Source organism: Acomys russatus, chromosome 32, assembly GCF_903995435.1.
Source record: "Acomys russatus chromosome 32, mAcoRus1.1, whole genome shotgun sequence".
Taxonomy (NCBI): domain Eukaryota; kingdom Metazoa; phylum Chordata; class Mammalia; order Rodentia; family Muridae; genus Acomys; species Acomys russatus.
This window is the reverse complement of record NC_067168.1, coordinates 48,195,165-48,308,504: the sequence shown is the minus strand read 5'-3', so window position 1 is coordinate 48,308,504 and position 113,340 is coordinate 48,195,165. Positions and strand designations below refer to the sequence as shown.

Sequence of the window (113,340 nt, the reverse complement as noted above, 5' to 3'; positions counted from 1 at the left end):
CCCATACAAAGAAACAGGCCTCTAATGTGGGCAGCTCCAGGGGCAAGGTGGGTGACAGCCATCATTAGGTCCCCTGTGCTCTTGTCAGGAAGAGCATAATTCTACCAGGTAAGCAAGATAAACTTTGGTAACAACTATTCAAAAAGAACAATACTGGTGAGTGTAAGAAATTATTCTGGAACTATCTTTGCTGTGTAAATCTCCCATCTGCCCAAGTGGTCAGACTGGTACCTGCTCAGCTGGGCAGCCTTGATTCAATCCCTGGTGCCCACTGGAAGAAGGAGAAACTGACCCTCACAAGCTGACCTCTGACCTCCACATGGGCACCATGATTCACATGTGTATACACACAAACCAGTAAATAAATAGTTTAAACACTTTTGAAAAGATGAGTTGTGAGCTAGCTAGCTGTACATCCTGTCAGCACCTACACTTGCTGCTGTGTCCCGTGGCTGTCACCTCAGTGTGAGGGTTACCACCAAGGTGCACTTGACCCCGCACAGAGCACTCAGAAGAACAGCAGACATGGCCTCTGTCCCCAGCTCCTCTGCGCCCCATGCAAACGTACCCTCGCTAATTTCCTGTGGTGTAGCATCCAGGACCTGCCAGCCGTCATTACCCTGCGGGAGATCCTGCCTTTTCATCCAGGCATCTGTCCACACGTGGAAATTCCTGTGGCGTTGGAAACAGCCCCATCAGAGCCAGCATGCAGTTAGAAATCCTGTCATCACAGCCCTCAAAAGTTGTTCTGAAGAGGGGGATCTCTGTCAAGGCCAGGGCGGTGCTGAGTAGTGTGCGGACAGCAGGGCTTAAAGCAGGTGGGGGGGGAGGGGTTCCTCAGATCCAAAGGACGCAGAAGACACTCAGCCTCTGAGAGATGACTGAGTGGCTGAGTGAATGAATGAATGAGCAAGCAAACAACTGTAAACCCTTCCCCCACTCAACAAGACTCTGACTTTCTTGGTGAACAATTTTGTATCTGGATAGTGTTCCATATTCTTGCTGTTGCTTGTTGTCTTTTCTTTTTCAAGACAGGGTCTCTCTGTGTAGCTTGGCTGTCCTGGAACTCACTCTGTAGACCGGGCTGGCCTTGAACTCAGAGATCCTCCTGCCTCTGCCTCCTGAGTGCTGGGGTTAAAGGTGTGCGCCACCGTCAAGCTATTCTTGCTATTGTTACACCGTGTGAGGTAGCAGAGGTTAGCATCGCCAGTATATAGCGCCAAAGCGAAAGGCTTGGCACACGAACTGAACCTGCACAGCAGTGTGTGCAGAGCAGTTGTAGGAGTCATGACCTCACCCCAGCCTCCAGACACTCGCTCTCCCCTACAGGTTTTCAGCCTCAAGGTGCCTGCGTACTGACTGGGTCAGAGAACAGAGGAAACAATGCCTCTTGTTGACTGGGGGCCAGAAGTAAATGCCAATTCTTGGGCTTTGCCTCCAACAAGCCTTCCCAGGAGTTCTGAGCCACACTATGAATCTGACTATGCAGACTGGGTTTCCAGAGTTGACACTGCCCACAGCTTGAACCCATCTACAGAGAGGCTGCAGGACCCACAGGGGAACAGAAGAGGAGTCCTGCCGCCAGGGGCGCCCACGAGACTGACCCTGCCGCCAGGGGCGCCCACCAGACTGACCCTGCCACCGGGGGCGCCCACGAGACTGACCCTGTCGCCGGGGGCGCCCACCAGACTGACCCCGCCGCCAGGGGCGCCCACCAGACTGACCCCGCCGCCAGGGGCGCCCACCAGACTGACCCCGCCGCCAGGGGCGCCCACCAGACTGACCCTGCCGCCAGGGGCGCCTACCAGACTGAGTCCTTGGTCAGATGTGGGATTGTCTTGCCAGATTCATCCAGGTAGATGTCTACCGTGAGGTTCTTTTCTGTGTCGTGTGCTGACTCAAAGTTGGTCACACTGCGAGCTGGGATGCCCACTGCCCTGAGTGCTGAAACGACCCCAGGCAGGATGGTTAGCGTCCGCGGGAGCTGAGAGGCCCTGCCCCAGCTGCAGCCTACCTGTGGTCAGGATTCCAGAGAAGACCCAGCACTGCCCGAAGCACACGGGCACCCTGGTGATGTAGTGCTGCTGCAGGATGGGCACGCTGCTGCTCCACACGTACGGGGCTGTGCCCCTGCTGTAGTCCCCCGACCAGTTCCCCACCAGCACGCCGTTGTTCACAGCACACATCTGGCACAGCAGAGAACAGGCTTGGCATGGGCGCCCTCCCAGGCCCCAGAGTTTGTCCAGGGTGGGCAGGGCGCCCTGAAAAGCCAAGGAGCAAGCTTTAAGATTAGGCCTGGCTACATAGTGAGACTGGGTCTCTCCTCCTGCACTTCCAAAAGAAACCATCACTCGTTGAAATCCACCATAATCTGGAAAGGCCTCGCCAATGTGCCCATGTGGAACAGACTGTCTTCATGCGTGTTAGTAAGGTCCCTTCCTGGATGCAGACGGCAGCAGATGTCTATTTAAGCTAGGCACTACAGAGATTCGCAATGATGCAAGCCATGCTGCTCTTTTCACTACATTTTACACTTCAGAAAGTTTCTATTAAAACAAAAACACATTATGTTAACTTGTGATTTATTATTACCCTCTTAGAAGAAAACAGATTTCATTGTGAGCACGTGTGTGTGCGTGTGCGTGCGTGTGTGCGTGTTTGTGTGTGTGTATGCGCGTGTGTGCGTGTTTGTATGTGTGCGCGCGCGCGTGTGTGCATGTTTGTGTGTGTGTGCGTGTGTGTATGCGCGTGTGTGTGCGTGCATGTGTGCGCACGTGTGTGTGTGTGTGTACGTGTGTGTGTGTGTGTGTGTGTGTGTGTACACATTTGTGCTAGGAACCAAACTGATCCTCTGCAAGAACAGCAAGTGCTCTTCCCTACCGGGTAATCCTTCCATCCTCCAAGATTACTTTTTTTCTTTTTCTTTCTTTCTTTCTTTGAGTCAGGGTCTCAGTATATACCCCAAGGTTACCTGAAACTCTCAGCAATTCCCCTGCCTCAGTATCCTGAGTGCTGACATTATAGGCATGAACTGCTATACCCAGCTAAAACAGGCATGTTTAGACTGAAGACTTTCTTTCCTCCTTCTTACGGTGTTGGGTATTGAACCCAGAGCCCTGCATCCCTGGCTCCATTTGTTGGGTGCTTGCTTGCTTTTTATCTTGGGAAACAGTCTTGCTGCATTACCCAGGCTGCCATTGCACTTGTGGTCTTGCCTAAGTCTCCTGAATAACAGGACTGCAAGCCTATGCCACAAAGCCCAGTTAAGCCCAGTTTTAATTTATAATATTTGTATACATACACATATATAAATACTTAGAAAGACTATAGCTTCTAAATATAATATTTATATACCTAAAATATCTTATGAATGCTCATAGGTGTAATCACAAAGTACAACTAATACTCTTTCAAGCTATTTGGGGTCCTGGGTACTTTTTAGAAGTATCATGATATCCTGAGACCACAAATTTGAGGGTTGCTGTTTGGATGCAGAGGACAAGGTGGCTGGCCATCAGCAGTGAAGTCCCTGGAATGTGCTTATTGAACTCAAGATGCCTGGCATGTATGCAGAGTAGTGGCTTTGCAGGCTGCGCCTTGCCCTGCGGACCTCCATTTTACAAGCAGCACTTGACTCCTGGGTGCAAACGCAAAGACAGGATGATTTTTCAGCAGGCACAGCCCCTACTTGTCAACACACCTGTGAGGCACAGGCTGACACACGACATACCTAACAGTAAAAGAGAACCAGTTTATAAGTGGATCAAAGCAAATTAGAACTATAAAAGCACATGGGCATCCTAAATCTACCAGGAAAACCAGGCCTGCCGCCTTGCCAGACACTTTCATCTGGACTCCGAAGTGGGAGGCATCTAACAATAGCAACCTATCACCTGTGTGTCTGGTATGTCAAGGGAACTGTCCCAGGGGCCTCTGTTTGACTCTATCCCTACTGCCAATATGGCCTACTTAAATGGATGTCAATCTGGGCCTTGTCCTGCACCTCACCCAGTGGCCTCCACTGTCCCACACCTCATTTCTACAGCTTGACTTGACCCTGAGACTTGGCTGAAAACTGTAATCCCACAGGGCTGCTCTGCAGCACTTTCCAATGGACCCACAGAAAGGTCAGATCTCCCCTTCCCTCTCTCTCCCCCTCCCTCCTTCCCCGTCCCACACACACACGCGCGCACGCGCACACACACACATCACACACACACACGCACACACACACGCGCACACGCACACACATCACACACACACACGCACACACACACATCACACACACACACACACGCATACACACATCACACACACACACACACACGCACACACAGATCCTGCTGCATCCTTACCAGTTTCTTCGGCCTATCAGGTTTCTTAGAACTCATTGGATTTTGCTGCTGTAGCTTCTTTGGCCCTTTTACGACCCTTGTATAACTATACACGCATACATCCATTCATCCATTAATGCAGCATACATATAGAATTATTTACTGTGTGAGATATACATATATATATATATTTACACACACACACACACACACACACACACACACACATACAGGACAGGGTTTCTCTGTGTAGTCTTTGCTGTCCTAGAACTCACTCTGTAGACCAGGCTGGCCTCAAACTCACAGCGATCCTCCTGCCTCTGCCTCCTGAGTGCTGGGATTAAAGGCGTGCGCCACCACCATCTGGCCCGAGAGATATTAGTAAGACTGAAATAAAAGAGCCTATGTTTGCCTTGGCTGGCAAAGGAGGGCTACTTGGTATGTTGCAGCTAAGGTAGCTGGCATAGCTTATGAATTTATTGTTATTCAATAAATTCTGAAAGACAAACACGTGCGTGTGTCTCTGTCATAGTGCACCCCTGACAGTGCTCATCCCAACTGCAGCCAGGCTTGCAGGGAGGGAGAAGACCTTGAATGTTGGCACCGTCATGTAGACTGGAAAACCCATTTTCCTAAGGTCAGCTTAGACGCGGCTAAGCTGGCCTTCTAAGTTCCAGTTTGAAAATGTGTGCTCAGAAGGACAGTGCAGAGAAAAGTTCCCTCATGCTCTGACTGGCTGCTCAGCCTCAGCTCCCTGTGTGCCTCATGGAGAGCGGCCTACTGTGTGCCTCATGGAGAGTGGCCTACTGTGTGCAGGGGAACCTACATCAGTTGAGCAGGTGTTGACAGACCACAACAGCATTTATGCTGTAGATTTGCAGGAGACAGAATGTAGAGCCTGGCCTCTCCACATACCATGGTGCATATGGTCCTGGACACAGCCACCGGGCTCTGCAACTCACTGGGCTCCAGGTGGGTCAGCAAGGAGAAGCAGCAGTTCAGGACATGTTTCTCAAACTATCATGAATATGAAGAAAGAGGCATCAAGAGTCCGCCCTGCATCAGACACCAGCCCGCCCCATCTAATTTGCTCTGCATTGAGGGCTCTCTCATCTCCCAAGTCAGGACACCTGACCACAGTCTCCCTAGATCCTCCACATGCCATGTAAACAGCCAGACACATGACAGCAGCTAAGTACATCCAAAAGGCTCACAGGGCACAATCATCGAAAAGACAAACACAGGGGGTTGGGGAGATGGCTCAGCGGGGAAAATGTACAGATATACAAAGCACACAGGAGGTTTGAATGCCTTGGTATTCAAGTTAAACAAATGAAACAAGCTGCCAACAACAAGCTGCAAGAAATATCTCAACTAGGTTAGCATTAGTAATAAACAAACGAGTGGGGGATGGGTGGCTGGAGAGATGCTCAGTGGTTAAGAGCACTTGTTGCTCTTGCAGAGGACCCAGGTTCAATTCCCAGCACCCACACAGTGGCTCACAACCAAATCCAGGAGAGGGGGCAGAGAGAGGGGGGCAAAGAGGGCAGAGAGGGGGGAGAAAAAGGGAGAGGGGGGAGAGAGGGGAGGCAGAGAGAGGGGGCAAAGGGGGCAGAGAGGAGGGAGAGAGAGGAGCAGAGAAGGGGCAGAGAGGGGGCAGAGAGGGGGGAGAGAGGGGGCAGAGAGGGGGGCAGAGAATTTTTTAAAAAGAATGAAATGCTCTAAACTGTAAATTTGTGACCAAGGAGAACGGCCTTTTGCTTTTGTGTTCATAAGGTTTTTTTCATTCATCCCCCTCCCGCTTGGCATTTATTTATTTTAGACTATTACCTGACCGAAGGTCCAGGGCTTCTCTTTAATTTGTTTGGCAAAGCCCATGTAAATGTAGCCGGTGTCATTAAGGATGTATTCCTGCCGATCCTCCTCACTAGACATGAAAACGATGTCATCTGGAGCGAGATCACAAACACACATGGGCTTACTGGCCTCCCTGAAATAGAGGCAGCTCTACCCTAGGGTGGGTACAGGGAGCAGGAAGAGTCGCAGCAATCCATCACACACCAACAATACAAGACTCAGATGAAGTGGCTCACGCCCTGACCCCAGCAATCGGGAAGGCAGAGGCAGGTGGTTCTCTATGAGTGTGAGGGCCGCCTGGTTTACACACTGAGAGTTCTAAAAACCCGGGTCCACATCAAGTGACTCTGTCTCAAAAACAAAGCAAAAAAAAAAAAAAAACCACAAGAGAACGTCCAAAAGTACATCCTGAGCCAGGTATAAGGCTCTTTCTCTGGAAAAACTTGGGAAATTTTGAATATACACAAATTATTGTGATATATAACCACAAATCCATTAACAAAAGAGAGACTCCAGGTGCTGGAGAGATGCCTCCGCAGTTAGTAAGAATGTTTCTTTCAGAGGACCCGTTCCATTCCCAGCATCCTCACAGTGGCTTACAAAAACCATCTCTAACTCCAGTTCCAGGGGACTCACTAGCCTCTTCTGACCTCTACAGGAACAGGCACACATGTGGTGCACAGGTGAGCAAAATACATACATTAAAATAAAATAAATTGAAAAAGAGAATCCATAAGTTCACAGCGATGATGGGTGGATGGATGGAGGGGGAGGGAGGGATGGTGTGAAGGGGTGTGGGGGATGTGGATGGGTACGGACAGATGGATGGCACAGAAGTAAGGATGGATGCTGTGAGCAGACGTATGAGTGATGGACACGGCTGGGTGGCTGGGTGGATGGTCACGGATGGGAGGGTGCTGTTAAGGAGAAGGAGTGCCAGGGCTATCTGTCAGAGTGGGGGAGCTTGGGCTGGGAGATCTATGTGCAGGAAGTACCCACGCTTGCAGCCACTGTGCGTGCAGAATCTGAAGACTTTCTTAGACCAGGCAAGACTCAGAGGGGGTGGAGTCTGGTGAGGTGCAGGCACAGTTCTGCATGTTTGTAAAGTCTTTCCCTTCCACCTAAGCTTGCTTACTATTTATGAAAGGAAATATCATCATGACATAAGGGAATTTGGACAATACCTAAACCAACGATGCAAGTTTAATGTCCCCCAATAAGGGACATGACGTACGGTATGCTTCCACATAACAGTCCATCCAGACACACACAGCTTGAATCTAAGGACAATCAATGGACAAATCACAAAAATCAGGATTTTTTTCTGCTAAAGACAAGAGCGTCTATTCCCCTAGAACTATGGTTCTTAACTTTCCTACTGCTTGCAATCCCTTTCAATACAAGTCTTCCTGTTGTGGTGACCCCAACAACGACATTGTTTTGTAGCTTATACACAGCTGAGAGCCCCTGCCCTGGAGCATCAATGATTAAGAAAGACAAGAGAAGCCGGTGTGGTGGCACACGCTTTAATCCCAGCACTCGGGAGGCAGAGCAGGCAGATAGCTGTGAGTTCGAGGCCAGCCTGGTCTACAAGAGCAAGAAAGAAAGACAAGAAAGAAAGAAAGACAGAGAGCCATCATGGCTGATTGACTTGAGTTTGAGAAGTTGTACACACACACAGCACACGCATGCACACACAACATGCATTCCTCATGCATACACTCTTACCACACACACACTCATACACACATGCTCACACATAACACACATTAATTAAAGTGTTGAAATTAAAACAAAAGGCTGGAAGGCAAGTGTGAGAAAAGACTAAGGTGGACTCTGTCTGAGGTGCTCTTGTGCAGGTGTTTCTGGAGCGAGGCCAGGAATGTTAAGAAAGGAAGAAAACAGCTGTGTGGCTAGGGAAGGAATGAGTGGGAATCTTGAAGGAGAATTGGGGGGGAGGTGGCATATCACTCAACAAACTGAACAAAGCTCTCAGAGAACTAATAAAAACTGAGAAAAATAAGTACAAGATACAAAATAAAAAATGTAAAATAAAAAGTGAATCCTTGAGTGACATTGGTAATGTGGGGTAGCCACAGGAAGGAGTAAGCTTGGGCAGAAGAGCCAAGTTTGCAGATGGGAGGAACTGCTGTTGGGTTCAAGTCCCACCCTAAGGTTGTGAAGAAAGGAGTCATTGGTGGCTCCCAGCAGTCTCTGAACAGGGCTGGAAGCGGAAACTGGCTGAGTCTGGCAAGGCAGTGAGAACAGCCAAACTGGCCTAGAGGACCTGGAGGCCTGGCCCTGGCAGCTCCTCCTGGCATGCACGCACTAACTGCACCTGGCCACATGCTTCAGCCAGTCAAAGGGCAACTTGAGAACAAAGAGCAGCTCCAGGATTCTGCGCTGCAAACTGGGTGCAAGCACCGGAGGGGGCACGCTGCACAGCAGGGCTGGAGGGGGAGTGCTGCACGGCAGGGCTGGAGGGGGCGCGCTGCACGGCAGGGCTGGAGGGGGTGCGCTGCACGGCAGGGCTGGAGTTACCTGCGCACCACGGGTTGAAGAGAAGGAAGAAGAGCCCAGCTTTATAATCATTCACGGTCAGTTTGTACTTTCCCACTCCGGCACTGGCGGAGCTGATGACAGTCAGTGTGACCTGCGTGAATGAACAGGAGACACGGTGGACACCTCCTTCCCTGACTCAGCAGTGAAGCCTATGAGTCCCTCTCTAGGGTCCGCGAGCAACCAGGGGTACCCCAATGTGAAGAGAAGCAACCCACAAGGAAGTCTAGCAAGTCCCCAGAGTGGCAGATAGACGGTTTGCAGCTCATAGGTTTTTCCCACCAAACTTGACTCGCTTCAGTCCCGCCTGCATGCGGTGCCACCTCCCAGGTCCTACGCTGTGATAAAGGAGCCTGGTGGCTGGTGGTGGCTTTCCAGCATGGAAGACAGACAGCCTTACAAAGGCCATCAAAGAGCCACCGCAAGCCCGTGCACTTCAGCGGGTCGTGCGCTGTGCTGGCAGCCACTAAACAAAAGGAACACTGATGGCATCGTCAAGTTTTGTTAAGAGTAGGGACGAGGAGCAAAGTGCCTGGAGGGAAGAAGAGACAATACATTTATAGGAAGTTACTATTTTCTTTTCTCTTTCTTCTCTGCCTGTCTCTGTCCCCCACTTCTATATCTGCCTCGTACCCCCCCCACCCCCTCTTTGAGTCCAGGTCTCTCTATAGCCCTGGCTGTCCTGGAACTCACTTAGGTAGACCGGATGGCTGGGAACCTCACAAAGATCCACCCTGCCTCTCTGCCTCCCGAGTGCTGGATTAAAGGCGTGTGCCACCACTCTGGCTCTGCTGGGTTATTCCACTCATCTTCCCTCTGTGCATTTTTCCCAGTGTACATAAGAGAAAACAGGAGTTACGCAAGCCATCTGGCTGGTCAGAGCTGCTGCATGCTAGGAGTAGCAAGAGGGAGCTGAGGGACCCAGGCCCACGCGGTGAGGAATAAGCAGCATGGCACCCTGGAAGGCAAGGAACTACTCACTCGGTTGAGGCGGGCAAACTACCCAGAAAGCCACCAGGCAGCAGCCCCAACACTAGGGCCCTCACCTCTAACGCCAGCCTGTTTGGTAATCTTCACTTGCCAGCCCTTAGACCGGAAGGCTGCCAAAGGATCAAGCACCACCGTGGTGCGTGAGGACTTCGGTCCTGGAAACAGCAACAGGGAGGTGAGTGTTGACATCTGCCCCAGTACGGCCACCTCTGTCCACTCGCCGAGTCCCACCACTCCTGCCTAGCTCCTGCTGTGTAGCCAGGAGCCGGCCCCCCTGGCCTCAGCGGGTTCATGGTCTTCCTCTGGTTTGCACTGTCTGCTCATCTCCTTCTGCACCCTTGCCTATGACGCCAGGGCCCTGTATGTCTCTGTTTTGTTAAACTGCTGAGCCCTAGCCAGTGTAGTCACTACGACATGCATTAAAACGAATGATCTTCCTGCCAAAATGCAGTGTGTGTGTGTGTGTGTGTGTGTGTGTGTGTGTGGGTATGGGTGCACGCACACACGCACCGCAGGTCAAAGTTGAATGTTTTCCCCAGTCGCTCTCCGCCTTGTTTTCTGAAGCAGGCTCTCTCAATCTGGAGCTCACCAAGTAGCCTAAGGCAGCTGGCCAGTGGGCACAGGGATCAGCCTGTCCCTACCACACCAATTCACACCATACTGCTTGGCTTCTGGATGGGTGCTGGGGACCTAAACTCGGGTCCGTATGCTTGCGTGACGCACTGCTCCAACTGACGTCTCCTGAGGCCTTCCAGTCAGGGTTAGGGTAACCTGAAGCCCACAGAGCTACAGTGTCGGCAAACAGCGCCCACCCCCGCCCCCGCCATCCTGCTGCCCGGCCTCACCAGTAGTGAAGGTCAGCTTCAGTTCGTCCCGAGTTTCGATAGGTCGGCTTAGGATCAACTTCATGTTGAACATCTGTCCTCGCCTCAGCACGAGCTTCTTGGTCTGGAACGCGGACGTGTGGTGGGCAGTGCATTCTGCTCTTCTCCCAGTTCACATAGTAAACCACCAGCTCTGTGAGTACACAGTATGTGAGGAGACGGTTTCAGGGAGGGGTAGAGGGGTCCCCTGTCCTATCCCTGAGATTTGGTCCCTGTGGTGGTCTGAATAGGAACGCCCCCATAGACTCCTGTGTTTGAATGCTTGGCCCATAGGGAGTGGCCCTATTAGGAGGCGTGGCCTTGTTGGAGGCCGTGTGTCTCTGTGGAGGTGGGCTCTGAAGTTTCATACACTTGAGCTATGCCCACTGTGGCACACAGTCTCTTCTGCTGCCTGGAGATCAAGATGCAGAACTCTCAGCTGGGTGTGGTGGCGCACACCTTTAATCCCAGCACTCGGGAGGCAGAGGCAGGCGCATCTCTGTGAGTTCGAGGCCAGCCTGGTCTACAAAGCGAGTCAGGACAGGCAAGGCTACACAGAGAGACCCTGACTCAAAACAACAACAACAACAGAGCTCTCAGCTTCTTTTCCAGCATCATGTCTGCCAATGTCGTATCACCAAGAGAATAAACTAACACTCTGAAACTGTAAACGAGCCCCAATGAAAGGTTTCCTTTATAAGAGCTGCTGTGCTCGATATGTCTCATGGAAACCCTAACGAAGACAGTCTCGCACTGTCCTCACAGGGTTACAAGGGTTGAACTGAGAGATGGAAGTCATAGCCCCTCCAAGCGTGTCTGCTAGTAACTGTTAGGCAGTGTCCCCACTGCTCACCCCGCCCCCCCCGCCCCCCCCCCCCGGTCTGCAAACTGGTACCTGGTGCTAGAGAGAAGGAGGAGAGGAACAGCCATTGGCTGCTCCCCATTCCTGTCAGCCCAGATGTTGGCCTGCTGCAAACGAGACAACACCATGAGGTGGGAGTTCACACCAAAGAAAGAAACAGTGGAATAGAACGTTTGCCAGACTCAGTCTTTTTATCCAACTAGAGGAGGGGCTCTGTGAGCTCCCACGGTCCAGTGAGACTCGAGGAGGCCAGGCTGTGTGGAGGGAATCAGCATCCCTTCCACCGAGCCCTGTCCTCGAGTTTTGCTCCCACAAAGGAGCTCAACTGATGGAGGAAAAGGCAAGCCCTTTCTGGGAGCAGCCTCTGTGAGTACAAGCTTGTGTGTGTGTGTGTGTATTTGTGTGTGTGTGTGTGTGTGTGTGTGTGTGTGTGTGTGTGTGTGTGTGCGTGTGGGTGTATTCCTAAATACATAGCACAGCCTGCTTGGTCTACATAATATCACTTGTATGTATGTGTTTTTGGGGCTGAGCAGCTGGTGTAATGGGGCTCTTCCCTGGGGAGGATGGCCTCTCCTGCTGGCCAGCATTCCTTAGCTGCCTGTGGTTCTTCCTTTTAAGCTCCCCCAGCCACGCGGGCACATCGCTTCATGTCATCCTGGGTTCATGCCATGGTGAGGCAGTCACAACCGGTGAGGCTTCATGGCTGTAGCTTCTGACATTTCTAGGACAATCCCACAGCTAACTTCTGCTCTTAGGATCCGCCCAAACTGTCTTCTTCGGTGATGCCTGAGCTTAGGTGTGGGAGTTGTGGACCTATCAGTTGGGGCTGGATGGAGGTGTAGTTCTCAGCCTCAGGGTGCCATGATGCCACGGTGCCATGATGCCACGGTGCCATGATGTCACGGTGCCATGATGCCACGGTGCCATGATGCCACAGTGCCATGATGCCATGGTGCCACGATGCCATGGTGCCATGATGCAACGGTGCCATGCCATGGAGCCATGATGCCATGATGCCATGATGCCAAAGTGCCATGATGCCACGGTGCCATGACGCAATGGTGCCATGATGCCACAGTGCCATGGTGCCATGATGCCATGAAGCCACAATGCCATGGTGCCATGATGCCATGGAGCCATGATGCCATGGAGCCATGATGCCACAGAGCCATGATGCCACAGAGCCATGATGCCATGGAGCCATGATGCCACAGAGCCATGATGCCATGGAGCCATGATGCCATGATGCCATGGAGCCATGATGCCATCGTGCCATGACGTCATGGAGCCATGATGCCATGGTGCCATGATGCCATGATGCCACAGAGCCCCCAAAGAAAATAAGTTAGATGCTTTGGACTATGAAATATCTAAGTGAAAAAGTGCTAGGAACACAAGGAGTTCAAAAAAGTGTGGGAGGGGCGACCTAGAAAGACAGCTCAGTGGTTAGGAGTTCTTGCTCTTCCAAGGACTCGGGCTTAATTCTCAGCACCCACGTGGTGGTTCAGAACCATCTGTAACTCCAATCCCAGGGGATCAGATTCCCTCTTCTGGCTTACTTGGGCACCAGGCACACAAGTGGCGCAAAGATATGCATGTGAGCAAAACACCCATACGTATAAAATAAAATAAAGCTGGGCATGGTGGCTCACACCATTAATCCCAGCACTTGGGAGGCAGAGGCAGGCGGACTGCTGTGAGTTCGAGGCCAGCCTGGTCTACATAGAGAAACCCTATCTCGAAAAAACAAAACAAAACAAAAAATAAAATAAAAAGTTAAAAAAATGTTAACCAGACAGATTTAAAATAACTTCTAAAAATAAAGCACTTGAAATTAAATATACAGTGAACGGAGCTGGAGAAATGGCTCAGCAGTTAACTCTGGCTGCTCCCAACACCCACATGGCAGCTCACAACTGTCTATATATGACTCCAGTTCCAGGGGATCCAATACACTCTTCTGCCTTCCATGGGCACCAGGCACACACACAGAAATAAAATAAAATAAAATAAAAAACAGTGAAGGGCTGGAAAGATGGCTCAGGGGGTAAAGGTGCTTGCTGCTGAGCCTGATGGTCTGAGGTAAAAGGTGGGAGGGTGTTGGGTCCCCTGGAGCTGGCGTTACAGACAGTTGTGAGACGCCATGTGGGTGCTAGGGTTCTCTGGAAGAGCACCAGTGCCCTTACCCACTAAGCCATCTTGCCAGCCCCTTCGTTGGAGTTTCTATTGCTGTGATGAAACACCATGACCAAAGTGACTTCAGAGGAAAGGGCTAGTTGGCTTACACATCCCGTCATTGTCTACTGTGGGAGGCCAGGGCAGGAACTGAACCCTGACAGGAACCTTGAGGCAGCAGCTGATGCAGAGGCTGTGGAGGAGTACTAGTCACTGGCTTGCTCCTCGTGACTTGCTCAATCTAGTTTCTTATTTTTCTTTTCTCTTTCTTTCTTTTTTGTTTTTAAAAAAGATTTAGTTACTAATTATGTATACAGTGCTCTGCCTGCATGTACACCTTCAGGCCAAAAGAAGGCATTAGATCACATTATAGATGGTTGTGAGCCACCATGTGGTTGCTGGGAGTTGAACTCAGGACCTTTAGAGGAGCAGTCAGTGCTCTTAACCTCTGAGCCATCTCTCCAGAGGTGAGGTCTCTCCCCATCAACCACTAATTAAGAACATGCCTACAGCCTGATATGATAGAGACATCTTCTGAACTGTGGTTTCCTCCTTTCAAATGACTCTAGCCAGTGTCAAACCGACATAAAACCAGCCAGCACAGCTGCAACGCCATTTGCCAAGCTCGCTCACAGACATGTCTCTCTTACTAAGGCTGAGAAAACCCAACGACGCATTGCTGACCAGTGTATAGCATCTCTCTGACCAGCAGATCCCTCCAAGAAAACACAGCCTTCCCAGGCCCCTGGCCTTGCCGTACTCATCCTCCGAACATGGACACGCGTTCAGCCATCTGAAGAATCTCTGTGGCTGGAGGGCTTTGAAGAACCATGTTTGTCATCATCCAACGTCAAACTACACCCCTCTACAGAGCCCAGAATCATCATCCCTTGCCTGACCCACAGCTCTGCATCCAGAAAAGGCTGCAGGATGCGTGCATCAAGCTCACAGAGCGCACTAACTGGGCTCACGTGAAAAACTAAATGTGGTCAGCGTGAGGAGTGTGAGTGGAAAGCGAACAGGCATTCTTCTTATTCTTGCAGTTGTTTGGAGAATCTCAAAGCGTTGTGTGTCTGAAAATTTGATTCTCTTCAATGAATAGACAGCAAGGCAGGTGACAGCGGCCCAGGCACCCCACCATAGGGCAAGTGGCTGAATCCGAGGGTGGACAGGAGCAGGTACCCACAGCCACCATGCCACTGCCACGTTGTACCTACTCACCGTTCTTAGCGTCCATGGTCCAGCTGCCTCTCTCTCTCTGTAGCCCTGTCAAGACTCCTGTCAGATGCAAACGGCACTGCCAGAGTCATTCTCAGAGCAGGATATGGCTCCTTTTTATGGTCCTGGGTTAGATGTGGCCCTGCAGTGGCTGCCAAGAGGCGAGGCTTGGGGACCATATCAATCAGAAAACAATAAAACCTTAATATCTTCCATATCAGCCCTAGGAGGAAACACAGGAGACAGGATGAGCCTATTTCAAAGAAAGAAGCACAGAGAATGGCGCCATGTATCTTCTATTGCCACAGGAACAGTCACCAGGCCAGGACCATGTGACCCTGGAACAGTCACCAAGCCAGGACCATGTGACCCCAGGAACAGTCACCAGGCCAGGGCCCTGTGACCCTGAAACAGTCACCAGCCAGGACCCTGTAGACCCTGGAACAGTCACCAAGCCAGGACCCTGTGACCCTGGAACAGTAACCAAGCCGGGACCCTGTGACCCTGTAAAAGTCACCAGGCCAGGGCCCTGTGACCCCAGGAACAGTCACCAAGCCAGGACCCTGTGACCCCAGGAACAGTCACCAAGCCAGGGCCCTGTGACCCCAGGAACAGTCACCAAGCCAGGGCCCTGTGACCCCAGGAACAGTCACCAAGCCAGGGCCCTGTGACCCCAGGAACAGTCACCAAGCCAGGGCCCTGTGACCCCAGGAACAGTCACCAAGCCAGGGCCCTGTGACCCCAGGTACAGTCACCAAGCCAGGGCCTTGTGACCCCAGGAACAGTCACCAACCATGACTCTGTAGCCCCAGGAACAGTCACCAAACCAGGACCCTGTGTCCCCAGAGAAACTGGGAAGATCCTTATAAACTTCATGGCTTTTTATTATTTTTTAAATAAGGGTTGGGTAGTGTTTTTAATTTTGTTCATATTTTGAATGTTTAATGCATACACATAATTCAGGACTTTTGCAGTGTCCCCACTCTCTCTTAGCCCCTGGCAGATGTGCTGTGTCCACTGAGAATACATGCATGCACTCCACGAATGGTGCATACCAACACATTCTAAAACTAGCAAGGACTTGGAGGTGCTGGAGACTTTGGTGTCCACATGTGGCAATCAGCCACTCTTCCCACAATTTCAGCAGCTTCTTTTCAGTGCTGCAGGGAAAGGCTTTCACAGGCCTCTCGTCCATATAGTGTGTCTATAGGAAGAACCACGGGCCTTCTTGTGGAAATGTGGCCCAAACATGCCAAGATGTGTGTCTCCTGGACTTCCATTTTCTGCTCTCCTTAGGGGAGCCTATAAAGTCTTTTGTTTGTTGGGTGTGTATTTTATATGTACATTGTATGTAGGTACAGTCACTTGCACATATTATGTGTTGATTATACTTGCTTCTGCACATGTGTCTGGAGGCCAGAGGTTAGCATCAGGTAGTGTGGCTTTCTAAAATTATCCACCATCCACCATGCCCAGCTTAGTATCATCATCATCATCATCACCGTGTGGTGTGTATGCAGGTGACCACAGAGGCCACCAGAGAAGGGTGTTGGATTCCCTGGAGCTAGAGTTATAGGTGGTTATGAGCCTCCACGTGGGAGTTGTAGGAACCAAGCTTAGACCCTCTGCAAGGACAAACAGCGAGTGTTAATAACTGCTGACGACATTCCTCACTGAACTGGGGGCTCCCCATTTTACCAAGACTGCCTGGCCAGAAAACTTTGGGGATCTTGTTGTCTCCATTCTCTGCAACCCTGGGGTCACAGACACAACCCCCATGCCCAGCTTTTGTACAGTTTCTCGAGATCTGAGCCAAGGCCCTCACATTGGCTGAGCATTTTACCCGCTGAGCCATTTCCCTGCCCCCATCCTTGTAACTGTTCTGACAATGTTGACTCTAGTGAAAGAGCCGATTTTGGCACAGAAACACAAGCCTCAGAGCAGGAGTAAGACCCCCTGAACTCCAATATGTAGCAGCTGCTGCCGTGTCCTCAGAACACTGTCTGAGGGGCTGAGACCCTTCTGGGTCACACAGTCACTGGCCCTGGCTGCCTGGATTTCAGAGAGCTCTCTGGCACTGACAGGCTGAGATTGCATCTGCAGATCTTAACTGGCCAGACTTGCCCCAACCTGCTGTCACACTGACAAAGGAACAGCCAGGGCAGGTTCGCGCTGCAGGGTTTTACCCCCTGCCTTCAGGACGAGGATATTAGCAAAAGCCTTATTTTTTCCTACTTCCTCTTGTATAGTTAGAATTTAGGGCCGCACACACGAATTACATAAAATTAAGGTGTTTGTCATTTGAAACGGAAAGAATAGAAGCCTGTGGGGAAAGTCCTGGCGCAGGGACAGCAGGGTCTGTCTGTGTTCCAGCCTCTTCTCGTCTTGGCCTATGGAGTTCCTTTCCCAGGAGAGGGACCTGGACAGCGTAAGCTCTCTCCAGTGTCTTCTGGGCCAGACCCAGGGTAGCAGGGTGAGAACAGACTCAGGGTCAGACCCACTGACCAGCTTCCCTTCTGCCTCCACCGAGCTGGCTTGGAGTTTGTGTATGTGGCATCTCACTGTTAGCTGGCACCGGGGGCCACCTAGTCTTACCTTCCCAGCCCGCTCCACAGCAAACAGCCGTGGCTGGTTAGAGGTCACAGAGGCTGTCAGCTTCCAGAACTGCTGCTCCAGTTGTACCAGGGCCTGGGGGTAGAGGGTGGGATACCAGCCCATCTCACGCCCTTTGTCCTGCTCATAGGCGTGGGCCCCACGAGGGGACAGAAGGCTTTGGATGCAACTTCCTAGGAAATGGGTACCACTGACCTTCTCAGTCCAGAGACAGCGGGGTCTTGGAGGAGAGCGAGAAGCTGGCAGGAGAGGTCTTGGGGGTTTGTGAGAAGTGGACAGAAAATGTACTTTGTCATGGAACTCTCCTCCAGGATTGGAACTTGGTCATTTTCCCTCCCGCTGGGCTCTTGCTCAGGCCTCGGTATGTGAAGAGACTGAAGTAACTAAGACGGTGTGTGAGGCTCACAGGGCCACAGCAACTGTATGCCTGGCCAGAGCTGGGGACACAGGCTCTCTCCTCCCAGAAGGAAAGGAAAGCCAGGGAAGGGCTGCTTTTGTGGGTCCATGTCTGCTCTCCTACCCTACCTCTGCACCGACCTCCCAGTTCTGAGGAGAAGCGGCATAGGCCTGGCGGCTATCCCATTGCCACAGAGCTGCCCTGGCGCCACACACTGGTTCTGGGTCATAAAGATGTCCTTCGCTGCTGACCTCACGTCTGTGGAGACAGGGAGGAGTTGGTAAACAGCACCCAGAGACCTCTACGGACAGCACTGTTTCTTCTCGTATCTGAGCCTCTGCTTATCTTTACTCAACTCCTATGTATGCAAACAACTTTACAAGAGAAAATAAATGTCTCTAATAAACCACACAATCTCCTCTCATCAAACCAGCCCAGTGCATGACAAGTTGATTGTGGCAGAGCTGCCCAGGATATGCTCATCTCAGAGTCACCCCTGCTCCCAGAGCCAGGCTAGTCTCTACAATTGCTTAGGCATTTCTCCACCTCAGCCCTGCTGGGGGTCATAGCCATGCAGCGATGGGCTTTGCTGTCCCAGGCTGTACCTTCTGTGGGTCAGAGGCTTGACTTCTTGACTTGATTAAGACCTGTCACCTGGGATAGACTGTGCAAGGGGTGATCTGGACTCTTGCGCCTCAAGTAACAAATTCTTTCAGGATGCTGTTGGAGGCCAGCTAGGGGACCAGGAAGTGCAGCTGGACAGTTCTCTCCTGTCTGTGGCCAGGCAGCCAGATGTGTGGAAACATGAGCCCTCTAAGCCTGATTTCCTAGAGTGTAAGCTCTGGATGACTGTGGTGGAACACACCTATAATCCCAGCAATTAGAAATTAGGGGCAGAGAAACCAGGAGTCATCCTCAGCTCCATAGTGAGGTTGAGGCCAGCCTGGGCTACATGAGAAGAGTCATCCTCAGCTACACAGTGAGGTTGAGGCCAGCCTGGGCTACATGAGACTCAAAGTCTTTAAAAGTCAGTAACATGAGAAGAAAAATTTGAGGAACCAATCTCTGTCTAGCTCAGCTCTGGAGCCAACCCCACTGGAACCCATTTGCAATGTGTATGTTCCACCAAATTTGTCTTATTTGACACACTTCTTTGTGTGTGGCAGAGTACAGCTGGGCTAGCAAGCATGTGTGTTTTCTAGGTGAACCATCACAGCAATGGCAACTTCATGTCACACTATATTAAACATCATCATTCCAATTTATCAACAAGCCATTGTCTTTAAAAGTTTTGTTTTGTTTTTCTGAGACAGGGTTTCTCTGTGTAGCCTTGGCTGCCCTGGACTCACTCTGTAGACCAGGCTGGCCTGGAATTCACAGTGATCTGCTGCCTCTGCCTCCCGAGTGCTGGGGTTAAAGGTGTGCACCACCACGCCCTGTGTCTTTAAAAGTTTTTAAACACACACACACACACACACACACACACACACACACACACACACACACACAGAGAGAATAAAAATTCCTATCTCTTTCTGAAGGTCAGAGACTAAAACATTGTGGCTACAGCCCCAGCCTGTGTCCCCTTCCTCCTCGCCCACCTTATCAAATGTAAATACTGCTCTGAGTTTAGGGTTCATTTGTTTGCCTGCCTATCTATCTGTCTGTCTGTCTGCCTGCCTATCTGTCTGTCTGCCTGCCTGCCTGTCTGTCTGCCTGTTTGTCTGTCTGTCTGTCTGTCTATCTATCTATCTATCTATCTATCTATCTATCTATCTATCAATCATCTGTCTGTCTATCTATCCATGTATCATCTATCTTAACCTAAGAACTGAGGATTAAATGTGGAGCCTCAGGCCAGCTCATCAAGAGCTCCACTACTGAACTATATTCTTAGTTCCTTTGATAATTTAAAAACACCATCCATGTGAATATTTTAAAAATAAGTAGCATTGTTTGGATCTTTCATTTTTTGTAAATGTAGTATATTGAAAGTGTCCCTAATGTTTTTCATTCCACATTATGGTATGTGTGGACATACTCATGCCAGTGTGTGTGTGTGTGTGTGTGTGTGTGTGTGTGTGTGTGTGTGTGTGTGTGTGTGTGTGTGTGTGTGTGTAAAGGACAACCTTGGGTATGGGTCTTCATTTTCACCATGTTTGAAGTAGGGTTGCTGGGCGCTGTGCTGCACATGACAGGGAGGCTGGCCTAACAACATCCAGGGTCCGTGTGCTAGCATGCCTGACTTTGTGGGTTCTGGGGATCTAAACTGAGGCCTTCATATTTATGCAACAATACTTTACACACTAAAGCTCTACAGTATGGAGATTTATTCATCCACAAATTCTCTGCCTTGTTTTCACTGCTATCCAGTCTCTCCTGACTTTCCTTCCATTGATATTATCATCTCAAATTTTTCTAATTATTAAAAGTTGCAATAGACATTTTTACTTGTCTCCTTTGGCAGCTGTGTGAAAGTTTCTGGGGCTAAAGTTTCTGGTTCACGTTTGCTTTGCCAGATTATGCTAATATGTTTCCAAATAGGATGCAGAGTGTAGGTTTGCTCTGCAGCATGGAAAAGCAAAACAAAAGAGCACAACACATTACAGAATTCGTTTTACTCAAGCATGCTGACACTTCCTGTGGTCCCAACACTCAGGCAAACAAGACAGGAAGACTACAAGTTCAAAGCCAGCCTAGACTATAGAGCCAGACCCTGCTACAAATAAAGTGTTTCCTAAGGGTCACCCCAATCTCCACCCATACCCTGGCACGAGGGAGTTGCTTTGAACTCACCTACTGTTAATAGACATGACTCTGCCAATCTTGTATGAAATGGCCTCTTGCTGAGCTCCACCCTGCTTTTGTAGAAGCTATTCCTCACATACAACGAAACCACCCTCTTCAAGTGTAAAATTTTAGTCTTGCCACTGTTGAAACAAACAAAAGAATAGAACAGACCATCAGCCAAAGAAGCCATGAGCCTCAGCTCCAAGTGATCTTGACCTGTTTCCACTATGTAAAATGCTAAGAAAAAGGCAAAACACTTTTTAAAAAAAAAACACAACTCAGCAATCTGCTCTAATGTTCTGACTTCTCATTTTCTGGCTAGTTCCCTCTTCACCTGAGTTCTCTCTCTGCAACCCATCTCTCTGTTACTGTCCTGGTAAAAACTGCCTCCTCTCTCTGTAAAACTGCCTCTTGGGGCTGGAGCTCAGAGGTTAAGAGCACTGGCTGCTCTTCCAAAGGTCCTGAGTTCAATTCCCAGCAACCACGTGGTAGCTCACAACCATCTATAATGTGATCTGTTGCCCTTGTCTGGCATTCAGGTGTTACATGCAGGCAGATCACAATATACAAAATAAATAAAATTTAAAAAGGAAACAAACAAGCCTGCCTCTTAAGTAGCTTCCCTTTCCTCTCTCTTCTCATGAGAGTTGGACACATCTTATTCTGGCAAATCTTCTCTGATTCGTCACCTTTTCTGCCACTCAATTAGACATCACTTTCAAACCTGGGCGCTTCCTTCTACAAACTAACTTTACCTACATTGTCTGGGATTAAGGGCGTGTTCCACCACACCTAGACCTAAGCTTTTCTGTACCTGAAACTTTCTCTATACGAGGCTGGCCTTGAACTCAGATCTATTTGCCTCTGTCTCCTGTGTTAAAGGTGTGCTTGCATTCCAGCTGGATTGCACAGAACTAGAACTTTGGATGTGATCTCTTGCCAGAACAGCCATGTTCTGAATTAACATTCCTCTGCAGGTTACTACTGTTGTAGCTTTGGCTGTCCTGGAACTCATTATGTAGACCAGGCTGGCCTCAAACTCACAGAGATCCACCTGCCTCTGCTTTCCGAGTGCTGGGACTAAAGGCGTGGTCCACCAAGGCCAGGCTTTCTGGCCCCTTCTAATGAGGACACTCTCCATCCTCTCTGTTGACTCTAGCTTGAGTCAAGTTGACACCAACTCGCCAGCACGGGGTGGGGCTGAGTGTGGGCTGGGTTTTGGGAATGTGAGGAATGAATGAGACCATAAATAGCTCTGGGCAGAGAAAAGCTACTGAGGCAGGTCCAGTGTGGGATGCTCCGGCCGGAGGGAAACTGAGGCATGGCTTAGGTTTGAGGGTCTCAGCTCTGCTGCTCTCTTCTCCGTCCTACCCCACTTCAGTGCTGCCTAGCTTTCCACGCTGCCAGCTTTTCTTCTTAGACAGTATCTAGGAAAACAGGGCAGAGAAGGAGCCATCTCTGGCCCCAGTTCCTTGCAGAGACCGACACTAAAGCATCGTTTTATTATGGATCCTCATGCCTGGCCTGGTGTGGTGGCTCAATCCTATAATCACAGCCCTTGAGAGGCCAAGGAAGGAAGGTTGCCATGACTTTGAGATCAGCCTGAACTACAAAATGAGGCCATCATAAAACCAAATCCAAGACTCCCCAAGCCTAATTTTTTTAAATGTCTGAAGACCCCAAAAAGCCACTTTCCCAAATAAGATATACAAATGACTGATAAGCACAGAGACAATGCTTGATTGTTACTCACTATAGACATGCAAAATGAAAGCCGCAGAAGACGCCACTAGCATGGCTGTGACCGTGTTAACAGTCGCTCTCACAGGCTCTCGAATGTGCAGGGAGCTAACCCTCTGGGAATGCCTGCTGGGGAATGGTTCTGCTGCCGCTGGTCCCACTCCCTGGCTGGAACCTCAGGAAAGGAGCTGTGCAGCAGCAAACACCCCTCACTCTCCTCTTCCTAGTTGTGGGTGCAAAGTGGCAACTGCTTCCCCTCTTGAGTGACGGGCAGGCGGCATCCTTGAGCGGAGAGCCAGAATCAACCCTTCTCCAAGTTGACTTTGTCAGAGGATCTTATCACAACTACTGGAAAAGAGACAAAACGACGGCTATAATAAAAAGATGAACACAGGGGGGGGGTTGAGTATGATCAGAGTGTTTCATATGTATGAAAATGTCATAATCAATGTACAATTAACATGAAAACTGAAAAGGATGGATAATAATAGTGTTGCCAAGGAAGTGGGCAATTGGAACACTCGTGCTTGGATGGCTGGACTACATAAGTAAACGGTGTGGCTGCTATAGCACAGTGTAGTTAGCTCCTCAAAGAGTTGAACAGGAATCCCAGCACTCACGAGGCAGATCTCTGTGAGCAGTCAGGGGTCACCCATGTCTGTATAGCTTAAGTTCCAAGCTAGCAAGGCCTGCGTATAGGGATCTGCCTCAAAAATAACAGTAAAGCGAAAAGACCAGGTTCAAATGGATTGTTATGTGTCCTAGTAAATCAATTTCTAGGTATATACCCAATGGAGTTGAAATCATATTTCCAGAAAACATCTTGAATATGAATATTTTCACCCATATTATAATAGCCCCAAAGTGGGAAGAAAAACCCTCTAACACATGATCTCAATGCACTCACAAAATGGCCTACCTGCAAGACAGGATGGAACTGAGCCACAGAAAGGAACAAAGTATTAAAACATGCTACATTTGAGAGAGAGAGAGAGAGAGAGAGAGAGAGAGAGAGAGAGAGAGAGAGAGAGAGAGAGAGAAGGCCAGATACTAAAGACCATTAAAAAAAAAAAAAAACCATTATATAAAATGTGTAGAATAAGCAAGTGGATAGCAACAGAGCCTTTGTGATGGCAGGGACTGCGGGGGAGGGGCAGAGAGCAACTGCTGATGGGAATGACTTTCTTTGAGTAGTGAGAAATGTTCTGGAATTAATAATGGTTGAAAATCTCGTGGTTGTACTAAAAATTGCTGAGTTGCAGCCTTTAAAACATAAGTAAATAAAAAACAAGAACAGAAAACAGTAACTTCCCTATTAAGGCCACAGGCCATAGAGCCTGACGTCAACTCTCCAGCTCTGAAGCAAACAAAACTCAAGCCATGATCAGGGATGCACACCAGAAAGATGAATATTGTCTTGTAGTTTATTGTGCAAAAGAACCACTCTCTGCAACAAAGATATAAATTCTCAGGTGATCCCAGAGGCAGACCTTTCTGCTTTCTAGACAATGGTTCCTTCCCTCTGTGGAGAATACCCTGACTGTGGTTTTCCTTATCTGTGAACTAGCCGTCATCGCGAACACATGCGTCCAGCAGGTGTCTGGATGGAGGCAGAGCCTCCTGAGGACAGTGCCTCGGCCGATGTGGACTTCTGACATGCGTGATGGCTTTCCTAGAGACTAACAGACACCTTCAATGCTTGTTATTTTTAATTTATGTGTGTAATGGTGTGCACTCATCTGAGTGCCATGTGTGCGTTTGGTTCTAGGAGAGGTCAGAAGAGGGCGTCGGATGTGCTAGAACTGAAGTTACAGATGGTTGTGAGCCACCACGTGCGGTTGAGAAATCGAACCTGAGTCCTTTCCAAAATCAGCAAGCATTCTTAAACTGCCAAGCCATCTCTCCTGTTGGCGCCTGGCCCGCAGAGGAGCATAGGCCATGGGCGTCTTGAACGGTGTTCTTTCCTCCTCACTGGTAGAACGACAGGATCAGAACAGACTACTACATGGAACATGAAGCCTTCATAGACAAGGAAGAGGCTAGTGACAGGAGTGTTTCGAGACTTGTTACAGTGAGGAACACTTTCTTTACCACTGGGTCTCTCTGGGCTTCATGTGCTGATGTGAGAGGGAAGACAGGAACATAAAGAACGAGGCTTAGAGAAAGGCAGACTGGGCTGACAGCTTTCCTAGGGCCCGAGAGTCAATGAATGAAGACCCAAACTCAGGCAGGGTGCAAAAGCAAAGAGCGCTTATTCTGCAGAAATTCCAGCATGCAGGGATCACCATGCTTTTCAAAATGGCAACCACGGAAGTGAGCACACAGGCTCAATTTACAAATGATTGGGAGGGTTCGTAGTGACCTTTAAATGGATTGGTTAGCAGTGAGTCAGAGTGCAACACAGGGGATTCAGGTTTGACTATTGGTTTGGGGACTTTTCCTAGTTTCTGGGGATTTTGTTGAGTCGGGAGGTTTGGCTTCTACTCATTAATTTGATTAGTTGGGGCCAGCTGTGCTCTTTTCAGGGACTAACAAGGCCATAAAGTAATATACACATAGTTTTCAGTCAACCTGATCTGTCTGTCCATGCGTGCCTTATTTAGGAACTGTTTTTCTGAATCCTGAGAAACAGAAACTCAGGCCTAGTCATGGAGTCAGGCTAGCCAAACAGTCTGGGGTCTCTAGATGGTCTCCCGGGGTCTCTTAGAGTCCTCTCATTACCCCCCTTAAGAAATGTTCCATCTCGAATCATTGAGATATACTTATGGGTTGACATTGTTGTTTCAAAATCATTAATTGCACTGTAGCGATGAGTTCCCTGACAAATCTAACCAAAGCGTTGGTAAGACATGGGCCCCGAGTGAGAGCGAGCAGTAGTAGGGTAACAGGCCCGTGAGGGCTGAGGTTGATGCAGTACGCCAGGGGAACAGTTAGACAGGAATTCGTACCAGCTGGGAGCTTGTTCTTGTTCTGTCTTTCCTTCTTGTAACCTTTTCCTAACAAGGGCCATGGATTCCTTTACTCGACATAGAAGCAGCATTCCTTTGCTAGGGCTACACATAAACCTTCCTGTGGTAAAACAATAGGTGTAGGCCTCTTCTGTTCTGCAGCACTACTTCAGCTAGATTAGAAAGTGATCTTATAGATGAGTCATGGATTTCTCCAGTTGTTCTATGGCTGACCAAGTGCTGATAATTTTTTGTCCTACCACAAGGGCCACTGTGGTTTTAACTGAAAATCCCTGATCATTCTATTTTACCAATAAAGACTCAGGAGCCAGATGTTGTGGGGGAAAACCTGCTAGCTCAGAGGGGCAGAGAAAGCACCAGCTGACCTTCCTGCTCAGCTCACATCCCAATGGAGGAGGCCTCAGCTGACAGCCCAGGAGGAAAAGGTAAAACAAAAACAAAAACAAAACAAAACAAAACAAAAACCAAGGCAAAGGCTTCCTAGCTCAAAGCCCAAAAGCCAAAGGACAAGGAGCTGAGGGGCTCAAGAGCTGGAGAGCTAAGAGCCAACGAGCTAAAATCTGAAGAGCTAAAACTAAAATTCCAGTAGTAAAGCCCGAGAGCTGAAAGCGCCAAAGCCCCTTCTACTTCTACACGCTGTCTTAAACCCTCAACTCAAAGTCCCACCTGCTCTTTAATCCCTGTCAGCTGGTTTCTAGCTCTGCCGTCCCAAGCCCTCTTGGGGGTTCTCACATTTATACCCTCTTAAGTCCCCAGAATTCCAGGTATAAACTATCTGCAGCTGGCAAAAATCTCACCCCTCCTAGAGCAGGTGACACATCACAGTTAGTTGTTGTGGACAATCTGAAGCAACTGCATTTCCCACACCTGGGATTAAATAAAGATATTCACATCACCTAACTGGGATTTTTACGAAGCCAAAATGTGCACTACAGAGCATCTTCCTCATGGGCTAGTCAGGAGGAGGGTGTGCTAAGCACCTAGCTCTCTGTGAATCACAATTTTGCCTTGGCTCCCATGGGAGTTTAATGGAGTTTGGAACTAAGAGCAGGGATTGTTGCCAGGGGCGGGGCAAAGTGAAGGGAGTCCAAGGCAGAGAAAGTAAGCATACACCAGAACTGGAGCTTGTGGACTTGCAAACCTTTCTATACTAGTGGTCTGCTGGGGACTCTGGTATGTGGGAACCGAGAGATGGCAACAGAGATGCTCCTGTTGGAGTGGCCAGGGGAGGCCAGGTCTCAACAACAGAAGCACTGGTCACCTACACAGATGAGTAAGGGAGGAAAAAAATCTCTATTTGCTGGGTCCTGTCTTAGGAAGGAACCACAGGGCAGAGGTGATGATAGGGGCAGGGGCACACAATCTGTGAGCACTCACTGTGAGACCTCAGATACCGGATGTATACTCTTACCCCCATGGTGGAAAGAATTAAGATTCCATAGATGGTAGTAAGTATTTATTAGCCCAAGTTTTCTTCTTTTGCTGTGGATTCATAGGCAGGACAGACTACCTGACACATTACATGTTTTGTTGTTGTTGTTGTTTTGTTTTTTTTTTTAGGAAGCCCTGGCAGCTAATGATTCTGGGATACATGAAAGGCCTGGTCAGGTAGCAGGACTACACTTACAACTTGTGTTTTCCAGTACTTGCCGTGTTGCTGAGCAGCCCTCGGGTCATGGAGTCTTCCAGGGCTCACTGAGGTAGCTCTGGCACACAAGGATCAAAGCACTATACCAGCGCCGAAGGACTTGGGATGCTGTGATGGTCATCTTCCTCTTACAAGAGCTAATGCTTTAACCTTCCGGGCTGTGAGGTGGTCAGAGGCCAGCGGCTGGTCTGGGCATCTCCCTGTAGCTGACAGTCAAAGGCTGCACTCCCAGGCCGCCCCAGAAGCAATCCTACTTGCCAACCCACAGCTGGGCATCACGGTCATCTTTACAGTCGGTCTATCCAACCAACTGGTGTCACTGCTGCTTGCTTGCCTTCCAGGTGGGAGGAAACGTCCTGTGGATCAGGGTGAGCCCACAAAGGATGAGGAACACTCCTCCCCACCACAAGACCTCTTGGCACTCTCCGTACAGCACGTAGCCTAAGATGGCCTGTGGGAGAGATAGCTGTAAGGAATTTGCCTACCCTGGTAGGTTCCACCATTCCTTGGAGGCTCACTTCTTTCTGAGGGGGCCAGAAACCAGAGCCTGGTGCTTCACGTTCAGCTATCAGCTTTGTCAGATCAATCCATGTACCTCTGCCCCCTGCGTGGAAGTCAGCCCCCCCCCCCCCCAAGTGAGCAGCACCAAGGCCCAACAGAGGCCAACAGGTAGGGCCAGTACACAGCTAGTACCCAGTCGCCGTAAACCCAAGCTAGGCCATCTCCCTCCTCTTTCAGGGCTGACTGGGTTCACTTCACCCCTAAGTCCCATAGCTAATGTTAGGGTTCCCAGGCCTATGAGCCACGCCAAGGGACTTCAGATGCAACGTTGGTGTTAGCCCAGTGTGATACTCAGGCATCATTCCTGAGTTTTCCATGTTTAGCTGCCCCTTGACTGCAGCCAGCCAAACCAACCGGCGCTGCTTCCTGTCCTTTCTAGAGCCTGGGAAAAGCAGGAGGTTCCCCAGTGCCACTCACCCAGAACCCTAAGAACAAGGTCACCAGGCTACTACTCACCGAGCTGAGTATGTTTGAAAAAGTCACCGTAACAGACGCAATGGCTGAAGACATAGAGAAACTGAGCCCCCGGCTGAAGAAGGTCCACATCAGAGAATTGGTGCTCGCCATGGCAATGACGCCTAAGACACATAAGCCAATATTCACCTGCAGGAGAAATTGCCACTGTTGCTACAGCCAGCACGGGCACGACCTGCCAGCGGGCGGGGGTAGGGTTTTCTTCCAGGTAGACCTCAAAGTTCTTGTAGCTGAGTAGTGTTTTGCTGAGGGATGACTTTATTAAAAAAAAAAAGACACCGTAAGGGCCAAGGGCAGCCCGCTGACACAGTGGGTAATGGAAGTTTTATCAGGCCCGGAAAAGACTAAGAACCACTTTCCCTGGCCTAGACTGCTTCAGTTCACTCTGGACCACCTCTGCACAGACGAACACCGGAAGGGACGCGAGCTTCTTCGAGCTTGGCTCTAAGGGACTCTATACCATCGAGCCGTCCCGCTTACAGGTCAGGGTCGGACTCTGAGCTATGGTCAGACGACAGGGTGGCCACCATCAGAGCTCCTGCCAGGCCAGCCGGCTGCGTCACCTCACCTTAGGCTGGGGCACAGGGGCAGTGCCGCCCTCCCCGTCCCCGCCCTCCGCACCTGGCTGCGAAGGCCAGCTTGGCGGCGGCGGCGGCCAGCGCCCCGAACACGCCGGCGCACAGACAGTCGAGCACGCCCCAGAAGCGGCGTCGCATGGCGCCGGCCTGCAGGCGAGCGGGGAGCTCCCGCGGAGAGTCGGGATAGGCGGCCGCCGACGCCATGAGGCCCGCCGCGCCCGCCCGCCACGCGCGCCGCGCCGCGCCATGAGTCGGTCGGGGCGGAGCCGGAGAAGGCCGTGCGAGCGTTGGCGAATCTGCTGCCGAGTGACCCCCCCAGCGCGTGGCGAATCTGCTGCTGACGTAACCTAAGGAGGCGGGAGTTCGCCTCACAGCGGAAGTGCGGCGGGAGTGACCCTGAGAAGGCAGGTTGGTCTGTCGCTCCGCTCTGCACATCTGGAAGCCGGTCTGCCCTTGACAGGGGCTCTAGCTGCCTAACTTGCTCCCTCCTGGAGGATAAAAGAGACGATGGATCCGGAGACCGGCTGCTTGAGACAGAACAGTGCTTGGGAAAAGTGCTAAGAAAAGAAAACAAAACAAAACCAGCTCGTTTGTTAATCATTCTGCTGGGACCATCAGAACCACAATCATGTCTAAGTACACGTGAATTAAAAAAAAAAAAAAAAAAAAAAAAAAAAAAAAACCTAAAAGGAGTCATCCAGCGCAATTCCAGGTCCTCAGGACGCTGAGGCAGGAAGATCGCCAGTTAATGGAGACTGTGTCTCACGGAAAAGCGCTGGGCAGCTAGGCCGGGTGGCACACACCTGTGACCCCGCACTCCTGAGGCTGAGGCCAGTAACCCTGCGAGTACTAGGCTAGCCAAGGGCCTTTTAAGACCATCTTAAAAAGACGTTTTAAAGGAGGACCGGAGACACAGCGTCGGGCTTCCTAATAACACACGGGAAATCCTGAGTTCAGTCCGTGGCAGTGTGTGTGGAGGTACATTTCCTTAAAAAGCAAAGTGCTTCCGGTGTATAAAATGGGCCAGGTGCAGTGGTGGGTGCACTGCGAGGCAGAGGCAAGGGGATCTCTGAGTTCTAGAGCTGCCAGGGCTACATAGTGAGGCTTGTTTTGTAAATATATAAAATACAAATACTTTTTATGTATGGGACTTTGATGAAACACTTCTCTAGTCAAGAATTTTTCATGGACATTCTTACATGCCACCTTGCTGCTCATGCGGGTGGTTTTGTGGCTGAAATAAATGGATGGATGACTGAGGCTGGACTGATTGCTTAGCAGTTAAGGTCACTAACTGCTCTTTCAGAGGATCGGAGTTTGGTTCGTAGCTGCCAATTTGGGCAGCTCACAACCTTCTCACAGCTCCCCCCCAACCTCATGGCTCCAGATCTTCTGTTGCTGTTATTATTATTATTAGTAGTAGTTGTTGCTGTAGTTGTTGTTTTTAAGACAGGGTTTCTCTGTGTAGCCCTGGCTGTCCTGGACTCACTTTGTAGACCAGGCTGGCCTCAAACTCACAGCGATCCGCCTGCTTCTGCCTCCTGAGTGCTGGGATTAAAGGCGTGCGCCGCCACGCCCAGCCCGAGAGCTAGTATTCTTTTCTGGCCTCCACATGCACTTGCACTAATGTACTTATACCTGAACACCGATACACACAATACATAAAAGTAAATTTTAAATAAAAAGCATAGATCTCCTACGGGGTATAAACCATTCCATTTTGCAGGTCAGGAGACTGAGATGCAGAGTACTAATTGTACTTTTCACTTTGGTAGTGAAGAGAGATTGTAACAGATAGGCAAAGCTAAAGCAAGCCTAAGTTACTTCTGTCAGAGATTCTGTCCCAGAGCAGTACAGTGCTGTTGGCAGAAATGGTCTTCATGATTCGGCAGAGTAAGGTACACAAATGTTCATACCTGTTATGTGTGAGCTGTAGAGGAGTAGCGGGAACTACTGCACAGTGTGTTGTCTGGCTATGTGGCTTCCAAAACTAGTGACTCAAACCGAGCCAAGGCCAAGCTAGAGGGCTAACTCAGGTTATGAGTTCCCATGTCAAAACCTGACTAACCGGGTGTGACGGTGTCCACCTGCAGTCCTGGGACTGTGGAGGACTAACCGGATGTGACGGTGTCCACGTACAGTCCTGGGACTGTGGAGGACTCACCGGGTGTGACGGTGTCCACCTGCAGTCCTGGGACTGTGGAGGACTCACCGGGTGTGACGGTGTCCACCTGCAGTCCTGGGACTGTGGAGGACTCACCGGGTGTGAGGGTGTCCACGTACAGTCCTAGGTAGAGGCAGAACGATGAGAACTCGAGGGCATCTTTGCCTTCATAGTGAGCTCAAGGCAAGCCTGAATTACATGACACCCAATGATGCTGCTGAAAAACCCCTCAAAACCGGGGCTGGAGTTAGTCAAAAATAAGAGTGCTTGTTCTTGCAGAGGGTCTGGGTTGGTTCCCAGCGCCACGTGGAGGCTCACAGCCATCATTAACTCTAGCTGTAGGAGATCTGATGCCTCTTCTGACCCCCAAGGGTACTACCACACATGTGGTGCACGTGCACGCTGTTGGCTCCGACTCCTTAATGATCTACTTCATGAGGAATGTATTAAAGGCATGTACCTCCCTTACAACCCGACTACCCTCAATAGGAGGGAAAGCAGATCAAGAAGAACACGAATGACACCTTCTGGGTATCAGGTCCGCGGGGCAGTTCCCCTGGCCTAATTCTCAGGACTGGTGCAGACCATCTATCCGACAGAAGCAGCCGCCGCAGTCACGAATCCTCCACCTCTCCACACCGTCCTCTCTCTGGCTCCCTCCTCCCATCGATGGTTGGTTTGCAATACGCCACCCCAGCCAGAGTCAGAGTCGTGGGCCCCTGTCTTTCGTCTTGGGCTGACACTTCCTCCTCCGAGTCTATCTCAGATGTTTATCAGTTTGTAGAGACGACGTCTCCGTGTGGCGGCACCCAAGGCTAAGGCAAGATTGCCTTCTCTTCACACTTCCCCCACATCATTGTTAAATTGGCTTTTAAAAGATTTTATTTGAAAAATTGGACACGTAGAAACTGCTTGTGACATGACAATAGTTATAAACAAACAGACAGACAAACCTATATAACAAGTTTGCTACAAAATCAGCCATTGAATTCACATCTAGTTTATCAAAGGTGAATCTGAGGAGGAAAGGACTTCAGCCACAGGCTTTTATTTTAAGGGTCTTCCAGAGTTTACAAGTGCCCTGCAATGCAGTTTCCACTTAACAGTCTGCTGGGGTTGCCTGCAGACTGTCCACCAAATACTTAGGATTACTGCGCACCATGATTCATAACTAAGGTCTTTTAGTTTAGCACCACTTCATGGACGAATACAATCTCACTGTTAATGAATCAGCCTAAACAAAATCATGTGTAAGGAGCTGGCTGGTAAAATAGGTGTGTGTGTGTGTGTGTGTGCGCGCGCGCAGCAGTTCCCAAATATGACAGAGGTGTGTATGTGTGTGTGTGTACCCAGCAGTTCCCAAATATGACAGAGGTGTGTGTGTGTGTGTGTGTGTGTGTGTGTGTGTGTGTGTGTGTGTGTGTGTGTGTACACAGCAGTTCCCAAATATGACAGAGACTTTTTATTACTTAGATAAGCCTGGCCTTAGCTTTAGCTTGTTCCCAGCAAGCTCTTAATGCTAATTTAACCATTTCTCCTAATCTCCATTCTGCCTGGGGCTTGGTACCTCTCCTCTCTCAGTCCCCTCATCAGCCCTGATTCTTCTCCATAGTTCCTATCTCAGCCCTGAAGCCTCCTGCCTCATGGGCCATTTAGCTCTTTAGTAAACCAATCAGAAGGTGTTGGAGGGAGTGTTTACAAAATATGACGCAGCCAAAGGATAAACAATCCGAAGTTCCAGCCTGTACTCAGCCCTCTGCTGGTTTGGAAATCAGCACTAGAACAATACACAGACAACCTTACACAGTGCACAAAAACATCACCCAATCAGGCTGGGGTCTTTAGGGTTCGTTCTTTTTCTTTTCTTTCAAAATACATTTTCAGCTCGCACTTTTCTGTCTCCTGGAATGTAACAAAAAGGAAATTAAGTTTCTAATTGCTATAGGGGAAGCTATTTTCTTGGCTTAATTCATTAAGTACAAACTCAAATTAAAGTTACACTGTTTAATTTGTAAACACTGGATAAAAAATCTGACACTATGAGAATATGATCCCAGCCCTGGGAAGGCCCAGACAGGAGGACTCCAATGAGCTGTTTCAGGCTGGATTTCAGAGAGTGACCCTGCCTCAAAAAACTGAAGAAGCAAGGACCAATTTATTTTACTAAAATAATCACTTTACAACCCCATTTATTTAGAACAGTCTCCGTTACCTCGGCAAGCCTCACGTTTTCCTTCTTCAGGCGCACCACGTACTGAATCTTCTGGTGCAGGTTTTGATGACCTACCAGTTTTCCATTTTCCTCAGCAGGTACTCCAGTTGCTTTCTCAACATTTCCATCTCCTGTCAACCCAAGGAGGAAGCTCACATTATTTATCCCCTTCCAGGAGCACCGGCTGAGGTGAGCAGCCTTTGTGGGCATCCTCTCTGCACACTGGAGAGACTGAGCCAGAGGTGTGGTCCTTTGCTAACTCCGTCTACTCAAGTGTCGTACATAGCATGGTAGCTCACACACCTGGATGTCAAGTGCTGTACACGGCATGGTAGCTCACACACCTGGATGTCAAGTGCTGTACACGGCATGGTAGCTCACACACCTGACGTTTTTCTCTCTTTCTTCATGCATCTCCTCCATGTTTGACGCAGCTGCTCCTTTTTCCTGAAATGCTCTAGACCTCCAGAGCTCTGGTCCGCTCAAACTTCCTCACTTATCATCCTAGGCAGACCTCTCCTTGCTGTGAAGTGCACGCAGAACTTCCTCTAGCCTGGAAGAAGAGGATTGCTTAATGGTTATTTCAAAGAAATAGAAAACAGGACTTAAACTAGGCTTTTTCTCCTAAGTTCAGAGTTTTGATTCGGAAGCATCACTCATCTTCAGGCTCCTGCAGAGACGGGCAACAGAAGATGAGCTAGAACCGGGTGGACCTGGTGGTAGCACATCCTCCTGACATGCCCAGGCTGATCGCCATGCGAATCCTGGTAGAGAGCAAGCGAGCTGAGCATCAGCTGGGATTGCTTTGTTAGGCCACGATTTCCATCCTGGACAAAAAACACCAGTCTGCTTCTCAGGTGTGCACTTGAGTTTGTTTGTCCTTTAATATCACTCAGTTAAGGCAGAGGACTTCACCCACTCTCTGTAGATGTTTCACTGGGAACACTGTTACCAGGCCTGTGGAGTAACACTGACTGCCCAATGGAGGCCACAGTCAGATCTAACCGCACAGCCGCTCAGTCTAGGTGAGGTGCTTCCCACCCAGAGGGTGCAGGGAAGTGCTCTACCTCTTGGCTCCCAGCTAACTGGCAGCCATCTGGAAGGTTGTGGAATGTTTAGAGAAATGGAGGACTTTCTGGAGGAGGTTTGCCACTCTGGGTCTATGCCTTGAGGTTTTCTTGTTTTGTTTAACACGGGGCATCTTGATGTAGCTCTGGCTATGTAGACTGGGCCAGCCTTGAACTCAAAGAGTTCTTTCTGCCTTCTGAGTGCTGGGATTAAAGGTGTGCACCATGGATTTTTATTGCCCAGCCATATTTCCTGTCTTCTCCCCAGTTCCTGACTACAAAACGCAGTATGATACCTAGCTTCCCACTCTTGAACCATGCCATTCCCCACCACGATGGGACTGTAAATCAAAATAAAACCTTTTCTTCTTTCTTTTGTCAGTATTAGATCAAAGCAATGAGAAAGAAATAAAGACAACTTAGTTTTTTTGTTTATGAAACTTAACTTTATGTGGGGGAAAAAAAGAGCATTAGCTCATCTACTTCCCAGCAGCATCTGATGCCTGAGCTGAGCGTGAGCACGTGAGCACGGTGAGCTCAATGTGCTCCTTGCCAGACACTAGTTTTCTGAGCCCCGAGGACGTCTGTTCTACATAATGAACTCTAACCAGCCAGGGCTCCAGGGCTCCAAAATAAGGCCTTGGAAAAAAAATTAAAAGTAGCAGGCCACCACCATCCTACGAAGACGCTGTTAGAACTGCAAGCAGGCACAATGGAGCCAGAAGTGCAAAAGCAGAACAGTGGGGAACGTCACAGTGCCAAGCCCCATCACATGGGTACATAGTTCCTGCCTGTGCTACTGCAGTTTCATATCTACTTCCCTGTGGCATTTAACAAAGTATGTTGTAGGCTGGAGAGATGGCTCAGAGCACTGGCTGCTCTTCCAGAGGTCCTGAGTTCAATTCCCAGCAACCACATGGTGGCTCACAACATCTGTAATGAGATCTGGTGCCCTCTTCTGGTGTGCAGGTTACATGCAGGCAAAACACTGTATGTTAATAAAGTTTTTAAAAAAGTGTGTTGTGTTTGCCCAGTGCAATGTGAGCTCTGCCATGTTCAGAGGACCACCACGTCACAAGGGCTTCAGTCACCACTAGAACAGCAGCCCTGAGGAGAAAGGCTCACAGCAACATGAGGGACTCAAGATTGTCCATGTGTTACTTTGTGTGTCTCTTTTGTTAAAAGTGCTTTACATGAAAACTCCATTGAGCAAGTGGAATCAAGAAAAATAATTTTGGTACTGGAGAAATGGCTCAGCAGTCAGTGTGAGGCACCATAAAGGGCAGGTCATACCTGCCTGTGACTAGAATGCATATGCATACCTGCAACTGGCATGTGCATACCTGCAACTGGCATGTGCATACCTGCAACTGGCATGTACATACCCTATAACTGGCATATGCATACCTGTAACTGGATTGTGCATAACCTGCCCTGTGACTAGCATGCCATGTGCACACCTGTAACTGGCATGTGCTACTTTATGGGTTCTTCTTTCTTTCCACCCGTTTTCTTCTTCCCTTCTCCCCCCAACAGCAGAATCGAGAGAAAGAAAAGGAGAGAGGGAAGGAACGAGACTCCTGAGTAAAGTCAGGGCTCAGAGAGGGGTGACGGCATCGTTAGACGGCTTATTACTGGTCAGGGGTGCAGAGCTCCTTGGGGCACGTCAAGTTGATCTTCACCATCAGGAAATCTAATTCTCTTCTTTGTGCATGACTACTTAACAAGCCACAACCAACAGCAACCAGCCAGCAACCCAGCCAACAACCCACCCCCTTTTCAGGGCCATAAACATTTATATAACCCCCCTCCCTGAAATATTATATACCATAACATTTATGTACCAGAATTCCAAATGTCACAGAAGCACAGAAACTATCTATAACTAGCAAAATCACACACCCTGCCAGAGCACGAGGCAAAGCACAGTCACCTGCTTCGAAGCAGCTCCATCCCACACCTGGATTAAAACGAAAACATATTCTTATAATATTTCTGTTTTTAAAAAAACTGAATTCCTTCTCGCTACACATACCCATATACAGACACAAGCACATAAATAAAAAATTTTAAATTAAAAAAAAGATTTTGATAAACAGTAATTATATTCACATATATCCCAGAAAGAAATCACCTTATGATGCAGTTTTCCCTGTGGAGGAGACTTAAACCCACAGGACAGTGCATAACTCCGTACCTGTAGTTCCAGGGCATCTGACACCCTCTTCTGGCCTCTGCAGGTGCCAGGCACACATGTGGTGAACAAACATACACACAGACAAAGCAAACACACACACACATGAAATTAAAAAAGAAAGAACCAGTCCTGGCGAGCTGGCTCAGCAGGTAAAACCTTTGTGCACAAGTCTGAGGACCCAAGTCTGCAAAGAGAGCCAAGCCCTGCCTTGTCGCCAGACCCCGCACGCTGGGCACAGCAGGCATGTACTCCCCATAATAGAGTTCCTTAGACGCACTCTCCCCCAACACTGAGCGTGGCATACACGCACTCCTCTCCCCTCTGAGCGTGGCATGCATGTACTCCGCCCCCCTCTGAGCGTGGCATGCATGCGGCTCCCCCATAATAGAGTTTACAAGGATTTTAAAGGATTTTAACTGCAAGATAGCATACTTACTCTGTTTTCAGTGTCAGCATTTCTTCAATAAGTTTATTCTATAATAAAAAGGAGGAAAGGTGAAACGAACAAGTCCTTATTCCCTGTGCTGATAATATCAACTCAGTGTCCACTGGACAATCCCACTTGTTTACACAAAGGCCGCTGGCTCACAGGCACTGCTTGCGTGGTGCTGACTCCATGTAGAAGCCTAGCACTTCCTACAGAAGCACAAAGAGACGCATTCTTCCTCATGGTTTCCATCCACGGCGAGGGCCACAGACCTATGGCAACTGTTCTGTGCCCGCCAGTCTCCTGCCACTGCGGTGACAGGTGTGCAGCAGCACGCCTGGCTGACAGACACACACTTTTACTTCTCACTTATATATTAGTACTGAGGGGTAAATACCATGCTAACCAGCGGTCATATTGAAAAGACAAGAATTTCAATAGCAAAATGGTTTCTAAAATAAATAGCTATAAATGTTAATTATAAAGCAATTCTCAGAGAAGACATCTGTGTAAAAGCAGCCATACTTTAGCAAGTCTTTCTTTGGCAGTCTCCTCTTCCAGCTCACTCCTCAGCTGTTGGCTGTCCGGATGACTCTGACTGCTGAACAGATTAGGGAAGGGAAACACTGTCACGGGTGGTCAAGAGTTAACACTGGTTAGATACAGCTACAGTAGAGCGAGCTCTGCTGATGACCCACACATGGGATGAAGTGGGTCCTCCCAGCGCTCAGGACTGACTCTTACCACTGTCAGAGCAAGGTGAAAGTCAGTGCAGAACCGAGCTAAGCGTGGCTACAGGAACTCAGCTGTGGGTGGCAGGAGGCGGCCTGTCAGCACTGGAGGAGGGAGCCTGGCCTGCTGGAGCCTGACTCGTCCCTGTGTGTTCTCCAGGTGACTAACTGTCTCTGATGGCCACTCTGGCTTCACACAGATACAAACAGCAGGGATTTCCCAAACATACACTATGGAGCTCTTCACAGAAAATAAATGCTCCTTCAACAAATCAAGGGGCCGTGTCTGGATGGCATGACCGTCTCGGTTAGTTTGCCTGGGTTAGGAAAGTAAACCTCAGTGGGCCAGCAAGACTTTCGCTGGAGAGCCGGCCTGAGTGATGTGCGCTCTGCTGGGAATCTCTGACGCGAGCAGCAGACAGTTAAGTAAAACACAGCATGGATGGCGTCTTTCCTTCTTCCACAACCTGTGGCCTACTCAAAACTGGTAATGAGCCTCACAGTCAAGGTCACCCAAGGCCAAGGAAAGGTGTGGCTGTCTGCGCGATGAGCCAAGGTTAGGGAAAAAAAAATGTTGTTTTTTTTTTGTGATGGCTCAGAGGTTAGAGCACTGCCTGTGTTTTCCAAAGGTCCTGAGTTCAATTCCCAGCAACCACATGGTGGCTCACAACCAGCTATGGTGTCTTCTTCTGGCATGTAGGCACACATGGGGGGGGGGGCAAGAATATTGTATAAATAATAAATGAATAAAGAAAATCTTTTTTAAAAAATCCAGACAGTGCCGGGAGGCGGTGGTGCATGCTTTTAATCCCAGCACTCAGGAGGCAGAGGCAGGTGGATCTCTGTGAGTTTGAGGCCAGCCTGGTCTACAGAGCCAGTTCCAAGACTTCCAGAGCAACACAGAGAAAACCTATCTCAAAAAAACAAAAACAAACAAAAGATGCAGACAGTGGCACTGGAGAGCCGGCACAGCAGCTCCAAACACGTGCCGGTCCCCAGAGGACGGGGCTTGATTCCCAGTATCTACATGGCAGCTCACTTGGAGCTCAGGAACCCAAGCCCAGACATCAGGCGCACAACTGTCACAGACACACATATGGACCAAAACGTCTGTACACACAGAATAAGACCCAGACATTGAGTATTTCAGAGCCTGGTGGCCATGTTCAGCATGGTGATTAAAAGGAGGCAAGCCAGCTTGGTGGCTTACATCTTTGAATCCAGCACTCAGGAGGGAGAGGCATGCAGCTCTCTGAGCTTGAGCAGCCTAGTCTACATAACTAGTTTTAGGCCAGCCAAGGCTATACAGTAAGACCGTCTGAAAACAAAGAACAACCACTACCACCAAACCAAAAAAAATCAAAGCAACTAGGCATTGATAATGTTACTTATGGCTGGGCATGGTGGTGCACGCCTTTAATCCCAGCACTCAGGAGGCAGAAGCAGGTGGATCGCTGTGAGTTCGAGGCCAGCCTGGTCTACAAAGTGAGTCCAGAATAGCCAAGGCTACACAGAGAAACCCTGTCTTAAAAAAAAAAAAAAAAAAAAAAAAAAAAAAAAAAGAATGTTACTAATTACCAGCCTGTGAGCTAGGCTGCGTTACAGTCTGCACACACCTATAAAGAACTGAAATAACTGTGGTGTGGTAAATGACTTGGCAAAGTTACGTAGCTCTTCCTAAGACTGGCAAGGCGCAGGTCCCATGGAAAGCAAGTGGACAGACTGTGGACTGCAGACCGCCAGAATCGCCTAGAGCAGCAGTTCTCCACCTTCCTAATGCTGCACCCCCCTAACACAGCTCCTCACGCTGTGGTGACCGCAACCATGAAATTGTTTTCATCGCTACTTCATAACCGTAACTGTGCTACTCTTGTGAGCCATAATGTAAACATCTGCAGCCCCTGAGGGGTTTCCGCCCACAGGCCAAAAACTGCTGATGGACTCCAGCCTAGTCAGCTCCATGGTGCTCACTAAGACGTGAAGAGAAACAGTAATGTGGCCAGCAGCACTCTCAAACCCTGGTATTTCAGATATTTTATACAGTCTCAAGACAGCTTCTCAAGACGTCTTGACAGCTGCCAAGTTTTTAGAATTCTCTTGAAAAAGTGTGGACCCATTTGGGGAGTGAAATTCAGTAAGGGGCCCCATTCAGAGAATTCTTTCTGCTTCTTTTTGTTTGTTTTTTGTTTTTGTTGTTGGAGACAGTCTTACGTAGACCAGGCTAGCCTTCAATTTGATATGTGGCTGAAGATGACCTTGAACTACTGATCTCCTGCCCATCCACCTGGAGAAGGGCTACACTTGGCATATCATTACACCAGGTTTATAAACAGTCTCTCCTGTTGTTAATCCTCTTGTGGAATCAAAATTCTACACTGTATATTTAACTAGCTAGTGAAAGATACACTCACCAGCACCTGGATATTGGGACCAGGGTCTTAGATTTACTTAGCAAATGCTGAAGATGCTTTGGCCTAGGTTGCTTTCCCTGAACTGTACTGAGTAGTGGAGCCAATTGGTAGAAAATGCCCTTTTTTTCTGCAGGACTTCTTGAGTCTTATTTACCTACTCAAAAACCAAAAATGGTCAGGCAGTGGTGGCACACGCCTTTAATCCCAGCACTTGGGAGGCAGAGGCAGGCAGATCTCTATGAGTTCGAGGCCAGCCTGGACTACAGAGTGAGTTCCAGGACAGCCAAGGCTACAAAGAGAAACCCTGACTCATAAAAACAACAACCCAGGTGTAGTTGGGCATGCATTTAGTCCCGGCACTTGGCGATCTGTGAGTTCAAGGCTAGCATGGTCTAGAAAGTAAATTCTAGGACAGACAGAGCTACGTAGTAAGACATTGTCTCAAAAAAAATAAAACAGAACAAAATACAAAAAAGAAAGGAAAGGAAACCAAGCAACCAACAAAAACAAAGCAAAACAAACAAAAAAAAAAACCGTTTAAAACGGAAGTGGTTTGATTCCCGTATTCGCATCTAAACATATCCAAATGCTCGGCTCACAGAGCTGGGAGGTGGTGGATGTCTTATCCGCTAATGCGTGGAAAGCTCACACCCTCACGACACTCAACTCAAACCCAATCAAGCACTTCCCAGGTTAGGGGACTATCCTAAGTCTGCAGAGCCCTGTTCACCCTCGTTCCCTCAGGGACACGTAGGCGGACAAGCCCAGGCGGAGGACGGCTGGCCCGACTCACCCACTGTCCTGCCTTTGCACATCATCCAGCTGGCTCTGCAGGAGCCAGTTTTTCTCTCTTAATTGCTGAGACTCCAGGCGCAGATTCTCCATTTCACACAGCTGATCCTGAGAATACAACAAATAACTTGTCTTAACTTTCTTTCTTCCAGAGATGCATTAGATTGGTGTAATCTGGCTTCTAAGGTTGTGACTGAACGTGGGTGTGGTGGCGCACACCTTTGACTCCACCACTCAGGAGGCAGAGGCAGGCCAAGCTGTGAGGCTGAGGCCAGCCTGAACGACATAGGGAGTTCCAGGACAGCCAGGGGCGATGGAGTGAGAGCCTACGTCAGCCTCCCCTAAAGAAAGGCATTGCTTTTACATTCCTCTTCAGCACTGTTACCAGATTACACAACACTTGTGACTCGCGAACACGCTCTGTGTCTTCGACAGTTTGCTAATATAACATAACTCAGCAGAGCCCCTCCATGAGACACAATGACAGATGCCAGGCAACCGAAGCACACGTTATAGCCAGGGGTGGTGGCTGAGGAAAGGAGGACCAGGCCAAAGCCAAGCTGTCTGTACAGCTGTGGAGAGAGGCCCTAGCTCAGAATGTGAAAGGCAGCTGTGGAGAAGGGCTCAGTGGGTAAAACACTTGCCCACGTGCGTGTGAGGACCTAGCTTGAAAGCCCAGAACGCATTTGAACCTGGTGCAGGAGCACGAGTCTGTATCCTCTATCACGGTGATGGGGGAGGAGCATCCCTGTGAGTTTCTGCGTCAGCCGATCTCTGACACACGCGTGTCCCCACTCATGCAGTGAGCACACACTGCATCGTATACAGATACTCTACCTCACAAAAAGCAAGGGAAAGGACAAAATCGGGGAAGAGAGAAGAACAAAAGTCAAGCCTAAACCACACTGAGGGGCTGGGAAGATGGCTGACGTACAGTGCCCCCTCTGAGACCTTCCCTAAAAATGCTCACTAAAAATTAAGGTGGAGAGTGATAAGAAATGCACGTGATGTTGACCTCTGGCGTCTACATGCATGTGCACATGCACCTAGCACATACATGCACACATGTAAAATGTGTTGCGATGCCACACTGTAGCTATCCAGCTGACAACGACTCAGAAGGTGGACAGCGCTACGAGATGAAGTTCAAGGAGCCAGGCCTCTTCGCTGCTCCTGGCAATGTGGCTTGAGGAAACTGTACGATAAGCATTGCATAAACCCCACAAGGCAGAAAAAGAATGCTAAAAATTGGGTAAAATAAGTATGTCCTGAAAAGCTTTACAAAGGAAAGAAGGAAACTGAGAGCTCCAGGGACAACAGACCCAGGGGGCCAGGGTAGGAGGAAGACTCCTCTATAGCGACAATACAGCTCTGGCCTTCTGAGTCAGGAGGAAGCTGCTGCCGTTTAAAATAGAATTCACACACACACACACACACACACACACACACACACAGAGGCACGCACCTTCATCCTGAGGATCTCAGCATTTCTGACTTCTCTGTCTTCATTTAGCTTTGTGACGAGGCGCTGCAGAGACATCTGAGAGGCTCTTCCATCTTCTATCTCCTGTTCTTGTGTTTCCAAGAGCTTTGCCAAATGACTTTGAAAATGGGGTGGTGTTTTGGGACTCTGAAAGAAAACCACACTCATCCAAACGCTTGACTACACGACACCACACCTAGCAGAGCAAACGTGCATGTTCGTGCCTAAGCCGAGGCCCCGCACAGCGCGTGGTGACAAAGGCCTTTTAGCTTATTATTTTAAATCCTAGTCACCATGTAGAAAGCAGATGGGGTGCTGCTAATGAAGAATTTTTCCTTTAAAATTACAAAGGAAGAACACTGACTCTGACATCTTTCCTGGTTTGAAAAGCTGACCACTCTGAGGTGTGCTTCGGGACAGTACCTGCGGACGCTCGGCAGCAGAGTCCATCACATGCCCCAGCTGCCTCATTTTGAGGTTATATTCGCTCTTCTTCTGCTCCACTTCCTCTTTCTTTTGGCTTAACTGGGCAAATTGCACAGATAACAGGTTATAGTTTAGAAAATAATTCAGAACACACAGTCCAATTAGAAAAGATAAGCTTCCCCACTGCCAACCATGAGAGAAAAGCAAATCAAAATTAGTTATATCCTTAAGGTAAAGAGATATAGCCAGGTGTGGTGGTGCACGCCTTTAATCCCAGCACTCAGGGCAGAGGCAGGTGGATCACTGTGAGTTCGAGGACAGCCTGGTTTACAGAGTGAGTCCAGGGCGGCCAAGGCTACACAGAGAGACCCTGTCCTGAAAAACCAAACAAACAAACAAATAAACCAAACAGGGTAAACTCTGTCCCTGCAACCAGTGAATGAACCTACAAGATGCCTTGCAACTGACAGAAGCCAAGTGCCAAAGGCAACGATGTAGCTTCTATGTGAAATCCAAACTGGCCTGACTCAGAGGTGCTAAGGAGGACAGCGGTTACCAGAGACCGGGGAGGTGAAGAGTCCTGGGTGGGAGGTGTCAGGGTAGAAGTGTTCTGACAGAACAATGTTCGGACGGAAGCAAACTTCTGAGATCGAGTGCAATATATTTTGAGAACAGACAAAAAAACGTATAAAGTATAGTCCAAAATGGGAAAGACAGTAGCTTTAAAACTATCATAAACAAAAGCTTATGCTAGAGCATGGACATATTAACCAACTTGATTCCATCAGTAGATAATGTGCACACACGGTGTTGGCGCATTGTGGCAGGTGAGGAGCCCCAGGCCTGTAACCAGGGGGCTGGGGTAGGAGCATTACCCTGAGCGTGCAGACAGCCTGAGGTAGAGCATCAGGCCCGCCTGGGCTACCAACTGAGCACCAAGTAAGCCAGGGTCACACAGCAAGGTGTTCAAACCATGCCAGCAGAACCTCTCAGCATGAACCTCATCAAGGTGCTCAGTGACTTGTCAGGGTAAAAAGGCTGTTTTATTCCGGGTGTGCAAGCATGAGCTTGCATTGTCAGCACTCTGAGAGGTGGAGGCAATGGAGTCACGAGCTCAAAGCCAGCCTGGGATAGATATCGAGTCCCTATTTCAAACAACAGCAAAACGAGACGTTTCTTAAATGTCGTTATTTGTGTACACAATGTATTACTTTGAAGAATGTTTAGTTTTAACATTTTACTGTTTTCAGCAATAATCTTAACACAGACACTGCTGTCTTGTGTCAAAGACCAAGTGGCTGAGTGAGACTCACATGGCCAGCTCACAGTGCATGGCTGAGTGCCAGAGCCCCGGTGGATCCACCTGCTCCATCTCTGTGCAGAGAACTCAGCCAACGCAGGACGCTCAGGACAGCCTGCCCCACGGCTCCTTGCCGGTGCCGCTCACCTGGAGCTCAAGTTCCTGGATCAGGGCCGCCTTCTTAGTCAGCTCTTCCTGGGCAGACTGCAGTAGTCCAGCGTGGTTTTTTGAGGCCTCTGTGAGCATGTTCAGCTGCTCAGTGGCATGGGCCAGATCTTCACAAAGCATATCTCTCTGTCAGGGAACCAAGCCCCAAAGAATTTCTTAGCCATGCCATTCAGCTCACAAATCATGACCATATCATTACTTTTTTTTTTTTTTTTTTTTTAAAAGACAGGGTTTCTCAAACTCTGGTAGCCCACATTTGACCATCTCCCCTTGGTGGGGAGGCCTGGTGGCACTCAAAGAAAGAATAAGGCTACCGAGATGAGATTTGATAGCCTATGACCATATAGTGGGGGAGGAGGTCCCCCTCTGTCATAGACCTAGGGGAGGGAATAGGGTGAAAGCAGGAGGGAGGGAGGAATGGGAGGATACAAGTGATGAGATGGCAATTGAGATGTAATCTGAATAAATTAATTAAATAAAAATAAATTAATTTTTAAAAAAGACAAGGTTTCTCTGTGTAGCCTTGGCTGTCCTGGACTTGCTTTGTAGACCAGGCTGGCCTTGAACTCAGAGATCCACCTGCCTCTGCCTCCTGAGTGCTAGGACTACAGGCATGCACCACTGCACCACTATGACTACAAACTTTTAAAGTTTGGATATAAATCTTAATTTTTCCCTTTGGCTTTATATGACAAACCATTCCAAGACACTCCAACCAGCTGACATGTAGGTGAACAGGCCCAGGTATAACTTCAGTCTCCTAATTAAGGCTAGACAGAGCTGAGATGTATGGGCTTATAAGTGTGTATTTTGCACATATGCCTACATGGCATGTACAATTGTCAGAAGTCATGCCAGGCATCTTTATGAGTCTCCACTTTATTTTGTGTGAGACAAGATCTTTCACTGAACCTGGAGTAAACCATTTTGGCTACACAGCCTGGGTCAGGCTGTCTCTGCCCTCTGGTGCTAACTACACAGGTACAGATTCGGGCTGAGGATGCAAACATGGCCTTCTTTTGCTTTGGAGACAGGGTTTCTTTGTATAATCCTGGCTACCCTGGAACTCGCTCTGAAGACCAGGCTGTCCTCAAACTCACAGAGATCCACCTGCCTCTGTCTGAGTGCTGGGATGAAAGGCGTGTGCCCCACAGTGCGGCCAACTATGGGTCTTTATGCGTATGTAGCAAGCACTTTATCTACATAGCTATGTCCTTAGTCTGACTGTGGAGGGGCTGCAACAGCTCACAATGGCACTGGCCACGAGTCCCTAATGGCTACATATGAAATTCCTGCTTACATGGTTAGAGCAGCATCTGCTCGCCCTTCCTTCCCATATGGACACATATGTGCATACAGGTTTTAAAAACGTGATCCGAGAAGCCAGGTGCGCTGGTGCACACCTGCAATCCTAGCACTCGGGAGGCAGAGGCAGGCAGATCTCTGTAAGTTTGAGGCCAGCCTGGTCTACAAAGTGACTCCAGGACAGCCAGGGCTACACGGAGGGACCCTGTCATGAAAAAAAGAAAAAGAAAGAAAGAGAAAGAAAGAAAAGAAAGAAAGAAAGAGAAAGAAAGAAAGAAAGATTGATCTGAGGGCTGGAGATACGATTAACTGTTAATAAAGTGCTGTTGTTGCATAGGCCTGAAGTTCGGTTCCCAGCATCCTCTCTGGGAATCCCATAACTACCTTGAACCAGCTTGAGGAGACACAAAGCCCTCTTCTGGCCTCTAAGAGAACTGCTGTGGGCAGCACCATCCCTAGGCATAGCAATCATGAGCCTGTGAGTCAGCCAGGGAGTGAGCTGTCTTGTAGTGTTCCTCTACCTTTCTGCTGTAAGATCTCCCTGACTAACCTCGATCATGAATTGTGATCTGGAAGTGTAAGACACACTGTATGCTTTCCTCTCCAAGCTGTTTTCAACCAGTGTTTTATCACAACAGAAAGGAAACTAGTGCAATCATGAAGACTGGAGTTCAGTTCTTAACATTCACATAAAAGGCTGGGCACAAGGCAGGCCTATAATGTTATCACTGGTGAGGCAGACACCAGAGGATGCCTGGGGCTCACAGGCGGAGAGCCTCGCCCAATCAATGAGTCCCAAGTCATAGTAAGAATTTATCTCAGCGGGGCTGGAGAGATGGCGCAGTGGTTAAGAGCACTGTCTGCTCTTCCAAAGGACCTGTCTCAATTCCAAGCACCCACATGGCAGCTCACAACTGCCTCTAATTCCAGTTCCAAGGGGATCTAACACCTCACACCAATCCACAGAAGTGAAAAATTACATAAATTATTTTTAAAAACATTATCTCAAACAAAACAAACAAAAACAAACAAAGCCAGGATGGTGGTGCCTAAAAAATAAAACCTTGTTAGGGTCTGTCTTTGTCCTGTCCCGTGTCGTGTCCCTGTCCCCACTCCCTTGCTTCCTTCCTTTCAAGACAAGGTCTCACTGGGAGGCTCCTGTGTAGAACTGCTTTGGGTTCCCAAGTGCCTCCACACACAGCTCTCATCGAGTTTTAAAAATTGGAATTCAAATAGGAATTGCACAAATGTCTGTGTCTACAATAATTCTGTACTCCCTTTTCAAGTCTCCTTTTACCTCACTAGGAATCTCTCTGATATCCTAACACTTGCTAAACTTTCTCCTTAAGATCATACTTTGTTTCTGTGAAGACAACTCAGTTTTCTGCTGAGTTTTCAACAGTAAAATAGCCCTCTCCTTCCTTCGACTGTGGGGGTCTGGGAATTAAATCAGGCCAGTGGGTCAGACTCATGGAAGTACCTTCACCCCTCTGAGTCATCTTGCCAGCTCCTAATCATCAATTATTCCTTTTTAAAAAAAGAGTCTTTTATTTATTCATTAAAAACACTCTTGCAGGAATAAACATACTGCCAAGTAATAAGGCACAAAAGAAAATGGAAGTTCCTAGCCCAGCACTTGGGAAGCGGAGTGGAATTCTGTGAGTTCACGGTGAGCCTGGTTCGACATGGTGAGATCCTGGCTCAAAGAGAGAAAGGAAGGAGGAAGGAGGGAGGGGGGAAGGAGGGAAGGAGGGAGGGGGGAAGGAGGGAGGGAGGGAGGGAGGGAGGAGGGGGGAAGGAGGGAGGGAGGAGGGAACAAAGGAAAACTAAGCCCTTGTTAGCAGCACCCACCTCGATGTCCTCTGAGAGGATTCTCAGTCTGAGACTTTCCTTTCAGCTCCAGAATGTCCTCTTCCTGTCTCCTTATCAGCTCTTTGTTCTCCTCCTTCTCAGCCATAGCAACACTGTATTTGCACTGCAGAAAACAGTCACAGAGCAAGAGCTTCCTGCTGGAGTTCTGCTTTATCTAATCCACAGCTAATTCAGCAACACCATGTGGTTGTTGTGATGATGATGATTTTATTATTATTATTATTATTATTTATTATTATATTTTTGTTTTTCAGGACAGGGTTTCTCTGGTAGCCTTGGCTGCCCTGGACTCATTTGTAACCAGGCTGGCCTTGAATTCACAACAATCTGCCTGCTTGTGTGCTGGGATTAAAGATGTGTGCTACCATGGGCTAAATTTGATGTGTGTGTGAGTGTGTGTGTGTGTGCATACGTGTGTGTGTGCATGTGTCTCTGTGTTTGCAAGTGTACTCGGGAGGCAGAGGCTGATGGATCTCTGTGAGTTCAAGGCCAGCCTGGTCTACAAAGCGAGTCCAGGACAGTCAAGGCTACACAGAGAAACCCTGTCTCAAAAAGCCAAACAAACAAACAAACAAAACAAACAAAAAAAACCCAAAAAACAAAAAAAAGAAACAGATACTTCAGGACATGGTATTAGGTCTCAGATCAGGGACACTATTTCAAATAGCTACGAATTTAATTAACTAAAACATGTAAATTTATTTCCCTGAGGAAAATAGGGAGCAGCCCACTTTAGTTTTCACTGTTATGTCAACACCCAGTGTGTTTATTATTGGTGGTTTCAGAACAGTGCAGAGAACACTATTACAGGCAAAGACTTGGCACAGGACGCTGCTCTCCAGAAGAGCGCACATCGCAGCAATCCTCGGGTGTGAACTTCTAAACTAAACTTACTCCACCCACCATGCCGTCTTTTTACCAGCTGAAACAGCAGCTAAACCCTGAGGAGCCTGCGAACTGTGCAGAGCTCAAGCTCGGCGCCTGTGACGGAACTTACACTCATATCCTGCAACTCTTGTTTCAGGGTGTCTATGGTTTCTGCTTTTTTCACCAGCTGATGTTCTTAACTCCTGGATTGGTTCATGAGGTTGCCGACAAGTTCCTGAAAAGGATAAAAACATTATCTTCAAAACCAGTGCCATTATGGAGATCACTTTAAAGGATGAGCTGCTGCAGTTGGAATAAGATTTTCCTCAGTTTCTGTTTGAACACTTGACTCCCAGGTGAGGGTGCCGTATTGGGAGCTTGGGGTGACTTGGGAGGTGAGGCCTAGCCGGAGAAGTGGGTACCAGGGTTTAAGGCAGCCCAGGTCCCACACAAGCCCTCTGTTGCTTCCTATTAGGGGAGGCTCAATAGCAGCTACAGGAGCTTCTTATGAACATGGAGCCACACCCGGCTTCTTATGAACATGGGAGCCACACCCGGCTTCTTATGAACATGGAGCCACACCCGGCTTCTTATGAACATGGAGCCACACCCGGCTGCTTCAATCTTTCCTACGACAGACATTTTCAGGACATTTGCCCTCAGTAAGTAAAGCAGCTAACACCAAGTTACCGTGTTTTCAGCGCATAAGACAACTTTTTAATCGCCCAAATCCATGCCAAACTCAGGGGGTCATCTTAGATGCTGAGTACTTACCTGCGCTTGCTTCCCCTTGCTTCATATGTTCTGACACATATAATGGGGTTGTACCATGGCTCTGTGTGGGAGTATGAAGCAGGGAGGGGCAAGCTGCAATCATCTTCCTGCACCTCGAGGAGGAGGAGGAGAACGTGAGAGTGCATTGGCTGTCCACTCGACTCGGAGGGCTGTGGGTCTTTGTGTGGAGTATGGAGCCACCTTAAAGGGGCAGCATAGGCCCCGGCTGTCTGCCTGACTCTCTGTGCCCTGCCTACAAATAGACACATGCTCCAGTCTGTTGCACAGGGTTTGCGTTGGAAGAGGGGAACTCTTATACAGCGAGTATATTTCAAGCTATAACTGGAAAAGCTGGGGTTCATCTTAAATGCCCAGTCATTTTACTTGTTGAAAAATACGGAACTTCTGATTCCTAATTGCAACAAAGGAAGTCAATTTACTTTAGCAAAATATATGACATTCTACCTTTTACAGCATTCTTTTTTTTTCTCTTGGAAATAGAGTTTCACTATGTGGCTCGGGCTGGCATCTTTACTACTGAGATTCTTGCCTCGATCTCCAAAGTGCAGGTATGATAGGCACAGCTCACTATGCTCACTTTTTATATTTGGACAGACAGGTCATTTCTACTGTACTGGCCACATCAACCCTAAGGATCTGAGACTCTGTATCAAGAACTTATAGTCTGTAAAAACAGGTCAGAGTAACATCAGCATTCCAGCTGGACGTGGTGGCACACACTTTTCAGCTCCGTGCTGGAAGGCAAACACAGGTGGGTCTCTATGAATTTGAGGCCAATCTGGTCTACACAGTAAGCTCGAAGCCATTCAGGACTACTTCACAAAGGACTAGAGTAATTTGAAGTGGAAGTTATGTAACAAGTCACCTATTGAGGTTTCCATTCTCCAGCACACTTAAAGGGCCTAAATGTACATGGACCGGCAGAGTTCTATGAGTCATCCAGGAGGGGGTGATGCTGCAGGAGACAGGAAGGTGGAGATGGTGCAGGAGACAGGAGGGTGGAGATGCTGCAGGAGACAGGAAGGTGAAGATGGTGCAGGAGACAGGAAGGTGGAGATGCTGCAGGACACAGGAGGTGGAGATGCTGCAGGAGACAGGAGGGTGGAGATGGTGCAGGAGACAGGAAGGTGGAAATGGTGCAGGAGACAGGAAGGTGGAGATGCTGCAGGAGACAGGAAGGTGGAGGTGGTGCAGGAGACAGAAAGGTGGAGATGCTGCAGGAGGCAGGAAAATGAAGAGCTGCGGGGAGACAGGAGGTGGAGATTGCTGCAGGAGACAGGAAGGTGGAGATGCTGCAGGAGACAGGAAGGTGAGATGCTGCAGGAGACAGGAAGGTGGAGATGGTGCAGGAGACAGGAGGGTTGAGATGCTGCAGGACACAGGAGGGTGGAGATGCTGCAGGAGACAGGAAGGTGGAGATGGTGCAGGAGACAGGAAGGTGGAGATGCTGCAGGAGACAGGAAAGTGACGATGCTGCGGGAGAGCAGGAGGGTGGAGAGGTGCAGGAGACAGGAGGGTGGAGATGCTGCAGGACACAGGAGGGTGGAGATGCTGCAGGAGACAGGAAGGTGGAGATGGTGCAGGAGACAGGAAGGTGGAGATGCTGCAGGAGACAGGAAGTGAAGATGCTGCGGGAGACAGGAAGGTGGAGATGCTGCAGGAGACAGGAAGGTGGAGATGGTGCAGGAGGCAGGAGGGTGGAGATGCTGCAGGAGGCAGGAGGGTGGAGATGCTGCAGGAGGACAGGAGGTGGAGATGCTGCAGGAGACAGGAAGGTGGAGATGCTGCAGGAGACAGGAAGGTGGAGATTGGCTGCGGGAGACAGGAAGGTGGAGATGCTGCGGGAGAGGCAGGAAGGTGAAGAAGCTGCGGGAGGCAGGAGGTGGACATGGTGCAGGAGGACAGGAAGGTGAGATGTGCAGGAGGACAGGAGGTGGAGATGCTCCAGGACACAGGAGGGTGGAGATGCTGCAGAGACAGGAGGTGGAGATGCTGCAGGAAGACAGGAAGGTGGAGATGCTGCGGGAGACAGGAGGGTGGAGACGCTGCAGGAGACAGGAAGGTGGAGATGCTGCAGGAGACAGGAAGGTGGAGATGCTGCGGGAGACAGGAGGGTGGAGATGCTGCAGGAGACAGAAGGTGGAGATGCTGCAGGAGACAGGAAGGTGGAGATGCTGCAGGAGACAGGAAGGTGGAGATGCTGCGGGAGACAGGAAGGTGGAGATGCTGCGGGAGGCAGGAAGGGTGAAGAAGCTGCGGGAGGCAGGAAGGTGGACATGGTGCAGGAGACAGGAAGGTGGAGATGGTGCAGGAGACAGGAAGGTGGAGATGCTGCAGGAGACAGGAAGGTGGAGATGCTGCAGGAGACAGGAGGGTGGAGATGGTGCAGGAGACAGGAAAGTGAAGATGCTGCGGGGAGACAGGAAGGTGGAGATGCTGCAGGAGACAGGAAGGTGGAGATGCTGCGGGAGACAGAAGGGTGGAGATGCTGCAGCAGACAGGAGTTTGTCAGTGGCTTTTCTTAAGGAGTAAAGTAGGTACAGTGACACATATCCCAGGAGTTTAGGTATAAGAATGTGATTTCAAAGCTAGCTCTGGCTACATAGAAAAACCATGTCTCTAATGTTAAATAGACACCACACCAACACAAATTAAGAACAAAATACAGAGGCATAAAACTCCAACCTTATCAGAATCTCTAGACTTTTCCAGAGAACTGATGACATTTTCAGTAACAAGCAAGCTTTCTTCTAGTTTCTGCACTTTCGCCATCTATGGTGAAACACAGTTTTAGAAAATAATTACATCACACATGTTTAGAAACAATATAAAACAAGTGATAACTGCTTTGTACATTTGCAACTATATTAACAAGGCCAGGATGACAGGGGGTTTTGTGGCATTCACCTAGTACCAGTAGCCATCATTATAGCCACCTGGGAATTAGAAGGGGTTAAAATAATAGAACCCTGACTGGTGAGACAGCTCATGAGGCCAAGTAGAGCCTTGTACAGCCTAGTGCTTAAGTTCCACTCTAAACCCATACAGATAGAGGAAGAAACTGAGCCACAGAGTTGTTCTCTGATCTACTTACATATACACATGGGGGTGGGGGACAGAGACAGATTGGAGAGAAAGGTGCAACAATAAAAATGAATATTCAAGCCAAGCAGTGGTGGTACACATTTTTAATCCCAGCACTTGGGAGGCAGAGGCAGGCAGATCTCTGAGTTCAGGGGCCCAGCCTGGTCTACAGAGTGAGTTCTCTAGGACAGCCAGGGCCACACAGAGAAACCCTGTCTCATAAAACCAGCCAGCCAACCAACCAACCAACCAACCAAACAAACAAACAAACAAAGAAACAAACCAAAAAAACAAAGAAAACTCAAATACAACAGAGCTAGTCAGGTGTCATCACAACCTTATCACTTCAAAGGCAGGGCCAGGAAGCTCTCAATTTCAGGGTAAGCTCGGTATAGAGTCAATTTCAGCTACAGTGTGACTCTGCCTCATACAATCAAGCGTGGCCAAGTGTGATGGCACATGCCTTTAATCCCAGCACTCTGTGTGCTGGAGGCCAGGTTGGTCTACATAGCAAGCTCCGGGCCAGCCAGAATTACACAGACAGACCCTGTCTCAGAAACAAAAAACAAAACAAACAAGGTCTATGCTAGGATGTACTTCAGTGGCAGAAGCCCTGAGCTTGAACCTGGCAACAAGAGCAATAAACCCAGTCAAATTTCAGTTTCTTTATCAGCAATTTCTTTTTTTTTGGGGGGGGCGTGTTTCGAGATAGGGTTCTCTGTGTAGCCTTGGCTGTCCTGGACACACTTTGTAGACCATGCTGGCCTTGAACTCACATCGATCCACCTGCCTCTGTCTCCCGAGGGCTGGGATTAAAGGTGTGTGCCACCATGCCCAGCCCATATTAGCGATTTCTAATGCTGAAAAAAAAAAAAGTTTAAACACCTTCTTTTTTGTAACTTCAGGAATAAAAGCTACAAATTTAAAATTCTATATTCAGAGTAAGAAGCTGACCTGCTGTTCACATTTGGCCATCTCTTTCTGTTTCTCCTGACGCACAGCCTCAAGAACCTTTAAGATTTCTCTGGAAAAAGAAGAATTAATGAAAACATGAGCTGAATGTCACACCAGAAGAAATTAAGTTCCCCTCAAGTGAAGTCTACGAGGCAAACCCTGGGTTAGGAAGCATATTCTCAAGGAGGTCAGGAAGTCGGATGTATTTAAGTATTTAGTGAGGAATTGATTTTGTATCACAACTCTTTATTTTTCTCCAGTGTTTTGTATTTAATTACCTACCTGTCTGAGACAGAATGTGAAATTCATGACCACCACCAGGGTGTCTCATCCACTGTTTCACTCTATGTGTTCTCGAGCCCACAGCACTGCCCTGGCTCACCAGATATGACTAAGTGCTAGCTCTCTACGTCTCAAGTAGGGACGTGCTGCCCTTCAACCCAGTGTACCAGGGCCAGGGATAGTCACAAAAGAATCCTGTAAGTAGTGACCAAAAAACAAGTATTCTCTCTAGTGTGATCATGAGATTACTGGCAGAGACTCCCTGGGATAGAAAGAAAAAGAACTTGGAGAAAAGGAAGAAAGAATTAGATTCTGGGGGGAAAAAAGAATAGAAAAAGACTGATGGGAGTCTGCAGCAATGCCCGAGAGGCTCAGAGCACCGACTGCTCTCCCACAGGTCCTGTGTCAACTCCCAGCAACCACATGGTGGCTCACAACCACCTGTAATGAGATCTGATGCCCTCTTCTGGCATGCATGAAAACAGAGCGGTCATAAACATAAAATAAATGAATCTCTTAAAAAAAAAAAAAAGACTGATATAGGGCGACAGAAGACAAACAGACAAACAACAGCAAACCCCAACCAACTAACCCGAACCAAAAACAAAACAAACAAAACAAAACCCAAACAACAACAGCAGAACAAAGTTAACTAGTCGTATTATTCATGTTGTGACTTGCTAACAGATGGCCCTCACATTGTCAGCTGTCTATGTATAAGTGTCACAGTTAGTTAGTTACTTAAGTGCATGCTAACTAAAGTTTCTTTCTTTCTTTTTTCTTTTTTGGTTTTTTCGAGACGGGTTTCTCTGTGCAGCCTTGGCTGTCCTGGACTCACTTTGTAGACCAGGCTGGCCTCGAACTCCCAGCGATCCGCCTGCCTCTGCCTCCCAAGTGCTGGGATTACAGGAGTGTGCCACCACCGCCCGGCTAAAGTTTCTTTCTTCACGGACCACTATATAAACTTTGCTGTTCACTTTGGAATGCTTTAAAGGAAAATAATCTCTCTCTCCTCTCTCTCTCTCTCTCTCTCTCTCAAAGAAATTTTGTGTTGCTGGGATTCCAGCCAGGTCCTCAAGCATAACAGGCAAGTGCGCTATCACTGAAGCTCACCCCCAGTGGAGTAGCTCTTCACAGTGTCATGCACGAGTTAAAAGCGTGCAGCATATGGATGCCTATATGCCGGCAATGGATACTCAGGCAGGATGACTGCAGCATTAAGGCCAGCCTATACTACACAGTGACCCCAAAGTCCCCAAGCACAATAAAGAGTATAGCATTGAACAATGATCTAAGCAAGAAGAGTTAGCAACACTCACTTAGAGCTGTTTTCTTTATCTTCTTCAAATTGTAATGATAACTTGTTGTTTCGTTCTTTTCTGCCTCAAAAAGCTCCACCAAATTCTAAAAGACAAACATATATTAGGTTTGCAGTCACAGTTCCAGTATCAGGCAGTTAAAAAAGATCAAGCACTGAGGTTGGTATAGAAGTGAGAGAGCACAGGACAGGAGCCACAGGCCACAACACAGCCGCCAGCCACACGCTACCCATCACTTACAGGAGCCACAGGCCCACAACACAGCCGCCAGCCACACGCTACCCATCACTTACAGGAGCCACAGATCCACAACACAGCCGCCAGCCACACGCTACCCATCACTTACAGGAGCCACAGGTCCACAACACAGCCGCCAGCCACACGTACCCATCACTTACATGCAGGTCAGACTTTAACGTTTCATTCTCCTGTTTGCAGTTCTGGAGGTCTTTGGAAAGCTGGTCAATCTCGAACCTCATGACTTCTTGCAGGCTCTCGTAGGCGTCCTGCAGGCACCGCTTGGCTCTCAAGAAGCTTTTCATTTTCTAGTCTTTACCAGGAAAACATTTTGAAATGCAAAGTACAAACATTTTTTCCTATGAGTCAGACTTTGAAATTCAAGTTTTTTCTATCACAAAGCATTTACGTTTGTCAGAGAGCTGTCATGGCCTTGCATGGACACACTTGGTGCCACGTGAGAACCACTAAACCAGAAGACTCAGGGGTGTGAGCCTGAAACATCTCTTCCACATGCTTGCTCGTGTGGTTAATTGAGCGGCCATTTATGACACCACCTAGCTCAGGAAGATGTTTTAGGGTAGAAAATACAGCTTATTCCTGAGCCAAAGAGAATAGCGCCTTGGCCAAGAACGACTTCTGGTTGTCAGTTACACCTTCTTGCTCCTTTCCTAACACACTGCGCTGTGTGCAGTTCCCAGCAGTCATCCAACATACAGCCAACAATCTCACCTCTAAACTATGCAGAACAGATGTCCGGGGTGACAAACAGCTAACCACACGCTGCGCAAAATAAAGGAGGGAAGCAGCAGCAAATCACAAGGGACAGTGAACAGCTGGGGACATGTGTGTGTCAGGGTGTGAGGAATGCTGACAGTGAACAGCTGGGGACATGTGTGTGTCAGGGTGTGAGGAATGCTGACAGGCAGCAGAAAGTAATAAGGAGCACACGGCAGTGGTGCACTCCACCACTCACAGCATGACAACCACTGGGTGTCGAGGTGACTTCCTATAGATCCAGAGACACTAACAATAATTACACTTTGACCAAGATAAAGGCTGGGATAAGCACTGCCTTCAAGACAGCACTTAAACACATATCTCAGTAGATACACTGCACTGCTCTAATGCTAGCTCACAACTAACGGAAGTTAAGAGTCAATGAGATTAGGTATGGTATTGTGCCCTCCGCCTTTAACACAAGCACTCAGGCAGCAGAGTGAAGTCAGGCCAGGCCTTTGACTACATAATAAGACCTTGTCTCAGAAAAACAAAACCCAAAACATACAAAAACAAATCAATAGGCTTAAAAAAGAAAAAACAAAAAAACAAAACCAGAAATAGCTGGGTACAGTGGCACACGCCTTTAATCCTAGCACTCAGGTAGGTGGAGGAAAGCACATTGCTGTGAGTTCAAAGCCAGCCTGGTCTACAAAACAAGTCCAGGATAGCCAAGGCTACACAGAGAGACTAAAAAACATAAAGAAAAAAGAAAAAAAAAAAAATCACACAAAACCAGTTTGTACTGAAGCCAATTGGTGTAAGAAAACGCAGTGCACTTACTGGCTTACGCGGTATGAACTGTGAACTGGGACTGTAAAGTTCACGCAGTTTTAAGAGCAACCAAGCAGGCACCTTGAACAACAGGGAACCACGCTACCTGGCATTGTCCAGCTGCAGCTGAGCCTGCACGTGCTTTTCCGAAAGCTGGCTCAGCTCTTCCTCTTGGCTCTCTTTGAAGGTGCTGTACTCGAGTTTCACCAAAGAAAGTTCTTTGTCAGCAGAGTTAAGAACAATTCGCAGGTCATGCACTTCACATTTCAAAACTGGAAAACAAAGAAACCAAGGTCTCAATAGGTCCCTCTGCAGGTCCTTTGCCTAAAGGAGGCAGGTGAATGCAACCCACCACCGCAAGGCCACGCAGCAGCAACTAAGCACTAAGCACACGCTCTCCACCTGCGTCCTCTCCGGAGGTCTGGGTGGCACACACATTTCTTTTGCTCTGGCCTGGTCTTACTCTTACCAAGGATGGCCCTGAGCACCTCCCCTTCCTGCTCTCACTTCCTGAGTGCTGGGATTACAGAAGGATGCCACCACACCAGCTGTTCAACATTTCTGCTCAAACAGCAAGAGTTAACATCTGTTTCTTGGAAGATGGTCCGATGTATTTTGATGCTAATTAGTGCTTACTATCTCTGCAACCAACCTTTTGCTTAATAAAAAGCCATCTCACCTGGGCAGGGCAAAGGAGATAGGTGGGGCTAGGAGAAAGAGGAATTCTGGGAAGAAGGACTGTTACCGGGAGAAGGAGACCTGAAGGGAAGAGAGGAAGGCCGCCATGGGTTAGCTGGAGGAGAAACACATGGCTGGCAGCGTGGATGGAGAATCCAGCCCAGACGAAGAACATGAGCAAGTATTTGGGATTATGGATGGGAGGTAGCTTGATAGAAGTTATTAGAAGTAGGAGGCATGGGATGGAGACAGGGATCCCATGCCTGAGGCCCCACTATGGGAGGCAATTTAGAGGACTGATATCTGCCCTGCCCCAGGTTAACTAAGACTATCTTAAATATAACAAGTGTCTGTGTCTTGATTGATTGCTAGCTGGGCCTACAGATAATACTTGTAACTTTAAAAAGATCTGTTCCTTTTAAAACTTGATGTTTTAAGATCTTTTTCCCCTGTAGAACATGCAACAAAACTATTACCATAAGGAAAAGCTGTGAGGCTCAATGTATCTGAAGTGGTGTGCTCTTCGCTGTTGAAATGCTTTAGTCATGGGCCAGAGCTTTTCACGATGGGTTAAATACTTCCAATCTCAAAACGAAACTCCAACTGAAAACTAGATTAATGACTTTCTAGATGTACTACAAACTACTGAAAATGTTTTAGAGACAGGATCTCATGCAACCCAGGCTGACCTCCAAGTTGCTGTGTAGCCAAGGACCATGAACTTCTGAACCTCCTGTCCTCACCTACTAATTGCTGGATTACCTGGCTTATCTGAAAATGCTTTGATGGAAAAAAGTGGGAAAGATACCCCACACATAGAAATGTATATAAATATTTATACTTTACTTTTTTAATATTACTGCAACTCAGCTTTCAAATGAAAGACATTTCATTTTTAAAGCACTTTAAACTTTATGTGTTTATGTTTCAGGTGTGCTTGTTCATACACACATGTGTACAGGTCAGCACATAAAACTTGTGTGCATGTTTTCAGGTGTGCTTGTTCACACGTGCGTGTAGCTGCTCAGGTACTTTCCACTCTTTTCCCTGGCCTAGAGCTTTACTAAGTAGGCTAGATTAGATTACACTGCGCTGGGATCTGCTCTCCTTTGCCTTCCAGCCTGACCTCACTGGGACAACCGTGTGTGAGTGTGTGTGACCATGCCCAGCCTGACCTCACCGGGACAACCGTGTGTGAGTGTGTGTGACCATGCCCAGCCTGACCTCACCGGGACAACCGTGTGTGAGTGTGTGTGACCATGCCCAGCCTGACCTCACCGGGACAACCGTGTGTGAGTGTGTGTGACCATGCCCAGCCTGACCTCACCGGGACAACCGTGTGTGAGTGTGTGTGACCATGCCCTGCTTGTTATGTGGGTTCTAGGTTCTGAATTCAGATCTTCAAATTTGTAAGGCAACAGAGGCCAGCTCTAACATAAACTTACGTAAACACTTATAACATTTGTTTGTGAGCAATCTTGAAGAAAATTATGTCTTATAACCCATTTATTTATTATAATTTTACCATGAAAATTTAAGACTATCTAACAACAAACAAAGCAAGCAAACCTTTAAAATATAAAGACAAAGAAACAGAAGACATTGACTTAAGTGATCAGAAAGACCCTGAGCTAGTGTCCCACTGCCCAGACTCACAGTCATTCTTGGTCTGCGTGTCCTGAAGCTGCTTTTCCAGATCACTCAGCTGTGTGAGACACTCTTGCTGCTGTCTGGCCCAGTCACTTCTTTCTTTTGAGAAAAGCTTTGGGAAGAGTGAATGTAGTGAGAAAGCAGGCTAAGACATAATGGGCCGTACAGCTGGTTCTGTGTTTAATGTCTAGTTTTAAGGTTCAATATGACAGAACACGGTTGTTTAATGAACTATAATGAAGATGATAGGCGCAGTTCACCTGTACACACTGCTAAGCGGTCCACCTGTACACACTGCTAAGAGGTCCACCTGTACACACTGCTAAGAGGTCCACCTGTACACACTGCTAAGAGGTCCACCTGTACACACTGCTAAGAGGTCCACCTGTACACACTGCTAAGCGGTCCACCTGTACACACTGCTAAGAGGTCCACCTGTACACACTGCTAAGAGGTCCACCTGTACACACTGCTAAGAGGTCCGCCTGTACACACTGCTAAGAGGTCCACCTGTACACACTGCTAAGAGGTCCACCTGTACACACTGCTAAGAGGTCCACCTGTACACACTGCTAAGAGGTCCACCTGTACACTGCTGGGCGGTCCCCTGTACACACTGCTGGGCGGTCCACCTGTACACACTGCTGAGTGGTCCGCCTGTACACACTGCTAAGAGGTCCGCCTGTACACACTGCTGGGCGGTCCGCCTGTACACACTGCTAAGAGGTCCACCTGTACACACTGCTAAGAGGTCCACCTGTACACACTGCTAAGAGGTCGCCTGTACACACTGCTAAGAGGTCCACCTGTACACACTGCTAAGAGGTCCACTGTACACACTGCTAAGAGGTCCACCTGTACACATGCTAAGAGGTCCACCTGATACACACTGCTAAGAGGTCCACCTGTACACATGCTAAGAGGTCCGCCTGTACACACTGCTAAGAGGTCCACCTGTACACACTGCTAAGAGGTCCACCTGTACACTGCTAAGAGGTCCACCTGTACACACTGCTAAGAGGTCCACCTGTACACACTGCTAAGAGGTCCGCCTGTTACCACACTGCTAAGAGTCCACCTGTACACACTGCTAAGAGGTCCACCTGTACACACTGCTAAGAGGTCCACCTGTTACACACTGCTAAGAGGTCCGCCTGTACACACTGCTAAGAGGTCACCTGTACACACTGCTAAGAGGTCCACCTGTACACACTGCTAAGAGGTCCGCCTGTACCACACTGCTAAGAGGTCCACCTGTACACACTGCTAAGAGGTCCACCTGTACACACTGCTGGGCGGTCCACCTGTACACACTGCTAAGAGGTCCGCCTGTACACACTGCTAAGAGGTCCACCTGTACACACTGCTGGGCGGTCCACCTGTACACACTGCTAAGAGGTCCACCTGTACACACTGCTAAGAGGTCCACCTGTACACACTGCTAAGAGGTCCACCTGTACACACTGCTAAGAGGTCCACCTGTACACACTGCTAAGAGGTCCACCTGTACACACTGCTGGGCGGTCCACCTGTACACACTGCTAAGAGGTCCACCTGTACACACTGCTAAGAGGTCCACCTGTACACACTGCTAAGAGGTCCACCTGTACACACTGCTGGGCAGTCCAGGCCTCAGACAGTGAATGCATCCCTATCAGAGGAGTACAAATAGTTGCCTCAGGCTTGGTAAGGGAATTTTCATCTGGGAATGTTTTGGAGGCTCAAAAGGGGTCAGAGAAGAAAATCATGTTTTTATAATCTATTTACTTATTATACATTTACCATGAAACTTTGAGACCAGTTGCCTAACTTAGCATAACTAGACTTACTAAGGAAAATGAAGAGAACTTCAAGAGCATGAAGAGCTCCAGGGGACGGACGCCCTCTCTCACAGGGCCTGGGGACGGACGCCCTCTCTCACAGGGCCTGGGGACGGACGCCCTCTCTCACAGGGCCTGGGGACGGACGCCCTCTCTCACAGGGCCTGGGGACAGACGCCCTCTCTCACAGGGCCTTTACTCGGAGTGGTTCAACGCTGCCTGAGGCTCTGCTCTGATCCTCACCTCCTGCATTTGTGTAGAATGGTGCTCTAGTTTGTCAACGTTCTGCTGAAGTTTCAGGTTTTTATGTTCTTCTTCATCCAGCTTGACTTGAAGACCACTCAGTTGTTCCTGCATTAAACACACTGCAGTTATCAAAAATGCCCCTATTTAAAAAAAACAAAACCCCTGTTACTTTTACTGTGTGCGTGGTGGTTTGGCTTGAACGTATGCCTATGTACCAGCTGCATGCCTGGTGCCCACAGGTGCCAGGGAGGGTTGGGACCACCTGCAACAGGAATTGCACAGAGCTGCAAGCCACCAGGTGAGCCCCTTAGAAAAGCAGCCTAATTGCTGAGAGAACTCTTCCACAAAGAGACAAGAAACCAAAGCAAAATGAACTCAAACCTTTACAGAAGCAAACAGCAAAAGCTTCAAAAGTTATCTGATCACTCCTACGTTTCAGCTACACTAGATGAAATAAGCCCGTGCAGCCAGAGGAAAAGCATAAAAAGCGAAGGGACTTGGGAGCTGGGGCTCCTGGGCCAGTTCCTCAGGCGCAGGGGTCAAGACCAGAGGACATGCCACCCTGACTATGCTGGACAGGGTTCTTGAGGACTGTAGGCAAAACAACACGTTTTCCACAGGCTGCACTTGTGCCCAGATATCTGGGTTGGGGCTTAAGTGGCTGGCGTCTTCAGGTGAGAGGGTTGGGACAGCCTGCAGGAATGCAGAACTAGGCCTCAGAGGCTTTTCTTGGAGGGGGCAGGGTTTCCTGGGATCATGTGGGGATGGGGCAACCAGAGGTTCCAACCCAACAGTGTGTCTCATCAAAACGGATAAATTCAAACACAAAGAAAATAAGTAATTAAAATTCAACCTTGAAGCACGCCTTTAATCCCAGCACTCGGGAGGCAGAGGCAGGCGGATTGCTGTGAGTTCGAGGCCAGCCTGATCTACAAAGCGAGTCCAGGACAGCCATGGCTACAGAGAGAAGCCCTGTCTCAAAAAAGAAAAACAAACAAAATTCACCCTTGAATTAAATTACAGAGCCTTAGCACTAGGGAAACAGAGGCAGGCAGATCTCTGAGTTCTAGGCCAGCTTGGTCTATACAAAGAAACCTTGTCTTGAATAACAAACATATAAAAATAAATAAAAAGACGGACATAAGAGCTGGAAGGTGGCCGAGTGGGTCCCCGTCAGCTGGCTTCTTGCTCCGCCTCTTGACCTAGGGTTAATTTATTAGATCCTGTGTACAGACAGCGCTTGTGTATAAGGGTGGCTGAACCACACCTTATCACCTGTTTACAATAAACAGAAAGTTTGGATTAAAGGTGTGTGGGGGCTCAACCACAAGAAACAGGGATTTATATTTAATCTCAGGGATCACAATGGGATCAAAGGTATATTTTTACAGTTCACAATCTCATGGGTCACATTTAGATCAAGTACCCTGCAACACTACACAATATATATATTCATATGTAAGTACATGTATATATTTATGAAATAAATTACAAAGCCCTCTAGAGACTTTATTTTATCACCAAGGTCTCTCTTGCCTGGAACAGGAAAATAATTGAGATTTGGGGTATCCATTCCAATGGAGTATTCATTACAAAACTTGGAATTGAGATTCTAAGTTTTACTGGAAAAAGGGATCAATTTTAATTAATAAACAAGTAGGATCCCAACATAACCAAATTTCAAGTTATTTCAAATACATTCTGTTAGGTCTGCTGCAGGGCGTGGCTGGCAGGCCCTGACCTCTCCCTGGGGCGGGCGACCCTTCTCCCAGAGACCCTTCACTGTATAATCCAGACATTCTGGTTCTGCCACATCTCTCTGGCCCCTTTCCCACCTCTCTGCTTCCTCCCTCCCTTCCCCCACACTCAGGGCACTCTCTCCCTCCCTTCTCCCACACTCAGAACACACTCTCCCTCCCTTCTCCCACACTCAGGACACTCTCTCCCTCCCTTCTCCCACACTCAGGGCACACTCTCCCTCCCTTCTCCCACACTCAGGGCACACTCTCCCTCCCTTCTCCCACACTCAGGGCACTCTCTCCCTCCCTTCCCCCACACTCAGGCATACTCTCTCTCCCTTCTCCCACACTCAGGGCACTCTCTCCCTCCCTTCCCCCACACTCAGGCACACTCTCCCTCCCTTCTCCCACACTCAGGGCACACTCTCCCTCCCTTCTCCCACACTCAGGGCACACTCTCCCTCCCTTCCCCCACACTCAGGGCATACTCCCTCCCTTCCCCCACACTCAGGCACACTCTCCCTCCCTTCCCCCCCACTCAGGGCACACTCTCCCTCCCTTCTCCCACACTCAGGCACACTCTCCCTCCCTTCTCCCACACTCAGGGCACACTCTCCCTCCCTTCCCCGAACTCAGGCACACTCTCCCTCCCTTCCCCCACACTCAGGGCACACTCTCCCTCCCTTCCCCCACACTCAGGGCACACTCTCCCTCCCTTCCCCCACACTCAGGGCACACTCTCCCTCCCTTCCCCCACACTCAGGCACACTCTCCCTCCCTTCCCCCACACTCAGGGCACACTCTCCCTCCCTTCCCCCACACTCAGGGCACACTCTCTCTCCCTTCTCCCACACTCAGGGCACACTCTCCCTCCCTTCTCCCACACTCAGGGCACACTCTCCCTCCCTTCTCCCACACTCAGGGCACACTCTCCCTCCCTTCTCCCACACTCAGGGCACACTCTCCCTCCCTCCCCCCATTCTCAGGGCACACTCTCCCTCCCTTCTCCCACACTCAGGGCACACTCTCCCTCCCTTCTCCCACACTCAGGGCACACTCTCCCTCCCTTCTCCCACACTCAGGGCACACTCTCCCTCCCTTCCCCCACACTCAGGGCACACTCTTTCTCCCTTCCCCCACACTCAGGGCACACTCTCCCTCCCTTCCCCTACACTTAGGCACACTTTCCCTCCCTTCTCCCACACTCAGGGCACACTCTCCCTCCCTTCTCCCACACTCAGGGCACACTCTCCCTCCCTCCCCCCACACTCAGGGCACACTCTCTCTCCCTTCCCCCACACTCAGGGCACACTCTCCCTCCCTTCTCCCACACTCAGGGCACACTCTCCCTTCCTTTCTGAGCTGCTGCCAATGAACCTGCACCTACATATTAAAGCTTCATCACCATTAGCTCATTCTGATTTTTTTTGTTCGTTTGTTTTTTGTTTTTCGAGACAGGGTTTCTCTGTGTACCCTTGGCTGTCCTGGACTCATTTTGTAGACCAGATTGGCCTCGAACTCACAGAGATCCACCTGCCTCTACCTCCCAAATGCTGGGATTAAAGGCATGCACCAACAGAACCGGCTCATTCAGATATTTAATTATTCACATTAACCCTCCCCAAAAGTTAATCTATATAACAAAACCCTGTTGGGTGCCATATCTTTCTCAAGCCAATACAATACTCTGCAATTTAAACAGCTCTGAAAGGTGAAACTAGTGCAAACTGATCATTTCACACACAAAGTCTAATGCCACAGAGAGTGGAGAATGATTTTTACAATAAAGAATAAACTAAAATAACCGGGTAGTGTTCCACACGCCTTTAATCCCAGCACTCGGGAGGCAGAGGCAGGTGGATCTCTGTGAGTTCAACACCAGCCTGGTCTACAGATCAACTTCCAGGATAGCCAAGGCTGCACAGAGAAATCCTGTCTCGAGACAGAAACATTTATATCTGGCTGGAATCTCTGGGTGCCACAGTCCCTCCCCAACATGACCCCCTTCTCTCTCCAACCCTGTCACCCCAAGGAAAGCCTGTGGGGCCTAGTTCTGCACTCCTGGCAGCTGTCCCTACCCCTCTAACTCCAAGTCAGCAGATTCTCAAGCCCTCCACCACACATGGCCCTGTCAGGACACGAGTCCAGCCCTGGGCAGAGGTGTCATTTTCCTTCCCTGCAATCCTTTAAAACCCTGCCCGCCATAGTTTGGGGTCATCCCATAAGGATGGTGAACTCACCTAGGAGCTCTGGTTCCCAAAAAAACATGTCCTTTTAAAATATTTTTTATTAAAGATTTATTTATTTATTATGTATACAGTATTTTCCTTGCATGTATGCCTGCAGCCCAGAAGAGGGCACCAGATGTAATTATAGATGGTTGTAAGCCACCATGTGGTTGCTGGGAATTGAACCCAGGACCTTTGAAAGAACAAGTCAGTGCTCTTAACCTCTGAGCCATCTCTCCAGCCCCTTTTAAAATATTTTAAATCTAACTTGAATTGGCTTATTTCATCAGCAGAGATACCTATCATTTTATATACGAAAAGATAAATATCATAGGGAGTTAAACTAGTACACAAATTTTACTTAAATGAACATTCAATTATTTCCTTTTCCTAAGATTCAAGTATTACCTGCACAGTTCGGAGCTCTTCAGAAATGGCCTCCAAAGCCTGTTCACTCATCTCAGGTGGCACCGGCTCGTTTAATATGTCGTTATCTAAGCTGCCAGAGCTGTGCGTGTGCAGAAAGCCAAAGCTGCCCACCTCAGGGCTCAGTTTTGGCACCAGTCGAGAACAGCGTTGATAGGCCTTGGTTGGAGTGGTAATTATCTGCAGAACAGTGATGTGGAAAGAAACAGTAATACAAAGGAAACATATAGAGAGAGATTATGAACAGGAAAAAATTAAAATTGTATTCATCAGTTTATCGAAAGAGGATGTGTTCTTGAAGCACAGGACCAAATGGAAATAAAGCCTTCTATGGGGGATGGTCTGGTGCGCTGTGTACGTGCTGTGTGTTCAGATGATTTCTGTGCCCCCAGGTCTGGCTGCAGTCGGTGTTAGCGCACAGGCAGCTCCACTACCACCCCAGGGACCTAGCAACCTCCTACATTACCATCTGCCAACACAAGGTGCACATCATGTGTGTGCCTGACACAAGGGCTCCGCCCAGCCCCTCCTCTCGGATCCTCTCCATCTGTCTGTCTGTCTGTCATGGACACCCCCCTCCTCTCTCACTCTGCCCTCATGGCTCGTGCCCACCTGCCCGCCCACCTGTGCACACGTTCAATCACCCTCTCCTCCTTCTGCAGGCCCTCCTTTCCCTCCCCGTCCCCCTGAGTAATGTCTTTAGAGCAGGAACTGCAGTGCACTGTGTCATCATTACTGTGACCGTCTGGACATGAGCAGGCATAGTCGTTGATCAATGTTGTGTGACACTGCTCCCTAATTATCTCTGACCAGTTAATAAAGAAGCCGCAGAGCCCACAGCTGGGCAAAAGGGAGTCGAGGGGTAGGGACCAAGAGGTGGGGGTAGAGCCCAGAATCAGGTGGAGAAAGCACATGGCCACAAGGACTGACGTGATGGAGCAGAAATGGCCCAGGCAGGGTCAGCATGGAAAGGGACCCGAGGCGTGTGGCCGCAGGAGACAGGCTAGCACAGGCTGGACATCTCCCCAGCTCTAGCACCTCAGAGCTAAGGTCTCTGTGTCGTTACTTGGGGGCAAGAGTAGGTGACTAGAGAGGCCCTCTAACCCACCGTATCTTTGCACCCATTTGTTCAATACAGCTGCATACAAAGCTGTAATATGGTTTTAAAATGGAACTTGAAGCCAGGCAGTGATGATGCATACCACCTGTGTTTGGAAATAACTTTTATTAATAAAAGAGACTGCTCCAATTTAAAAAGAAGCTCCAGATACCTACCTTAAGAGTTTCAGCATGTATTTTATTCAGCTGAGAAACTTCCTGGCGTTTGCAGGCTTTTGTTGCTTCCAAAAGGTTTTCGAGATTGAGGTTTGCTTTTTGCAAAGACTGAAGCTCTGATTCTAATTCTAGTTGCTTTTTCCTAATAGACAGTGAAGACTTAGTCCTCCAGGAATAAGTAAGGTTAAACAGGTACAAACACACTACAGTTCCTACTCTCAGGCAAATTGGCGTTTGAATCAGAAATACCTGACAAATCGTTATCTTCATCTCCCAGGTATGTAAATGAGCTCAGAGATTAGTGATTATTGAAGGTGTTCAATTAGTAAATGGCAGGCCTCTCTTTCAAAACTAACACTTCTAGGTTATTTTATGTTCCGACCAGCCTTTGTTATATCATCAGGGCAGTTTATCCTTTTACACAATGAGCATGAAGCATCAATGAATCTTTTTTTTTTTTTTTTGAATCTTTAATTTCTAAAAGATCTTAATTTAGTTTGTAACTGTGATTTAAATTTAGTAATGGGATGAACTTATCCTGCAAATTGAACTGATACTCAACAGGTAAGCACTGCTTAAAACATTCATGTGACCTACTATCAAACATATAGTAAAGGACACAAGAGAAATTGGTGTTTCTATAGAACAAACCAAGTTACCTGCTAGAAAGGTTCATATTTTAAGAAATATGCCAAATTATCTATTATTAACATTAACGTATTAAGGAACCAGGTAAGCATGTGTATCTGCACTTTACCGAGTTAATTCTTTGAACTCTTCGTATTCTTGCTTTGAGTTATTCAGCTCTGTCTGAACCTGTAGGAGCTGTGCTCTTAACTTCTCAGGGTTTGTGAAGAAACTGGATTCTTTTAGAGCTTTGGGAGAAAATCCTTGCAGACCTAAAAAGAAGGAAACTACCTCAGTCTTTGAAAGACAAAAATAACAGGACTTCTTGGAAGATTCCAGGTACAATCTGAGGCATAAGAATGGGGTGGTGGCGGCGCACGCCTTTAATCCCAGCATTTGGGAGGCAGAGGCAGGTGGATCTCTGTGAGTTCAAGCTCAACCTGGTCTACAAAGCAAGTCCAGGACAGCCAAGGCTACACAGAGAAACCCTGTCTCGAAAAACAAACAAACAAACAAACAAACAGAATAAGTAAGAACTGAACTGGCAGGGGCATCCTAGAAATGTGAGCACAAAGACGTCAGCAGGAGACACAGGACTTGACACCCACAAGGGCACTGAGAGGTGTCCAAGCAGCAGACCACAAGGTATGAAGTGTAGTTAGGCAGCATGCTATTCCCAAGCATGGGGCGCTAACAGTGGCCCAGCTGCAACATGTGTGCTGCTAGAGGCAGAAACACGTGGGCAACTGAACTTGTAGAAATTGGTGTATGGTGCTGAAGCGATGCCTCTCTGGTTAAAAATACTGGCTAATGTCCCAGAGGACCCAGGTTCAATTCCCAGCATCCACATAGCAGTGCAGCAGCTGTCTATAACTCCAGTCCTAGGGGACCTGACACCCTCACACAGGCATAAATGTAGGCAAAACACCAATACACATAAAAATAAGTAAATATTTTTTTTAATTGGTGCTAGTACCCACTGTGAACATATTTAGAAGAGAAATTGACAGTAAGAATAATCCTAACTTTGCATAAAAGTCTTACATTTCTCCACACCCAAACACTGCAAATCTTCTATTACTGTCATTAACTGAATAATAAAAGAGAAATGTTAAAAGCAAGACAAAAAGGAGCTGGAGAGCTGGCTCAGAGGTTAAGAGCACTGGCTTGTTCTTCCAAAGGTCCTGAGTTCAATTCCCAGCAACCACATGGTGGTTCACAACCATCTATGAGATTTGGTGCACACCTGGTGTGCAGATGTACGTGCAAGCAAAACACTGTATACTTAATAAATAAATAAATCTTTAAAAAAAATAAATAAATGAAAGCAAGACAAAAAAAAACAAACCAAAACGAACAAAAAAGTTGAGCATTGATGGCTCACACACCCAGAGGTGGAGGAAGATGGATCTCTGAGGTCAAGGTTGGCCTGATCTACAGAATGCGTTCCAGGACAGTCAGGGCACAGAGAAACTTAGTCTCAAAAAACCAAAGGGGGGGAAAGAAAGAGAGAGAGGGAGAGGGAAGGAGGGATAGAGAGAGGGAGGGAGGGAGGGGGAGAGGGAGAGGGAGAGGGAGAGAGAGGGAGAGAGAGAGAGAGAGAGAGAGAGAGAGAGAGAGAGAGAGAGAGAGAGAGAGAGAGAGAGAGAGAATTGATAGCAATAACTGCCACCCCATAAGTTAGACTGAGTACCAACTATGCCACATGTCACACAATACTGATGAGAATAGTGATCACTAGAGTACGGACATTGTAACCGCCGTACAGAACCAAACCCTGGTAAAGCCTGAATTGGACCCATGGATATCTCTCACATGTGCAGACATTAGCCAAACTGACAAACTTTTTTGCAGCTGTTTATGTTTAATAGTCTGAAACTTCTTTCCTATATAAACACAAAGATTTCCATTACAGCTTGGATTTAAAATGTCCCCACAGGCTTATGTGTTAAAGGCCTAACCCCGCAGTGCAACTGTGTTCATGGTGATGATTAGATTGCTGGCTGTGCATGGCTTCAACCCTGGATGAATTCACAGGCTCACGGGCTGCTATGACAGGACTGTGCTCTGAGGTGTTCCACGCACTCCTTCCCCTTTCTGATTCACCGGCTAAGCAGCTTTGGTGTTCCCTGACATAAGGTTCTGCCTTACTGTAGAGGAATGTTAACTCAGAACATGGCTATTCTGGCAAGAGATCACATCCAAAGACCTTCTAGGCCTGTGTGATCCAGCTGGAATACAAACATGGCTTTAATCCAGGAAACAGTGGCAAGCAGATCTGAGTTCGAGGCCAGCCTGCTATAGAGCAAGTATCAGTTAAAGAAAAGCATAGGTCCAGGTGTGGTGGAACATGCCTTTAATCCCAAACAATGGTAAAAGTTAATTTGTAGAAGGAAGCACCCATGTTTGAAAGTGATGTCTAATTGAATGGCAGAAAAGGTGACAAATCAGAGAAGATTTGACAGGATAGGATACACCCAGCTCTCACCAGAAGAGAGGAAAGGGAAGTTACTTAAGAGGCAGTGTTACAGAGAGAGGAGGCAGTTTTACCAGGACAGTAATAGAGAGATGGGCTCCAGAGAGAGAACGCAGGTCAAGAGGGACGGAGTCAGAAAATGAAGAGCAGATTGCTGAGTTAGTCTGAGGCCAAGCAGAGCAATTCCGGGCCAAGAGAGAAGCCAGATTAAATAAATCAGCTGGGAGAAGAGTTTGAGCCAGAACAGCTGAGCTGAACCAGCCAGCCCAGAGCTCAGAAAGAACAAGAAAGGGTGAGCTTATTAAGCAGTAAGTCCCAGAGGCTGAAAACATTCTAGACCTAGGTTAGATTGTATGTAGGCTAGAAGCTTCCAGCATTAGGCATAGGTTAGCAGAAGGAGAGTTAGCCTACAAGCTAACAATAGAGCCAGGAGAATAAAAGTCCTTTTATATCTTATCAGACCTGAAAGTAATGCAGCTAGCCAAGTGTGGACTGACTCCTCTGAAACCTCAAACCAAACAATTCGTCCTTTGAATTGATTTTTTTCCCTTCAGATATTCTGTCACAGCAACAGAAAGCTAACACTCTGAATAAAAGTTGGTATCGCTTTCAACCTTTTGATTAAGGTCATATATAAAAATTAATATCTGAATAAATCTTTTATAAAAGAAAATCACAGGCCTTTCCTTGGTATAGTGATTAGCCTAAATAATTTATTATCTTTCGATATGGGAAAAGAAAACTTCTTTATTTTTAAGATGTAAAGAAATACATGCAATTTCAGTAAGTCAGCCCGTCACAGTGGAAAGAACAAGTGGAAAACATAAGCACAGGATACTGCAAATGCGGCCTTTTGTTGTCCCTGCAAAGCAGAGGCTGTCAATCCACAGTTCCATCTCAGGGTTTGTGTTTTGTTCGGACCTTTGAGTTTTTAAATAGTTTTATTTTTTAAGTTTTCAAGATAATGCGTTCTGTGTGTGTGCCTGTGTGTGGGTGTGTGCGTGTGAATGCAGGTGCCCAAAGAGGCCAGGAGTGTGAGAGCCCCTGAAGCTGGGGTTAGCAGAGGCTGTGAGCAGCCCCGCAGGTGCTGGGAACCGGACGCAGATCCTCTGGAAAATAAGTAACACACTGCTCTTCACCAGGCTGTCTCTTCAGCCACACTTTGAATCCTCTTTTTTTTTTTTCTTGGTTTGTTTTCTGAGGTGGCTTAGGTCTTCATTTTAGGCCAGGTTAGCCGAGATCCGACTATCCTCCAGCCTCAGCCTCCCGAGTGCTTGGATTCCAGGAGTGTGTCATATACACGCCTTGTCATAAATGCTTTTTCCTCTTTCTCTGTGTGTTTGTGTGTGTCTATCACTTATGTGCAGATCAGAAATCAGCCTTGGATGTTTTTCCTCAAGAGCCATCCACTTTGATTCCCACCCCCTTCTCTTTTTTTAAGAGGGAGATGTGTGTGTGTGTGTGTGTGTGTGTGTGTGTGTGTGTGTAATTGCCTTAGAGTTTTCCTATTATACTAGGCTGGTTAGCTGGAGAATCCCATGTTGTTTTAAATGAAAATCCCAGATGGTTCGATTTTACCAATAAAGACTCGGAAGCTGGATGCTGGGGTTGAAAATCAGCTAGCTCAGAGAAGCAGAGAAAACAACAACTGACCTTACTACTCAGCTCACATCCCAATGGAGAAAGCCCAAAGGCTTAATTGCTCAACTGACAGCCCAGGAAGAAAAGGCCAAAAAACCCAAGGCAAAGGCTTGCTAGCCAAAAAGGCCAAAGGCCAACAAGCTGAGGAGCTAAAAATCCAACTCAAAGCCCCTCCTACTCTTGTTTTTTTGTTTGTTTGTTTGTTTTGAAGATTTATTTGTTTGTTTGTTTATTATGTATACAGTGTCCTGCCTGCGTGTACTCCTGCCCACCAGAAGACGCTACAAGATCACATTATAAATAGTCGTGAGCCACCATGTGGTTGCTGGGAATTGAACTCAGGACCTTTGCAAGAACAGCCAGTGCTCTTAACCTCTGAGCCATCTCTTCAGCCCCCACCCCTCCTACCCTTTAATCCCTGTCATCTGGTTTCTTGCTCTGCCTCTTGACCTAGGGTTAACTTTATTAACTCCTGCGTTAAAGGTGTGCGTAAGGCTGGCTGAGCCACACCTTAATCACCTTTTTTAAATAAACAGAAAGTTCTTGGATTAGAAGTGTGTGTTAGGGCTTAACCACACCAAACAAAAGACAGGTTTCTACAGTTCACAATCTCAGGAATCACAGTGGGATCAAATATCCTGCAACATTCCCAGAATCAACATGTCTCAGCCTCCTAGGGCTGGGATTACAAGACCAACTCCACCTTTTTAATGAGGGTTCTAGAACGCTTGCTTACAAAAGCAAGCACCTTACTGACACTATCTTTCCAGTCCTACAGATTAATACTTTCCTCAGATGTAATTACTTTAGCCTATGTGCATGGGTATTTTTCCTGGACGTACATCTAGGAACCACATGTATGCCTGGTGCCCAAGGACGCCAGAAAAGTACATCAGATCTCCTATTAGAACGGAGTCACAGACAGCTGTGAGCTCCCACATGGATGATGGGAATTAAACTTGGGTCCTCTGGAAGAGCAGCCAGTGCTTTTACCCATTGCTCCACGGCCCCTTCTCACAAAAATCACTCCTTACCTTTGTTATTTTTCTCTGTGCTAGACAATTCAGAGAAAGCCTTTTCTAGTCTTGCAATAGACTGGGCATCCATCTCGTGGGCTCTTTTCACAGGTGCTAATAATTTCAGTCTTCTATTCTCTTCCCTGAGGGAATGATTTTCCATAGCATACTTTGCAACTCTGGGGTGGTGCTCCACCTGCAGCATTGAGAAGTCACACACGTCATGCATTTACGAAATGTCCTAAGTGAACTGGTCTCTCTGAAAGCCACTGAGAAATTCTAGCCCACGGCAGCCCTGGCTGTGCTCTTCAGCAGCCTTCACAGAAGCAGACGTGGTAATGGTGGGTAGCACATGGAGGTATGTTTGTGTTAAGTGGCTTGCAAATTCCTCCCACATCACCTAGGGCAGAAGCCCAGGAGTGTGCAACAGGGGGAACTCCTCACACAAGGGAAAAGCTAAGTTCACATACTTGAGGATGTAGCTCAGTGACACAGCAAAGCCTAGAATGCAAAGGACTCTGGGTTGATCCTCAGCACAGAAAAACAATCAAGCAAGGGGCTGGAGAGGTGTTTCAGCAATTAAGAACACTGGCTGCCTTTTCAAAGGACCTGGATTTAACTCCCAGTACCCACACAGCTGTAACTCTAGTTCTAGGAGATCCAAGGCTCTCTGCTGGCTTCCTTGGGCACCAGGCATGCACATGCTAAATAGCCATACACACAAGCAAAACAGTCACACTCATAAAATACAAGTATACCTTTAAAAAGAGGGGGGGGGGAAGAAAAAACCTTTTCTGTCTACCTAGACTGAATTGCCACCCACCAAAATACATTAACTGGCAAAATGAGAAAAGTATGTAAAGTAAATGGAAGTAAAATTACCCTACTGATTGGACACACAAAATGTTAATTTGGTTTTCAAACTGGGTGCCTCTGAAGTGAAACTGAGAACTTCAAAAGGCTCAGCTCTATGGAGACTAGGTAACCCCGGGGGCTGCAGAGTGTAGTTCTGTGTGCAGAGCACACGACACTGGGCTGTCGTCTGTCTTCACTTAACACTTGGAAAATAACTCATGCAGTGCATACTGCCCGTCACTTCCCACTGCGCTACAGAGCAGGCTGCTAACACCTATGCACACTGTAAAGCTCCTTCCTAGACACACGGAGGTGCGTGGCACTCACTTGTTCTCGAAGAGTCTGAACCTCGTCCCTCAGCTCGGACAGCAGCCGGTCCTGCTCCTCCGGCAGGAAGCTTCCTCGTGCCTCCTTCTGCAGCCTCTCGAGGCGCATGATTTGGTCCTCTCGGAACTTCACAATCATTTTATTAGACTGAATAAATTTTTCCTTTTTGAGGGTGAGGTCTTCTAGTTGGGTGATTTTTTCTACCAGAGACTTAAGAAATTCGTGATTCAGTTAAACACAAAACAAGGCTCAGGTTTCCTAAACCCCCATGAGCCAGCAGCTAGCCCAAGGCAAGCCTTCCGCACACAGTCGGCACCATGTGTCTCACTCACTGCAGTAACGAACCAACCACAACATCAACGTCCAAGATGCCCTCAGTCTCTTTTCCTAATCCAGTTTCCTACCTTCTTTTCTTGTTCAGATTTCTTAAAGAATAACATCGCTTCCAGGAAATTTTCTATGTAATTAGTCTTCTCTTTGTCTAAAAGGGGAAAGAGGAAAACACGTTCATTTCTCAAAACTAAGTTTTTATTGCTACCAACTCATCTTAAGAAACAGACTCTCAAGACTGGGACCAGCTTCACAGTAACTCACTCAGCAACTTGGCTGTTCTATGAAGCAAACGAGACGCTCCTCTTTGTCTACTCAGCACAAATACATTTGGTGAAAGAAATGAAATGTGTTGTTTTAAACAGTGCAGCCTGGGTTGGCCTCAAACTCAGGGCAATTCTGCCTGAGCGTCTCAAATGCTAGCGCCGTAGGCATGAGCCACCAGAGCTAGCGTAGAGACGCTATAAGGACCGTGGAGGAGACCCATGCGTGCAAACACTTATTACTGACTGTCTCCGTCTGTCACTCTGTAGCATAGGCTGGCCTGGAACCCATTCTGTAGGCCATGCTAGCCTCCTTAGCTTTCTGAGTTCTGGGACTCAGGTAAACAGACTTTGCTTGGTCTAATGCATACTCTTGTGTTTTCTTGCCGGTCTGATTTTATACAGTGCTGGAAATCAAACCTAGGGCCTCAGGTATGCCAGGCAAGCATTCTACTACCAGGACATATTCCCAGGCACAGTTTTGTTAAGCTGTATGGCACTTGATTGAATTCCGCTAGCTATTCTTTAGAGAAACACTTCCTGTCCTACCTCATGAGCACATGTAGACGACACATGCTAAGGCAGAATTGTGGCAGTGACCTGATGAAACATACGTGTGTTTCTTTCTAGCATTTGTCAGGGGGGATTACTCAAAATCATTGTGATTCTCCTTCTCCCTGAATCTTACGAACACCTGAGTCAGACAAAGAACTACCTTCCCACACAGGAAAAGTAAAAGAGTATGTGTGAGAGAAACCAGGAAGGCCTCACTGTGCTAAGCGTCTGTTCATCCAGCACAGGAGGCCCTGACCTAACCCTCCCACGAGCTCTCCCAAGGGTAAAGGGCAACAAACTCATCTTACCTCTGGCCAGGAAGCTCTGTGGTACTGTCTGCCCAGAAGTAAACTGAGACAGCTGTTCTTTGAGCCTCTTCACTTCAGCTTGCAGCTGGCTGACATTCCCTTGGGTGTCTTCATTCACCACAGCCTGGACAAGAATTCACAAAGCACTGAAGACCACTTTTCAAGCTGCTGACCCTGCTTTTTGTTTGCTTGGCGTGAGTGGGAATGCAGAAGAGCAAACAAGACTACCATCTGTCACAGCAGCAGCAGAAAGGCACTAGACCAGCTAGAGCGGCAGTTAGCTCCTTCTTCCTGTGCCTAACGCAGCCCACTGGGGGCTCCCTTGCTCTTGCCAACCCCTCCTCACCCGGTCCCACTGCTCCTGTGCGTCTCATCAGCCCCAGGCTGTCTTAAGCTGAGTCACCCTCAGGTTTGAGTGTGTCACCCTGCCACCGAAGACCCATGACAACCCTTTCAAACATGGAGCAAACACCTCAGCAAGACCATCCACTCTGCTCCGCCACCTGTGGTGAAGAACTCTTGCCTAAAAGAGCATGACGCCTAACAGGATGAGCCTGAGCAGAAACCACTTTCTTCAGGGAAAGCCACGTATGTTTCTAAAGCTGGGCTGGACCCACGGATTGATTTCTGAGTGCATTTCTGCTCTACCAGCATACTAAATGTTATTTTCCCTTTCTTAAAATAATATTCCTATTTAAATGGCCTCTAAAAGGTCAAAAATGGTTACAAACAAATATTATTACTGTGGCAACTAAATGGTGTCTTTAATTTCTTAAAGATGTCCTGCTTAAAACCACCTCTAAAAGCCAGGCGTAGTGGCACACACCTTTAATGCCAGCACTAGGGAGGCAGAGGCAGGTGGATCACTGTGAGTTCGAAGTCAGCCTGGTCTACAAAGTGGGTCCAAGACAGTCAAGGCTACACAGAGAAACCCTGTCTCTAAAAACCTTAAAAAAGAAAAGTCACCAATAAATACATCTCTATGGTGTGGGATGTCACCTGTGTGGAGACAAGGACTCCTTCTATGGAATCATTCTGTAATTTCCATTCAATTTTGCTATAAATCTAAAGCTGCTTCAAAGTTTATTTCTGGGTGGTGGTGGTGAATACCTTTTATCCCAGCACTCAGGAGGCAGAGACAACAGATCTCTGTGAGTTCGAGGCCAACCTGGTCTACAGAGAGAGCTCCAAGGACAGCCAATGCTACACAGAGAAGTCCTGCCTCAGAAAAAAAAAAAAGAAAGAAAAAAGTAAAGCTTAGTAATTAGATAATTTAGAAAAGACTCATACAACTGAAGGGTAATAACAAATGCCTGCGGCAAGAAAACCCTGTAATGGCCACGGACTGTTCTTGTCTTAGGCTCAGCCCCCACCTGGGACAAGCCTAGCCACCTTAGCACTTCCCGCTGACAGGCTGACAGGCTGAAGCGGACGTACCATTGAGAGTGGTTACTACAACGCTGCTGGTTTGTTGTTCATGTTTAAAAGTCATTTCCAATTGCTTCTGGTTCATATAGCTAGTCTCATTATGAGGCATTCTGATGTCACTATTATACCGGTGACATCATAACTGCAATCATTAACATGGTTCTACTCTTGAAGGACTTCTGGTAAGCCAAGACAGTCAGGAAGTTCTACAGATGTTTCCTCTTCCTGCTGCTAACATCCGTGTAAGCAGGGATGACACCCAAAGAAATTAGGAAAAGAAGAGACCGACATTGTCACTTCCCGGGGCAGGAAGCACATGGTCTACTTCATTCTGCTACATGAACTGGGGCTAAGATGCCCAGGTTTCCTCCAGAAAAAGGAAGGAATTAAGCTACCAATTCACAGCAGTTGTTTTGTATCAAAGCAAAGGAGTGTTCAACTCTCCAAAAAAAAAAAAACCCAGGTGTCTTGTTGGTCTTCACAGTCTGCACTAGGTATTGGTAAAGTGCTGCCCACAGGCAAAATGCAGACTATAGCTTCTTGGCATACCCAGTGTGATGGGCTCAGGGAATCCCACTGTTACACACTGTCTATGGCTGCTGTCTTACTGCAGAGCTGAGGGGCTGGAATGGACCACATGGCACAAGGAGCAGTGAGTGCTCCATCAACAGTGCTCTGGAAGGGAAGGCGCTGGCCGAGGTGCATAGCACTAATGAAGAAGCTGCTCGTATAGACCATGAGAACTCTGCAGAGACATGTTCAACTTAAAGGCAAATTTCCTCACTATCCAGTAACCTTCACAGCATTGCTCTCTGGTGCCGTATACACCGCACATGGCACAGACAGTGTGCATACACGGAACACACACCACCTCGGCTAGTGTGGCTCAGGCAGGCCTGTGTGCAGAGACAGCATGCATGCATGGAACACACACCACCTTGGCTAGTGTGGCTCAGGCTTCTTAGTCTCCCACACAGCAACAAAAGGAAAACTGCCTTAAAGAACAGCAAAACCATAACAAACACAAGACAAAACCTGGGTTTCAAATTACATGCACAAGGATGCAAAAAAAATGAACAGGGTGTGCTGCATGCAGGATGTCTGCCAACTTCAAGATTAGCCTGTAATAAATAGGTGAATAAATACAAAATGCAAGGCTAGCAGTGTGGCTCAACAGGAAAACACTTGCCCAGCATATGTGAGCCCTGAGTCCAATCCACTGCACTACAAGAAACGTGGAGAGGGAGAGAGAAAGACGAGGGAGACAAGAAGCAGCAGCGGCAGTCGTGTACAATCAGGATGGACTTCCACAGAGAAGCGGGACTAGTGGGAACATCAGCACAGTCACAGTAGATCGCATAAGTTTTCTAATGTACCTGATAGTATATTATTTTACCTTGTTTTTAATCAGCTTGGCTCTTTGAGCAAAATTAAGTGTTGACAGTGTTTCCCCAAAACACCTGGATCCTGGGTGGACATTTGCAATGATGGCGGTTTTGGCATTACCACCGAGGGAGTCCTGTTCAATGACATCAACGGCGCATGTTTTAGACTGTTAACCCTAAGATTTTTTTTTATAGAAACAATAAAGGCTAAGGACCTCCCCCTCTACAGTCCCAGCTACCATAACACAAAGGTAGCAGAAAGCAGCCATTGGCTTTACCCGCAGCAGGAAGGTAAGTTTGGAGTCCCTGTAGCAGACATGCCGCTGTCTCCCATTGCCCACATCAACAAGTGCAGTGATGACTTGGCCCAGGCAGCTCAGTGACCGGTTTATATTACCAGCTTCCTAAGGACAGGAGAAAGACAAACAGAACGTGCAATGACATTCTTTGTTGTTCTGAGAGAAAATTTAAGTGGTGAGGCAACAGCCTGAGGTAGAAAAACAAAGAAGGACAAATGAAAGACAACATCTAAGCTAGAACGGCATCTCCTGTCCCCTCAGCCCCTAGTGCACACACTGTGACAACAGCGTCTCCTGTCCCCTCAGCCCCTAGTGCACACACTGTGACAACAGCGTCTCCTGTCCCCTCAGCCCCTAGTGTACACACTGTGACAACAGCATCTCCTGTCCCCTCAGCCCCTAGTGCACACACTGTGACAACAGCGTCTCCTGTCCCTCAGCCCCTAGTGCACACACTGTGACAACAGCGTCTCCTGTCCCTCAGCCCCTAGTGTACACACTGTGAGAACAGCGTCTCCTGTCCCCTCAGCCCCTAGTGCACACACTGTGACAACAGCGTCTCCTGTCCCTCAGCCCCTAGTGCACACACTGTGACAACAGCGTCTCCTGTCCCTCAGCCCCTAGTGCACACACTGTGACAACAGCATCTCCTGTTCCCTCAGCCCCTAGTGCACACACTGTGACAACAGCGTCTCCTGTCCCTCAGCCCCTAGTGTACACACTGTGAGAACAGCGTCTCCTGTCCCCTCAGCTCCTAGTAAGCACTGTGACTGTAGGACACTGCACAAGTCCAAATGCACCACAAACTACACTAGGGAACTGCATTTTCACTTCTTCCACTGAATCACATGTGGTACAACATTCTGCATTGAGACAATACTGAGCTGGAATGTTTAGCAGGGTAGACATGTTGAATATTTCTGATTTAGGATATTTCCCCTTTACCAGGTTTCTTTGGAGGTAACACACTGTAAGTCGAGGAAATCTGTACTAGCATGGTCCCTTCTTGGCAGAAACATGAGCCTCTTGCTGACTGTAAACTTAGGCTAAAACCTCTCTCCTACGTCTGACTCCTCTCTCTTAGGTCACATTCCTAAACCACATAATTTGTACATATTTCAGTGTCAATGTTTACATACATACAATACGCATCACGCCACTGCTAATAGCTCAGGCTGGGTACCTCCCCACCTCAAAGATTATACATGACTGTCCTCTTGTTAGGCTGTCTGCTTTGATCCTGGGGAGAGTAGCTTCATAGATCTAAGTGTTTATAAGTGAAGCTACACATTTGCTCCAAACTTTTCAGTATTTTCCAGGGTTTTGAAGGCTGAGTACAAACGTGGCCTGGTTCTGCCGGTCCTAACTGACCTGGGCTTTCTTGCGCTCGCGCTCTCTCTCTCTCTGGTCCATCCACCAGGGCATACTGAGGTAGTCATCACTCTCCAGGACAGGTGTCTCCTGTTCCCCTCCCGAGCCTGGTAGAAGCCTGGTTTCTAGGAGACAACTACTTCTTAGAAGCCACCTGTTTTCTATGTGTCTTCCCAACAATCCACTCCACAGCACCCTTCCTCTGCCCCTTCGTGGCCTGACAGACCTGTCCTGGCCTTTTTATGTTTATTGCCATAACCACATAGCATCTTTGCTCCTTTGTAGGAGGCACCATTACTTCTTGTGAGGTCTTCACTGTACTTGGTGTGGCACTGTTTTTAGTAAGAGGCACACGTAAGAGGAAGGCCGTAACTTCAGTCCTACCTTCAACCTCATCCCTTCGGCATGGGTATCTTTTTGCCGCTCAGATCCTGCTAAATCCACCAGGTTCAGTAATGAGGTCCGAATGTTCACGGCTTCACTGCTTTTCTCCATTGATTCTATGGTGATCGTAAAGACTGCATGAGACCGAGAGGACTCTCTGTTCATAGCCGTCGACGCTACACGCCTGTTCCTCCACCCTCGCGATAAGACCTTGGAAAAAGGACACTGTATTACAAGAGGCCACAACAGGTGCACCAAAGACAAGTTCAATACACAGAATAAGCTCTTAAACCTCTCATTGTAAAACAAAAAACACGTAGGTAACTATCCCTCTTCACAGCAGTGTAATTTCCACAGCTCAGGGGCAGGAACACTCACGGCCTTTCTATTGCTATGTAGCTCTTACAAGTTCTAAGTAGTGTCTATTTAAACACAAGCTTGGTAGGGTGTGTACAAAGAACGAGGGGACACTGGACTCCTGTGCAGCTCTAACGGGTGTGTAAAGGGCGAGGGGACACTGGACTCCTGTGCAGCTCTAACGGGTGTGTAAAGGGCGAGGGGACACTGGACTCCTGTGCAGCTCTAACGGGTGTGTAAAGGGCGAGGGGACACTGGACTCCTGTGCAGCTCTAACGGGTGTGTAAAGGGCGAGGGGACACTGGACTCCTGTGCAGCTCTAACGGGTGTGTAAAGACTCTGCTTCTACCGTCCAAGAACTCTAAGTATAGATGTCTATCCCTTTCTTTAGCTTAGATAATAAAAATTCTAAACCAAATAGAAATCTCTTGCATTAACCTTTAGTTAATGTTTTGGCAGCTTTCTCCTCTGCCAAATAGGTTTTTCTTTCCGTTCAGACAGGAACATACACCAGCATTCAGACCACAGGCTCCCAGTTACCCAAGCCAGAGTTCAAACTCTGACCCCACTACTTACAAGGTGTGTCTGTAAAAACAACTTCTGCTTCTGTGTTTAAAAACAAGCACGTGGAGCAAGGTATAATGGCGCAAGCATTTAATCCCAGCACTGGGAGGCAGAGGCAGGCAAATCTCTCTGCATTCAAGGCCAGGTCTACGAACTGAGGTCCAGGACAGCCAGAGCTACACAGAGAAACCCTGTGTTAGAGAAAGCAAAGCCAAAGAGCACGCGGGCACCAGCCTCACGGGCAGAGTGTCCTGCCTGGGATGGTACTAAGCTACACTGTACTCAACAGCTGTCGAGGACTGAAATGAGGGATTACTTCGGGAGGCTGATGGGAAGGTCAGGCCTTAGGCAGAGTTGTAAGGTTTTCCCGGGAGGGGTGGAGGGCGGCTAGTGACGAAGTTTCTCTGTGTAGCGTTACTGTCCGGCAACTCTCTGTTTAGAGCCTCTTCTCCACAGTGCAGGAACTAGAGCGCACTAGCACCCTTAGCCTAAGCTAAGATTCCTAACAGGCCTCACGTGATGCTGATGTCCTGAGAAATGTAACTTGGAGAACAGTCACAGTATATGTGAGGGTAACACGAGAACTGAGTAAAGTTACTTCAAAGTCTACACTGAAAATTAAGTGAACAATAAATAAATAAATATAGATACATTTATTTAATAATTTTTATAGATAAAATGCAATAAAAACTAACTACTAAAACACTATTAATAAAACACAGCATAAAACTGAAATTATGTGTCAGTGTTATAGATTGAACAGAGGGTCTTTGAATACTAAATAACTGTTACAGGATATTTGATCCCACTGTGAACTCCAAGACTGTGAACTGTAAAAACCAGTTTCTCATTTGGTGTGGCTCAGCCCTAACACACCTTTAACCCAAGACTTTTCTGTTTACTGTAAACAAGTCCTCAGCCCTAGCACACACCGGTAATCCAAGAGCTTTCTGTAAACAGGATTTAATAAAGTTAACCCTAGGTCAAGAGGCAGAGAAAGAAGACAACTGACAGCAATTACACAGAACGAGGGGCATTGAGAGAAGAGGATTCAAGACAGTGTGGAGAAAAGAAAGGGCTTTGGCTTTTTCCTTCTGGACATGAGCTGGGCAGGAAGGTCAGCTGGGTGCCTTCTCTGCCTCTCTGAGCTAGCAGGTTTTCGCCCAAACATCTGGCTCCTGAGTCTTGATTGGTAAAATCGAACAACTGGGATTTTTTTTTAAACAATAAGGAATCTCTTTTTTATTATTATATTTTTTACATATACATTCATATTACACATAAATAAAATAAACTACATACGGCAGGAAGCAATCAGGAATTATATAAATGTTACATTCATAGTGACTTGGCAAACTTGAAGTAAACATCTTTCCTATCTTGAAAATCAGTATCTACCATATCTCATCTCTATTAACTTAAAACATCTATCTAGACCTAAAAACATCTTAACCCTTAAGACTAAACTATCTGGTCTTCAACCTCATCAGAGACTTGAGAAGGAATAAAACTTAATTACCTGAGTGAACCAGAAGTGCAGGTTAGCAGCTTCCAAAATGAAAAAATGACAGAGACAGTTTGCTACCTGAGCAGTCACCCAAAACTCTCTATAACGTTGGGGCATCATCTTCAGCCTTCTGGCCCAATATATCTGACAGACATATTTGTGAGGCAGGAACTATTGAGGACTTGCTTACCCTGTCTTGGCAGAGTTGGGCTGTCAACACCGCCTATATTCAAGCTTGCCCATTTTAGGCAGAATTCTGTCTGTGGCAGAAATGAGGACATTTTGCCCAGTGGCTTGTTTGCCACATTTGAAGCCATCTCCATAAGGAGGCTCTTTGATGCTCATCATCTTCTTTGAGGTAGGCTGGGTGTTGCCAGGAGTTAACCTGTCTTATTGTCAGTGAATCTTTGGAATAAAAACATCTTTAAATGCCATATTCTGTGGGTCTCTGAGGCTTTTGAAGAGCTTATTTAACTATTTTACCTTATATATCTATAGAGTCCTACCTGTCTGTTAGGCCTAGGATGTATATTCTTGTGAGAAAAATAGACTGGTAACTGACATGAACATGATCTGATCCACTAACAATCAGCTTGTATTATTTTATTATCCTAAACAGCCTACAATATCACTGTCCGGGTACTGGAAGTAAGCCTTGTATTGTAATTGAGTAAGATGGGCACAACAGCTCATATCAGGGTACAAACATGCATAATGTGTGTGAATGATAATCTTAAATTTGAATTCCATGCCAATGGATCCAAATTAAACTTATTTTGCATCAATATACAAAATTTGGTTTTTCTGAGACGGGGTTTCTGCGTGTAGCCCTGGCTGTCTTGGACCTGCCTTTGTAGACCAGGCTGGCCTCAAACTCACCTGCCTGTGCTTCCTGAGAGCTAGAGTTAAAGGTGTGTGCCTTTGAACACAACTCTTTTTTTTTTTAAAGTTACATAACATTTTGTATGCTAACACTAAAAATTAAGACAGTTAAGAATAACTTCACGCTAAAATACTACAAAACTGAATAGAAAAATGAAAAATATCTAGGAATACATAATTTATCAAAACTGACCCAAATAAGAAATAAGATGTCTGCACAGCTTTTATTAAAAACTCTTTGCACACATTGACAGCCACAGGGAGGGGCGTGGCTCGTGGTCGGGTGCTGCTGACTGGGCGTAAGGTCTGGGGTTGGTTCCTGCCACACGTACAGAATGTTCTCCCAGAGTATGAGGTCCACAGGATTGAAAGGACAAGCTCTGCCATGATTCCTCAGTAGGCACCATTCTAAACACACACTCCCAGAATCATGTAAACGAGACATGAGGACTAGGGCAAAGGCAAAGTATAGGTTGACATTAATCTTGAAAAACTTGTGAAAAGCTGGACATGGTGGCGCACGCCTTTAAACCCAATACTCGGGAGGCAGAGGCAGGTGGATCTCTCCAAGTTTGAGGCCAGCCTGGTCTACAAAGCAAGATCCAGTACACCCAGGGCTACACAGAGAAGCTTTGACACACACACACACACAAAAAAAACAAAATCAAATGACGAAACTAACCAAATAAACAAACAAAAGCAACAACAAAGAACCCCACTAAAAACTCTGTTGAGTATTTATCAAACTAATGTGTTGAGTTTCCATCAATGGCAGTAGAAAAAAAAAGCACAAAACAAAATTTAACAGGCATTCGTGATTTTTAAAAGGTAGGTGGCATGCTGGCTGAGTAGACAGTCTGTCAAATCAGCTGTTGACTGGGTGTGATGACACTTGAATCTCAGCACTTAGGCAAAAGGACTACAAGTTGGGAATCAGCCTATTTGTTGCATAGTAGGTTCAGCCTACCCTGGATTTCTTACAGTATCTCAAAAAAAAAACCAAAACAAAACACAGATTTAAGTACAGCTGCACTCACTGTCTCTGGGAGTCCAAGAGAGTCGGAGCTACCCAGAGAGACCCTGTCTCAAAAAAACAAAACAGCACGAGCAGTGGTGGCGCACGCCTTTAATCCCAGCACTCGGGAGGCAGAGGCAGGTGGATCACCGTGAGTTCGAGGCCAGCCTGGTCTACAAAGTGAAAGTGAGTCCAGGACAGCCAAGGCTACACAGAGAAACCCTGTCTCGAAAAGCCAAAAAACAAAAACAAAAACAAAACAGCAGAGAAATGAAAACCAAAAAATAAACTAATCAATCATGAGACAAAATAATAATGACATTCAGCATAAGCTCACTTTGAGAGACGAGCTAGTGACATCAGAGAGGACACGGCACCCTCTGTTAACTAGGCTACTGCTAGTGACATCAGAGAGGACACAGTGCCCTCTGTTAACTAGGCTCCTGCTAGTGACATCAGAGAGGACACAGCGCCCTCTGTTAACTAGGCTCCTGCTAGTGACATCAGAGAGGACACGGCGCCCTCTGTTAACTAGGCTCCTGCTAGTGACATCAGAGAGGACACGGCGCCCTCTGTTAACTAGGCTCCTGCTAGTGACATCAGAGAGGACACGGCACCCTCTGTTAACTAGGCTCCTGCTAGTGACATCAGAGAGGACACAGCGCCCTCTGTTAACTAGGCTCCTGCTAGTGACATCAGAGAGGACACAGCGCCCTCTGTTAACTAGGCTCCTGTTAGTGACATCAGAGAGGACACAGTGCCCTCTGTTAACTAGGCTCCTGCTAGTGCAGATGAACAGTCTGAACTGTGTGATGGGTTCCTCCAAGTTCACAGTAACACTGCAAGCAGTCACTTATGTGCATGTGGAGATATATATACATATACATATATATGTATATTTTTTTGGTTTGGTTGGTTTTTTGTTTTTTGAGACAGGGTTTCTCTGTGTAGCCTTGGCTGTCCTGGACTCACTTTGTAGACCAGGCTGGCCTCAAACTCACAGCGACCCGCCTGCCTCTGCCTCCCGAGTGCCGGGATTAAAGGCGCGCGCCACCACGCCCAGTGTGGTAGTATTTTTATAAATTACATTTTACACTGCACCCACTTGGCAGCTCCAGTCCCAGAGGATCCAAATGGAGGCACTCATGGTGCACAGACAGACTTGCAGGCAAATCATCCATACACATAAAAGGAAATAAAGGGGAAAAAAAAAATATTTGAAATCAATTGGCCATATTGGGCTCCTTAAAACATGAGTGGATTTTTAAAAGTTCCTTCACTGCATTTGCTTGCCCCCTCACAACAGGAAAGAAAACACAGAAAGATCAGTGTTCAATGAGGCCCTTGCACAGGGAGCTCCCAGGGCCACAGATGCTGACGTATTATCTCCCTTGGGGTGTTTTTCAGATTGTTGCTGGAATAAACACCATCAAAGTAGTGCAAAGACATCCAAGGCTCTCCCTGCCTCTCCCTCCTAGCACTTGGGAAAGGTGTGTAACTGTCTCATCCAGCCCCAAACTGGAGCTCAGCTAGGGAGAACTCTAGAAAATGCTGGCACGCCTTTTTTGGTTCTCAACAGGTTGGCGCTATGCCTTTATGAAACAGGTGCTCTACCTTGGCTCTTTGAGAGCAGGGCACTTCCCTGGCATGCCTGCTGCCTAACATGGTAGGGACCTACCTGATAGGCTTCAGCAGCCGAGGTCACCGCCTGCTCCATGGCCCCGACCACAAAGACGCCCTTCTTTATGTGCTCCCGTAGGTACAGCCCAGCTGACGCGGAGTCCAGCAGGTCGTATATCTGCTCGTTGTAGACCTCAATAAAGGAGCACTTGCAGAGGAAACTCTTCCCAGAGCCAGCCTGGAACAGACGGCTTCAGTGAGCACACCATTTTCCCACGTTCACCTCAGCGGCCATGAGCTATTTCAGGCATGCTCCTCTATTATCCTCTAGTGTAAGTAAAACGTCAAAAAGCCAGTGAAAATAATCCACAAGGCAAGTCTGAAACCCTGTTTAGTCCCTAGGCAGCAGCACCGCAGTCTGGAGAGGCACCGCAGCCGGCGTGCAGGCGGGAGCTGCGCTGCCCCGTGGGCTGCACGCTGTGCTTCTCACAAAGCTGTGGTCTTTAACACCTGTTACTGTGCTTATATGTTCGGGCATGCTCATGCAGAAAACATATGTGTCACTCAGAGGACCAGTCCTGAGAGTCAGCTATCACCTTCCACCATCTGGGTCCCAGGGTTCGAACTCTGGTCGTCAGGCTTGGAGGCAAGCATCTTTGTCCAATCAATCATATCATCGACCTAGATTTACTTGAAGCAAGAGTCATGTTCTTTAAAAGACTGAAAATAATTCATCCTAAAAACCTATGAATTTGGGGCTGGAGAAATGGCTCAGTGGGCAAACACTTGCAGTTCTTACAGAACTCCCAGGCTTGGTTTTCAGCACCCACATAGCTACTAACACTACCAGGCCCAGATCTGTTATCCTCCTCTGGCCTCCACAAGCACTGTACACATTTGATGCACTTACATGCAGGTAAAACATCATTATATTTAAAATAAAAGCTTAAAATAAACTTTTTTTTTAAACAACAACTAGGGGCTAGAGAGATGGCTCAGTGGGTAAGAGCACTTGACTGCTTTTCCAGAGGACCCTCATAGATGCTCAGCACACATGTGGAGGCTCACAGTCATCTGTAATTTCCAGCCCGGGAAGCTGAGACGCTCTTCTGGCCTCCATGGGCAGCAGGGACGCCCATGGTACATAGACATACATGCTGACAAAACACCCAATATTCATAAAAATCAATAATTAAAAAGTTTTAATCAGGGTTTGGAGAGAAGGCTCAGAAGTTAAGAGCGCTGGCTGCTGTTCCAGAGGTGGTGAGATCAATTCCCAGCAACCACATGGTGGCTCACAACCATCTATAATGTGACCTAATGCCCTCTTCTGGCCTGCAGGCATACAGGTAGGCAGAGCACTGTATACGTAATAAATAAATACATCTTTACAAAAACAATAAAATAAAAATGTTTTTAGTTTAACCATAAAAATACATGGTGTTAAACTTAATTATTTTACTGTCGTGCAGTAAGTCTAACTGCAATGTTAGGGACACTTCTGCCAAGGAACGAACAGCATGCCAATGCTATAAAGCAATTTCCTTGATACACGCGCATAAAGCACCTGATGCCCAGTGCTCTAAGCTCTGGAATCTACCAATCAAAACAAATGCAATCCCAGAGCGGTCCAACCAGTGAGAGGGGAAAGACAGTGTCCTAGGATGACGGGACAAGATGACAGTGAGGTGCAACACAACTAGGACGGGCCCACCACTAACGCACATCGCAAGGACGACATGCGTATCCCTATGTATTAGTTACTTTACTGTTGCTATAACAAAACACAACCAAGACAACTTAGAAAAGGAAGGATTTATCTGGGCTTATGTTTCCACAGGGACAGAGTCCATGATGGCAGAAAGAAAGCAGCTGCAGAACACCAGAAGCTGAGGGCTCAAATCTCAAAACACAAGCAGGAAGAGACAGTGAACTGTGAAATGGTGTCGAGACTTTCTCCAAAGCCCAGCTCCAATGACACACTCCGTCCAACAAGGCCGCATTTCCAAAGCCTCTCCAAAGAGCGCAACCAAGTTTGGACCAAGAACTTAAATACCTGAGATTATGGTGGACATTTCTCATTTAAATCACTGCACTCTATTTTTTCCTTGGTTGAGATTTTTCTATACACTTTTCTTTCATACAAATCATTGAGAGCTCCAGAAGCAGTCTGTTCTTTTGTATATACTAGCAATCGGGCTAGCCTTGAACTCTCTGTATATACTAGCAATCGGGCTAGCCTTGAACTCTCTGTATAGATAAGGATGACTCGGAGCTTCTGATGACCTTGAAATGCTGATCCTCCAGCGTGAGGCAATCACAGGTGTGCACTCACACACTCATTTTTTGCCGTGCTGGGGATCAAACCCAGGATCTACTGCACGTTAGGCAAGCACTCTATCAACATTTGTGTGTGTGTGTGCGCGTGTGCGTGTGCGTGTGTGTGCACACACGCGCATGGCTGTTTAGCCTGCATATATGCCTGTGGGCCATACATGTCTGGTGCTCAAGAGGCTAGAAGATGTCAGACCCCCCGGGCCTGAAGTGACCGCTGTGAGCTGCCATGTGGGTGCTGGGAATTGAATACGGGTCCTCTGGAAGAACTACCACTGCTCTCTGCAGCTGAGACATCTTTCCAGCCTCCCAACATTTTGTTTTTATAGTAAGCTTTACCTTTTCTTTTTCACGATCAATTAAGGAAAACAAATATTCAAAACTTCGTGGGATTACTCCTCTCAGATTATGAGAAAAATTATCAGAGTCTGATGGACCTGAGAAAAAAATAAAAAATAAAACAAAAAGCTTTTATTCTGAGAATCCTTCAAAATGGCAATATCAAAAGGCAGTTAATGCAGAAATGAAATGACACATGGAATATCGTATAATCAACATCTTCGTTCTGCTTCAAGCAAGTTACATTTACACCTGTGAGAGACACAATAACAAAACTGTCCTTCAGGGAGACTGAAAGGAAGGCCCAAAGTAGTCACCAACCCAATTCTAAGCCTAGATGTGGCCTGACAGAGAAATCTATCCCCAGGCTAAGCTTAACCTCTTTCACCTGTCAGGTGCTGACATGGCTGTGCTCTGTCTGTGCATGTGACTTGTTTCCACAGACTGTGGTGGTCTGAATGAGAACCGCCCACAGGCTCGCATGCCCGAGTGCTTGCTCTGCAGCTGGAGGTGTGCCTGGTGGAGGAGGTGTGCTGGCGGGATGGGCTCGCAGGACTCAAAAGCCAACAGCACTCCCAAGTAACTAGGTCTCTGGGTCTCTGGCCTGTGGGTCAGATATGAGCTCTCTCTCAGTCACTGCTCCAGCCCCAAACCTGCCTGCGTGCTGCCACGCTCCCTACCATGACAGTAAGGAGCTAACCTTCTGGAACTGTAAGCCCCGATTAGCTCTTTATTCTATAAGGTGCCTTGGTCATGCTGTCTCCTCACAACAAGAAGCGAAGACACAGACTGGTCTGCTCTCTAAGCCATGCACCACACTGTGTGTGTCTTAAACTTCAGGGTTTTCAGCAACAAAATGGGAGTAATAATGTCAATAACCAGAGTTGCTGGGGAGAATTGAAAGTCTGCAAATAAAGCACAGATAATTGTATGTCAAACATACACTGAATGCTAAAAATTAGGGTTCGCTACTATTTTTTAACTGGGCAGTAAAAGCCGTCCTATTAAGAAGTATACAGTAATGACACCTAAGGAGGGGGTCTGGGAAGCCCGGCTCATAGCTGTCTGGCTACATGGGCCACACACTGAGGCTCACACGTAGCAGCTGCAGTGGGGAAGGCAGGCTGCCTTGGAGACTGAGCCTTAAGCCTACAGGGCCCAGCACTAGCAGATGATATGAGGAATGAATTGCATCGAGGGACACACACTGATGGTTACTTGCTTGTTAATGGGGAGAAATTCTCACACCTAGTGAAGTCGTGTGTTAACTGTGAAGAGCTGAAAAACCCCAGTATATAGGCCTACTTGGAAACTGCAACACCAGCTTCTGCCAAGGACTACGTTCGGATTCCAACTTCCTAAGCCTGCACAGAAGCTGGACACTTGCAAAACAAGGCTCCTGCTACCCCAGGCCTGCAGCAGCCGTGCTGGCAACCGTCTGTTCCTCTTCACCCCACCTGCTGGGACCTTCACTACAGCAGCTGCCAACAACACCCTCTGAGAAGCGACTCCTCGCCTACCAACAACTTCTGAGTAGAAAAAAACAAGCAGTGAGCTGACTAGTTAGTGTGTGTTTCCTACAGACAACCACAGCAGTAACTGTAGTTAGAAAAGGCCTAGGCAGGTTCAAGCCAAACAGAGTCCCAACAACAAGAAGGGAGAAGTGGACATGGAGTCCCACCAAGAGCCAAGAGGCTCACTGCAACTGATACTCATGACAAAGGAAACTCAGTTTTCTCCAAGTGAGTGCCATGGATATACCCATCAACCCCAGGGCAGGCCCTGTGCCCAGGAACGGCTAACATAAAGTGAACCTCACGGTTCTCTGTGGACTTCTTGCTTTTATTTATTTATTTATTTTAAGAAAGAAAAAGAAAGGTAGGTGGTGGTGTGGTAGCAGACGCCTTTAGCCCCAGCGCTCAGGAGGAATAGACAGGTGAATCACTGCAAGCTTGAGGCCAGCAAAAACAACACAGTGAAACCCTATTACAAAAAGGAAAAGAAAAGGTGTAGCTGGGGTGGTGATGCGCACTGGTACCGGCTCTGAAACAAACTGATATATAAGGCACTATAAATAATAGTTAAGTATGCCCTACAGAGCAAAGGAACTCACAAAAGACTGGTGTGCACAAGAAAGGTCCAGAAGGAACAAACACCTCACAGGAAAGGCATGTGCCCCACTGCACTGAGAAGCTTGTGCATGGTCACCTTAAGGTACCAGCTAAGCCAGGCAGCGGTAGCACTCGCCTTTAATCCCAGCACTCATGACGCAGAAGCAGGTGGAGCTCTTGAGTTCAAAGGCAGCCTAGTCAACAGAATTCCTGGATAGCCAGCAACACAGGAAAACCCTGTCTCAAAAAAAAAAAAAAAAAAAAAAAAAGAAGGAAAAAACGAAACAAAACAAAAAAATCAAACCAGGTGTGGAGGGCACAGCTGGAAGCCTTGCTTGGGAGCTGGAGACTTTAGGAAGATGGAGGTCCACCTCACCCTTGGCCACACAGTAGGCTCAAGACCAGCCTGGGCTACAAGATCTTGTTGGGTGGATGTGAGGTGGTGTCTCTAGGGAGGGAATCTACAGAAAGGAAAGGAGGAAGGAGCTAGTCAAGTGTTTACACCATTAATCCCAGCCACCACTCCAGAGGAGGGACTGGCAGAGGAACGTCAAAGCTGGCCTGGGCTGAGAAAGTGAGACAGAAACAGAGAGACAAAGAGAGAGAGAGAGAGAGACAAAGAGAGAGAGAGAGAGAGAGAGAGAGAGAGAGAGAGAGAGAGAGAGAGAGAGAGAAGGGAAGCAGGTATAACCAGTAGGAAAATAACATTAAATACATTATTTTTCTGTAAAATTTCATTTGTAGACATTCCAAAGCAAGCAAACCTAATGAGGATAACAGTCACAGTGTCATGAATAACAGCATAGCTAGGCTGGGAGCTAGATAGCTCTGTGCCAAACCCTGAGCTGAGGAAAAGAGCTATAATTAGGACTAACAAATAGACTGTCTAGGAACTCACAACCTGGTAGAAACATGGGCAACATCCCTATTTTTATGAGATCGACATCAGAGAAGTAATGCCTCCCCTAAAACATGTTCCAAGTGGTCACTCCAGGAAGTGCACTTACCCAGCAAACCCTGGTCCTTACTTACCCATCATAGTGAACGTCTTCCCTGAGCCAGTCTGCCCACTGAAAAAGGAAGGTGTCTGTGTTATCTTCACACCCACTTCACACCCTTCTGACTTAATCTGCTCTACTAGACTGTGACGGGGTGATCCTCTCCAGAGTACTCTGGAACCCTTCTTCCCTTAACTGCACCTCCAGTCTCTCAGTCAGCACACAGGGTTCCCCTGTGAAACAGCACTCAATGTCCTAGAACTCATTTTTTGTGGACCAGGCTGGCCTCAAACTCAGAGCTCCACCTGCCTCTGCATCCTGAGCGCTGGGGTTAAAGGCGTGCGCCACCACCGCCCGGCTGCCTGCCTCATGTTTTATAAATACTACAACAATATTTTGTGGATACAGAATCTTCTAGCATACTTTATTCAACCAGAATCAATTAGACTCCTGTTCCTAATTTTTGCTAAATAATGTAGTAATTTTGAAGTTCTCTGCCTTGAAAAGACATAGAAATGTCTTTGTTTTAAAATAAGTTTAAGGGCTGCACAGTAGAAAATGCCTTTAATCCCAGCATAAAGCAGAGAGACGGGGCTGGAGAGATGGCTCAGAGGTTAAGAGCACTGTGTGCTCTTCCAGAGGTCCTGAGTTCAATTCCCAGCAACCACATGGTGGCTCTCAACCACCTATAATGTGATATGATGGCCTCTTCTGGCATGCAGGTGTACACATATACATAGTAATAAATAAATAATTAAAAAAAAAAAAAAAAGCAGAGAGACAAGCAGATCTCTGAGATCTATATGATCATCTAACCAATAAATCTCTCATTTATCTCCAAGTTCTACCCACAAACAGTACAGGAATTTGAATTAATATATTAATGAATGCACCTTAGATTAAATATTCCTACAGAGTTGAACATAGTGGTCCACACCTTTAATTCCAGCACTTGGGAGGCAGAGGAAGGCGATCACTGTGAGTTTGAGGCCAGCCTGGTCTACAAAGTGAGTCCAGGACAGCCAAGGCTACACAGAGAAACCCTGTCTCAGAAAAACAAAAACAAACAAAAAAAGGAATTGCATATAAATTCTTTAGTCAGTATTTTTCTCACAGTGATACACTTTGATTCTGTGACTGCTTTACATGTGCTCATAAGTGGATAACAGACAGTACAAGGTTCATCACCAGCACTGAGGGTAATTAACCCTGTGGTCATCAGAGTAGAGCCAGACCTCAGTATGAGCTCATTAGCATAATATCTACACGTGATGCAGGGACAGCTCCAGATCCCTGAGCAGACACAGAGGTACATGTGTACACTCCTAGCCCTGTCTGCTAAGAAAGCCTCAAAACAGTCACTCCAACAGTGATAAGTACATCTAGGAGCCCAGATTTTGGTTTCTCATTAATATTTTTCAACAAAAGGAATCAGGGTTTGAATGATTCTAGAACTAGGATAACAAAATATAAGAGCTTGGGATGTAATGCAGCATAATAAACAAGGAAATGCTCAAAATCCAAAGGGTAGGATATGTCAAAGGGTAGGATGTGTCAAAGGGTAGGATGTGTCAAAGGGTAGGATGTGTCAAAGGGTAGGATGTGTCGAAGGGTAGGATGTGTCAAAGGGTAGGATATGTCAAAGGGTAGGATGTGTCAAAGGGTAGGATGTGTCAAAGGGTAGGATGTGTCGAAGGGTAGGATGTGTCAAAGGGTAGGATGTGTCAAAGGGTAGGATGTGTCAAAGGGTAGGATATGCCAAAGGGTAGGATATGTCAAAGGGTAGGATGTGTCAAAGGGTAGGATGTGTCAAAGGGTAGGATGTGTCAAAGGGTAGGATGTGTCAAAGGGTAGGATATGTCAAAGGGTAGGATGTGTCAAAGGGTAGGATGTGTCAAAGGGTAGGATATGTCAAAGGGTAGGATGTGTCGAAGGGTAGGATGTGTCAAAGGGTAGGATGTGTCAAAGGGTAGGATGTGTCAAAGGGTAGGATGTGTCAAAGGGTAGGATATGTCAAAGGGTAGGATGTGTCAAAGGGTAGGATGTGTCAAAGGGTAGGATATGTCAAAGGGTAGGATGTGTCAAAGGGTAGGATGTGTCAAAGGGTAGGATGTGTCAAAGGGTAGGATGTGTCAAAGGGTAGGATGTGTCGAAGGGTAGGATGTGTCAAAGGGTAGGATGTGTCAAAGGGTAGGATGTGTCAAAGGGTAGGATGTGTCGAAGGGTAGGATGTGTCAAAGGGTAGGATGTGTCAAAGGGTAGGATGTGTCGAAGGGTAGGATGTGTCAAAGGGTAGGATGTGTCGAAGGGTAGGATGTGTCAAAGGGTAGGATGTGTCAAAGGGCTCAGAAATCTCAAAGAGCTCCAAAGAGCAAGGTGAGGGATATGTCACTGCATTACAACATGAAACATAATATAAACATACATGACTATATATCATATAAACAAATAAACAAACAGGTGGAGAAACAGAGAAACTTTACATTCAGAAAGTTCTCCGGTTACAGAGGTGGACTCCACCCACTCTACCGTGACTGTGCAGGTCAGGCTGACGATCACAGGAGTCTCTGTGAGGACTGACAAGCACGAAGAGGCAGAACGCTGCCCTGTGAGCGTGGAAACAGACAGAGCGGCTCTGACCCAAGTAAAATGAATGGGCTCTCGACGCTGGGAAAGGAGAAACATATCTCCCTGAACAGCTCCTGGAATGAAGGCCCAGGCGCAACCATCTTAGCTCAGTGAGACCCACACTGGGCTTCTGACTTAGAGAACTGTAAAATAAATCTGTAATTTTATGCCACTAAGTTCGAGTGCTTTATTAAGGCAGCAGTAAGGAGGAACTAAGACAAACACTACCATAGCTTTATAGAGACAGTCAACAACTTACTATGCAAAGATGGTCCCGTTATAACCACTCATGCAAGACTCCACAATGCTTTTAGCCACTGTTGAGAATACAGACTCCTAGAAATACAAGCAACAAGCATGTTAATAAAAACAGTTGACCTATGATTACTTGAAGGTTGCATCTACTTTAGGAAAATGGCTAAGCCATATAAGATGATAAAAGGTAAAAGAACAAATATAATGAGGTCCAGCAATCTCCAATACAATCGTAGATATAAAGTGTGCATCTTTTGCTTTGGAGCAACATGATCAGGGAGAGGTAAAAATCCTGACCACTTAGCATCATCTGAGAAGCCTAATATAGCGTCAACTTTACTGTTTTAACCTCATCAATTTCTATAATATCACAGGTGTTGGTACTGCTTATAAATTTATTTCAATTCTTTGGGTATATACATACAGATAGTGTGTGTGTGTTTGTGTACGCGCGCGCGCGCGTGCACACGACCGTAGAGGATGCAAATGACACCTTAGCTATTATCCAGTGTAGCTCTTATTTGTTTGATTTTGAGACAAAGGCTACTTGACAAGGAGGCAGCTGACGAGTGAGGTCCCCGTGGTCCATGTCTCTGCTGTTCCACCACTGGGGTTACAAGTGCAGGCACCAAACCTGACTTTGTTTATGCTTGGGGATCTGGGGACTGAGATGGGCTCCTTAGTACTTTATTGACTGCACTATCTCCCAATCATTACACTTTTAAAATAAAAAACAGACAAGTAAAACCTCTCGGAATTAAGAAAAGAGAGCTGGGTGTGGTGGCACACACCTGTAATCCCAGCACTTGGGAGTTAGAGGCAGGTGGATCTCTGTGAGTTCAAGGCCATCCTGGTCTATAAGGTGAGTCCAGGACAGCCAAGGCTACACAGAAAAACCTTGTCTCGAGAAAAAAAGAAAGAAAGAAAGCAAAAAAGCAGGCCATTGTGATGAACACCTTTAATTCCAGCCCTTGGGAGGCAGAGGCAGGTGGAAGTTCAAGGCCACTCTGGACGACACTGTGAGTTGCAGGACAGCCAGAGTTACATAGTAAGACCCTGCCTTAAAAAGAAAGGAAGGAAGGAAGGAAGGAAGGGAGGGAGGAAGAAAAAAATGGGGGGAAAAGTGCATGCAGATGACTGGAAGCAGCTCAGTGGGTAGAAGCACTACTGGCTGCTCTTCTGGGACCTTAGTCCAAATCTCAGCACCCACACGGCAGCTCATAACTGTCTGTAACTCTAGTTCTAAGGAATCCTACACCCCTTCTAGCATTAGAAGGCACTGGGCACACATGTGGTATGCAGGCAAAACACTCATACATATAAATAATAAATTGATTTTTGGGGCTAGAGAGTTGGCTCAGTGCTTATGAGGGTGGCACATGCCTTTAATCCTAGCACTCAAGAGGCCACCCTGGTCTACAAAGAGAGTTCCAGGATAGCCAGGGCTATATAGAGAAACCCTGTCTCAAAGAGGAAAAAAAAAAATCTCAAAGAAAAACTTTAAGTACAAGCATCTAAATCTTAGACAGAACCTTATATATTACATACATTATTCTGTGTGTTAGCACAAAATTCATAGCTCTATATTTTCTTCACGAATTTTGTCACTATTTTGTACTTAAAGTCTTTTTATTTTATTTTTACTTATAAATAGATGCAGTTTATCAGCAATGCAGGAATTCTTTCCCTATGCTGTCCATAAGCTACACGTGGCTATTGAGAGCCTGATGGAGGTCACTACACGTGGCTATTGAGAGCCTGATGTAGGTCACTACACGTGGCTATTGAGAGCCTGACGTAGGTCACTACACGTGGCTGTTGAGAGCCTGACGTAGGTCACTACACGTGGCTGTTGAGAGCCTGATGTAGGTCACTACACGTGGCTATTGAGAGCCTGACGTAGGTCACTACACGTGGCTGTTGAGAGCCTGATGTAGGTCACTACACGTGGCTATTGAGAGCCTGATGTAGGTCACTACACGTGGCTGTTGAGAGCCTGACGTAGGTCACTACACGTGGCTATTGAGAGCCTGACGTAGGTCACTACACGTGGCTGTTGAGAGCCTGACGTAGGTCACTACACGTGGCTGTTGAGAGCCTGACGTAGGTCACTACATGTTGAGAGCCTGACGTAGGTCACTACACGTGGCTATTGAGAGCCTGACGTAGGTCACTACACGTGGCTGTTGAGAGCCTGATGTAGGTCACTACACGTGGCTGTTGAGAGCCTGACGTAGGTCACTACACGTGGCTATTGAGAGCCTGATGTAGGTCACTACACGTGGCTGTTGAGAGCCTGACGTAGGTCACTACACGTGGCTGTTGAGAGCCTGACGTAGGTCACTACACGTGGCTGTTGAGAGCCTGATGTAGGTCACTACACGTGGCTGTTGAGAGCCTGATGTAGGTCACTAGTCCAAGTAGAGATGCTCTATGGGTCTAACTATATTGGAGACTTTGAAGATTGAATCAACAAGGACGGAAAACATCTTAATAGTTTACATTAATTACATACTGAGGTGGTATTTTTGAACACGTTGAGTTAAATAATACATATGACTTATTAATTTTACCAGTTCCTTTTCCCCCACTGTGTCTACCAAGATATTTTAGGTTTTGGAATAGGCTATCTTGTATCCCTGGGGGTGTCCTGGATCCTCCTGCCTCCAGGCTCTCAGTGCTGGGCTTGCAGACCCAGGCTCCCTGGCTTGTCTTTCAGAGACGAATGGGATGCATGTGCCCAGCTGACTGGGGAAGGCCAACCCTGAGTGTGGCTAGGGCCCTGACAGAACAGGGTGCGAGGGAGGGACAGCGCTCTAGATTTGTCTTAACCTGAAGTAACATTGCCTGTGGTCATTTCCAGCAACCACTAAGAATCCAGGTTCAGCAGGGGGGCGAGGGGGACACAACCTATAATCCCAGCACTTGGGAAGCAGAGGCAAGCAGATCGCTGTGAGTTCAAGGCACCCAAGGAACCAAATTTTTATTTATTTTTTTTTTAAAGACAGGGCTTCTCTGTACAGCCTTGGCCATCTTGAACTCATTTTTAGACCAAGCTGGCCTCACAGAGATCCACCTGTCTCTGCCTCCCAAGTACTGTGATTAAAGGCATTCACCACCACCAGCCAGCTCAAAACTTAGATTTTTTTTTTTTAGTTTTAATTAACTTAAATTTAAATCATCACGCGGCCAGAGGTTACTGAAACAGGTCAGATATTATGTATTTCCATCACTGCAAGAAGTTCTGTCAGGCAGTGGTACTACATCTGAATTAAATTGGCCTTAGTTAGAAAAGCAGTTACTGATGTGACAGTAATCTTTTTAACCCTGTGTGTGTATGAAGCAGCACAGATGTGAGTTGGAGGAGAGGAACCCTGGGAGCTGAGCGCTCCCTCCAGCCTTTGTGTGGGTTCTGTCGTCTGAGCTCAGCGCGTGAGACCTGGCAGCAAGGGACTTGACCCGCTGAGCTGCCCTCAGTCGCTCACAGCTGTCCTCACCGACATCTTAAACTCCAGTCAGCTGTACTAGTGACTGTTCCCGTGGCTCTCAGGGCCTTGTTCATCTTCAGTGCTGTGCATAAAAAGGAGCAAACACCAGGCTTATGTGAATCTGGGGCAAAGTTTAAAGAACAAAAAAGGCAACTGCCTAATAAAATTAGACTAAACATATTTATGGAATGTTTTAGCTTTCTTATCTGAAATCTATCAAACTACTGAATCCCAGCATCATGTATTCCCAATGACAGGGGACGTTTCCAGCGACCGCTACCTGAGTGGTGTCCATGCCCGCAACATAATCAAACACAAAGGTCTTGGGGTCTGGGTTGGAGTGCAGCCGGAGAGTCGTCTGGGAGAGCGCAGACAAGCAGAAGCTCTGCTCACCATCTGCAGGAGGACGGATTCGCACAAACACCTTGATGGCATCTCCTTCGCTACTAAAGACAGAAGTAACGGGTAAGTTTACCGGGGAAAGGCCTGACTCTCACACTGCCTGTAACAAGCCTATGAAGAGCCCAGGGCCTGGGCCTACTCTACTCAAATTTACCCCATTTAAATTTTCATATAACTCACAACCTTTACAGATTTATTTCCCAGTAGATGTCCTCACAAACTTTTACCACAAATAACGTGAAAGGCAGTTACTTCAAGGAGCTCAGCACAGTGCTTTCTGTCATGTCCCTCTCACTACTAAGTCTTTCCAAGGAATTATCATGCCCCTCACTCCATAGCTTTCCTGGGAATTGGTAAGGTTTGGGGAAATAGGCAATTTTCCTCTACTTGTAGCTGGTTGAAAACCAGCTAAATTTTGAAATAAGCATCTCTGACCAAACTAACAGCTATCTTAGAAATACTCTATCCGTAATTTCTCCATGTTCATCAGCGAGATTTCTTCTTACCTTGGCTGGTTAGAATGAGAATTCGTCACATTCCGTAACTCAGCTAGAAAAGAAGACAGATCGATAAGGATAAAAGGGCAAAAATAAACAAAGCAAAAACGTGCACCACAGCCATTAGGCTGCAAGTCCCTGCCGTCTGGCCTCAGTAACTTACCGTATCTTACACGGACATCTGAGCCAGCTCATGACTAACCCTGCACCTGAACAAATGGCCAGTCCCAAGAAAAATGATTTACACTGTAAACTTTACTAGTTAATAAGACAGTGAGATGCGTGCTTACCCACTCCAATATGGACCCTACACAAATGGCTCATAGACTAGTAACTTCCCCTCAACTACTGTACAGCTTGTACCCTCTCTCCGCTCTCCTCTCAGGAATTGGTCTAGAGACCTGACCTGATAGCGTCTGCTTGCAGCGTATCTAAAGAATTTCTCTGCGGGTCTTTTGTGATCTGGGTAAACTCTTTCGGGGTGGGAGGTTTCAAGACAGGGTTTCTCTCTGTAGCCGTGCCTGTCCTGGAACTCACTCGGTAGACCACTGACATAGGTAAATCCTTTACCACCTGTATCACCTTTCTTTTCTGTGTTGTTTCGTAGACAAGACCATTAAAGGTAACTATAATTGCATTATGTACTAGATGCAAAGGCCTAGGCTGGGTGACCAACTAAGGAAAAAATCATTATGACAATCTTTTCCTTAGCTGCTCCCACGCATCCTTAGCGCCATCAGAGCCCTCACACCCACACCCACTTTGACCTGAGTCCTCCTCCCCATTTCATCCCAGTGCATGACACTGGTGACACCGTTCCGTCAGTTTAAATGCTAGGTAGCTGACGACGCCCCTCTGCCTCCAGAGTCCTACCTGATGATCTCCGTTTCCGTGCTAAGTAGGAATGCTTCAGACTTACGTGTCCATAACTGAGCTCTCCCCGTTCAAATGTGCTGCTACAGTGATGACCCCATGACCCCAAGATCCCAAGCCGAGACAGACAGGCTGCAGCTACGGGAAGCAAGTGCTGTACATCCTAGGGACACCTGTGCCCTGCACACTGTGAAAATGAGGCCGTCTGCTCAAAGCGCCAAGTCAGACCGCACAGCCTAAGGCCCCGCCCACGGGACAAGGAAAGGGCCCAGACACGGTCCTGCAGCTGAGTCTACATACACTGTGATCTTCGTCTCATACTTAGGAATCGTGACCCTGCCAAGGGGACCCTGGGGAGGAGGTCAGGCTCTCCTCCTTTACAACACCCGTCAGGGCCAACTGTAAACATCGACTTCCTTTACCAGTTTCCATTTTCTGATTTCTTTTGTAAGGCAGAAAAACCAAGGCAGAAGTTATGGACCTAAGTGCCTGGTGACACTGCTTCCTCTCAGCAAATGACAACCTTGTCTTTCCAGCTCCTCAGGCCTAAGCCACACTCTCCTTACTCTGTGTACCCTGTAACCACACGTCTGCTGTGGCACTGACACAACGGCTCTCCTCCCCTCCATCCTCTGAGGGTTTCATGCAGGAAAAGGGGGAAAGCATATGAAGTCCTGATGCCAGACGGAGGTGGCAACGACCTCTAAAGAAGAGACGCCGGAAGTCTGACTACTGTCACAACACCGAGCAGCACAGGCTGGAACCAGCCCCTGACGTGGTTATAAGTGTCCCTTACCGTCTAATTGAACCTAAACTCCATGACAGGGCTGCAAACAAGGACTTGGGGTCACCACCCCTCTCTGCTCCTCCTTCCTATGAGGTAAGTTTGAATAATCTCCTCCTCAGCTTTTCACTATCAAATGTCCATCTAATTGGCAAACTGATGGCCAAGATCAGCCCGCCAGCTCTGCCAGACCTAAAAACAACTAACTCCATCTTTTCTCATTCTTCATATACAATCTATCAGTAAATACTTGATTCTAGCTTAAAAATCTACTGCCACCACCTGGAATAAACAATGATTTTTTTTTTTAATGTGGGTTACTACAGGTCTCCTTCTTTTATTCCCTTAGTCCCAGCAATTGCCATGTTAATCTAGCAGGCAGAATGATTCTGTTTTAAAAAAAAAAAAAAGAGGTCAAAGAATGGCCAAATAGAAGTTAAGAGATTGACTTCTAGAATGACAGTGTGAGGGATGAACCTCCCTGACCCATAACCTAGTAAGACTGATGAGACAGGGCGGGAGTGGGGGTAACACCGCTAAAGATGGCTCTGAAGGCAAAGAACAAAGAAACATCTACTCGAGAAAGTGAGAGTTCAGTTGGAAAGGTGAGTCAGCCACCTGAACTAAGGCTTGCTCCGTCCTCTTCCAGCTGATAGAGGCAGGCGAAGACACCCACAGCATCCAAGAACTTGGGAGCCCCATCTCTGCAGTCCCAAGTGCAGGACTTCCTGCCGAGGAATCTGGTACTGGGATTTCCCATGTGGCCTCTAGTTAGCCTCTGGCAAGGCTAAGCCCTGGCAGGAACAGCTAAGAACAAGGGGCTTCTCGTGACAGAGCGCGAACACGGCACCCTGAGACTGGTGTCCTCTCACCCGCCCCCCGGGGTTCCACACTAAGAAAGCAAACTCTCCCTCCTACAAGCAGAGAGAACACACCCTTGAGTGAGAGTGTCAATATCCTATCTCCATCTGCCTGCATAGGCAGAGCTTCTGCCCAGACAAAGAGACAGGCCGTAAGCAGGTGGCCTGCCACAGCGCCTCAAAGAAGCCGGTTCCATCCATCTATAACAGACCATGGAGAAATAGTATTCACAAAGACTCTAGGTATTGTGTTGCTTTGTTTTGTTTTGTTTTGAAGGATGAAATGCCAGCTATTCTGAAAAAACAAATGGAGTAAATCCACTAGGGGCTTAAACTTTGGATGTAACAAGTACCAAATTCACGCCTCACATCTTGTCCTCAAGACAAACAGCTGAAACTGAAATTAAGTTTATACTCTAGGGAACCTGTGCTACCCTGAAGTTTTCTCTAAGTGTAATTATAGCAAGATAAAGAGTTTCAACAGTTACATGTGTCATAGCAGGCCACCCCTCTAATCTTGACTCAGAACATTGAGATAGGAGAGTCAAAAACTGGAGGCCAGCCTGGGCTACACAGAAAAAGCCTATGTCAAACTTCCAAACTGAACCCAACTGACCCTGGCATTCCAACTCATTCAGAGGCGATGTCCGTCTCCTGCGCCGCCACCCACCTCCACAGCTCCTTCCCAACTGCTCCCACCTCACTCCACCTCAACAACCCAGCTTCTGCTATTCCTCAAACATGCCACAAATAGGCAACAAGTTCTCAGCCACTGGACGACAGACTGCACAGCAAAGTGATCTGGAGAGAAGGAAACATAGGCAGTGAGCCCTTGGGTGGCAAGCCACAGCGAAGGCTGGGAGACTCAAAACAGCCTGCTTAGCTGGCTGAGCTGAGGAAAAATGGTTCAGAGTTTGGGAAAGTAAATGCGGCTAGAATCCAGGGTACCAAATAAATAAATAAAATAAACTGGATTCGTTCACGAGGAGCACAGGCACTGGATCTCCACAGATCTCCTTAAGTGGCCAAATATCAATAGTCATGTGCGAACAGGTTTCTAAGTTAAAAAGAATCACAAAAGAAAATGCAGTTGTCTCAGCTGTATCACAATGCTTGGGTTCAAGTGACTTTTTGTAAACTCTGACACGCCGCGGTTCCATTTCTTTCACCAGGTAGACACCGTGACATCTCGTATGACTTTTAAAAGGAAAGAGGTGTACACGATCCTATGTCAAAGGCCACTGTCAGGCTCCTGCGACGACTGTATACGACCACAGCTGCTGTATTTTATTATTAGCTAATCTCTCGGTGTACTTTAACTTACAGAGCACAGTTACCTACAGGGTTCTGTGCTACGATGAAATTCCGGTTTCAGGAACTCGCGGTCTTGGATGGAGAGTGGGAACTACCGTAAAGAGACAGTAGCAATTCGCCTTAAAAATCCCCGCCTCTGAGGGCAGGTCACCGAAGGGAACGCAAACCCCTTCCACTCGAGAAAGTCAGATTTGTGTAAGCAAGCAGCGAGTGGCGTGTGCAAGGGCTCGCCCTCAGGACACCCCGACAAGAAGACAGCCCGGAAAGCGGGGGCCGCGCTCCGTGCGGGACTCGGCTTCCCAGGCACGCGCCGCCCTCACCCTAGCGAGGCGCTCCAGGGATGCCGCCCCGTAACACCGCCACTTGCCAGCGCCATGAGCTCGCGAGGCCGACACACAAACTTACTTTTACAGCCCGGGCCCATGGCGACGTCGGCCCCGGATGCGCTACGCCGCGGAAGCCAGAGTCCTCCCGCCAAGATGGCCGCGGATTTGAATTTGGCGCCGCCCACGCGCCACGCCCCCCCACGGGGGCGCCGTCAGGTGACGTCAGGAGCACTGTGACGTCAGAAGTCGGCGCGGGCGACTGCCACTCTGTACCCGGTCTAGTGTAGGGGCTGCTGCTCTTGGTCGTCGGAGCCACCATGAGCAAGCGGAACCAGGTGTCGTATGTGCGGCCCGCCGAGCCCGCCTTCCTCTCCCGCTTCAAGGAGAGAGTCGGCTACAAGGAGGGACCCACGGTAGAGACCAAGGTGAGCCCGCGGGGGTCTACGCGCCACTTCCGGCTGCTCGGTGCCCCTGTCACTGACAGGTCCCCAACTCAGGACCAGCCTGACCGCAGGTGCTCCGGGAGTGCTTGCTCACAGAGCGCGTAGTGTCTAGTTAAAATAGTTTCCATGTCCTTCCTTTCTCACCTGTGGATCTCACTTTCCGTGAGTGAAGTGGTTGAAGCGAGGTCCCCCTTTTTTCAGATGTGCAAACCGAGGCCACTTGATAAAATGAGTCGGACCTCGAGCCTTTGGGGGAACCATCCTGGATTAGCAGAATCCTTGCCGTTTGTCTCAAGATAGGGAAACGGAACAGTACTTCTCAAGGAGTTGGATAAAGATGACGCCTTTAATCCCAGCACTCAGGAGGCAGAGGCGGCAGATCTCTGTGAGTTCGAGGCCAGCCTGGTCTACAGAGAGAGTTCCAGGACAGCCAAGGCTACACAGAGAAACCCTGTCTCGAAAACAAACAAAAACAAAAAGAAACAAAGAAACAAGGTAGTTTGGCCTGCCCTGAGTGGGAAAGAGAAATAAATCCCACTGGACAACTGGCCCTTGGTGATTGGCAGGTAGACCTGTTTTCTAAAGTGCTGAAGATAAGCTCCTTGGAGTTAACTAAAATTTCATTTTAATAGTTACTCATTTCATTTCACTGGGTTTTGGTGGTGGTGGTCTTTTCTGGTTTTGGGGGTTGTTTCTTTGTTTGTTTTCCCAACATAACCCTGGGTGTCCTGCAACTCACTCTGTAGACCAGGCTGCCCTCAAACTCACAGAGATCTGCCTACCTCTGCCTGCTGAGTGCCAGGTTTAAAGACATGCAGCAGCACTGCCCAGCCCATTTCACCTTAATAATTACACTTGCTGACAGTGGCGGTGGTTGTGTTTGCTTAGAGGTTAAGCTCTACACATTATATTTACATTTGTTGTAGAAAATCCAGCCTCAGCTCCCAGATGAAGATGACAATCACAGCGACAAGGAAGATGAACAGCCTCAAGTAGTAGTTTTAAAAAAAGGAGACCTAACAGCCGAAGAAGCCATGAAAATTAAAGCGGAAATAAAGGCTGCCAAAGCAGGTATCTCCAAAAATAATTTGATTTTTTAAAATTATTTAAGGATCATGAAGTAGTTTGTTTGTTTGTTTTTTAGTTGTATAGAATGGTTTGAAGAATGTGGCCGTCAGTTCAAGCACTGGCTCTTATACCAGATATGATCTTCAGCAGTTGATTTCACCTCTGTGCTGCAAGATTCCCCTAACTGAAATAGAGACAATGGCCTACCTTAGTCCCCTATTAACAAAGTAGGTCAACCTGTCAGAAAAGGTCTGTGTCATTAACTAGTGCCTGCAGCATGCTACGTAATGCACTTGTATTACCCCTAAACACCTGGTACATTATTGTAGGGAGAAACACTGTGGTTCCAAACACAATTCAAAATTCACCCTGATGGGCTGGAGAGATGGCTCAGAGGTTAAGAACACTGTCTCTTCCAAAGGTCCTGAGTTCAATTCCCAGCAACCACATGGTGGCTGACAACCATCTATTAAGAGATCTGGCCTGCAGGCACACATGCAGGCAGAATACTTACTGTACAAATAATAAATAAAAAAAATTTTTTTTAAATTCACCCTGATGATGGGGCTGGAGAGATGGCTTAGTGGTTAAGAGCACTGGCTGCTCTTCCAGAGGTCCTGAGTTCAATTCCCAGCAACCACATGGTGGCTCATAACCATCTATATGTGATCTAATATGTACTGTTTAAATAATAAGCAAATAAATCTTTTAAAAAAATTCAGCCGGGTAGGGTGGCACACACCTCTAATCCCAGCACCTGGGAGGCAGAGGCAGGCTGATCGCTGTGAGTTCGAAGCCAGCCTGGTCTACAAAGTGAGTCCAGGACAGCTAAGATAACACAGAGAAGCCCTGTCTAGAAAAATAAAAAATTCACCGTGATGAACTGGGAACACAGCTCAGTGGTTAAGTACCCTCCTAGCATACCTGAGGCCCTGATTTCACACCATGGCTTTCTTCATCTTTACTGTGGTCAGTTGGGGACTAACAGTATTATGGGAAAATTTTTTTGGTTTTTATTGACTGACTGCATGTGCTGGGTGGGCTGTAACCAAAAGCAGTAGAGAAAACCAGATTGACATAGTGAAGGCCATCAGTAAGTATGGTAGAAGAGTTTCTTGCCAGTTGACTCTTTGTTAACAGCAAATAATGAGAAGAAAATTCTTCAATTATCTTTTTTGTCACAGATGAAGAAGAACCACCTCCAGCTGATGGAAGAATCATGTATCGAAAGCCAGTCAAGCGTGCCTCTGAAGAAAAGTGTTCTGGGTTAACAGCCAGCTCCAAAAAGAAGAAAACTAATGAAGATGATGTAAAGAAGCAGAATTCCGTTAGAAAGAACTCACAGAAACAAATAAGGAATAGCAGTCTCCTTTCTTTTGACAGCGACGATGAACACGAATAAGCAATGACATTGTGGACTTGGTTTCCTTTGAAAGCAATGAGGTATTTTTCAAAGTATTAGTTTTCCTGTATCTTAAGGTAACAATTTCCACTAGCACTACAGGGTTACTACAGGAAACTTCAAAATTACTGGGCCCGATTTCCTGAAGTAAAACCCACCTGTCAGTGCCCTTTGTCTGAAAATGCTAGACATTGACTGCTGTTACATTTTCTCACCTCCCACCTATGGGTATGTGTATATATGTGTGTATATATATATATATATATGTATGTAGATTATATTTTTAAACAAAACAGGTTATATATGTTCCTTGTCCTGATTCTTACTTAGAATTATGTTGCTAGAATTTTCTGAAGTTGTACATTTAAAAATCTAACAACACCAGGCATGGTGGCGCATGCCTTTAATCCCAGCACTCGCAAGGCAGAGGCAGACGGATTGCTGTGAGTTCGAGGCTAGCCTGTCTACAAAGTGAGTTCAGAACAGCCAAGGCTACACAGAGGAACCTTGTCTCCAAAAAAAAAAAAAAAAAATCTAACATCATTGGGCTGGAGATACGGCTCAGAGGCTAAGAGCACTGGTTGCTCTTCCAAAGTTCCTGAGTTCAATTCCCAGCAATCACATGGTGGCTCACAACCATCTATAATGTGATCTGGTGCCCTCTTCTGGCGTGCAGGCATACATGCAGGCAGAACACTATACATAATAAATAAACCTTAAAAAAAAATCTAACATCATTAATAGCAACAAAAGTTTACAGCTGTGTATGCTTACATCTTAAAAAAAAAATCAGCCGAGGGCTGGAGAGATGGCTCAAGTGATTAAGAACACTGTTCTTGCAGAGAACCCAGGTTCTATTCCCAGCACCCACGTCACAGTTCACAACTGCCTGTTAACTCCAGTTCTGGTGGATCTGACGCCATCTTCTGACCTCCACAGGCACATGTAGTGCACATACAAATACACAGGAACACATAAATACAAATAAAAACTCTTGAATGTGCTAACTCATAAAACTTTCTTGACCTTCTTGTGTGGTATCAATTAATTCTACAGTTATTAGTCCCAACCTGGAAACACACTGACATTTGCTTTTGGTACACTATGTCCTTTCGTGAGTATCATGTGGGCATAAAGTTATGGTGTAATTCAAACGCTGATGTTTGTATCCTCCATATCTAGTTGAAATCCTTGCTCTGAGAATCTCCCTTCTCTGCTGTGTAAACATTGTCCCCTGGTATGCCAATGAAGCAGATTATAGCCCATCACTGAGCAGGGGAGAGAATAGGGCTGAACTTCCTGCCAGCCAGGGGAGGAAGAGTGAGAGGAGGGAGTAGGGATTCAGCCATGGCAGAGGTCTAGGAGAGATCAAGAGGGAGGAGCTGGAACAGAGAATGCCATAAAGTGCAAGCATCTCTGTGACTTATGCTTAGAGGAAGCCAGACTAGCCTACAGGGTTAAGAATAAAGTAATTACTGTTCAGTTGTTGTGCCATGAACCTTGTTAAATAAATAATATAATAGATTCTCAATTATTTGCAGGACATCTAGGTTAAGAGAGAAGCTGAGAAACAAACACAATTTTATAAATATAACTTTAACAGTAGAAAATATTTCTGGGAAAGGATTTGGACTCAAAACTAACTGACCAATTCTTTGCCCTTTGTGCCAAGAGACTGATATTTAGGCTCAGGAAATAAATGCTGGTGATTTGTAAAAAAAAAAAAAAAAAAAAGAAAAAAAAAAAGAAAAAGTAGAAAATATTTCATAAGGTGATTTTTCTTGAATAAGTTAGTTTTGGAAACAACATCTTCATAGCTAGAGGAAGAAAAGCAAATATGTTGTTTCTGTGTTCTCATTAATATTCACTATGATCCCAAAATAATGTTTTTGAGACAGTAAGATGAAGATGACTTTCAGGGATCCTGTCTGTATCTGTAAGACAGATGAATGTTGAGTTCCAAATTAATGAGTGCTTCAGAATCAACTTATTTCTTACTGTTCTTAATAGGTATTTAAGAAATCATGTATATTCCAGAGTTTACAAGTTATTTCAACAACTGGTCAAAGGATCTGAATCTTTTGGAGTTCTACTTTTGGTAGGCAGTTAGAACATTAAGGTCTGGAGCCAGATGTGGTAGCCATTCAATCTCAGGAGGCAGGAGGCAGCCTACCTGTCTACGGAGAGTCCCTATCTCAAAATAAAATAAAATATAAAACAGAAACAACAAAAGAACATAAAGGTTTTGGAAATAAAGAGACATATTAACGGGCTAGAGAGATGGCTTAGTGGTTAAGAGCACTGGCTGCTCTTCCAGAGATCCTGAGTTCAATTCCCAGCGACCACATGGTGGCTCACAGCCATCTATAATGAGATATGATGCCCTCTTCTGGCCTGCAGGTGTACATGCATGCAGAGCATTGTATACATAATAAATAAATCTTAAAAAGAGAGAGAGAGAAAGACACTAACAAAACAGTGCTACTCTGACTTTTGGGATTTAATAAGAAGTTCTCTTTCAAATTCTTTCCAAAGCCACTCCATGACAAATGTAAACATTTGCTTAAGGATCAAGCTGGCAGCCTTAAATTCTAGCTAGACAATTTAAGTCTTCCCCCCCCCCCCCATCTCTCTCCCTCTCCCTCGCTCTCTGTGTAGCCCTGGTTATCTAGGAACTCACTCTGGAGACCAGGCTGGCCACAAACTCTGCCTGCGAGATCTGCCTGCCTCCCCCTCCTCAGTGCCGGGATTAAGGTATACACCACCACCACCTGGCTTTAAATCTCGTTTGTAAGAATGCTGTAAACCCAGCACAGTTCCTCGCCCCTGTTCCTTGCAAACAAGTACGAGCTGATCAAACTTAAGGAAGCCAAATGCAAAGCTCATCTGAAGGTGGGTTGTGCACACGGCCTCAGGCGTCTCATAGTTTTCCTGCCGCCAAGTCTTTTTCTTCCTGTTTATTTTGAGACACGGTAGTGTCGTCCTGTCGGTCCTGGAAACCACTCTATAGACTAGGCGAGAGATCTTTCTGCTGTTGCCATCAGAGTGCTAGCATTAGCGGCATGAGCCACCACCACCTTGCTAAGCCGCCATTCCCTTAGGTAAGCCAGTACGCTTCATCCAGCCTTACCTGAGCTACAGCCTGAGCAGAGCTGCCAACTCACATGATGTCATTTCTTTCTTTCTTTCTTTCTTTCTTTCTTTTTCCAAGACAGGATCTCTCTGTGTAGCCTTGGCTGTCCTGAACTCACTTTGTAGACCAGGCTGGCCTCGAATTCACAGCGATCGCCTGCCTCTGCCTCCCGAGTGCTGGGATTAAAGGTGTGCACCACCATGCCCAGCAATATCATTCTTTCTAGAACTTGCTTTTTCTCAGCCTTAAGTCAAACAGCCTCCAAAAGGTCATGGAAATCCCTCATTCTAATATTAATTATCTTCCCAGCACATCTCAGGGGTCAGCCCAACTCTTGTCACAGATAATATTTCTCGAATGGTTACAGAAGTTTGCTCGTTTATGACTCCCTGTTAATGGACCACTGCCACAGACTAGGGAATTGTCCCAAAGCATGCAGCGTGTGTCCAGAGCTGACCCACAGAGCTGGCATCTTCATAAAGCTCAATACTGCTGCAACTTTCACAGCAGTATGGGCTTTAATCAGTGCTGTAACAGGTATGTAATGGATGTTCTGGTTTTTAGTAAACTCAGTCCTGTTGTGTAAATATGTTTTTGTTTTAATCCCACGTGTGGGATCTTAGGTTGGGCTTTCGTTTGTCCACAGCTTGTAATTGTCTTGTGCAGGGTATGGCCTTTGCCAGCTGGTGAGAGCCTGTTCTCGCACTAAGGAGAGGAGCGTGGTCGAGGACAGAGGAAGATAAATAGGGGAGCACAGAAAGAAGGTGTGGCTTGCGGTGGTGGCATTTGGCATATAGCAGTTGGGAGAGACCAAAGACCTGTGTGGCAGACTGAAGTGTTACAACGCAGGAGCTTGGAGGAGACTGCCTGCTGTGTTTGCTGTGGATGGAAATTGGGGCTGCTGTTGACAGAGATTGGTGTTGCCCCAAAAGAACCCATTGACCCTAAACAGCCAGGAGAAGTAAAAGGGTCTGCGCCCCCTCTCCCCACTAACATTCTTTCTTATACCCAGGGTTAAGGGGTTGGTGGAAGGGAAGTAGAGGCATCAATAACCTAAATAAAATAGAGTTTAAAAAACAAATGTTAGCCAGGCGTGGTGGCGCATGCCTTTAATCCTAGCACTCGGGAGGCAGAGGCAGGCGGATCGCTGTGAGTTCGAGGCCAGCCTGGTCTACAAAGTGAGTCCAGGATGGCCAAGGCGACACAGAGAAACCCTGTCTCGAAAAACCAAAATAAATAAATAAATAAATAAATAAATAAAAATAAAAAACAAATGTCAACATGGTGCAACTTCTCTGATGCCAAATAAAACAAATGTTCAAAATGAAGGCTTCACCACATCCATTACATTTGTAGAGTGTTCATCAGCCAGTATCATGACTGAAAGTTGAAAGTTTTGCTCTGTGTGTATCAGGAAAATGCACCTAAAAGGAAACATTGCTTTGAGGTTACAAGAGATATGCAGACTTTATCTGAAAAATTGACATCTTTTTTTTTTTAATCTCATACAACCTGACATCCATTTAGAATGAGCTCTGTTTTCTCCATTCCTGGAACACTTTCAGAGTACACTACACCAGGCTCCTTCCATACCACCGTCCCCTTCCTACAACAATCTTAGTCATCCTCTGGAGAAAATACCAGTAACTAAGATTAGGCTTCTTTAGCAATGTGTAGTTTTTGATGTCTAAAAAGGGACTTAACTATATCTAAGGAGCTTCCCATGCTCAGTGCACTCATAAGGCTTCTCATGGTGAATTCTGTAATGTTCACGTTAGGTTCCAGAGGATGCTGCAATCTCAGATATGGGTGCTTTACAGAACACAACATCCCAAGACTGAATATGGTCAGGGACACAGAAACTGTGACATTGCCTTTTAGAGTTGGTTTATAAAGACAAAAAGCACAATTAGTTCATGGGGATGGGGCACGGTGGAACAGGGTAGTCATGTCTGGCGTAAGGTTTTGTTTTGTTTTGTTTTGTGTGCTGCTCCTGCAGACCAGCTCTGGGAACAGTGAGGAGGGAGAAGAGAAAGCCTTGGTGGATCCGCGGTAGGGAGAACTGAGCAGGTGGTGAACAGCTGGTTAAGGGAGCCAATTGTGGGGAAGAACTAGTCACTAGCTGTTGAGGAGAGGCTGAGGAACGGAGGAAAAAGAAATACGAGAGACCCAGGCATATGTGGTACAAACTGAAGATTTTAAAGCCCAAGAGAACTTTATTTTCTGTCTCTCTCACATGCTTACTGTCTGTCTGTCTGTCTGTCTGTCTTGCTTACTCTTCGTCTGCTCCTTCTTGCTGTTACCATTACTTTTCTGTGTCTGTCACTTGCTTGCTGTTCCTCCTTGGGCCAACCCCAGTGGTTTTTTTTTTTTTTCCCCAGTGTTTTATTTAAAGTTAAGTTCAATTTTTTTTTTCATTATAGATTACATCATGATTTTTCTCATCTTTTACAATTACTAGGGCGTTCAAAAATCAGCAAAGCAAGAGAACAGTCTAACAAGGAAATACAAACAATTCTGTATAACTTAAAATAAAACATACAGCAAAAATCAATCAATTTCCAAGCAATGGTCAGCATAACCCGATTGTTATTTCTTAAACAATACATGAGGAAAGTTTAATCATAAATCGCCCCGGGCTAAAGCCATTGTGTTTACAAAATTGTCATAGCAATATACATAGCCTGAGCTAAAAGTTTTCTATTAAAGAAAAAACCTGACTTACTCCCAGTCCCAAACTAACAGGTGTGAGCTGGACGTGGTGTCTCGAAAAACCAAAAAAACAAACAAACCAAACTAACAGGTGGGCTATCCAAGCCTAGGCTAACTGCCAAGGGACCTTTTATTGTAAAGTATCTGTAAAGCATGATGTTCCAAGTCCACCTTCTAGTGCTCTCAAAGCAGATTCTAAGGAAACTTTTCTACAGGTAACAGAATCAAGCCAGCTTCTGTTATGTCAAAGTCCTAACTTTCTTTCATGCAGTTTCTTCTTGGGTGCTCAAAGTCAGAGCAAAAACTCTATCAATGTCTCAAGCCCTTGGCCAGATACCCTCTTTCAACATTCTCTGTGGGAAAAAGTTTTCCCTGTAGGAATTCCCTTTGGGCTGAGAAACAAAGAGAAAAAGACAGTTTTAGGAGAAAAGGTAGATTTTTGGACAAAATTACACCTGGACCGTATTTCAAGGCAGTGGCGATCAGCTGGAGATCTTTGGAACTTTGTCACGCAAAGCCTCAACAGCTGTTCTGGATGTCTAAAGATCATGCTGGACAGTCAGAGATCTCTAGAACTTTGTCAAGCAAAGCCTCCGTGACTTGTCCTCATGTCTGTGACATTTTTTTGCTAACTAGACAAAGCAGTTCTAGGTGACCTTTATGGAAGTAATAGAGGAGCTACAGGCAAAGTGTTCCCCACATTCCCTGCATTTGTAAGGCTTTCCCCAGTGTGACTTCTCATGCTGGGTGAGGCAAGTACCACACTGACTGCATTTATATGTCTTTTTCTCCAGTGTGACTTCTCTGATGCTCTAAATAAAAGCTTTCTCACACTCCCCCCTGCATGAATTATCTGATATTTAATGAGTAGGGTAGTTTGAGTAGAGCCTTGGCCACATTCCCTATATTTTTATGGCTTTCTCCCATATTAGTTTGTTGATCTTTAATAACAGATGGGTGTGGAGGACTGTGTTGAGTAGATGTAACAACTGTCAATAAAGCGCTGTTTAGCCAATCAGCTGGGCAGAAGGACAGGAAGTGGAAGGCGGGACTGCCTGCAGAGGGGAAGGAGCTGCAATTTGACAGAGGCTATGGTTGATAGTTGACAGGTGAAGGAGGAAGAAGCCTCCGAGGACCAGATTGGCAAGTGCTTGGGATATATGCATGTTATGAGGTTTAGAGTAGTTTATTTTCGTTTACGAGTAGATTAGAATCAGTTTAGATTCTGCCTGGCGTAGTGCTTGCAGCTTTAAAGTATGTTTCAGACTCTGTGTCAGTTGTTGGCTTCCTAGGCTGAACCTATACAATTTATTGTAACAGATGGGCTCAGGTAAAAGCCTTTGCCACACTCCTTACATTGATGACGTTTCTCTCCTGTATGAATTCTCTGGTGTGAGAGATTTCCCTTGTTTGGAAGACTTTCCCATATTTATCACATTTATGAGGTTCTTTTCCCCAATTTGAATTCTCTGATGTTGTGTGAGAGTTGAGTGTTCATGAGAAGAGTAACATCTTTGTATAAACAATGCTTCTCCCCAGTGTCAATTGTCACAGTGAATGAGGTCTGTCTTCTGATTGAATGCCTTCGCACATCTACTACACTTGTGAGGTGTCTCTCCAGTGTGAATTCTCTGATGCCCAGTGAGCCGAGAAGAAGTGTGGAACAAATCCCCACATTCGTTACATTTACAAGGTTTGTCTCCTGTATGGATTCCCAATGCTAAGGGAGAAAGGATGGACACTGAAATGCCTTTACACACTGCACACATTGGAATGCTTTCACTCTGGCATGAATGTGTAGCATCTGATATTAGTGTAATGAATAG

The 113,340-nt window shown here is 47.3% G+C and overlaps 4 protein-coding genes across 4 annotated transcripts; 1 reads left to right on the top strand and 3 right to left on the bottom strand.

The window, feature by feature from the left end:
* Nucleotides 1-301: 301 nt before the first annotated feature.
* On the bottom strand, nucleotides 302-3,198 carry LOC127184167 (protein-glutamine gamma-glutamyltransferase 4-like). The gene is made up of 4 exons (XM_051140412.1): nucleotides 3,187-3,198; nucleotides 2,015-2,261; nucleotides 1,806-1,944; nucleotides 302-672 (listed from the first exon to the last, which is right to left on the bottom strand). Exons 1-4 carry the CDS (start codon nucleotides 3,196-3,198, stop codon nucleotides 456-458), a joined length of 615 nt encoding a protein of 204 aa, XP_050996369.1. The 3' UTR covers nucleotides 302-455.
* Nucleotides 3,199-27,129: 23,931 nt separating this feature from the next.
* On the bottom strand, nucleotides 27,130-30,007 carry LOC127184166 (uncharacterized). The gene is made up of 5 exons (XM_051140411.1): nucleotides 30,003-30,007; nucleotides 28,672-29,116; nucleotides 28,445-28,504; nucleotides 28,033-28,179; nucleotides 27,130-27,466 (listed from the first exon to the last, which is right to left on the bottom strand). The coding sequence occupies exons 1-5, from the start codon at nucleotides 30,005-30,007 to the stop codon at nucleotides 27,332-27,334; spliced, it is 792 nt and encodes a 263-aa protein (XP_050996368.1). The 3' UTR covers nucleotides 27,130-27,331.
* Nucleotides 30,008-30,739: 732 nt separating this feature from the next.
* LOC127184165 (kinesin-like protein KIF15) lies at nucleotides 30,740-98,173 on the bottom strand. The gene is given in 32 exon segments (XM_051140409.1): nucleotides 30,740-30,915; nucleotides 40,635-40,737; nucleotides 42,095-42,259; nucleotides 42,536-42,637; nucleotides 43,986-44,132; nucleotides 47,163-47,204; nucleotides 47,206-47,286; nucleotides 48,181-48,285; nucleotides 51,531-51,617; nucleotides 52,884-52,953; nucleotides 54,485-54,545; nucleotides 54,548-54,569; nucleotides 54,883-54,999; nucleotides 55,001-55,034; nucleotides 56,382-56,547; nucleotides 58,610-58,715; nucleotides 60,667-60,774; nucleotides 65,045-65,242; nucleotides 66,338-66,479; nucleotides 67,095-67,236; nucleotides 72,116-72,293; nucleotides 73,280-73,489; nucleotides 73,684-73,760; nucleotides 74,736-74,859; nucleotides 77,560-77,682; nucleotides 77,827-77,952; nucleotides 79,603-79,812; nucleotides 85,606-85,785; nucleotides 88,221-88,318; nucleotides 91,364-91,401; nucleotides 94,217-94,293; nucleotides 97,981-98,173. Coding segments are annotated over 32 exon segments (3,630 nt in total). The 5' UTR covers nucleotides 97,996-98,173.
* A 4,854-nt stretch (nucleotides 98,174-103,027) lies between these two features.
* On the top strand, nucleotides 103,028-105,671 carry Kiaa1143 (KIAA1143 ortholog). The gene is made up of 3 exons (XM_051140212.1): nucleotides 103,028-103,181; nucleotides 104,126-104,270; nucleotides 105,452-105,671. The coding sequence occupies exons 1-3, from the start codon at nucleotides 103,074-103,076 to the stop codon at nucleotides 105,667-105,669; spliced, it is 471 nt and encodes a 156-aa protein (XP_050996169.1). The 5' UTR covers nucleotides 103,028-103,073; the 3' UTR covers nucleotides 105,670-105,671.
* Nucleotides 105,672-113,340: the final 7,669 nt, after the last annotated feature.

Excerpts from the sequence above, each read along its gene's own strand:
- Kiaa1143 (XM_051140212.1), top strand. The coding sequence starts at position 103,074 with ATGAGCAAGCGGAACCAGGTGTCGTATGTGCGGCCCGCCGAGCCCGCC. Across the intron at positions 103,182-104,125 it reads GACCCACGGTAGAGACCAAG|AAAATCCAGCCTCAGCTCCC; the intron begins GTGAGCCCGCGG and ends CATTTGTTGTAG. Across the intron at positions 104,271-105,451 it reads AATAAAGGCTGCCAAAGCAG|ATGAAGAAGAACCACCTCCA; the intron begins GTATCTCCAAAA and ends TTTTTGTCACAG.
- LOC127184166 (XM_051140411.1), bottom strand. Across the intron at positions 28,505-28,671 it reads AAGCTGGCCTTCGCAGCCAG|AGTCCCTTAGAGCCAAGCTC; the intron begins GTGCGGAGGGCG and ends TCGATGGTATAG. Across the intron at positions 28,180-28,444 it reads CGGTGTTCGTCTGTGCAGAG|GTGAATATTGGCTTATGTGT; the intron begins GTGGTCCAGAGT and ends TTTCTCCTGCAG.
- LOC127184167 (XM_051140412.1), bottom strand. Across the intron at positions 1,945-2,014 it reads CTCTGGAATCCTGACCACAG|CACTCAGGGCAGTGGGCATC; the intron begins GTAGGCTGCAGC and ends GGGTCGTTTCAG. Across the intron at positions 673-1,805 it reads CTGACCAAGGACTCAGTCTG|GAATTTCCACGTGTGGACAG; the intron begins GTAGGCGCCCCT and ends CCAACGCCACAG.